Source organism: Hylobates moloch, unplaced genomic scaffold (assembly GCF_009828535.3).
Source record: "Hylobates moloch isolate HMO894 unplaced genomic scaffold, HMol_V3 SCAFFOLD_20, whole genome shotgun sequence".
NCBI classification, from domain to species: Eukaryota; Metazoa; Chordata; class Mammalia; order Primates; family Hylobatidae; genus Hylobates; species Hylobates moloch.
Genome location: NW_026652295.1, coordinates 36166848 through 36309154, shown reverse-complemented (window position 1 = coordinate 36309154; position 142307 = coordinate 36166848). Strand labels below are relative to the sequence as shown.

At 50.8% G+C, this 142307-nt stretch overlaps 1 protein-coding gene across 1 annotated transcript; it reads left to right on the top strand.

The window, feature by feature from the left end:
• The first annotated feature begins 40316 nt into the window (after nucleotides 1-40316).
• MDGA1 (MAM domain containing glycosylphosphatidylinositol anchor 1) lies at nucleotides 40317-104162 on the top strand. Its single transcript, XM_032140680.2, has 17 exons — nucleotides 40317-40573; nucleotides 72803-72942; nucleotides 78474-78648; nucleotides 81018-81214; nucleotides 81978-82110; nucleotides 82366-82635; nucleotides 84574-84903; nucleotides 86511-86807; nucleotides 87644-87934; nucleotides 89471-89622; nucleotides 90422-90599; nucleotides 90846-90869; nucleotides 92151-92303; nucleotides 92769-92903; nucleotides 98004-98134; nucleotides 98358-98466; nucleotides 99205-104162. Exons 1-17 carry the CDS (start codon nucleotides 40507-40509, stop codon nucleotides 99294-99296), a joined length of 2874 nt encoding a protein of 957 aa, XP_031996571.1. The 5' UTR covers nucleotides 40317-40506; the 3' UTR covers nucleotides 99297-104162.
• Nucleotides 104163-142307: the final 38145 nt, after the last annotated feature.

Below are 142307 nucleotides of genomic sequence, written 5' to 3'. Positions count from 1 at the left end.
AGCATGGGAATGCCATGTGTGAACGTCTTCGTGTGCATGTATGTGTGCATGCATGTATGCACACACGTGGACTCACACTCCTGGCTTGCAAATGAGCTGTCCTGTGCACACATCATCAAGGAACACCTGTCACAGAGAAGCTTTTGTCAGGGTGAGAAATAATCAGAAGTTAATTTAGAAACACTTCTCTGTCAAATAGGTGAGACTATATGACTAGCTGCATTAAAAAAAAAACTTAAACTCCACAAAAGAATTTAAATATGGCCTTTATTTTAAATGAATCAAGCTGTTTTCTGTGCTCGGGAGCTCCCATGGCCAATTTGCAGGGAGTACAGGCAAATAAGCTTGAGAGACTAGGCACGGGAGCCAGTGTCTCCCCAACCCTGGCTAAGCCACACTTTTCATGGGCAAGGAGCTGGGTTTGCCCACTCCCTTTGCACAGCATTGGCGTCTTGTATCCATCTTCTTCCTTGTTAAAACCTGACCCCCTCCACTTTGTGGACACGAACTCATTCTCCCTTCTTCTTCTTCTTCTTCTTCTTCTTCTTCTTCTTCTTCTTCTTCTCTTCTTCTTCTTCTTCTTCTTCTTCTTCTTCTTCTTCTTCTTCTTCTTCTTCTTCTTCTTCTTCTTCTTCTCCTCCTTCTTCTTTCTCCTTCTTCTTCTCCTTCTTCTTCTCCTTCTTCTTCTCCTTCTTCCTTTCTTCTTCCTTTCTTCTTCCTTTCTTCTTCCTTCTTTTTTTTTTTTTCTGTCTTCGAGACGAAGTTTCACTTTTGTTGCCCAGACTGGAGTGCAATGGTGCGATCTCGGCTCACTGCAATCTCTGCCTCCTAGGTTCAAGCGATTCTCCAGCCTCAGCCTCCCAAGTAGCTGAGATTACAGGCATGTGCCACCAGGCCTGGCTAATTTTGTGTTTTTAGTAGAGACGGGGTTTCACCATGTTGGTCAGGCTGGTCTCGAACTCCTGACCTCAGGTGATCCGCCCTCCTGGGCCTCCCAAAACCCTGGGATTACAGGCATGAGCCACCCCACCCGGCCTGAACTCATTCACTTCTCCTCGTGCCTCTTTGATGGCTCTTCCCTACTAGCTCCTTGCTCTGTCCTCCCCTTAAATGCAGGCAGCCGCCTGAGACTCTATCCTCAGCAGAGTTCAGTTCCCGCACCAATGCCCCCTTGTGTGATCTCTTTGATCCTCTTGTCTTCCAAGTCTTTTATTACCATCAAGCAGACAACACCCAAATAATTCCCTACCCCTTGTTCTGATCTTTCTCCAAGGACGCCAGACAGCAGTTCCCCTTGTGTACTGGACACTTCCACTCGCCGTCCTGCTGGAAACTCAAATTCAATTTGTCTGTATCAATTTGTCAGACTCTTCCTCTGCAAATTAAATTATCCTTCTGCAATCCCCACGCCTTCAACCAGCACCAACACCCTTTCAGTCTCTCAATCCAGAAACGTGGGAGTCCCACCCTGTCCCCACCATAAGCATGGGGGTTCCATGGGGGTTCAGCTCTTAAATATCTCTTTCTTCTACCCCCTTCTCACCTTCCCCACTGAGCAATCTCCCAGCTGGAGTCTCAGACATCTCACAGGGACTCTGCCTCTCATCTTGTCCTCCTCCCATCCACCCTTCAAACCCTAACCAGGATATCAAGTCCAGACCACTCAGGAAGGCAGATGTGAGCTCTCTAAGGCTGACCCCAACCAACTCCGTCCCTCATCTCCCTGTACTCACTCCCCTCTCCCTGAGCCCTGTGCCCAGGCATCAGCCGTGTGTTTGCCCCTCCAAATCTCATGTAGAAATTTGATCCCCAGCGTTGAAGATGGGGCCTAATGGGAGGTGTGTGGCTCCTGGGGATGGATTCCTCCTGAATGGTTTGGTGTCATCCTCACAGTAATGAGTGGGTTCTCGCTCTATTAGTTCCCATGAGAGTTTTATCCAGAGCTGGTTGTTAAAAAGAACCTGGCGCCTTCCCCTGCCCTCCCTTCCTCTCTCTCACCATGTGACCTCTGCACAAACCTGCTCCTTTCCCTTCCACCATGAGTGGAAGCAGCCTGAGGCCTCACCAGAAGCAGACGCTAGTGTCCGCAGAACTTTGAGCCCAGTGAAGCTCTTTTCTTTATAAATTACCCAGCCTTAGGTATTCCTTTATACAGCAATGCAAAACAGACTAAGACACCCTGCATGTGGCAACTTTCCCAGAACACACCAAGCATCTGCATACGTTTGTCCCTCAGCCACTGTGATTTCTGCCTATCCCATTCCTACTCTTTTGTTAGTTAGCATTAGGTTCAGCTGCCAGCAATAGAGACCCCAAATAATAGTAACTTAAGATAGATGCTATTTCTCTTTCATATAAAAGTCCATATAGTCCTTAGGGACCCAGGCTTATTCTAGTTTACTGATTTGTCTCAAGGGTATGGTTCCCATCCTCATAATCCAAGATGGTGGCTAGGGCTCCAGCCATTACCTCTGTGTTCTTTTTTAAAACATTTTTTAAATTAATTAATTTCTTTATTTTGAGATGGAGTCTTGCTCTGTCACCCAGGCTGGAGTGCAGTGGTGCAATCTCAGCTCACTGCAACCTCCACCTCCCAGGTTCAAGCGATTCTCCTGTCTCAGCCTCCCAAGTAGCTGGGATTACAGGCACCCGCCACCATGCCTGGCTATTTTTAGTTTTTTTGTTTTTTTGTTTAATGGAGAGAGAGGTTTTCACCATGTTGGCCAGACGGGTCTCCAACTCCTGACCTTACATAATCCACCTGCCTCAGCCTCCCAAAGTGCTGGGATTATAGGCCTGAGCCACCACACCTGGCCTAACTCTGTGTTCTAAGCATCAAAGAGGACAAGGGCATGTGTGGCTGCTTTTAAGGAAACCTACCCAAGGAACCATGCTGCATTTTCACATACATCCCATTGGCCAGCTGCAAAGAAGTGGTGTGACATTTAGTCTTTATTCTGAATCATGTACCTGGCTAAAAATCTGATCTGGGATTGTATTACTATGAAGGAAGGAGACAGAGCATATTAGGGAACAACTAGAAATCTCTAATGTCACTTGACAGAGGCCCATTCAAATGCCTCTTCCTTTAAGTGACTCCTCAGATCCCCAAATGGAATTAGCCACTTCTTCCCGAGCCCTTGCCTGCAGTTTTTACCAGATCCCTCTGTCATCTACTGCAGTCAGTTCTGGAGCTGGTTTCCCTCCCAGGTTATAAGCCCCTGGGAGACAGGAGCAGTGCCTTCCATAACCTTAAACCTCCTTCTATAACCTTGAGCCAGTTGCAAATGGGGCAGGGAAGGTGCTCAGTAAACATACGTTGACCAAATGGAACTGGCTCCTAAGCATCTCAGGTCCTTCCTCCCTGGGGACCAGTGGTGTAGCTTTGGAGGTGCCTGGTAGGTGTCAGGATCACGGCCTGGAGCTGATGCACATATGGACCTATTCCGTGTTTATGTCTTATTTGCTTTTATTTAATAGCACTTTGTGGAGGTATAACTTATAGACGTTAAAGTTCTCTAATCTTAAGTCTAAGCACAATGACTTCTTATAAATGTACACATTCATGTTACTACTGTTCCGAGCAAGAGGGAGAACATTTCCAGCACCTCAAAAGGTGCCCTTGTGCCCTTTCTTAGTAATAGCCCCTGCAGAGGTAACCATTGTTCATATTTTGTGTGTGGCTTTGGCTTTATTGATACTTGTCTTAACTGCAGCAACAACAGGCTGCTTAGTGGCTGTGAGGAAAGCCCGGGCTGGGAAGCATCTCTCTCTCCAGCTCCAAGTCCTTCTCCAACTCTCTACATGCCAGTCAAACTAGACTTTAAGTTCCTTTAACTCACTCAGCTTTCTCTGGCCGCAGGACCTTTGCACACGCCATTTCAGCTTCCTGGGGCACTCTTCCCCCACGTGTGGCCTGTCTCATTCCTGTTTGAATTTTGGGTCTCAGCTCAGACATTATTGCTTCACGAGACTGTCCCTGCCCCCACTCAGACTGGGTTCTTCACTCCCACAGAGCATTGAACTTTTCCTTCTGAAACGATGATCACTCTTGTAATTCCATAATTCCCAGCATGTTGGTTGGACCCATTCAAAAATGACCCTGTGCCAGAGAGTCATGCCCTTGTGTAATCCCTTCCCCTCTAGTGTGGGTGGGACCTGTGACTCGCACCTGGTCCATAGACTGTGTCAAAGGTGAAGAGATTCAGCAGCTCAAAATCAGTTGATTTTGATTCAATAAAAAAGGGATATTACCCTGCATCAGCCTGACTTAATCAGGGGAAAGGCCCTAAAAGAGGAACTGACGCCCTCCTTGAGGTGAAAGACTCCTGTTGGCCAAAACAAAAATTTGCCGGCCGGACACAGTGGCTCACGCCTGTAATCCTACCTAGCACTTTGGGAGGCTGAGGTGGGTGGATTGCCTGAGCTCAGGAGTTCAAGACCAGCCTGGGCAACATGGTGAAACCTCGTCTCTACTAAAATACAAAAAAATTAGCTGGGCATGGTGGCATGCACCTATAATCCCAGCTACCTGGGAGGCTGGGGCAGGAGAATCGCTTGAGCCCAGGAGGCAGAGGTTGCAGCGAGCTGCGATCACGCCATTGCACTCCAGCCTGGGCAACAGAGCAAGACTCCATCTCAAAAAAAAAAAAAATTGTCATGGGACAGAGATTGGGCTGGGAGGAAGGTCATTGCCCCCAGGCTCTTTTCCTGGCTTGGGACCGAGAAGGGCCAGCATGTCCAAGACTGAACCACAGAGGACACCCTGTGTTCTCCCAGACACCAGGGAGGCCCCTCTTTCCAAACCTGGTACTGAGACTAAGCCCAAATTATACAGCTTTGCAGCTAGACCTTCTGCCAACTGGCTGTGTGACTGCCATCAGGTCACTCAACCACTCTGATCTCTGGTCTCCTCAGTGTCAAACATAGGGCTTGGACAAGACAGCCTCCTGGGTTCTGCCCATCTTTAGTATCCTTCAATATACAACTCAACCAGACTGTGAAGGAGGAAGAAGTACCAGAAGGGCGATCTGTAGGTGGAGAAATGGGTGGGCAAGAAAGTGGGGCCAGGTTCCACCCGTTCATCTGTGAAACAGGGTGTGTAGGCGGGTTGCTGCAGATCACAAGCCTCTGAACCTCAGGTCTTTCTTGGCAGGGTCCGTGGAGTTGTCTTCTTTCTGGAGCTATTATCCAGGGCCAGGAGCTTTCTCTGGAGGGAGAAGAGTCCCAGGACAGTGTATCCCGTGGCCTCTCCTCTTAAAGACACAGAGAAAGTTTACAGTCTGAGAGAGGGGACCATCTGCCTCTAGAGGCATTTGCGGTGATCTCAGGGAGGGGAATAGAGGCTGGGAGGCAGATTCAAGGGGCCCTGAGAGATTTAAAGAGATTGAAACAGGGATGTGAGGAGGGAGCTGGACCAGAAGTTGTCAAATGTCTCAGAGGCCTGGAGAATTTCAGGGCTGGAATACACTCCTTACCTAGTGCAGCACTCTTACTGTACTGATGAGGAAACCAAACTCTAGAAAGGGAAGGTGACTTGCTTAAGGTTCCTGATCTGTTTCTAACCAGCCTCTGGACTCCCAGCCTGGTTCTTTCCTGAACGAGAGCTGTCTCCCACATCAAACCCAGATCAAAACTCACTTGTTCTGTCTCATTCTGTCACAGCATTTAGGCTGTGCTTTGGATTACCTGATGCTCTTGCAAGTGAACTGAGCAGTGAATTTTCATCAAAACATGGGTTTAGGCTGAGCACAACGGCTCACACCTGTAATCCCAGCACTTTGGGAGGTTGAGGTGAGAGGATCACTTGAGCCGAGGAGTTCAAGACCAGCCTGGGCAACATAACGAGACCCTGTCTCTACAAAAATTTTTAAAAACTTAGCTGGGTGTGGTGACAGGCACCTGAAGTCCCAACTGCTTGGGAGGCTGAGCTGGGAGGATTGCTTGAGCCATGCAGGTGGAGGCTACAGGGAGCTGTGATAGCACCACTGCACTCCAGCTTGTGGGGCAGAGTGAGACCCTGTCTCAAATGAAACAAAACAAAAACAAAGACAAAAACATGGGCTTACTGTGCAGTGCTACTAGAATATCAGTCCCATGAAGCCCAGGATATTGTCTGTTTTGTTTCACACTGTATTCCTAGCACCCAGAACACTGCCCAACACCTCAGAGGAGCTCTCTCAGTGATCCCCTCTTGGAAATCAGAAGGCTGTTGAAGATGATGTTCTAGACACAAAGTGCATCCAGCGGTAGATGTTTCAGGTTTTGGTTGGGGAGTTATTTGAGGTTTCCCTCCCAAATCAGGAGGGCTATGCTCTCCATGCTCATCCTGAACACCCCGCCAGTGACCCCTGGGAAGACGGTTCAGTCCTTCCACAGTCTGCCTCCCTCAATATCTCAATATCCTCATCTTAGAATGTTTCCAGCTGGATCTGCTCCATCACAAAGAACGTAAAGAGTGTCCCTCTTCTCTTTTGCTCTGTCCTCCTGCCAAATGTCTCTTTTGCTCCGTCCTCCCCATGAATGCAGAGGATTAGGAGAGCAGTAAAAGACGCTCCCTCCCTTTTGGCCACAGCCTGGCACCACCATTGGAGCTTTTTCTTCTGAAGATGTTATTTTCTTTTTTATTTTTTGAGACAGAGTCTTGCTTTGTCGCCCAGGCTGGAGTGCAGTGGCGCAATCTCTGCTCATTGCAACCTCTGCCTCCCAGGTTCGAGTGATTCCCCTGCCTCAGCCTCCCAAGTAGCTGGGACTACAGGCACATGCCACCCCGCCTGGCTAATTTTTTTCTGTATTTTTAGTAGACACGGGGTTTCACGTGTTTGCCAGGATGGTCTCAATTTCCTGACCTCGTGATCCACCTGCCTCGGCCTCCCAAACTGCTGGGATTACAGGCATGAACCACCGCGCCCGGCCTGAAGATGCTATTTTCAAGCTGCAGGTCCGCATTCTCTTTTTTTTTTTTTTTTTTTTTTTGAGACTGAGTCTCGATCTGTCTCCCAGGCTGGAGTGCAGTGGTGCAATCTCGGCTCACTGCAAGCTCCGCCTCCTGGGTTCATGCCAGTCTCCTGCCTCAGCCTCTCCGAGTAGCTGGGACTACAGGCGCCCGCCACCACGCCCGGCTAATTTTTTGTATTTTTAGTAGAGACGGGGTTTCACCGTGGTCTCGATCTCCTGAGCTCGTGATCCGCTCGCCTCGGCCTCCCAAAGTGCTGGGATTACAAGCGTGAGCCACCATGCCCGGCCCAGGTCCGCATTCTCAAATGCCCATTCGGCATCTCCTCCTGCAGGGTTGCTGTGGGTTGAGTTGTGTCCCCAAAAAGATACGCTGGGGGTACCCGTGAATATGACCTTATTTGGTCAAGTTAAAATGTGGCCATACTGGATTGGGGTGAACCCTAAGCCAATGACTGGCATCCTTATCAAAAGAGAGAAAGTTGGACACCAACTTGGACACAGACATAAGGAGAACGCCACGTGTCCACAGAGGCAAAGCCTGGAGTGACGCATCTACAAGCCAAGGAGAACCAAGTGGTTGGTTCTGGCAACCATCAGTAGCTCAGAAGATGCGAGGAGGGGTTCCTCCCTAGAGCCTTTGGAGGGAGGATGGCCCTGCTGACACACCTTGATTTTGGCCTCTAGAATTGTGAGATAATAAGTTTCTGTTGTTTTAAGCCACTCAGGTTTGTGCTGTTTGTGATGGCAGCCCTAGGAAACCCATACAATAATCTGCTGGAACCTCAAATGCAACACGTTCCAGAGACACTTTCCTTTTCAAGCCCGTGACTCTTGAAGGTGCACTAATTCTTTTCATGACATCCTCCCTGGCCTTTACCCAGGCTTGAAAGATCTCAACTCCATCCTCATTTATTCTTTGGCAAATCCTTGCCAAGTCTTGCCCTTTTGTCCCAATCATCTGTCTTTGTTCTCCCTCTCCCCTACCGCTCTCTCCATTTAGACTCTTAATCTGGGCTCTTATAATCCCAGCTTCAAAGCATCTCACATAAGAGTGAATAAATAACTTTCCATCATATAACTGTCATGGGATGCCCCGCTGCCCCCAGCTGAAACCCAAAACAAACGCCTTTGTAGGGGCCCCTGCTGATGGCCCACCGGCTCGCTTTTACCTTGCGGGGGTGCTTGTGCTGCTGCTGTGGATATTGACTGATAACAACGCAGAACTGCTCCATCTTTGGGGAACGGCCCTGGACCCTGGGACCCGTCGCGTCCTGGAAGTTATGCACCCCCTTGGGGGCGGCCTTCAGCCAATGGGGCACACAAGACTATCTCTCTTGCCTCAAGCAGGGCTGAATCTGTGATGGAATTCCTGCTCCAGAACTCCCTGAGGAATGGGGCTGAAGCCAGACTTGCCGGGAGACCACATCCTTGCTTAGCCCCTTCCCCTCCCTCCCCTGCTTCCCTTCCTGCCCTTCTCTTGAGAGTTCTTCCTCAGCAATCACATCATGTGAGTACCTGTCTCAGGCTTTGCTCTTGGGGAGTCCACCTAAAAACACCATCAATAGAGCAATGGGGTTCCTTAGTAAAACCTGCACTCCTTCACCTGGCACTCAAGGCCCTCTGTGGTCAGACCCAGAGCACCCAGTCTCCCCACCTTGTCCTCATGTCCCTCTTCCTTTGGTCTAGGTGCTGAGCACAGTAGATCATTGAACTGCATACTGAGATGGAAACTTGTTCCTCCACTTCTTACCTCCAGCCTTTGCTATGCTCTTCCTTCTGTCTGACCTTCCTCCTCTGCCTCCCTCATCCATGCACATCGAGGGTAGCAGGAAGTTAAATTGTATTATTTCTGTCTCAGCTGAGGTCCCAAAGCCAGCAGGTGCCAACTAGTCCACAACCAAAGTGAGGTTAGAGACAACCCCAGCAGCACTTGCAAGGAAGGTGCCGAGAGCTGGGACTCTTCGGACTATTCAGCTCTAGGCCATAGAGAAGTTGGGAGGCACTGGAGCTGGAGGTTCTGAAGAGAGAGGTATTGGTGAGCCGAGCCTCATCTCTCCATGTGCAGAAGGTGAGATCTGCTGGCTGGGAAACCTAAAGGGTCGGGGCTGCACCTGGCCACCCGCTTAGATGGCAGACGAGTCTGCCTTTTTAGCAACAAAGGGCGCCAAGGATTTCTCATGGAGCAACTGGGGGCTGGTTGGGGTTGGCTTGTATTCATTCCAAAGGGGTGGACCAGCAGGTGCCAAGATTGCAGGCAGATGAAATGACAGCTGGATAGTGCCACACCCAAGTCTGGGACTGATGACAGGCGAGAACACTCAGCAAAGCATTGGGAGGGGCTGTCTCCAAAGAACCTGTGAAGGCCCCCATGAGAGGACGGGGCAGCGTTATCCACATGCCGAGCCCACAGAAGGCCTCGCTAGAGTGTGTGACGGCACCAGGCAAGTAAAACCTCTCTTGCTCCATCTTTCACCCCAAACTTGGAGCGGCGGAAGTGGCCTGGTGGGTGGGAAAGGGGAAAGGAAGCTCTATTGGGGAAAGTGAAGAGAAGCAGGGAAAACACGTCCCTCCGCTCCCACAGCAGGAGGCTGGCCAGGTCAGCCCCCGCCTGGGGTGGGCCAACAGGAAGACCTTTGAATTCATATGAAGGGGTCCCCCGGCAACAGGTAGACTGTATTTTAAAAAGCAGACAAGCAGCCGGGCATGGTGGCTCACACCTGTAATCCCAGCACTTCGGGAGGCCGAGGCGGGCAGATTACCTGAGGTCAGGAGTTCGAGACCAGCCTGGCCAACATGGTGAAACCCCCTCTCTACTAAAAATACAAAAATCAGCCAGACCTGGTGGCTCACTACTGTAATCCCAGCTACTCAGGAGGCTGAGGCAGGAGAATTGCTTGAGCCTGGGAGATGGAGGTTGCAGTGAGCCGAGATCACGCCACTGCACTCCAGCCTGGCCAACAGAGCGAGATTCTATCTCAAAAAAAAAACAAAAACAGACAAGCTTTATCATGGAAAATTTCAAACACATCTCTGATTAAAGAGAATCCTATCGCGGACTAGTATATTCCAGGGCTCAGTGTCAATAGTAACCAGCACATGGCCAGTCTTGTTTCATCTGCACCCTACTTTTTCTCCTTCCTCTTCCCTTAATGGAATTTTTTTCTTACTTTTTTTTTTTAAGATGAGGTCTCGCTCTGTTGCCCAGGCTGGTCTCCAACTCCTAGGTCTAAGCAATCCTCCCACCTTGGCCTCCCATAGTGCTGGGATTACAGGCATGAGCCACCCCACCCGGCTTAATGGATGTCTTAATTACCAAATGAAATAGATTTTCTCATTTTTTATTATTTTGAGACAGGGTCTCACTCTGTTGCCCAGGGTGGCGTGCGGTGTCACAATCTTGGCTCACTGTTGCCTCAACCTCCCGGGCTTAAGCGATGTTTCCATCTCAGCCTCTTGAGTAGCTGGGACCACAGGTGCGTACCACCATGCCCGGCTAATTATTGTATTTCTAGTAGAGATGGGGTAACGGGGTTTAACCATGTTTCTCAGGGTGGGCTCAAACTCCTCAGCTTAAGTGATCCTCCCACCTCGGCCTCCCAAAGTCCTGGGATTACCGGTGTAAGCCACTGTGCCTGGCCTGAAGCTTTTTTCTTTTTTTTTTTTTTTTGAGACAGAGTCTCTCTCTGTCACCCAGGCTGGAGTGCAGTGCCACGATCTTGGCTCAATGCAACCCCAGCCTCCTGGGTTCAAGCAGTTCTCATATCTGAGCCTCCTGAGTAGCTGGGATTACAGGCTTGTGCCACCATGCCCAGCTAACTTTTGTATTTGTAGGACAGATGGGGTTTTACCATGTTGGCCAGGCTGGTCTCAAACTCCTGGCCTCAAGTGATCTGCCTGCCTTGGCCTCCCAAAGTGCTGGGATTACAGGTATGAGCCACCATGCCTGGCCTGAAACAGATTTTTTAAATGCAAGTGAATAAAGGGTTTTTACTGCCTATGAGTAGTTTTGTCTCTGTGTGGCCAAGGGATAGTGGCTTCTCCTCTCTGTGCTGTAGTTAACGCAAGGTCATGATCCCTGCCCTTCTGACCTCACGTAAGAGGCTGGCCATGGACCAGCATCTTATGGTCTTGTGCCAGGTGGATGGGTGAGGTGGTGATAATGACAGTGATGATGACAATGACGGTTACCAGGATCAGAGAGTAAATGGATGGTATACGGGTGGCATGCCGTTGGTGTGGGTGGCATGTGAATATGACGTGTGCGTGTTGTGTTGGTGGTATGTGGGTAGAGTGTGGCTGACATGCGGTTGTGTGCTGGCATGCGGTTGGTATGTGGGTGTCAGCCAGTTCGCCTGGGCTCAGGGTGTGTAATGATTTATCTGATTCGCCTTCCCCTGTGCCTTCCCTCCCAGCGGCAGCTGACTGCATTTCATACATACCAAGGTTCTTATCACATCAAGAATTCATGATCATCCCAAAATATTCAATGGGGATATGAAATATTTACACGTGAGGCGCCAGACGATGAAACGAGCCTGTCCCCAGACCCTGGCAGAAACCTCTCTCCTGCAGGGACAGGAATGAGGCTGGGAAGGGGCTGGGGCTATCCTTGCGGGTCCCCATCTCTGGGGCCTCTGCAGCACATACTGGGTGTCCTTGTTTGGTGGGGGGCAATCAGATCTCCGGCCTCCTCCCTGCCCCTTGTGTGGCCTCCACTCCCTTACTCTCCCACGTGGGCAAGATGCCTCTGCTTGGCAGGGCATGGCTGGGGGGTAGCGGTGAGACAGGAACAAAGAGAGGGGCTTGACCTAGATCATAGAAACCCAGAATCTTGGAAATGGAAGCAATCTCAGAATTTATCACCTCTTTCCTCAAAATACTGCAGGGATCCTTGTTTATCTGCTTGCTTAACTCCAACAACAGAGAGCTCACTCCCCTCATTTAATAGCTGGAGACTTGTGGTTAGGAAACTCTCCCTTGCACTGCAGTGCCTACAGACTCCACTTGCCAGCCCTCTTCAGCCCCTCTGAGGGGTCACCTTGTCCATCCCCCTGCCAGTCTGAGTCCTCAGTGTCTTGAGACCCCCAGCCCTCTCTGCTGCATGGGGAGACACCGGAACACAGATGGGCCCCTGAGCAGCCGTAATGGTCTTGTCTATTTAATTACCATGTAATTAGCCTAATGCATATTTTAACATCGCACCAGAGCTGCTCATCAATCATCTGCAGCCGGAGACAGACAGACAGACAGACAAACATATAGTCAGCCTGCAGAGTCTGGAGGAAGAAGATTTTGTCAGTAACTTTTCAGGGGCTCAGCACCCCCAGAGGGTTAAGGAGCAGCCTGGAGGGCTGTGCCATTTTTGAACGTACTAACCTGCTTTCCTCCAGCTTCTGGGGTAGGAAAATGAGGCCCAGGCTTCTGTTTCCCCATTGCAGCCCCACCCCAACTTGGGCCGGCAGAATTGCTGTGGCTTCCTGCTGGTAATCTCAGCTCCCCAGGGACGCTGTCTCCCCCAACAAGCTGGGAATCCTTTGAGGACACAAATCCTGTCTTCTCTTTCTTCTGTCTTTTCCCTACTCCACCTGAATCCAGCTAAGAACGATGGTCCAGAACAGGAAGGGCATTGGACTGGGAGTCACTGAACGCATGTGTTATGTTGACTGAGCCATGTCTTCTGGCAGAATGTGTTTTCACCAGAGTGGAGTGGAGACAACAGTGGCTTGCGAGCTGTGTGATCCATTTCAGCTCCCCCACAGCCTAGCTGAGTGACCTTGGGAAAATGTCTCAACCTCTCTGAGCTTCCATGACCTCAAATGCAAATGGTTCTACTAATATCTACCTTATGGGATTGGTAGAGAATTAAATGAGTTAACACTGGGCCGGCACTTATACTTAAGACACAATGCTTTCCTCCCTCCTTCCCTCTGTTCTATCTGACTATTGAATTCACAGGTCTCTTCATGGACTCTGGCCACTTTGCTGGTGGGTGGGGAGATTTCCAGAGTGCACAGGACCCTTGTTGCCAGTGCTGGGTGCAGCCCTGAGTGGGGAGAGCTGGGGAGACCTGGGGTTTGTGCTGAAAGGTGAGGTGCAGCCTTGGGTGGGTAAGGCCAAGCATTCCTTATGGACACATCTTCCATGAGGATAAACTGGAACGTGACACTGATGCTGTCAGACCCTGAGCAGCGGAACATGGAGGAGCCTAAATATTTCATGATCAAATTCATCAATAATGGAGACGGAGACTAAATTACATAACTGTCACCTTTCCGTTAAATAATATTTTCTGCAGGGGGCTGGGCGGGGCCATAAGGCCTTTGTTGCAAGTCATGAATGATTTAAGCCAGCAAATAAAGGGGATCAGGAAGAGAGAAAGAGACAGGGATTCTTCTAAGATCGTGACACATCACACGGGAATGGCTGGAGGGAATCTGCAAGGTGTGAGGGTGGCGGGGAAGGGGTACTGCGGATATTTACAGGGAGGTGCTGGGGGCTGGGTCCACATCTTCCAGAGCTGGGCAGGTGATTAATAGACCGTCTCTGACTCTCACTTCCACATTGTTCATTTTACATGGACATGAACAGAAAGAAGCTGGGAGACAATGAGAAAGCAGGGGCTATGTCTCCCTATCAAATAGAAAGGAACTCTGTTGTGGGGCCCAGTCTACCCCACCAGACCAAGGGCTTCCTGAGGGCAGGAGGTGTGTCTTCTTGGTCAGAGCTGAAGCCTCTGCACACAGGAACTGTGTTTTTCCCCATTACACTGGGGACTTCCAGAGCCAGGGCAGGGGCTGTACCATCTCTTACAGACCTGGGGCTTCCCGAGGGCAGGGCATGACCTGAGTGCAGGCACTGTGGAGTACAGGGATTCCTGCAGGCCGAGTGTCTGTCCTTCCCATCAGAGCGGGGCCCCTGCCGGCAGGGATGGTGTCTCCCGTGTTAGACTGGGGCAGGGATGGTGTCTCCCGTGTTAGACTGGGGCAGGGTTGGTGTCTCCCGTGTTAGACTGGGGCAGGGATGGTGTCTCCTGTGTTAGGCTGGGGCCTTCGTCAGGTCTTGGCCTGTGCCCTCTCCATTGGCGCTGGGAAGCCCTGAGGGCAGAGGCGTGTCCCCCTACTCAGACTGGAAGCTCCAAGGAAAGTGCCTAAGTCCTTTCTTGCTTTTCCTTTGCGTGGTGGAGGGAGGAAGGGATGAGGGGAACTGGTGCTGGGTCTCAGCAGCCAGCCAGCCCTCCCCTCTCCAGAGAGGGAGCCTCGGCGAGCATGTGTGCAAACTCACCCTGCACCGCCAGCCCTCCGTGGGAAGGGTGAGGAGCGCTGTGCCCGCTAAGTGTATAATTACACAGTACTTGGGGTAATTTTCCTCTTCCTCAAGAAGCGCACGTTGGCCCTGATTTTCCTATCTGCAGATTGTAAGCTTGTAATTAGCAGCAAATTACCCGCACAAGTGACAAATTTTTGTGCTTTCAAGTAAACAGACAAAATACCCACAGTTCATAAATTGCCTGTCAGTGCAGCAGGCACCTGGTTCCTGGAGGTGCCCAGCCTGCCCACACGTGTCAGAGAAGTGGGGTGGAGAGCCAGGGTGAGGACCGAGGCTGCGGCCAGCGGGCTTATGGGTTGACCAGCTGGTCTCTAAAGTTGGAACTTCCTGCTTGCTGACCAGCACCCACAGATCAGAGTCTCTGGCCCAGGTCAGCTTCAAGGTCTCCGACATGGACATGGAGTACAGGGTGGCAGCACCAGCCTCGAGGATGAGAAATAGATCCCCACGCCCCTATCTGTGTCCCTGAGGAGCTCATGGAAACTGGCTCTGCGTCTTAGCACCACTTCTCTGGACACCAAACGCCTCTTACGTGCTTTTGAACGTGATTCTTAACTTTGTTTGAGTCATGGACCTTTCAGCCTAGGGAAGTCTCAGAACCTCTTCTCAGTATAATATTTCAAATGCATAAAATAAAACACACAGGATTACAATGTGTTGAAACGCAGTTCTAGCCTCATGCCCAGGGTTGGAACCCTGCCCCAGAGCAACTTCTTGCCCTAGTTCTAGCACTCAAAAGAAGCCTAAACTTCAGCATCTGGTAGATTTGGGTTCAAACCCTGACTCTGCCGCTTTCTGGCTGTGTGACCCTGGGTGAGCCAGGTAACTTCTCTGAGCCTGTTTCCTCCTAGGCGAAACAGATAATAGTAGAGCCTGGCTGGACACGGTGGCTCACACCTGCAATCCCAGCATTTTGAGAGGCCAAGGCAGGCAGATTGTTTGAGGCCAGGCATTCGAGACCAGCTTGGGAAAAATGGTGAAACCCCGTCTCTACAAAAAATACAAAAATTAGCCGGGCATGGTGGCATGCACATGTAGTCCCAGCTACTCGGTGGGAGAATCACTTAAGCTCGGGAGGTTGAGGCTGTGGTAAGCTGTGATCACACTACTCCACTCCAGCCTGCACAACAGAGCAAGGCCACCCTGTCTCAAAAAAAAAAAAAAGCCTCCCACATATGACTATACGGATTAAATGAGATAATTTATATAAAATTTCTACCAGAGTCTCTAGCACATAGTAAGTTCTCAATGTTAAGTATTAATAACAATAATAAGGGTTCAGGATTTTGATGATTCAGTTCTTATTCTTCTTGACCTTCCTCTTCGTGTTCATTCATGTCATTCCCCACCACACTCCCAGATTTGACGAGCACAAATTTAGTAAGAACTGATTTCCTGTGCTCCCGGATACACTCAAGTTCCCTAATCCCATCTGAAAACTACAGTGCTCCTACCCTCCTGGAGGGGAGCCACCTCACTACCAGAGGCAAATAGGATCCAAAGCTTCCACTCTGCCACCCTTCCTGAGCTCAGCGAACTCACCACTAAAATGGGGTTAATAACACCCACTTCACCAGGCTGAAAAGGGGTAATATTTGCAAACTGCCTGGTAAAACATCTGGTATACCTGGTGGGCCACTGGAACTGTACCTGTGATTAATGTTATTGTCCCTGGTAATCTGTTACTTTGGTGGCCCCCAGTGAAGCACACCTTCCAGTATGCAAGCCCTCGTGTACGCCTCTCTCACATTGATTCTAGGCTGGCCTTGAGCTCTGCCTTAACCAATAGGACATGGCAGAAGTGATGTTGTGTCAATTCCTGGCCTGAGCCTTAGGAAGGCCTGGCAGCCCTGGTGTGATGGAGCTGGCCTATACCAGCTTGCAAGAGCTGACAGTTAAATTTTCTCGAATTTTATGAGCATATTAACATCAAGTTGGTAACTTGAAATTAGTACTGGGAGAAATATTTACACCACAGAGATTGACAAATACTACACATCAGGGATCTTTCCTTCCTTTTTATTTTCTTTGTTGTAAAGTCAGATACCAGCACCCCATTGCCTGGTAACTTTCATTTTAGAACTCTGATGAGCTCTGAACCACGACCTAAGACGCTCTGCTATTTTTTAGGAAAGACTACCCATGGAAAAGCCCAGTGGAGGGGAAGAAGACCTGAGACCGCATGGAGGAGAACCAGGGAACCCAGATACATCACCCAATAGAGCCATTCCAACCACCCATCTGTGAATGAAGAAATCATGAACTTCCAGCTCCAGTAGACGTCACATGGATCCAAGATGATCTGTCCCTACTGTAACCTGTCAGAATTCTTGAGTCACAGAATTCTGATCAAACAAAACACTTACTGTTTTAAACCATTACGTTTTGGGGTGCTTTACATGTGGCATAGATAATCGAGCCATCTATCCCTGAGGCGGAGAACCAGGTGGCCCCACGTCTCCTGTGATGGTCTCTTCATTCTGTGACTTCTCATCACTTTCTGCACTATGTGGGTTCCAGAAAGCCCAAAAGAGAGGTTCCCCAGCTCTCTCACTTCAACAGGGACAGACTCCCTTGCCCCTGAGCCACCCTGATCTTCTAGGGATCCCAGGAAGTGTCCCCGCCCACACACCTCCCCCATCCCATATATGCAGACAGGGAGACGTGGAGTGAGGGATTCTTCTGGGGAGACTGGTGTGGAGCTGAGAGAGGAACAGAGCCCCCCTCCCTTCCCTGTTGACATTTGAAAAGGACAAAATTGGAAGGAAGGTAAATGCTACTCTTCTCTTCTCCCAGGGAAGGAGGTGGCAGACACCCAGCGTTGTGTTTGCTTCAAGTTTAGCAAGGGTACTGGGGTGCTAGGCACCTGGTCGCACCCTGACGGGGTGGCCGCTGGTGGGCTTGGCATCCTCCAACCGAGGTTGCCTGGGGCTGGTGTCTGGCAAAACTGCCCTCCCTATCCATCCAGTGCCCCTGTGCCTGGGTGAATCCAGTGGTCCCAACCACAGGGGATTCCACAAGTCTGCACAGTGTTTTCAAATTTCTGAGACTAATTTGGGGGTTTGGGGAATGAGAAACTGGAATCACTAAAAATTCTCGGGAACTTTTGAAATCATATGTTATTCTGTATTTCTCATAACACTTTATTTTACACATTTTATTTTATTTTATCTTTGAGATGGAGTCTCACTCTGTTGCCCAGGCTGGAGTGCAGTTGTGCGATCTTGGCTCACTGCAGCCTCCACCTCCCAAGTTCAAGCAATTCTCCTGCCTCAGCCTCTCAAGTAGCTGGGACTACAGGTGCACACCACCACACCCAGCTAATTTTGTATTTTTAGTAGAGACGGGGTTTCTGTTGGCCAGGCTGCTCTCGAATTCCTGACCTCCAGTGATCCACCCACCTCGGCCTCCCAAAGTGCTGGGATTACAGGTATGAGTCACCTCACCCGGCCCATTTTACACATTTTAAATAATGATGGTTATTATCATTATTAATGACTGTGGGCCAAACATGGTGGCTCACGCCTGTAATCTCAGTGCTTTGAGAGGTCAAGGTGAGAGGATCACTTGAGCCCAGGAGTTTGAGATCAGCCTGAGCAACGGCAAGATGTTGTCTCTAAAAAATTTTTAAATTACCCAGGTGTGTTGGTGCATACCTGTGGTCCCACCTACTTGAGAGGCTGAGGCAGGAGGATCACCTGAGCCCGGGAATTTGAGGCTGCAGTAAGCCATGATTGCGCCACTTGCTTTCCGGCCTGGGTGACAGAATGAAACTGTGTCTTGAAAAAATAAATAAACAAATAAACAAAATGATTGTAAATAATGAGTGACTGTAAATAATAAACAGTAAATCATTTTTCTGTGATAGGGTTATGTTAAAAGTTTCAAAGGTCTTTTGTTTATGAAAAAGATATATTAAGTGCATGAATTATTATTTCGATGAACCAATATATTTTGACAAGATTATATATTTTAATAACATGCAGATTTGCTCCGTACCTGATGTAGACATTTCATAAGCGAAAACATTAAATGAAGGGAACATTAACACAAAATCAATGCCAAATAAAAATCATTAAAAAATTGAAAGCTAACACAAATATTTAATATTAAAATTTTTTCATCTTAAATGAAAATTCTATTTTACTTTTTTTTTTTTTTTAAACAGGATCTCTCTCTGTCACCCAGAGGGAGTGCGGCGGCAAGATCTCTGCTTATTGCAACCTCCCCATCCTGGGCTCAAGCCATCCTCCCACCTCAACCTCCCCAGTAGCTGGGACTACAGGTATGCACGATCATGCCCAGCTAATTTTTGTATTTTTTCTAGAGACGGGGTTTCACCATGTTGCCCAGGCTGGTCTCAAACTCCTGAACTCAAGCAACCTTCCTCCCTCGGCTTCCCAAAGTGCTGGGATTATGGGCATGAACCACCTCACCCAGCCTAAAAATGAAAAGTTTAAAACACACAAAGCAATAATTAACCTAACAGTCTTTTTAAAAAGTTTTTATTTTATTTTATTTTTAGAGACAAGGTCTCACTTTGTTGCCCAGGCTGGGGTGCAGTGGCGCAATCATAGCTCACTGCCATCTCGAATTCCCGGGCTCAAGGGATCCTCTTGCCTCAGCCTCCTGAGTAGCTGAGACTACAGGCGTGGGCCAGCATACCCAGCTAAGATTTTAGCCTGACACTCTTGATCTTTGTTTTGTAACAAATATCCCAGATATGGAAAAAAATATTTTGTGTTGATATGGGTTGAATCATTAAGCGTGTGTCTAAATGCATCTTCGATTTGGGTGTTAGAGCATGCTATATGTTATATGCTTCAAATAAGTTCATTTATTTATCTTTTAACAATGAAAGTACTTTGCTTGCCTTGATTTTCTTTTTGTCACTGAAATAGATATTGCTTTTATTCATTCAGACTTTAGATCAGTTTCTGATTTTGTGTCTAAGAATTCTACCACATTCCTATCTTCTTCTCTTTGCATTTCTGCCATAGCAAATATTCAAATGCTGGAAAAGGGCAGTGACCGTGACTGCACAGTATTTGAAGAATGTAATATTCAGATCTCCTAGCAAGGTTAACAGTAAGTACTACATGTACTACAATTGCCAACTTAAGGGCTTATTTTGCTTCCAAAACTTATTTCTTGAAACGTTGCTCACAGGATTGGTATTAAGTATACTGCGCTTATAACTTATTAATATTTATTTTATTTGTAAGAATGACTCACCATTGGCAGCAGACAGGGCCACAAACATGCACTGATATGAGGGCAACAACTCCCAGTCAGGGAGACTGACTGATTAGATGGTGACATTCTTGCCTATGAACTCCTGTCCTAGCTCCCAGAGATGTTGACCTTAACCTTCAACTCCAGCTATCAGGGTTTCTGGCTCTTGCTTTCAACTTGACATCAGTTGATTCCTTTGAACAAATAACATCTCTATGTTCATTATGAAGCTCTAATTCTCACAAGAGAATTATAAGACTTTTTCCCATTTTTTCAGATTTCTTGACTAACTTTTCTGGGGATTTTCCTCAGAAATGCTGCATTGTAACACTAGGTCTATAGCATGACTGAAGGGAGGTGAGCTTCATTCAAGGAGTGTGAACTCTTGACATGCCTGTTCTAGACAGGATGGGATGCTGTCACCCAGGGTTGGGGAGGTCACTAAAGAGAGAGTTGGGCTCTGGTAGAAAAACCACCCAACTTCACTTGTTCCCCAGGGTCCCACCTCCCCTGCTGGACTCTTACAAGGCAATGTTCCCCAGGGACTGTCTCTAGCTCTCTTCTTGTCTTCATCTTCATGTTCTCTGGGGCACTGCATCCATGATCTTGGTTTCAATGCACCGATGAAATCCAAATTCATGTCTCTAGCCCAGATCTCTCTCACTCTTTTACTTAAAGACCCATTTGCAAGTCTTTTCCTTCCCATCCACACGACTCCAAGCTTTCCCGGTTTAGAAGACTCATATCCAAGGTAGGAATGCTTCCACTGGAAGACCATAATGGTTCCATTGAACTGGAAGGTGAGATTGTCACCAGGCCCTTTCAGTTTGTCATGCAGAAAGGGAGATCAGAGTGTCGGTGGGATGACCGACCCTAATTATGAATGAGAAACAATGGGTGCAAGGAAGGATCGGACTTGTGGGACAAGTAGTTCTAGGTCAGGTGGTAAAAGTTAATGGAGGCTGGGCGCAGTGGCTCATGCCTGTAGTCCCAGCACTTTGGGAGGCCAAGGCAGTCAAGAAGTTAGTCAAGACCTGAGGTCGGGAGTTCGAGACCAGCCTGACCAACATGGAGAAACCCCGTCTCTACTAAAAATGCAAAAAATTAGCCGAGCGTGGCGGTGCATGCCTGTAATCTCAGCTACTCGGAAGGCTGAGGTAGGAGAATTGCTTGAATCTGGGAGGCAGAGGTTGCAGTGAGCCGAGATTGTGCCATTGCATCCCAGTCTGGGCAATAAGACCGAAACTCTGTCTCAAAATAAGTTAATGGAAGGCCACACCAACTCCAAACAGGCAACACCATCAAAGGCTCAGCCTTCTCCGGAAAGAAGGTTAAGATGACCCCACCAGATAAAGACCTCTGATCAGCTGAGGTACTCATGAAGACAAGTGGGACATGGGATGAAATGACAAATACCAACTATAGCCTGTGATCAGCTGCAGAAACAAGAATTATAGTATCCACTCATAGTGTACTCCTTGCTTTTCTTATGGGTATATTTATCTCTTTTAACCAAATTTCCTTATTTCTCCTATCTTCATTCCCCATTATTTTTATATAAGGATATTTTTGATAATTATATTTGCAATTTATGGCATAGATTATAGAATTTTGAAATGGAATCATGACAGAATTAGAGGGAGAATGGACCTCCCTGGTTATCCTGGTGTAATTACTGATATGAACATGGGTTGTCCCCCTTTGGGGAAAAGGGTAAGTTTTCATTGTGAGGAATAATTACATCATGTTAGGTTTTGGTGGTGGTCATCGTGGTGGGTAAGTCTGAGAAGGAAGAAGGGTATACATTGATGTTGGGCAGCAAAGAAGTGGACTGCAGTAGACACTTGTCATTCTTCTTGGCTGCCTGGGACTTTGAAACCTTCTTTCTTTATTTGGAACCTCCATATCTCACGTGTCTGCCTCTCCCCTAAGTAGCAGCCAGAAGCTCACGTTCCTGGGCTCCCTTATACCAGGTATGTAACTTAGGCTGCCCCCAAACAAACGTATCCAGAGAAGTCTCTGAAGAAGCATGGCCTCTATTTTGGTGAGTGTAGCAGCAGAGGCACCCAACTTCCAGAGGCTGTGATGACAGAAGTTCTAGGGAGCACCACCCCTTAGACCTGGGCAAGAGGAGTCCCTGCTTTGACCCAAGCATTTATAGAGTCCTACTGTGGTCCTCCTCCAGCCACACTCCTCCCGTCAGGGTCAGGACTCTGCAAGACCAAGGGACACGCCTCCCCAGAGCCCACGCCTCCACTTCTACATCATGCTTTGAGAACCAGGATCCCAGATTTCCTGTCCAAATGGCCCCATACCCACTTCCAGGGCCTGTTCAGGCCTCTTTGCTGGGTCTGTCTTCCAAAGGTAGATCACACTGCAGTGGTGTACCCTAAAGCCTGAGAGGCAGCCCGGGGTGTTTGTTTGTGGGGGATGTGAAGAGAACTTGGGCCCGTAGGCAGGAATGTCTACACACAAGCCCAGAGGCCCCCTGCAGGGCAGGACAGGGCCAAAGGGAAGAAAGAGAAGGGGCAGGGGCTGGAGGTGGATTCCCTGTACCACTCTTTTGTAGCACAGTTCTGAGGATTCTGAGTCTGAACCTGACCTTCCTGGCTGTTATAAAAGTTTATGTGTCAAGGTGTAGAATCTGTGGAAGATTGTATTTTCTAAAAATGGTAACGGCAGCGTGTCATCTTGCTTGCTGTTTCAGATCTTTACATTCCCCACCAAGAGGCAGAGTCCACTTCCCCTCCCCTTGCATCTGGGCAGCACTTTGTGACTGCTTTGATGAATAGAGTGTGACAGAAGTGGTACTGCATGACTTCGGATGCTAGGTCATGAAAGGCAATCCAGCTTCTTATGGGTGTCTCTTTCTTAGGAAACTTGCCCTTGGAATCCATCCATCATGCTGTGAGGAAGCGCAGACCAGTCCTCGTGGAGAGACACATGGAGAGGAACCGAGGCCTCCAGTCAACTACCAGACATGTGAATGAGTGAGCCTACAGATGCTTCTAGTCCCCAGTCTCTGAACCTTCCAGCTCAGGCCTCAGCATTACAGGGCAGAGACAAACCATTCAGGATCTGACTTCCTGATCCACAAAATCTAGGAGCATAACAAATGTTAGTTTTATACCACTAAGTTTTGGCACTTCTTACGCAGCCGTAGTAACAGGAAAAGATTCTAATATATTTCATTTAATGGATTGTGAGCGCTGAGATTTTGAAATACTTGGATATAGTGTGTGAGAGTCTCCATTTGTCCTCTTTCCCTGAGCCTCCCAAATATTAGGGACGATCTCTAGAGTTCAGTGCCCAGTGTCATTAGTACAGGCTGCAGAGTCTGTGCCAGTTGTGGGGGTAGATGGGCACCCACAGCAACAGGTCTAGGGTGTCGTTTGGACACTGTTCCTGACTGTGGTTTCCAGGCCTCATCCTCTGGTCCTCCTAGAGATTGTGTGAACTACCTGATTTCCTTTGTAAATTCCTTTTCTGCATAAAACAGCCAGTGTGAAATCTGTTGCTTGCAACTTAGAAACCCTGATTCAGACAGAAACCGTTTCCAAGTTATTTCACTTTGATTCAGTTCAAAAGACATTAACTATCTGGCACGTGGCTGGCCATATTTTTGGCAATAGTAATAGGAAGATGAACGAGACAGAATCTTATATGAGATAATAATAGCTAACATTTATTCAGTGCTTGGATTGAGCTAGACCCTGTGCTTGGCACTTTTCCTGCTGCATCAAGATTCTCACAACCACTTTCTGGGGTAGGTGCTACCATTAGCCTCCTGTCACTGGAGATCAGGAAACTGAGACTCAAAGAGGTTAAGTAACTTGCCCAAGATCACACCATTAGTAAACGGTAGAGCTGGAATCAGAACCTGTGACCATCTGACTGCAATGCCTGCTTTTAGCCATCTGCCTCCAGGCAACATCTGTGTTTGGTGGGACAACACACAGATAATGTCATTATAATTTCAATGAGTTAAGAATATTATTCTAGGAGCATGAAGGAGAAGCATTTAGTGGAACTCCAGCAAGACTTCTGGGAAGAGATATTGCCTGAGCTGAGTCATGAGGGATGTGGGGGGCTGGTCAGATGAAGGAGGGTGGGCAGGACACTCCAGGCTGTGCAAACCGCATGTGCAAAGGGCCAGAGGAACGAACTGGCATGCCCAGAGTGGCCACATTGCAGTGCGTGGGCTGGGAGCAGAGGGGAGGAAGGCAGGGCCCAAATCCCACAAGCACTGGTGCTAAGCTGGAGAGTCTGAACTTGATGCTGGAGGCTGTGGAGGGACACAGAGGGATTTTCAGTGGATTTGTGATTCAGAAATCTCCTCTGCCAGCACAGGGGGTTGGCTTGTAACATGTGTGGGCTGGAAGCAGGAAGCCGCTGCATAATCCAGGGGAGAAATGAGCAGGGCTGCACCCAAGCCTCAGTGATGGGAATAGGAAATGGATGGAAGGATGGAGATGAGGGTTGGAGGAGGCAGAGCTGCTGAATTTGAATGTGCATTTGGAGAGGAAAGGAAGAGCCCAGGGTTAGGTTCCAAGCATCTGCCTGGGAGAGAATGACAAGCCATTCACCGAGATGAGAAACACGGGAGAAGGAACGGGGTTGTGTGGTGTTGTTGTTGTTGTTGTTGTTGTTGTTGTTGTTGTTGTTGTTTTGTTTTTGAGATGGAGTCTTGCTCTGTCGCCCAGGCTGGAGTGCAGTGGCGCAATCTCAGCTCACTGCAACCTCTGCCTCCTGGGTTCAAGCGATTCTCCTGCCTCAGCCTCCTGAGTAGCTGGGGCTACAGGCATCCGCCGCCACGCCCGGCTAATTTTTTGTACTTTTAGTAGAAATGGGGTTTCACCATGTTGGCCAGGCTGGTCTCGAACTCTTGACCTCAGGTGATCCTCCTGCCTCGGCCTCCCAAAGTGCTGAGATTACAGGCGTGAGCTACTGTGCCCAGCCGGGGTTGTGTTTTAAGCAGAGAGCTGGGCAGCCTCAGGGGGCTCAGCCAGAATATACAGCTCATGATGGCCAATTACCAAGTGCAGGCAGCACTCCCGGCCCTGGGCTAAGGGCTTACCTCACTGGATGTGGTGAAGATTCAAGAGTTAATACTTGTAATTGGTGTAGAATAGTGCCTCTCACAAAATAAGCACTCTGGAAGAATTTGCTGTTATTTTTACTACTGTTAGCCTTGTTTTACAGACAAGGAAACCGGAGCACAGAGAGGTGATGTAACCTGCTTAAGGTCACACAGCTAAGAAGCTGGCAGTCAGACTCCAGAGAAATGCTCCTGGCCCCACGCCACACTGTCTGCAGGTCACTGAGTGGTAATCGGAACCATGGGATGGATGAGCTCATGAGGGGGCAGTGTGACAAGGATAAAAGCGGGGGCCAAGGTTCTGGGCCAACTAGGGAGACCCTGGAGCTCACAGTGAACTTGTTCACCACAGAAACGGTGCTGAGGGGCCTTCGCCAGAAAGTGGGGATAAATAGCACCTCGTAAAGGGCTACGATGAGGGTGGAGGGAGATAATGCTGCACATGGACCCTGTAAAGCTTAGTTATTAGGATTAGTGGTGCTTGTGTTTGCACCTCCAGTCACTCAGAACCTTGGTCTCCTCTATAGACTGGAGACCCTAATCACATCACAGGGTTCCCACGATTACATGAGCGAATATGTGACTGCCCTTTGAGGACTGCGGAGTGTTCTACAAAGGTGATGTATAGTCGTCCTCCCGCAATGGATTGGGAAAGGAGAGTGGGAGGCTGCCTCGAACTGGTGGACAGCTCAGGCCCTCATCAGGCAATTGGCTGAGGTTGGCAGGGTGGCTGGGAGGATGCGGGCCAGGCATGGGCTGGCACCGGCTCGCCAGGCCTGGGAGGAGTGATTGAGGCTGATAGACTGAGGCCTCCCCCATGCCTCTCCTATCTCAAGTTGAACAGTGCGGCATTCAATGCTGCTGCATCCTGGATGTACTCTTGCCTCTGCACATGTGTGTGTATGTATGTGGATATGCACACATGGGGGAGCCCCAGCTAACTTCCAGAGTCAGGAGGTAGCAGGTATGAAGTTTTCGTCGGGAAACCTGCTTCTTGGATGAATTCTATCCCAACCTCCTGTGACATTCAGTAAAGGTAGTTGGAGCCCTTTAGAGCATTTGGTCTGTTTGGGTGTCTGTCCTGATATCTGTAAGCCAAGCCTGTGCATGTGGGTCTGTAGGGGCTGAGTAACAGTGCCAGTGAGCCCCACAGGGAGTGATGACAGGATCACTGTCATCGCCAGGTTGCGGTGGTTATATACCATGGCATATGCTGGTGGTGCCAATGGTGGTGGTGTTGAGGGTGGGTCACTGTGGCCTCTTGGCTGCCCCTTTCACACTGCAGCCATTTTTCCTGCAGGTCGGGCCTTTCCTTGAGAAGGAATGGTGATGAGGGGGAGGCTGGGAGGAGAAGCAAGGAAGAGGAGAGGCGTCCTTATCTCTCAGTACCTCGTGTTCTAACAGCAGCCCCTCCCTGACAGCCCAGCTTTTGCAATATCACTTTTTTCCTCCAGAGAGCAGTTCACTTTTGCTGGTATGATCGGGAAGGTAACAAGTGGGGAAAACTCCCTCCCACAGCATTTTAATCTAGGTGGGGTGAACACGCTCTGCCTGGCCTCCCTCCAGACCTTTGCTTAAATTGTCCCCACCACCTGGAACACCCTCCCTTGAGGCGGACATCTCACCTCAAAGCCTCAGCCTCAAATACGCCTCCTTTGTTAAGCCTTCCTAGGTCTTGCATGATAGAACTGATTTCTCTGTTCTTGGTGTGCTCCTAGGTTGCAAAGCCAATTCTGTGTAGTAGCTCTGGATGGCTTTGAGGCCAACAAATCTGGGTGGGCCAGATTGTGTTACACCATAAATTGGATCGATGTCCTTCTCTGTTTTAGACCGTCAGCCATTATGGTTTGACTTTGTGTGGCCTGAGACACCAGGGCCTGCTACAGTGGTGTGTTGGTAAGTGTTCAACAACCACCTGTGTGGGGGAAAGGTCTTGCTTTGTAGCCCGAACGTGGAATTGAGAAGAGATGCTGCCAGCTTGTGAGCTGCTACGACTTAGAGTACGCAGTTGCTGATTCATCTCTATGAACCATAAATGTTAACATCAGCTAGTGCCTAGCACGTAGTAGGCCCTCAGTGCATGGTTGAATGAATAAATGATTATATAAATGAATGAATGATGCATTGGGTGGGTAGGTAAAATTCAATTAAGTGGCTAGAGCAGTGGTGACTCATGGCTGGCTTCGGGGTGGCGGGGGCAGAAGAGAGGGGGTTGTATCTGTTGGGCAGAGGCATTAGTGGCCGGCACCAGGCGGATCCAAGATGTCACAGCCCACCACTCAGAAGGTCCTCCTGCCCCCCTAGGCTTCCCCCAATGCCGAGGCTGCTTCACATTCTCTCATAAATAACCTGTAATACTGCTGAATGCGGTTTTCTTGTTGGGGGTTTTGTTTCTTCAATCACGACAAAAGCCGCACTAATGAGTTATTGGAAAAACCAAGCCCTGCTCCAGGCCAAATAGGCTGGGTGAGCACAGAGGGGGAGGTGACAAGCACGGCAGCCAAGGCTGGGCAGGAGGCTGAGTGAGTCTCTGAAGACAGCTGTCACGCAAGAGGGGATTTAAAGCACCCCAAGAGCTTACAAGTGCCCAGGGTGTTACAGTTAGCACAGACTCTCTCCAGGAATCCTCCACAGCCTGGCTGGGTGGGTGTCATTAACATCCCACTCCTCCAGGGGTTTCCGCCTCAGGGCCTTTGTACCTGCTGCTCCCTCTGTCTAAAACGCCCTTGCCTCCAGCTATTCATCTGTCTCCCTCCTCACTTCACTCAGCTTCCCAGAGAGACCTTCCCTGTCTACCCTGCCTAAAGTGACATCATCCCTCATTCTCCACCCCCTTGTCCTAGTATCATTTTGTTTTCCTGGCACCCATCATCACCTGATGTCTTGGGTTAGATTTTCCCAAAAGCAGGCCCTAAGACAAGGATTGCAGAGCTGGTGGTATTTGATTACTCCAGAAAACATCCATAGGAGAATGGGGGAAGTGAAACAGGGGAAGGAACGCAGCCCATAAGGGGTGCAGTATTTATCCAGTTACCACTGTGGGGTCTCACTGGGGAACTCTGGGGGACAGTGTAGGACATGCCCTCTGGGATGTCCTGCCTGAGGGGTGAGGGAGCTGGTATTTATGCGGCTCCCGTGAGTCACTCTCTGAGGGCTGCTCCTGGGGACCTCAGGGGCCCTGGCCCTTCTGGCTGCTATGTGGGCAGGCAAAGAAGGTCTTGGGCACAGACATGCAGTGATCCTCCCATTTTCCCATTTAATCCCTCTAACAGCCCTATGAGGTGGGCACTATTTTTTTTTTTTTTTTTTGATACAGGGTCTCACTCTGTTGCCCAGGCTGGAATGCAGCAGTGCAATCACAGCTCACTGCAGCCTCAAAGCCCCAGGCTCAAGGGATCCTCCCGAAATCAACTCCAGCCTGGGCAGCACAGGGAGACCCCATCTCTACAGAAAATTTTAAAAAGTAGCCAGGTGTGGTGGCGTGCACCTGTGGTCCCAGCTATTTGAGAGGCTGAGGTGAGAGGATCACTTGAGTCCATCGATGCTGCACTCCAGCCTGGGTGACAGAGCAAACTTGTCTCAAAGAAAAAGAAAAAAGAAAAGAAACTGAGGCACAGAGAGGGTCCTCAGGGTCATGATGCTGTTTAGTAGCAGGTTGGTACTTATTACTGTTGAATGTTCTTTCCCGTGTTTCGTTCCCCACGCTCTGTGCAAATGAACATGTGAGCGTGTGGGAGAGAATCTGTGTGTTCCTCATTTGCTCATTTGTTCATCAGGCAGAGCTCAGGGACCTGTTGTCCTCTATGGATAGAATATAAATTATATAAATAATGTTAATATCATCTCAATTATGTAAAAAACTGTGTATAGAATAAAGATGGAAAGGACAGATAATACCATTTTAATGATTATCGTGGGTGATGGGATTATAGGTGATTTACATTTCTGTCTTTATATGTTTCTGTTTCTCTCCAGGTTTCTACAAGCAGCATGTATTATTTTTAAAATCAGAAATAAATGAATGTTATTTTCAAATACAGTTTTTTTTTTTAATTAAGTCCCTTTTGTGTTTCCCCTGCAGCCTCCTCGGTGTGCCAGGCAGTCAGGCCTCACCTGGCGTTTGGACTTGCCTGGCCAGACCTCCAGGAGGCCTCCTGTGTGTGCCTCTCAGCTCAGACCCCTTCATCCAGAGGCCCTTAGATCCCTCTGCACTGGAGTGGGTTTGAATTTACTCTGCAACATCTGCATGCAATAAATGCCATACTGTGGTTTTTTTTTTTTTTTTTAAGTCAAATAAATTCTGATCCCAAATCTCCAACTGCCACAGTGCTGAGAAATCAGCCTTAGTTATGTTTAGGGGATTCTCTAGGGTCACACAAGAATCTGGGACCCAGGAAAAGAGGCCCTGTGCCTTGTGGTTGCCATGGTAGTTGACTCCTGTTGCTGTGGCTCCTGAACCCTGGGTCAGGCATCAGGCAGGCCCTGCTGTCCTGGACACGCTCTGAGAGGTCTTCACAGTAGCCCTCTCGATGACCACAGGTGGGACCCGAAGACCCTCAGGGCCTCAGCACACAAACAACCCCATCTGGCACTGCAGGCCAGAGGGACACAGACAAAGGCCTCATCTCTGTCGCTTCCAGCTTGTGGAGGCCCCATCTCCCTTCTCCTTCCACTTCACTCTCCATCAGGAGACCTCCACCTCCTAAACCTGACTGAGTCGGGGCATCCCTCTGCTTTGACAACAAAACCCAAAGCTACTTGAGGCAACCCACCCCATCCCCGCAACCACCAAAAACAAACAAACAAACAAAAAACCGGACTCAGACACTGACTTCAGTTCTTTTCTTGGGACGGAAGATGGAAGGTCGTCATTCCAAGCGCAATGGGAAAACACAAAATAAAATTTCAGCATAGATCCTGGCTGCACAACTCATGCCTGAACCTTAATTTAAGGCTTCTCAGGCCTCTCCTTGCCAGGTCAACCAAAGACAGAGAAGCACTTACATGCCGGGGGAATAGGATGGAGTCAGGGCAGCCCTACCTTCCCCTTTGTAGAATGGGGGTTGGAGATGGGAGGTATGGAAGGGAAGCCCAGGAATTGGAGTCAGAGAGACTCGACATGTGGACCCAAAGTAGATGCTCAGTAAATTCCTCTCATATGAATAAATCCAATCTTGGGCACAGTCCTTCACATCTCTGAGCCTTACCATCTTTGTCTGAAAAATGGGCATCTACTCAGTCAACAACCATTTCTTGATTACCAGGCACCCTTTAACGTATGTGGGATATAACAGTGAACACGACAAAGATCCTGCCTGACAGAAGCTCCATTTTGTGGGTAAGACACAATAAATGGGTCATGTCATATCCGCTCCAGTAGAATGGGTCGGTACCCAGCCTCTGTCCCCTCATCCTAACTTCATTGCCCTCGGCTGACTTCTAATTGCCTCCCCATCGCAGCCTCCCAAAGTGCTGAGATTACAGGCAAGAGCCACGGCACCGGGCTCATCAGTTTCTTCATCTGTACAGTGAGGTTGATGAAACCTCGTTTAACCACCTTACAACATTTTCGAGAGGGCCAAATTCAGAAGTCCCTTATTGGCTGTAGTGATATCATTAGGCCATGTGGTGGAGAAAAAATAATGAGGAGCCTCAGCTTCTGGCATTTAATTTGCTGTGTGGCTTTGAGGCAGTTTCTTAGTTTCTCTGGTCTTTAGCTACCCACTTTGTTAAATAAAGGACTGGCTTATGATTCCTAACAAAATAATAATGTTTAGTATGCTTACTATATGCCAGGCACTATGCCTAGCACATTTCATATACATTTTCTCATTTAATCCTTCTAATAGCTCTATGAGGTTGGCACTTTTTTGTTTTGAGACAGGGTCTCACTCTGTTGCCCAGGCTGGAATGCGGTGACTTGATCATGGTTCACTGCAGCCTTGACCTGCTCAAGGGATTCTCCTGCCTCAGCCTCCCATGTAGCTGGCACTACAGGTGCACGCCACCATGCCTGGCTAGTTTTCTTAAATTTTTGATTCACAGAAATGAGGTGTCCTTATGTTGCCCAGGCTAGTCTTGAACTCCTGGGCTCAAGCAATCCTCCCACCTCAGGCTTCCAAGGTGCTGGGATTACAGGTATGAGGCAGCATGCCTGGCCTTGCACTATTCTTACGGAACCTGAGATACAGAGAGGTTAGGTAACCGGCCCATGGTCGCTCAGCTAGTAAGCAGTAGTGCTGGGATGAAAATTAAGGACTCCTGAGCACTGCTGTCCAATAAAACTCCTGTGATGAGGGTAATGTTCTATATCTTTGTTGTCCAACACGGTAACCGCTAGTGTGACTGTGAGCACTTGAAATGTGGCCAGCGTGACTGAGAAACTGACATAAATAGCTACTAGTAGCTATGCCTTGGCCAGCGCAGCTCTAGTGTGCCAGCTTTTGGCCCCACTTCTACGTGAGAGGCAGCACCAAGTAGTGGCGAAGAGCATAGACTCTGTCTCTGGAGCCAGATTCTCCAGTTTGATTGAACACAACTTACTGGCTGTCTGTGACTGAACCTCTCTGTTCCTCAGTTGCCCCTCTAAAATGAAGATGACAAAGGTGGTCATGAAAGCAAATGGCCTTTATTATGGGCATTTGATGCTTATGAATTGTAGCACGCTCCTTCAGATAAACCTTGGGTTAGGGGATGAAAAGGGGGACAGATGGGCAGGCCGGATCATCCTTTAGTGACTGAGTGGGCCGGTGCCTGGGGATTCCTTCCAAGCCTGTGCCAGGCATGGATCCCAAAGGCCCCCAGGGATGGTGGGCATGGAGGGTCCCCAAGGAGAGCCAGGAGAGCCACATAATAAGACGAGTTAATCAAAAGGGCAGCGAGTCCCCAGGGCTCACAGCTCTCGTCTCACAGCGAGCATGCGCGGGAGAACGGCCCGATGGCTCCTTCCCCCAGCCTCTCTCTGAACCATCCGCAGCTTGGCCTGCAGGAGTGGGGGCCAGACCAAGAGCGACCTGGAGGGTGAGGGGCCAAGACAGGATTTGGGGGCGGGGGGCTTAGGGGTGGGTTGGGAAGAGAAGGAGCGAGGGAAGTGAGGTACAGGGTAGGACGACCCGCCAGCTTGTCCTGGGGTCAGGTCAGACCCGAGGGAGTGGCAGCAGGGCCCCCACGTTGCACTGGGGCGGGGTGGGGAGGGCGGGCGCCACGTCCGTCGTATCCTGTGTGAATGGCGCCCCCTGTAGTCTATGCCACGCAGCGGTCGCGGGTGTGCTGAACGCCTCCAAGTCAACGCCAGATTTCCCGCCCCCCCAACCCCCTTTTACGTGGATCAAAAAGAGCTAATGGCTAAAGGAAAAAGAATTGGCTGGGAGGGTTAAACAGAAAGGGAGCAAGGAGAGTCACGAGCCCTGTCCCTGGGGCCCAGCCCCGGCCCCTCCCCTCCCAATACCGCAGATTGGCCGCCCCTCCTCCCCTTCTCCTTTCCCCCCACACCCCAGCCGGGCTTTTCAAGCTGGAGAACATTTGATTCTGCTTCCCGCGGAGCTGCCGGGGAGAAGGTGAGAAAGACCAGCTCAGCGAAACTTGATGCGTTCCACTGGGGCTGCTGAGGCCTGGGAGCAGCTGCCTGAGGACAGAACCCCCCTCAGCCTGGCAGAGCCCCCATGCCTCCAGGAACGCACCTGATTCCGACCTCTCCTCCCAGACAGCATCCCAGAAGGAAGCAGCAGTGGGGGTTGCTAACCCCCTGCGACTGTTTACACAGGGGTTTCCCAGAAGTTCTGGGTCTCACCTGCCTGCTTTCCTTCCCCGAGAATCAGTTTTCCTTCAGCCTGTACATAACTCAAACATGTCTTAGATCTTCATTATTTGTATTTGTCCCTAATCTACATATTGTCTGGATAATTTGGGCCTCCGTTATCCTGGTAGTTTAGGTCTTGCCCAAAGCCTACTTTTGTTTGAGTTAGTCAGTGTAACCAACTCAGCTCATTTTATTTTATTTTATTTTATTTTTTCGAGACAGGGTCTCACTCTGTCACCCAGGCTGAGTGCAGTGGCGTGATCATGGCTCACTGCAGCCTTGACCTCCTGGGCTCAAGGGAATCCTCCTATCTCAGCCTCCCAAGTGGCTGGGACCACAGGCGCATGACACCATGCCCGGCTATTTTCTGACTTTTTTTTTTTTTTCTCAGAGATGAGGTTTTACTGTGTTACCCAAGCTGGTCTCAAACTCCTGAGCTCAAGCAGTCCTTCCACCTTGGCCTCCCAAAGTGTTGGGAACTCAGGCGTGAGCCACCACACCCTGCCACAGTTCATTTTAATGAGCATAAATCAAATAACTACTATGTGCTCAGCTTGGCACTGGGTACTGAGTGGTCCAGACATGAGTCGGACACTCACTCTACCCTTGAGCTCACAGCACACATGGAAACAGAGCACAGAGAACGAATGCCCACTCTAAGCCTGGGGTGGAGGGGTGTCATTCATGCAGCCAGAGTAGCAGGTGGGGTCTTTGGAGAGGAGCTGATCTCTAGGTGCCCTGTAGTCTGCTTAGTCAGAGATATCTCCCTAGGGGAGGTCAGTGGCATCAGATGGGGCTGGGACTTCTTGCTGGGGTGGAGCCTGGCTTCCAGAGAGAGGGTGCTCTTCCCTGTGGGTGCCAACGGCTGCATGCCAGCTTCACAGTATTTCCTTCAAACAGGCCTCTTTCCCAGGAGCCCAGAAAGACATTTGCATTAGGAGAAAATATCCAAGTAAAACATAGACTACTTCCCTTGGGTTTGGCTGAAATTTGGAAATCTGCAGGCAACCAGGCTTGAAGAAAGGTTAGGGGCCAAGGTGGGGGGATCACCTGAAGTAAAGAGTTCGAGACCAGCTTGGGCAACATGGTGAAACTCCATCTCTACTAAAAATACAAAAAAAAAAAAAAAAAAAAAAATTAGCCAGGTGTGGTGGTGGGCACCTGTAATCCCAGCTACTCAAGAGGCTAATTTTTTTTTCAAGCCTGGTTGCCTGAGATGGGAGGACCACTTGAGCCTGGGGGTTTGAGGCTGCAGTGAGCTCTGACTGCACCACTGCACTCCAGCCTGGACAACAGACTGAGATCTTGTCTCAAAAAAAAAAAAAAAAAGATGTTCAGTAACAGCCTAGAAATCAGAGTAACCAGCCAGTGGCTTCCTAGTTCTCCATCCTCTTCACTCTTACCCATGTAGTGAACACTTGGTTGCTGTTATAGTACACCTATCTGTCCCTAGATCTATAGCCTGGCCCCATTTGTATTCTAGGATCTGTAACCCTATAATAGCAGTCTTCCCCCATCAGACTACGGGCCCTTAGGGCCAGGGCTGTCTCCTCCATCAGACTTGGGCTACCTGAGAGCAGGGCTGTGTCTTTAGCTGTTGGATGCCTCCAGCACAATGGGGTGCCCAGGATAATATAGACACAATGCTTGGGTCAATGAATATTTGTTAAGTTAATGACGAGTCAAAAGAACTCCACTTTTCCAGCCCATTTGCTTCTTCCCAGACCCACCCCAGTGGGGAAGCACAGCCTGGTAAACCAGTGTCCCTTACACCTGCTCAGAGTGGGAAGACCATATATTTTTCAAGTCAGTATTAAAACAAAATTACTTGTGATCTACTGAAACATCGACTCAAAAAAATTAAACAAAACCTCCCCTTTTCCAACCTTAGTGTAGACAAAGGAAGCCCAGGTGACCCTCACTTGGGAAATGGTGGCTCCAGATATCAGGCCTTGGAGAGAGCTCACAAGGCTTTGGAGTCTAGCGCTGGGAGCAATCTCACAGGTGGTCCAGGCACATATGCTCATTGTGGAAATGAGAGTCCAGAGGCCAAAAGGGGAAGGTCACACAGTGAGTCAGGGTGTAGTCGTGACATAGTGGCCAGAAGTGGGAGAGGGACTCCTGTCTCCCTTGCGTTCTTCCCCACACCTAAGATTCTGGAACTGGTCACTTCTGTCACACCCTGTTAAGCCAGTCAGCAAATGTCTGCTTGCCTCAGTCTTCACATCTGTAAAATGGAGGGGGCCACGTGTCTTAACTTACCTCACAGGAACATTTTAAGGACCAGGTAGGATAATGGATGTGGAATTCTTTGGAAAGTTCAAATATGAGGGCACCCATGGAGATGGTTGTAATTTACAAGACAATCTAAATAAATTGGCCTTTCAAATGTGGGCATGGTTCCTAGTCTTGCAATCTAGCCCCATCAATATTCATTAATTGACTCATATAAGGAGTTACTGAGCACCTACTACTGGCCAGGCGTAGTGCCAGCTGCTGAGGATACTGTGGCACCCCCTTCAGTTTATTCTCTACACAGCAGCCAGAGTGAGCCTGCTAAGTAAAGTTAGATCCCTTCCCTGCTTTGCACAAGACTCTGTCATAGCTCTTCTCATTGCGCTCAGAGTAAAACCCAACATCCTGCAATAATCCCAAGACTCGAATGACCTGCCCCCTAAATCTCTCTGATCTCAGCTCCTCCTACTCTCCCCTCACCTTCTCAGCTGCAGCCACGTCCTCCTCACCACCACAGGGCCTTTGTCCTTGCCATCCCCTCTCTCTGCAATGTCCTCCCCCTAGATACTGGCATGGTTAGGTCCCTCTCCTCTTAAAGGTCATGACTGAAATGTTAGTGGGGTCCTTCTGGACACCTTCTCTGACAGTTCAGCTCTTACACTTCCTACTCCTTTCCCTAGCTTTAGTGTTCTCCTTCATACCCTGTACTATCCAAATAGCGTATTTTCCCCATTTGTGCAGTCTATTGTCTGTCTCTTCGCTAGACTATAGCTTCCATGAAGGCAGGGATTCTTGTCTGATTTATTTACATTGAGTCTGCTGTGCCTAGGGCAGTGCCTGGCACATAGGAAGCACTCATTAAATATTTGTTAAATGAATGAATGGTGAACATATAGACAAGGTCCCTGCTCTCATGCAGCCTGCATTCTACCAGCAGAAGGTCTGCTAGGGGTGTGGGATGAGGAGGGGGGTGGTGTGGGCTACACACCCTGAGTGACATATGTCTTCAGTCTCCCTTTTCTCCAAGGGTGTCATGGTGGGATTACATTCTCACCAGTCTTGAGCCACCACAGTTTATAATAGGAGTTAACTGCCTACTAATTAGCAGCTGAAGCCTAATTGGCTATTTGTTAGAGCCCAAATTAATAAACTGGTCTTTCAGCGCGGGGTCATAACTCTCCCGTTCCTGGCCCCTCCCAGTCATCCTTCCCCCACATGACCAGAAAGCGTCTTGCAATGAGATTGAATCAATACCTGCCACTGTATGATTTTCAGAGACAATTTCTCTCGCAAGGCGACAACACCATCTAGCAAAGACTCTTCCTCTCTCTCTCTTTCTTTCTCTCCTCTGCCAGAGGCGAGCTAGTGGCAGGAGGAGATGGGAGAGCTTTCTAGTAACATGCTCTCACAACAAACCGCAGTTGCCCTGCTTGCTCAATGCCTGGAGCCCCTGGCTCCCTGGCCCCTGGCGTGTGGTCAGCAGCGAGTTCCTGAAACCTCTTGGGGCCTAAGTGCTAGGTTTTCTTTGAGGATCTATATATATATTTTTTTATTTTTATTTTTATTTTTTTCTAGTGGGAAGTGACCTTAGAATGATCTTGAGTGGAACCGAAGACTTGGCAGCTGGGTGCTGACCACCAAGCCTCCATACAGCCTGGCCTCAGGCTCATCCTGTGCCCTATGGCCCATGTCAGGTCTAGCAGTCTAGCTCTCATGTCTCCCCTGCCCTTGGTGCAATTTGGGGGCCAGAGTATTGTTCTCTGCGTCTGTAAAGGGAACAGTAAACAGTTCTTGCGGAAACATTATTTGATACCTAGGCCCTTGCCCGTCTTCAGTATAGAACAGTGGGAGAGGGCAAGGTCGCCGAGCCAAGCTACAGAGGTCAAAGCTCAGTTTGGCCCCTTAGCAGCTGAGTGAGTCACTACATCTTCCTATGTCATTCCATGAGAATAACAGCCCTGTCTTACATAGTGGTTATGAGGATTAAATAGTTAATACAGTGCCTGGCATGTGATGTCAGCTGTTGTTCTTATTACTTCACTTCTCTCTAGGAAGAGAGGGATCTTACCTAGTTTACATCTGGGGAAACTGAGGCCTAGAGAGGTTAGGACTGGGACGCAGGACTGATGTCTAGGGCTCTTCCCCTTCTCTGAGGTTGCCTCCGATTGTCAGACACTGGGCTGTGTTGAGGCAGCAGGCAGGGCACACTTGGGGGAGGAGACGGCTGAATTTACAGGCACACACAAACAGGCTGTCAAGGTATTTACACTGCATACAATTAGCTGCAGAGTATTCACAAGTGGATTAGCTACAGCAAATGTTCAATCCCAGCCTGGCTAATTTGGTCCTCTGTTCCCACCACCCCGCCGCCATCATGAACCTTCTTTCTCCTCCAGGCTAGTGTGTGAGTTTAGAGAGGGCAAAGTCAAGAGAATGTCAGCTGAGTCAGTGCAGTTCTCTGTCCCCAGTAACTCACCCCAAAGCCAAAGAGGAGCAATTGACTGCTGTTTGGTGTTGGAACAGCTAATTGGAAAATCAGAGGGCAGTTTCCCACGGTATGGAGAAGTACACATTCAGCTCAGAATGGGCAAAGCCAGGAAGAGCCACAGTCACTGTGATCACTCCCTGAGAGCTTCCTGGAAGGGGTAGGGACTTCCAGGAATGCTCTAATAATGGGAAGAGGATGACCATAGAAGACGCTATCCCTCATCACTCCCTCAGTTGGCACCACTTCCTTTTCTGACTGGATGGGGGAGGTGGGAAGAGGCATGGTGGCTGTGTATCTCTGTGGGACAGAAAATGAATTTTTTGCCTTTGAGGTAACAGTCGGGGGCTGGGGAGTGAAAGGATGGCTACCCTGAGGGTATCCCCGGTCTGTGATATATGGCCACGATGGGCATCATTCGTGAATTCACTGAACATGTCTGCAGCTGGCATCTGCTGGGTGCACCGCACTGAGTCTGGACCTCCTATCAGCCTTGGACCCACGGGGTAGAAAGGAGAGAAAAGAGGGAAGAGGGCACGAGGGAGGCGCAAACGAGTGGAGGTGGGCTAGAGAATAGGAATCTTCAGATGTTCTCAGGGTTCCTGAGATGGACAGAAAGGGGGCTGAGAAAGGAAGATGGAACCCCCCCATGCCACCAGGCACTTCCCGACACCTCCCGCTCCCCTTCCGGCAGTCAGGAGCGCGCGCTCCGGTGGGGCTAAGCCCTGGAGAGTCAGGGGAGGAGAGACCCAGCAGGAAATGGGCCTGGGGAAGGGGCGGTTCATTATTATTGTTTTTTAAAAAATTTATGTTTCAATTTATATGCAGACAAATTAACCTTTTTGGAGTGTGGAGATCTTTGAGTTTTGACAAATGCATAGAGCCGTGGAAGCACCATCAAGATATTGAGCAGTTCCAGGGGGCGAAGGGAGGGGGGTTTGTAGTCTCCCTGCTTGTTAGCTGCTGCGATTGTCTGCGCTCCCACGGGCCGACCTAAAACAATTCTTGCGCACACGCTGAGATAAATAACGGCGACAGGTGGAGCAGGTGAGATTAGCAGGACCCGGGTTGGGCGCGGGGCGGGATCGGAGGCGCGGGGGAGGCCACCAGCCTCGCTTGCCAGCCTACGCCCCTCCCCGCGGGCGTTTGGGAGGAGCGTTCTCCGCATTCCTGCTCTGCGAGGGCCCCTTCGAGGCGGCCGAGACCCGAGTGCCGGACTCCCGCGGCTGGAGTGGGGCCCGGGCTCGGCAGCCGGAAGGAGGTGTGCCCCCGGGGCGCTTGGGGCCGCCTGAGGTCCCGAGGGGAGGCAAGATGGGGAGAGTGGCTAGCCGAGGAAAATGTGGGGTGACTTAGGGAAGCTCTGGCGGAGGGGTCGTGCGAGCAAACCTGTTGGCAACCTGTGGGCCGCGGCAAGCGCAGGAGCTCCCAGCGCGACCTCTCCGCCAGCTGCCCCGGCCAGGCCCCAGCGCCAGACGCCTGGAAAGGGGCGGGGGCCTCCCGAGCCGGGCAGACAGCCTTGCAGACCCACAGCCGCGGCCCGGCTCGCAAGGCTGCAGGACCCCAGGGACCGCAGGCGCCCGGCCTTTCCCTAGGACCCCCGCTTCAGTCCCGCCTCCCCGAAGTGCAGAACATTTACGAAGTGTGCAGTGCCCTGCGGGCTTGGGTCCCCGAAGCGAGCGGCCGTGTTTGCCCCTCGGGCTGCTGGCAACGGTGCACCCGGCTCGGCCAGCTAGTCTGGGTGTGCGAGCGCGCGGCTGCAGAGCCCGCGCCGAAACCCAGGTCTCTCCGCCACTGTCCTCGGGATAGATGGATCCATTTCTGCTTTCTGACATTTTCCTGCTGGGCGGGGTTGGGGGGGAATGTTAGGGGGCGGAGAGAGGAAGAGAGAGAAGGGAAGGGAAGGAGGGAGAGAGAGAGGGAGAGGAGAAAGGGGAGGAGAGGAAGGGAGAGAGAGGAGAGAGAGAGAGAAGAGAGAGAGAGGGAGGGGGGGAGACAGAGAGAGAGAGAGAGAGAGAGAGAGAGAGAGAGAGAGGCAGGCAGTCAGCTTCCCCCAGCCCTGTTTTGTTTTCTCTAATTGGTCCTGGGGGAGGCGAGGAAATTGGACAGAGGCTGGGCCAGGCGAGCTGGGCTGCCTTTAATTGGCTCCTTTTTTTAACTGGAGGGGAATCAAACAGGAGAGCGAGCGACAACGGGTGGGAGAGCGAGAGACCGAACGAGGAGACGCGAGGAGGAGGGAGGAGGAAGGGAGGGAGGGAGGAGGAAGGGAGGGAGGGAGGCGGGAGGAGCGCGGAATGAAAAGCTCGGAGGGGCGAAAAAGCAGCACAGCAAAGCCCAAGTTGCTGAGCGAGCGGAGCGCTCCCGCGGCCCGGAGCCGAGCGGCCGCCGCGCCCCGGAGCCCGGCCCGGCCCCGCCCGCTCTGGGCCCCCGCAGGCCAAGGCCGCCGGGCGGGGGCGGGGACGACCAACTTGGGGCGCGGCGCAGCCCCGCTCTCCCGAGAGCTCGGAGCCCGGGAGCGCCACGGCCGCGGCCAGACGGCGGGAGCGGAGCGCGGCGAGCGGAGGCGGCGAGCGGCGCCCGCGCCGCAGCCCCGGCCTGGGCGAGAGCGCGAATATTTTTCAAAAGACTCAAACTTTCTTCCTTTCCCCGTTTTCTGGGGCCCCTCTTGCCTGGAATTGCTCTCCAGATTCCTGCGGGGCGCCGGGCTGCTATTCCTCCCCCGGGTTTATCGGCGGCTCCGCTAACTTCACGGACCTGGGGACCCCGGGACCCGCGGCGCTCGTCCCTCGGCCAAACCCAGCCCGCGCTACTCCCCGGATCAGGAGGGCCGGGCCCGGGGCTCCCTCGCCGCCGCGAGTGCTTTCAGCCCGGGCCCCCTGGAGTCGGGCGGCTGAGCCCACGGCGGCTGCCCGCAGGACTGGAAGAAACAGCAGATTGATTAACTCGAGCGGAGCCCCGGCCTCCCCGACTCCGCTCCGCTGAGGGGCGGCCCCAGTGCGGGGAAACGACAAGTTTGTCAGTCGTCCGTGGCCTGTTGGATCCAAGCGCCGCCGCCGAGAGGTCCCCGACGCCCAGCGTCCCGCGCGGACAGCCCTGGGGATCCGGGGCGGCTCGGCGGTCGGGCTCCTCGGGTGGGAGCGCTGGTTGCTGTGCGGGGCGCGCCGAGGCACCCGGGGCTGGGGCAGCGGCCCCGCCAGAGGAGAAACCCGGGTCGCCGCCACCTCCGCCTCTTCAGTCTCCTGGTCTTCGTCGCCGCTCTCTGTCACCTCTCAGGGAAAGGGGAGGACATAGGGGCGTCGCGGGGCCCCGGCGAATGCGCCCCCCACCGCCTCTCGGGCTGCGCCGCCTCGCGGGGATGAAGCACCGGCCGTGAAGATGGAGGTGACCTGCCTTCTACTTCTGGCGCTGATCCCCTTCCACTGCCGGGGACAAGGAGTCTACGGTAAGAGCCCGCGTCCCGCTCCACCTTGGCTGAACCCCGCGCGGAAACTTTGCAAGAGGCGCAAAGTGCGCGCTGCCGGGGTTTGGTGGAGACCTCGGCTCGGACTCAGGAGTGGATGCCCGGGTCCCCGCCCTCTCCAGGGCGCGAGGAGACCGAGCTGGCTGCTTCGGAACACAGGGGCGGGTCGTAGGGTCTGGTGTGAAGCCGGGATGTCAGGGGGAGGTACCCACTTTCCCACACCCTGCTAGAGATGGGAATGATTAGGAACGCTTGAGAGCACCCGGTCGGCTCGGGAGACCCGGACAGACCCAGCCCAGGGCTGGTGCAGCGACTTGCACCGAAACCTCGTCCTGGCTCGGCCTCCGGAGTGGAAGCCAAGCGATGCGTGAGCCGGAGTTGCCGCGCGGCTTGCGGGCGAGCCGGCTGTCAGCACCGCGGCCGGGCGGCGGGCTCGCCTTCCCCGCTGTTGCTGCGGCTTCGCTTCTTCTACTCACGGCTTGACAGCCTGATCGGGATGCCGGCATCCCCTGGCTCCGGCGCCTACGACCCCGGCATCCCTTTTCGGACCTTCCGTGAACCAGTTCTTCCTGTCCCCGGTTCCTAGATACAAACCCCAACCCCACCTTCCTTCTTCCTGCGCGCACACACAGACACATTCAGCCACCATCCCCAGAAAACGCAAACACGGCACGCACCCACCGGGATACGTGTCCAAACTCTGCCTCCTGCCACGCAGCCTTGCTCCTGCGTCCGCACGCCTCGCTCTGGTTACCAAGGGAGACTCTGGTTACCCCTTCCCCCTTCCATCCTGTGGGTTTTCCCAGGGAAGGCCCGGGGCAGGCATCATCCATTCAGTCACCTGGGCTCAGCCTCCCGCAGTGCCTTAACCCCACAGCACAGAAAGTCATTCTCAGGGGCCCAGGGGCCCTTACTTTGCTTTCTCTCGACTGCAGGATGGTTTGTCCAGGTCCCTTTTTAGTGATGTGTGGCTGGGGCGGGCAGGATTCTCTCTTTCCTTTTCTGTTGGTCGGAGGGACTAATGATTCCTCTTTTAGATCCGGGGGAGTCTGATCTGTTCTTTGTGGGGTGGTATAGGCACTGACTACTGGTTGCCAGCCTCAGGTGCTGAGGCTAAAGCACCCTGGAGGGTGCTGGCCCATCTGCCTCTGCCTGGCAAGAGGAAGGGGTGTCCTGAAGGGTGTTTGAGAGGTGACGTGCTCCTGGCCCTACCCAGCTGGCTGGCTTGGGCTTAATTCTCTGGTAAGACTTGCCCAGGCATCTGGCCAAACTCTGCTTCTTAATTAGTTTGTGTGTCTCTTACTGCCTGGCCCCTCACAGAGGCCAGGAAAGGCAGGAAAGAATGCAGAAGGGACTGGGAGAGCCTGGGTTTGGGGGGAGGAGGCCACGGGGTAGGTACCGGAGGCCTTGGTCTCTACCAGGGCAGATGAAGATGCCAGTGGACTGGGGTTTCTCTTTCTTCTTTCTCCCCAAGTCAAGGTGCCTAAGAGAGGTGCTGCTGAGGTCTTTGCCTTCTCACCACAGCCCCGGGGCTGGGGAGGGTGATGGAGAGCCCTCCCTGCATGCTGCTGTCCTCCACTCTACCCTCCTTCCCTGTGCCGTTGGGTGCATTTGGCAAGACCCGCTCCTGGTCTTCCCAGTCCTCCATCCCCTCCGGCTTCTCTAACCTTCTCTAAGCTGCTTGGGGCTCATCTTCAGGAGGTTCCTCTGTTCCTAGTCTAGTAAACCCAGCAATGAGAGTGGGGTTTGGAGTCAGGGGCAGCGGTCTCTGTGGACCCTCATTTCAGAGTACTCTAGGGCCAGGATTCAGCCATAGGCTTTTCTATATCCTTTTCTTTCTGTGTTTTCTCCCCTCCTGCCTGTGCCTAGGTCCCAGTTGCTCTCACTCAGAGCCAAAGTGGTCTGGGTGTGCTGGGGCCGACCCCAGGCCCTCGGGTGCCATGCCACTTTTCCTTTGAGAGCTTGGCTTCAGGCAGTGTTGGGGCTTCCGGGGAATTGCTGGGTAAAAAGTCTTTATTGAGGTGGATGAAGGCAGAAGATTTAGGAGGAGGAGGAGGATGACGGGAGGTTGCTGAGTTCCTTGTGATGCTAGAATCTTTGGCCAGATACAGCAGAAGGGAGAATCTCTGTAGGACCAGGACTGGCTTAAGAAGTAGGTCAAAGATCTGGGACTAGTTCTTCTGTCCCCCTCCCCAGCAGTCTTTCTGTACCCGCAAAGCAGAAGAAACAGCATGAGAGTGAAAGCGGCACGTAGGGACCAGGGATGGCCACTCCAGCCTGGTATTGCATCCAGCATGGTCCTCGGCACAACAGCAGGAGCTCGGCAGGTATTTGCTGAATGAAGAAAGGGCCATAGTTGGGGGCAGGTTGGAAATTCTTTCTCCATAAGAAGTCTCTCTAGGACTTGGTTTCCAGCAGGGCAGTGGGGCATTGTGTAAGGGTCTCTCCTTAGGGTGAGTCACAGAGTCCTAGCCTGCAGCCCTAGAAGAGAGAAGAGGCTAGAAGCCTAGTATTGCCCTGGCACTGGGGAGGGAGGCAGCAGGTCTAATTCAAGACATAGGAGAAAAATGTATATCCTGGGGAGGGATCCCCTGCCCCTGCCCCTCTGCCCTCAGGCCTGTGTGGATAAGGGAGGGGCTGAACAGAGCGGAGGAAGACGAGCAGGCGGTGGAGAGTGAACCTGACGGCATTCGGCCTAGGCTGTGTGTCTCTGCTGAGGCTGGTAGGAGGTAGGTGCCTAGAACCCTATGTCCTGCTTCCCACTGAGGTCCACCACCTGCCCTAGGATCCATGGTCTGCAACAGGGCTGGGGAGGCAGCACTCTCAGTTTGGCCAGGTGGCTTTGTTCTTTGGGGCACAGATGCTAAAACAACCAAGTGCTGGACCAGATGGTCCATTTGGAGCCGGTTCTCCCTCCCTCCTCGCCTCCCAATCTCCTGGCCCAGTTTGTTGTCCTCTGGGGTGGATCCTGTAATCTGCTTTCTGGCAAGCCAGGGGGCTGGGCTGGCCCCAGTGGCCTAGTTCTGGGGCAGAGGCAGTAGCCAAGTGATGGAAGAGGAATATCTTGCATGCGGATAGCATCAGGGAACACCCCGCCTTCTGTCCTGGCTTCTCCTCTCATAGCAGTCGGAGCACAGGTCGGTGGGATTCCTCTCGCTTACAAAAACACAACAAACCCCTGAATTATTTAATATGCAGAAATGGGAATTGACATTATCCTTAAGACAAGTTGTTTGCAACTTACTGGTGGAAGTCAAAATATTTCACCAAAGGTGTCATCAGAAACTACTATCCTATGCTAATTTTTGTAGGAACATGAAGACAGATGTTGAATAATTTGACAAGAGCAACATAGCTTACAGAATTATCACCAAGTCAGGTTTTTTCCCCTCCTCTGGGGAGCACGGAGAAGGAATTTCAGGAAGTGAGTGTCCCAGTGTCATCTCCTGGGTGTTGATCTGGGTGTGGGCATTTGAGGTTTTTCCCTAGAGTTCCTACCCCATGCCTTGAAACTTTGGTTTCCTGGGGCTAACAGAGGCTTGGGGTTCTCTTAATGTCCTCAAGAAGCTCCGTGCTTCTGTTTTTTCTTTCTTTTCACTTACAGAAATTGCACAAGCGAGGGAGAGCACGTTGTGTCCACAAATCCAAGCTGCTTTGTTTGCTTTGCTGGTGTTACCTCCCCACCCCAAGTTGATTTTGGCCCTTTAGCCAGCCTGAGGGCTCCCCAGACCCTTGGTGTCAGGCTGGGGAGCCCCTGCCTTAGGGTCAAGATCCTCATGGTGTCCCGTCTGACATTACAGAATGGGAATCTGCTTCATGGATGAGCAGGGGCTTTAGGTCAGGGAAGGAGGTCGGTTAGAGGGGATTTTGTTAGCAGGAAAGCATCCTTGAGGGGGTGGGCAGGGGAGAGCTGAGAGCTACTTGGCTAGGCCTGGCTGTGAGCTGCTGGGGCCAAGGTGGCAAAGCCTCATTTAGAGCCTGGTATATTAGCTCTGCTTTGCTGGAACATGGAGGGACAGGTTGGGGGGGAAGGGGGTGGAATCTGTAGGGAGAATGGAGGGAGCTAATCACAGCCGCCAAGGCCCGGCAAATGAATGATTCAGGAAATCAATACCTGGGGGCGGGAGTGGAAATCCAGGCAGTGGTAGCAGCCCCAGCTTCTCCCAGCTGCCCAGGAGGCATGGGAGAGGGCCTGGGAGGAGTGAGACAGAGGCAGGAATGTGGAAGACACCCCCACCCCAAATGCCACTGCCCCCACGTCCCTGCCACTCCCTCCTGCCCCCCTCTCCCTACTTTCATCTCATGGCTGGGCTCATGGAAGGTCGGCTAGGAGATGACCCACCCGGTGAAGACAGAGGACCTAGGAGATGGAGTCTTGGGCCTCTTAGTCCTGGAAGAGCCCTGCCTCACCTCCCACCTCTGGACACCTGAGCCTGACACGGTCCCAGGTATCGGGTGTGTGTGTAACTGCCTAGGGGCCCTGCCCTGTGCGGCAGCTGCTGCCGTTCCAGATGTGGCCAGCAGGGGGAGGGCTTGGCCGCCACATTGCTTCTTGCCTTTCCGGGGCTCCCGTGGGCCTCACCCTATCTGAGGGATGAGTTATGCTCATTCCTCAACCTGGGGCTGAAAAGGGTTCCTTAGGGCCTTCTGGAACTCCAAGCCTCCCTCCAGCTCCCACGTACCCACCCTGGTGTCCCTAGGCACCTGCCCGTGGCCAAAGCCACACTTGCTGTAATCTCAGATGAATCAGGTTTTCCCTAGGCTCCACCTGGATGCTGGGGCTCAGCTTAGCCTAGTGGGCTCTCGCTCTGGTAAGGCTGTGGCAGGGGGAATGGGGGTGCTTGTGCCCTTGCAGAAATGCCTCTGTATAAACCTGGCGCTTGGCCCCTCTTCTGCATCTTCTCCCCGTGGTCAGAAGACGCTGCTTTGCAAGCATACATCTGCTGCTAGACGGTATTATGTACCGAAGGGCTTCTCTGGTATTTAAATGCTGATACAGGAGGCAAGAGCAAGGCTTAGCTCAAAGGAATGAATATTTTTGTTTTTCAACAATGAAATCTCATTTTTCCTCAAGTCTATGAATAACACTATGAGTAACTACTATGAGTAACATGTGCTCTTTGCAAAACAATCAAGGAATACATAAAAGTATAAAGAAGAAAGTAAACCTCACTCGATAACCGACCATTCATTTGGTCCTGGTTTTTTCAGGCACCCTTTTGTGTGAGGGGAACGAATCTTTTAGGGAGGATCGTTGGTCAGAACAACAATCCCTGATAAGTATGTAAGTGCCACATGACTAACCAGGCATTTTCATGCCTCTGCAGCCTTTGCTTCAATGACGTTCTGAGAGGTCAGCACAGGGGGTACTATTGTCTCCATTGAACAGATGAGAAAACTGAGGTGTAAGAGTTTTAGTGACCTGATAACATTGCACAGCTGGTAAGAAGTAGCCCTAAGACTCAGTCCCACTGGATCTTCTGATTTGCAGGGAAGGAAAGCAGTGTGGTGTTCCTTTCACTCATCATTCATTAAATGTTTGCCGAGCCCCTACCTTGAGCAAGACCCAGTTCTGGGCATTGGCAGGGCCACTGAGATGAATACGATGGAAGGAGAAGGGGAATCACATATAACATGGGGGAAGATTTTGATAAATGTCATGTAGCAAGGGCAGATAAAACGTTGTGAGAATTTGAAGGGTGAAGTAATTGCTTCCAAGGCCTTGTGGAAAAGGGAGCATTTGAACTGGCCTTGACAAATAGAAGTAAAGATTGAGAGGGGCATTCCAGGTGGGGGACACATTGTGGCAAAGGCCTGGAAGCTAAGGAACCCGAGTGGGTGAGGAGTTCGTGAGCTGTTCAGCTGGGCTGGAGCATAAGCTGAAAGGGAATTGGGGCCGTTAGGGCTGGAACAGTAAAGGAATTTTTTTTGGGGGGGAGGTGGAGTCTCAGTTGCCAAGGCTGGAGTGCAGTGGCACAGTCTTGGCTCACCGCAACCTCTGCCTCCCGGGTTCAAGCAATTCTCCTGCCTCAGCCTCCCGAGTAACTAGGACTACAGGCACACGCCACCACGCCCAGCTAATTTTTGTATTTTTAGTAGAGACGGGGTTTCACCGTGTTAGCCAGGATGGTCTCGATCTCCTGACCTTGTGATCTGCTCGCCTTGGCCTCCCAAAGTGCTGGGATTACAGACGTGAGCCACCGCGCCCAGCCAGGAATAATATATTAAACCTTGCTAACGTTGACTGTCCAGCCTGCGGTCATGAGTATGCATTATCTTCAGTCTCATCACAACTCCTTGAGAAAGTCATTTATCAGTCCCTTGTCTGAGTGGCAGACCTGGACTTGAACCCAGAACTGCTCGTTGCAAAGCTGTAAGGAGGATGTCGAACGGGGAGCTGGGTTGATGCAAGCCGTATTATGGGCCAGGTAGCCATGCCACTGTGTGTGGGAGGAGGCCGTGCTGGAGAGACTGTCAGGAGGCTTTGCAGTTGTCCAGGGGAGTCCTAGGGAGCTCTGTGGGCACCTGCAGGAGGTGTGTTCCAGGCAGAGGAATAGCCGCTGCAAAGGCCCTGGAGTAGGAACCTGCCTGGCCTGTTGGAGCGACAGTGAGGAGTCCAATGTGGCTGGAGCAGCGTGAGCCAGGGAGAGTGGTGTAGAAGGTGGGGCCAGAGAGTTAGTAGGTCCAATCGTCTGGAGCCTTGAAGGCTATGAAAGGACTCTGGATTTTGTTCTGCATGAGATAGGGGACCATGGCAGGGTTTTGAGCAGAGAAGGGACATGAACTGACACCTTTTTAATAGAACCTCTCTGGCTGTCATGTAGAGAACAGATGGTAGGGGTTCGAGGGTAGAGGAAGGAAACCAGTTAGAGGCTGCTGCAAAAGGCAAGACAGAAGATCGTACCATCATTAAGCACTAAAAGTATATTGGAAAGAGTTCAGGCAGGGAATAGGAGCTGCACATGGCTCTGAGGTTTGGAGCTGGGTGACTTGGCACACAGTGAAAACAGGTTGAAAAAAAGCCGCTGGAAGTCAGACAGGTTTGGGGAAGTGAAGTAGTTAAGAGCCTCGACTTCTGCATAAGAAACCTGGGTCTGAATCCCAGCTCTGCCCCACACCAGCTGTAAAAGCCCAAGAAGTTACATCTGATTCCTAAGCCGTGGCTTCTCCGCTTGTCAGATGGAGATCATCGTACTCACTGCGTGGGCTTGTGATGAGGCGGTGCTTAGGAAGCTCTGAGCACAGTGCCTGGCACGTAGCAAGGCCTTAGTAAATAGTTTTAGTGACAATGTGAGTGAAGTTTTGAACTTCATGGGATTCTGGCACTGGGATGTCTGGGGGGAATCTTGACAAATCGGGTGGACAATGAGCACTGAGCTCAGGAGAGAGATCAACTCGGGAGAGGTAGATTTGCACATCTGGATTTATGTCTGCAGAAGGATGTGGGTTGAAACCATGAGGTGGAATAAAATCGCCAGGGATTAGAGAGTAGAGAGAAGGTGTTGGGCTGAGGCTAGAGCCCTGGGGAGCACCAACGTTTAGGGGGCAGGAGGAGGCCTGAGAGGGGACGTGGACCTGAAAGCCTGTGACAGAGTCTGTGAGAGGAGGAGGCGGAATGAGAAAGGGCCACCAGGGGACTGGGGAGCTCGGGGCAGCTGCAGCACAGAGTGGGGCTCCTCAAACTTTCCCGTGCACAAGTCTCCCTGGGATCTTATGGAAATGCAGATTCTGATTCAGCGGGGCTGGGGCTGGGCTGAGATTCTGCGTGAATCTGGTGGTGCCGATGCTGCTAGACCGGGGATTGCGCCGTGCATAATGAGAGCTTCAAGTGAGAAGACTGGACTCGGGTTGGAGGGCCAGGTGGGCAGCCTGCTGCCTCTGAGGGTCCTTGCCCAATGGCCTCGCCACTCTGAGCCTCAGTTTCCCCATGTGAAGCCTGGTTCAGGCACGCTTACCTTTTGGGATTACAGAGAAGCCCAGGAGTGATAGCACTTTGTAAACTCAAAGGTGAACTATGGGGACTCTGTTTCACGAGCGCAGAGAGGGTGGCAGGCAGATGGCAGGGAGCTCCGGGTGTGGGTGGCATGTGGCAACAGGAGGTATAGGCTGTGCTTTTGAGAAATTCCAGGGAGGCTGGAATAGCAGCTCCCCTTCCCCAAGCCCAGCCTTTTGCCTGTGAAAGGCTGGAGCTGCAGGGGTGGGTGATCTTGGTGGCTGAGTGGTGGCTTGAGCAGGCTCAAGGGCACTGCTTGGTTGGCTTTTGAAGATTCCATCCAGGCTCTTCTTGGTTCCTTTCCAGTCCCAGAAACTCAGCTGAGATACGTTAATTATCTAGAGGATTGGAAGCTGCGTAGAGAAGTGGTTCTCAGCCCTGGCGCGTGTCAGAACCACCTGGAGAGCTTTTTCAACAACAGATGCCCGGCCCCACCCCAGGCCTCCTGAATCAGAAACCCTGCAGGTGGCATCAAGGCATCTGTGGTTGTAAGAGCTGTTTAGATGATGACTGGGCACAGCTGGTGTAGACAGTGTGTCTGAAAAAGCCAGGCCAAAACAGATGTCTTCTTCCCTTGGACTTTCTGAGGGCGTTTCCTGGTTTTCCAGGTTACTGCTCAAGCTTAGTTTCAACCAAGTTCATCTGAACCCTGGAGTTTTAGGAAAAAAACAAAATCCACTGATTATTTTCTAAACTGTGAGCAGGGAGACTTTCTACTTTAATGGTGCTAACTGGAGGGTCCAGGGCAAGAGCCCAGGAGACTGGCCCCTCTTCTGGCTTCTAACCAAGGGACTTCCAGTCTCAAACCTAGAGAGATTGAAGGAGTCTCCTTCAGAAACACAGTTTTCTTTGATTTTTAATAGGTAAATTATGGTATCTTTTTGAAATGTGGCCCTTTTCTTTATTCCCCTTCCTGTTTGGTTAAGAATAAAGTGAGGCCAGGTGCTGTGGCTCACACTTGTAATCGCAGCACATTGGGAGGCTGAGATGGGAGGATCACTTGAGCCCAAGAGTTCCAGACCAGCCTGGGCAACATAGTGAGACTCTGTCTCTATTAGAAAAAAAAAAAACAAAAAAAACAAAGAAAGTGAACGTTTCAGAGCTGGAGAACAAAGTAGCAATTCAATGTAAAACCAGCAAAATTGATTTTGTTTAAGACAGGGTCTCGCTCTGTCTTGCAGGCTGGAGTACAGGGGCGTGATCGTAGCTCACTGCAGCCTCAATCTCCTGGGCTCAGGCAGTCCTCCCACCTCAGCCTCATGAGTAGCTGGGACTACAGGCATGCGCCACCATGCCCGGCTAACTTTTTTTTTTTTTTTTTTTAATTTTTTAGTAGAGATGGAGATCTCACTATGTTGCCCAGGCTGGTCTCAAACTCTGGGCTCAAGTGATCCTTCCACCTTGGCCTCTCAAAGTGCTGGGATTACAGTTGTGAGCCACCATGCCTGATCAAAACCAGCAAATATTTCATGAGTACCCACTAAGTGTCTGGAAGGATGGTGGGTCTTGGCTGCAGAGGTGAAATGACATCTGTCCCTAAGGAGCTCACAGCTGAGCTGGTGAACACACAGCCTTTTCTAATGCCCCCATTTTCCACATGGAGGAGCTGAGGTTCACATTGAGTGACTTGCCCAGGGCCCTATAGTTAGCTGGTGGTGGAGTCAGGGCTCGAACTCAAGACTGGCCAATGCAAAGTCCAGTGCCTGTCCACTTCCGCAAGTGTGAGGTTTCTGAAGGCATTCTCTGGCAAGTTTTTGTTCTCCAGCCTGTGCTGTGGCAGATGGGTTGGCCCAAGGGAGCAGCATAAGGACCCCCAGGCCTGTTTGCTAGAAAGTAAGACCTGACCAGAGAAGCTTAAACAAATGATGTTGACTTTCTCAAGTCTCGAGGTAGGTTCTCAAGGCTCCTTTCATCTTCGTGCTCTGCTCTCCTTACAGTGGTGGTTCTCAAATTTGGCTGCATGTTAGAATAACCCGGAAGGTTTAAAAAGTCCTGATGCTGGCTAGGCGCAGTGGCTCACACCTGTAATTCCAACACTTTGGGAGGCCGAGGTGGGTGGATCTCCCGAGGTCAGGTGTTCGAGATCAGCCTGGACAAAATGGTGAAACCCCGTCTCTACTAAAAATAAAAAAATTAGCCAGGCGTGGTGGCGGACGCCTGTAATCCCAGCTACTCAGGAGGCTGAGGCAGGAGAATCGCTTGAATCAGGGAGGCCGAGGCTCTAGTGAGCTGAGATCACACTGCTGCACTCCAGCCTGAGCAACAAGAGTGAAATTCCATCTCAAAAAAAAAAAAAAAAAAAAATCCCAATGCCCAGGTTGCACATCATACCCATTAAATCAGAAGGTCTAGGGGATGGAAACCAGTCATCTGCATTTAAAAAAAGTCCCTACATGATTCCAGTGTGCAGCAAAGGTTGGGAACCCTGCCTTTTAACATGTTGCCTCAAGGTCACCAAAAGGCTGATGGGGCTCAGCCATCATGAGACATTCCAGGAAGGAAGACAGCAGGAACCATTAAAAGGCAGGCCTGTCGGCTGAGTCTGCTGTCTTTAAGGAGCTTTCCCAGAAACACCCTACAGTGACTTCTGCTTACATCTTACTGGCCATTCTTAGCTTCAAGGGAGGCTGAGAAATAGGGTTTTTTAGATGGGCACATTCCCATCTGAGGAAATAGCTGTGTTCTGTTAGAAAGAAAGGGAGAGTGGGTATTGGGTGGGTGATGAGCAGTCTTTGCCACAAACACCCATTTTAGGGGCAGTTTGTGTTTCTTGAATGAGAGGGGATTTAGATGAATGTGAATGACTGCTCTCCTACTCCCCCCACTCTGCCAGCCTATCCTCACCTCGCTCCACTCTGCCAGCCTAGCTCCACTCTGCCAGCCTAGCTCAGGTAGGGGTGGGGGTGGGGGTCCTGGCTGCTCTGAAGATGCCCAGAAGAGACCTGAGGGAAGATAGAGACCTAGAGGAGGGAGATGACTTGCTTGGGTCACCCAGACATTCAAGTGAGAGTCCCACCAGCTTCCCATCTGCCAGCGCCCCCCCGACACTGTCGGTTCACACGTTCACGGGATTGTTGATTTCTACCGGTTGGTACCTCTCTCTGCTAGGGGGTGTCTCAGCCCCAACAGCAGAAGAGCTCTGTGGTTCCAGATAAAGCAGCCTCCTGATTTCTGGGAACAGAAACGGATGGGCTGTGTGAGAGGATCCGGTCTGGAGGTGATCTAAGTCATCTTTCTGCCTCTCAGCAGGCCCACATCCACATGGGACCAAGCAGCCCCGCTGCTGTTTGCTCAGTGTCTCTGGTCCTTCATTTTGGGAAGTTCTTCCTATTGACCTTATTTCAACTTTCTGTAACAACTTATCAGAAAGAAAGATTCAGGAACTGAGACCTCTGAGTTGAACTTCAGTAACTCTTTGGCCCTGAGACTCTCCCCAAGTGATTTTTTTTTTTTTTTTTAATTTTTTGAGACAGTGTCTCGCTCTTTCGCCTAGGCTGGAGTGCAGTGGCGCCATCTCAGCCTACTGCAATCTCCATCTCCTGGGTTCAAGTGCCTCAGCTTTTGAGTAGCTGGGATTACAGGCGTGTGCCACCACACCCAGTTAATTTTTTGTATTTTTGTAGAGACAAGATTTTGCCATGTTGCCCAGGCTGGCCTCGAACTCCTGGGCTCAAGCAATCTGCTGGCCTTGGCCTCCCAAAGTGCTCAGATTACAGGTATGAGCCACTGTGCCCGGCTGCCAAGTGATTCTTTAGAAACTCTTGATGAAGGCATTTCCCCCATCTCTGAGAGGGATACTGGGCGGATAGAGATGGGAGAATGAATTGAATTTCAGTGGCCTCATCTACTTGGGTTTGATTCCAGTGTTCCAGTAAAATGCAGGGGACCTTGAGGAGGCCAGGTTACCTTCTGGAAAGATACACAAATCCCATAAGGCAAGCCGAAGTTCTGTGCCACGGCAAGATCTGAATTCACTTTTCTTTCTGGAATAAGACTACAGGGTAGACACAGAGAAGGCCATGAGGAGGGGCACAAGGGTATGGCAAGGAGTGAGCTCAGCTGCCAGCCAGTGGCCTTCAATGACCCAAAAACAGATCTTCCAGATTCATTGCAGGAAGAAAGTGAGACCGCAGAAGGCAAATGGCTTATCAAGGTCACACAGCAATTAGGGGCCAAGGCTGAAGTTAAAAGCCATGTCAAAGGACTTTCTACAGCTTTCTTTCTCATTCTCCTGTGTCACCTCCCAGGCTTAGGAGAATCCAGGACATGTCTGCATGGCGTTTATAAGCTCATTGTGTGCCCACATCTCTATAATCCTTCCCCCACCCCTGTGAACCTCATTTCTTATTCTCAGACCTCATTGCATCCAGACTACAGAATCTGGGGCTCATTCTGGGTCTAGAATTCTCATTAGATGTTAGAGGCCCTTATTGGAAATGTCAGGGCTTCCCCCACCCTCGTGGGTGGGAAGGTGAGCCTTCTTGGTAGTGTGAACTGGAAGTTGCTGCCAGTCTCCACAGGGTCCAACATCTTGTCACACTGCCTACAAGTTCCACTTTAGAGTTATTAACAAGTTAGCTGGCAGAAGCACTGCCACTGTTTCCAGAAGGTTACTCTGGGAATACCCGGCAGCCCTAAGCCTTTTCCCCATGGCACAGGTTGGTTGATCAGATGAGCTGGATCTTGAGCCATGAGATTCAGGCAAGGAAGTTTCCAGGGGAGTGGTGGGTGGAGGAAGAGGATGATGGTGGGGTATTTGATATGTGTGTAGAGGGGTCATTAGGCAATATGTGGATGCTGTGTTGTGGCCGTGTGAGAAATTTCATAGTGGACACCGTGGACAGTCAAAACACACTTGGACTCATAGTCTCAGTTTGGGTTCCCCCAGAAGTAGACTGAGATAAGGAGCTGAATGCTGTAATTATTTGGGAGTGAAGTCCAGGAAACTCTGGTAGAGGAATGGGGAAGCGAGACAGGGAAGCAAAGGAAGCCAGTGAAAGATGCCTTATCAAGTCAGTTTCATCGGTGTCCCTTGGGGGAACTCTGGCACACTTTGTGAAACACACTTCAGAGTTATCCCACCATGGGGTGAGGGAACTGGGGCATGTATACACCCACCCTGCATCTGTCACTGGGTGAGGCTGCTCCTGGGGGTGTTAATTCCCGGTACTCCTAAACCACTGCACACACAGGCAGTGCAAGCTCTGGTGGCCAGAGATGGCCCTCAGGCAGAGAGGTGCCCGCAGGCATTGGCAATTGGGAGCTGGCTGGTGGTGCATTGAAGTGTTTAGGAGAGGGGGTGCAGGTGGGGCAGCAGCAGTCTGTATTACATCTTGCCCTAAGCCATGGTCTTGGTTTTTCAGAGCCAGCCTGCTGTGTGGAGCTCTTTGCTTTTAGGTCTCACGTTCTGGGCTGCATGTACAAGCCTCCATTCCAGGCTGAAAACTCTCCCCTGCAGCCACCAGACCTGCTCACTGCTCATTTACTTCCTTGGATTTTGTGGCCAGAATCCAAGTGTGTCGATTTCTCCAAGACTTTCCTGATAGAATTCAGGCTGTCCCTGAAGGATGCCTTATACCTGCGGAGGACAGGGTTGAGCCTCACTAAGGACACACCCAGAATCTACAGGGTCTTTGGGCATCACCAGGAGAGGCACCACGGTCTCCATCCCACTGAATTTAAAACCAACACAGAAATGGGGACAGTCTAGACTAGAAGACGGCTCCTGCTCCCTGTAGGCAGGATTCTGGGTGAAGCGATTGTTAGGGGTCGACTGTATTCTGTCTACTTCCCTGCCCAGGAACCACGCCATGGGCTATGACCAGAGTGGCCTGCACCCCTGAATATACCTGGGCCTCATGAGTCCAGCTTAGAGCCTCACTTCTACCCTGTTGTATATTTCTCTCTAGCTCTTCACTAATAACTGGGACCTGAGATTAATTAGCTAATTCAATATTTATTGAACCCCCCACAATGTGCCAGACTGTGTTCTAGGTGCTGAGGATACAGCAGAGAACAAGACAGAGATTATCTAGAATCGCAGACTCATAGAGTGACCGAGCCAGGGGGAATCTTAGGGCAAATCTAATCATTTGTCAGGAGGGAAATCTGAAGCCCAGAGAAAACCAGAGAAGTTCTCAGGCCACACAGCAGAGAGGGGGCTCAGCCTGGAATCATGGAAGGTCAGAGATAAAGGGCTTAGAGGTTGCCTGTTTCTACCTGCCCAGTTTTTTGTGTGTGTTTTTTGTTTGTTTGTTTGTTTGTTTGAGGCAGAGTCTCTCTCTGTCACCCAGGCTGGAGTGCCATGGCAGGATCTTGGCTCACTGCAATCTCCACCTCTTGGGTTCAAGGGATTCTCCCTCTTCAACCTCCTGAGTATCCAGGCACCCGCCACCACGCCCAGCTAATTTTGTATTTCTAGTAGAGACGGGGTTTCGCTATATTGGCCAGGCTGGTCTCGCACTCTTGACCTCAGGTGATCCGCCCACCTCAGCCTCCCAAAGTGCTGGGATTACAGGCATAAGCCACTGCGCCCAGCCTACCTGCTCAATTTTTAGAGGCAGAAACCAATGGCCAGAGGTGAAGGGTCTCACCAAGCTGATGGCCCTGCTGTATCTGCCAGTGATTACTCTCTCCTCTTCCACATCCATCTCCCAAGCCAGATCTAGATTCTCATTTCCAGAGGGGTGTGTGTGTGTGTGTGTGTGTGTGTGTGTGTGTGTGTGTGTGTGTGTGTGTGTGTGTGTGTGTGTGTGTGTGTGTGTGTGTGTGTGTGTGTGTGAGATGTGGGCGAGGGTAGTAGGCAGGGGACATGAATAGCTTTCTTTTTGATCAAGCCATGCACCTCCTTTACTGTGCCTGCTGGCAAAGTGGCCTCAAGTGATACTAGGAAGAGCTTGTTACTGAGGGATGCCCCGATGTGCCCAAAGCACCGACACCCTTGTCTGGTTCACTCCCTCCTTTCTGGGGACTTGAGGGAGCAGTGGTTGCAAAGCCTGGCTGGGGTGAGGGTGGGCTTCATACCCCCATTGTCCCCTCCTCCTCTTCTGTTGGAGATCAGTGTGTGTGTGTATCTGTGTATAGGGACCACTGGCATGAGATAAACTGCTCTCATTTGGTACCTCAACAGAAGCTGTAACATGTTCCTCCGGTTCTCTCTGCCTCATGCAAGTGCACATTATTTGTAATTTTTGTGCATGTAATATACACTGGCATGTGTGTGCTGTAGGTGTGTATATGGGTGATGATGTTGCACATAAGAATATGGATGTATGTGCAGGGAACTATGTATATGTGTGGTAGGGGGGCCTGCAGACCTCTTTGGGGGCTTCTCTGCCTCCACCTTTATCTCACTGCCCCTCCAGATGGCCTCTGGTCACCTTTGCCTTGGTTCCAAGGCAGGGAGTGGGCACGGGCATCCAGCACCCTGAGTCATCAGTCAGGGACTTATGTCCAGCCTGGGTATGGCCCCCACCACCCTTCCCAGGAGACCTGAAGTTGGGGGCAGGGACAGGCCGAGGCTGGCCTGGAGCTCCTGGCTAATCTTCCTGGCCGCGATCGATCCAGCAGCTTCTCCTGAGTCTATTAGCAGTCCGCAAGTGAAAATATCCCCCATCGCGAGCCCTGACCTGAGACAGGGAGGAATCCAGAGCAATTTGTTCCAACAGAGGAAAGTGTTTCCCTCTGATTTGTATTCCAATTTATTCAGGCAGGAAGGGGGTCAGGGTAGGAGGGCAAACCCAGGCACTGCCAGAGCTGGGCCCAGACCCGTCCTCCTTAACCCCCCATGCCAGCTGGGGTGGCAGCTGGTCCTGCCCAGGGTTCCTGGGGGTGGGGGGCTGAGGAGGAAGGGTGGGCCCCAGTAGGGGACAGGGAGGGAGGTCTGCCAGCCTTCCCAGCAGGCCCTGCTTGGCTGGAGAGCTCAGTTGTGGAAGCTGCCTGCTTGGAGCCTCTCTCCCGGGCACTGGGGCCTGCGCCAGGCGTGCGCTCACCCGCTGCGCCCGTGCCAGATTGGGGGCTGGGCCGAGTGCATGGAGACAGTGGCCCCAGCTGGGCCAAGTGGGAGAGGGGCTGCTGAGGCCCAGAGGGGAGCTGGCACCTTTGAAAAGTGCTGGTGCAGCGTGGAGAGCCTCAGCACAGCCTTCCGATCCAGAGCTCATGCTTTCTTCCCAGCCTGAGCAAACTGGGGCTCTGTGGTGTCCTAACCAGGCAATCTTTTGAGCACCTACAGTAATTACAACTCTGGCTGTATTAAGTACCTGCTGTTTGCAGGGCACTGGACTAGTGCTGCTGCATATCTAGTCCTTGCAGGGTCCGGTCTTCTTCATGTGCCTCAGTTTCCTCACTGGTGCTCCTCCCACCCTCTGCATACCTGTTACCTCCTTCATGCATCTCTGCTCAGCCCTTCTCACTTCCTCTTGGGAGGTGCTTCTCCCTTCTAAGGGTAGCCCTGGTGGCTAAGGTCACAGGGCTGATGCCTCTGAGCAGGCTGGCTTCCTTTCTCCTTGACTGCTTCTTTTGGCCCCACCTTGCCCTCCCCATCAGGGCACAGGCCTCCACAGAGGTGGTGCCATGGCAGCTGGAGAGGAGGATTCTGGGAAGGGTCAGGCAAGTGATCCCACACGGCTCACCTTCCATCCCCACCTTTGCCTTCCCTGGTGTGTCGGCGCCCCCTCCGCCCGGGTGGGGAGTAACCAGAGAAGTTCTTCACACTGAGGTGTCAGTAACTAGCAGCTCTGAGGTCAGCTGTCGCACATGACTTGCCAGGCTCCATGATACCATCGAGATCTAATTTCAGAATCAAGTAACTAAATATAATGAAGTCGATGAATAACCATCTCTCGCTCAGGTGGGAGCGTAGGGAGCCAGTATGGCCTGAAGGATAGGAGCAGAGGCTTCTGAAGCAGACCTGGGGTGGAGGTCTGCTCCGCCGCTCACTGGCCATGTGATCGCGGGCAGGTGTTGCACTGTGCCTCAGTTACCCCATGCACAAGACAGGGCTAATACTGGTACCTTCCTCAGAGGGCTGCGGTAAAGGGGAAATGAGGAATGTGTGGGAAGCCATGTGCCTGGCACGTGGGAGTCAATGATCACCACTGTTCAGAGGAGGGTTTGCTAAGTGAGTGATTCCATCGCCGAGGCCTGGCTCAGGAAGCTGCCGCTGTCACTGGCTGAGGCACAGAGGCTGCCACCAGGGAGGCGGCATGGGAGGCTCTGTGTACAGGCACGTGACACAATATCGGGACAGAGAGGCAACAGGACTGAGACCCTGGCCCAGGAGGAAGGGTAGAAGAATTCTAGTCCTCCTCCCATTTTCCCTTTAGGGAAGTTTATAGCAAGAATCTTCCCTTTTAGCTACTGTACAGGGCTTGGAGACAGGTGTTTTGCACCAGCCCTTTACTGCCACCCACGCACTGTCCGTTCCAGACCCCATTTTCCTCCCAAGGGGCAGCCTCCCTCCTCCCGCATCCACAGCCCCCAGCTATCTCCTGATAGGGGCTTTTCTGTCCCTGGCTGTAATTGAACTGTGGTCCAGTCGTCCTTCTCCATCCCCGAGTCCTTCTTTTTTCTCTCCCCACCTACTCGATTTCAAGTCATTTAAAAGTTGTTCAGAGGCTCAGCATTATAATCAGATCCTGTGGAGCCTGCCACTTATGTGGTTTCTAAAATTTTAGCCAAAAAAGGAGAAGAAACCCTTCAGTGATGGAGAAAAAATAAGAGACTACTTAAGCAGGAAGGCAGGTATTGCATTTCCCAATTTATAAATATACCTGATGCTATAGAAAATATGTTCCTAAACTTTGTTTCCTGAATTGATGCTTGAAAAAAAAGATTGTTCATCCCTTTAAAGGATTTAATAATGTGCTTTTGCTCCCAGGGGTGCTCGCCTTTTGAAAAGGATACGGAAAGAGAATAAACAAGTGACTATTTAATATGCAGGGTGTTGATTTGATGAGTGCTACGAACACGCGTAGCAGGGAAAGGGATGGAGCGTGATGGAGGTGGGGGCGGGCGGGCTGTCTTAAACAGGGTGGTCAGGGAAGACCTCTCAGAAGAGAGCTGAAGGAAGGGATGGAGCAGGCTCTGGAGAGCTGGGAAAGAGCAATCTAAGCAGTGGGGAGGGGGTGGGGCTGTAAGTGCAAAGGCCCTGAGGTGGGAAACGGCCAGGCCTGCTGGAAGACTGACAAAGAGGGCAATGTGGCTGGAGTGGGGAGGGCAGTAGAATGGGACGTGGGGCTGGGAGCCGATGGCAGAGGGCATGACAGCCTCTTGAAAACGCATTGGCTTTGACCCCAAGTGGGATGGGAGTCATGGCAGGGACAGCAGAGGAGAGATGAGATCCTCTGCGTGCTGGTGGAGAACAGACTACAGCAGGCGAGGGAGGAGGCAGGGAAGACCTATCAGGAGGCTGCTCTCATAAGCCAGGCAGGCCTCGGTAGTGGGGGCTAAGATTAGGGTGGCATCACGGGGGGGCAGATTCCTGATTGGTTGTGAAGGTCAAGCCGACAGAGCTTACTGGTGAATTGGGTGTGGGGTGTGGGAGGAGGAGAGAAGTCATGGATGACTCCCAGATTTCTGGCTGATACTTGGTTAACGGGAGACAACGTTGTTCCCACTAATACAGGTGTAGGGGGTGAGGAGTGGCTCCCAACCCTTGGGGGTACCGGGGGGCAGTGAAAGTTGGCTGCTGGAGGTCAGTGGATGGAGGGGCCATAAAGCTAATGAGGTCCTCCTTACGTTTCTGCTCCCTGGTTCTTTAACCTCAGAGCGAATTTTCCTGTGGTCTCCTGGGTTGAAGCCAAGGCCTGGCCTGGAGGAACCAGGTAACTCCATATGCAGAGATGGCTTTAGGGGTTGCTACAAGTTGGGGTGCAACACCCCTATCTCCCCCTGCAGCTGGGTGGGGTGCTTTCCAGGAGCTGGAGCTCTACCCAGGGACCCACAGTGACCCGAGGTCGGGGGGCGGGGGGGGCGGTGGTCAGAGTCTGCCAGGCTGTGGGAGACCCCCAGAAATGCCATCCTTCCTTCCCTCCCTTTCTGTGCTACTATGGGCCAAGGCCCCACCAGCTCTCAAGCCGCAACATTGACTTGCTTTCATTGTTGTTATTGTTATTATTTTCCACTTAAACAACTTCATAGAAAAAAAAGAAGCCCAATGACCATCAGACACGAACCATTCATCCTAAACTCCCTGCCCATACCTGTCAATGTATTTTTCCGTAGCAGTAAACAGTGGTCCGTTCTGCCTTCTTGGCTGACTTTATCTCCTACACACGTCTCCTGCTATTGACTGAGCCCTCAGACCTGCCACTTTAATGGCCGCAGGGCACCCCCTGCATCGATGTGCTGGAGTTCGGGTCACCATTTCTCTGCTGCCGAGCATTTGGGTAGGAGCCAATTTCCCTTTTAAATAGCTCTGCCATGAATATCCTTATGTGAGTTACTTTTTCCTTTTAAACTATTTCCTTGGGGCCTATTCCCCAAAGTAAGACTGCCTAGCAGGTCATACGATGGGAACAGTTTTATGGTTCTCATTTTGCACTGCTGGCTTGTGCACAGCCCGGCCACAGTGGATTTTATCATTTTAATTTATTTTCACTGGTTTCATAGGTACATTATGGCCTGCTTTTTAACTTCCAATTTGCACCTCCTGAAGCCATACTTGAGTCGTTCAGCACCTAATAATAATAAGGCCTGATCTACACAGAACTTTACAGTTTACATGATACTTTCTTAAATGTCATCTCACTTAATGAGACACTGTGAGCCTAATGTTATTGGCCTCTGTTTTATATGGGGAAATGGGGGCTTAGGCAAGTTAAGTGCTGGAGTGGAGCCTCTAACTAGTTCTTGCAGGTTTGGTTGCTTTTCCTTTTTTTTTTTTTTTTTCTGTTGAGACGGAGTTTCGCTCTTTTTGCCCAGGCTGGAGTACAATGGCACCATCTCGGCTCACTGCAAACTCTGCCTCCCGGCTTCAAGCAATTCTCCTGCCTCAGCCTCCCCAGTAGCTGGGATTACAGGCGCAAGCCACCACACCCAGCTAATTTTGTATTTTTAGTAGAGTTGGGGTTTCACCATGTTGGCCAGGCTGGTCTTGAACTCCTGACCTCCAGTAATCTACCAGCCTTGGCCTCCCAAAGTGCTGGGATTACAAGCATGAGCCATCATGCCAGGCCAGGTTTGGTTGCTTTTCTACTGCACTGTGTGGAAAGGACTCCCCTGCCACCTACCTCCATCCATTCTTATGTGAGGGCTCGGGGTCCCCAGATGCCCACTGCAGCCCAAATCCAGTGCCTTAGCCTCATTTTCTCCCTTTGGCCCCTATATTCGGGCCTGTGCCAGAACCCCAAGCTGAGCCTACTTGAGGGTTGGGGTTTAGCTCTGTGGGCCTTGGAGAGAGCCATGTTCCATCCCCTTGCCTCACTGGGCTTTTTGATCAGGTGGTGCTTTGGGGGCTCCTTGCTTTAGCAAAGCCACTGCCATCCCTACTTCCTGGCCCAGGCTCTGCCTTCTGGGTTGGAGGCCTGGATCTGGCAGTGTGTCTCCAGTCCTACCCTGGTGGTGCCCTATCCCTAGCGACTGTGCCGCAGACTCCTAGAGACCGGGGGCTATCAGGATCCACCCTGGAATAGGAGGGCCTTCTCAGAGCAGACACACTCATGAGTCTGGTTTTATGTCAGCCCCTTCTAGCTGTACTTCTAGCGTATCTACTAGGTAGCATGCACTGTGTGCAGGGCATTCCATTCTCAGTGGGTCTCACACTCACAATAGGGAGCCGTGTTATGTCCATTTTCTAGTTAGGAAGCTGAGGCTCTAGACTAGATGGGTAAATTATTTGCCTCAAGTCACCCAGAAATTACTGTTTCCGTGGGCTTGGTTCAATAGGTATGCTTTGATAGGTGCAGGCCTGTCAGATCTAGACCCTGGGCTGCTGCCAGGGGCCAGCGCCAAGTGAACCACAGTGATGGGGTCTCCAAGACCAGCAGAGCTTGGTGGGGCTAGAACTTTCCTTTCTAGGATCCAGGCAAGGACATTTTACATGAGTAACCATGAGTAACCCTGTGTCCATGGGTCCCACATCCCTGGGCCAGGAAGGCTCAGACCTTGGGATCCTAGGAGTCATTCTCTGCCCTGATGGGTGGAGGCCTCTCTTTTCCACCATCATCTTACATATTCTCACGGGGAGAGCTTTTCCTCCCAGTGATTACTACTTTCAACCCACCTTAATGTTCTGATCTCTCAGGATTACAAACTCTTGGTAATCCTCCAGAGTAGACCTCATTCGGATTCACATTTTTTTCTTGCAAGACTTTGGAATAGGTTCCCAAAGCATCCTGGGCTATATTATTAAATGGAAATGGAACTGAAATTTATTAAGTACATGCTGAGTACAAGTCACTGTGTGATGTACCCGATGTGCATTGTCTCATCGAATCCTCACAACAACCCCAAAGTTATCTCCATTGAAGCCTGAGACGTAGTATTATCCCCATTTTGCAGATGAAGAAACTGAGGCTAAAGGAGGTTAAACAACTTTCCCAAGGTCACTTGGTCACTGAGTAAAAGGTAGAGCACTCCTCCCTAACCCTCATCCTATGCCGTTGAGCAGCCCCCTCAGATTTGCATTTAAAGCCTCTGATCAAGCAGCACCCAACTTGTCCTGTCTTTACTGATTGGAGATGACCTGTGTCCCCTCATCATTAACAGCTTTTTGTTGTTGCTGTTTTTGCTTTTTTGAGATGTAGTCTCTCTCTCTCGCCCAGGCTGGAGTGCAATGGCGCGATCTCGGCCCACTGCAACCTCCGCCTCTGGGGTTCAAGTGATTCTCCTGCCTCAGCCTCCCAAGTAGCTGGGATTACAGGCGCCTGCCACCACACTCAGCTAATTTTTTGTATTTTTAGTAGAGACGAGGTTTCACCATGTTGGCCAAGCTGGTTTCAAACTCCTGACCTCTAATGATCCGCCTGCCTCAGCCTCCCAAAGTGCTAGGATTACAGGCATGAGCCACCGCACCCAGCCATCATTAACAGTTTTAATCCTGGCATCCTGGGACCCACCAGGAGAAAGTCCCTTTATAGTTTTCATCAGGAGACCTAAAAGTCCTCATTAAAGGGCTTTCCTGGTGGCCTGTCCAGACACCCTCTAGTTCTATAAGTGGGTGTGCAGATTAGACTTCCACTGATAGACAGTGAAGATTCTGTGAGCATCATTTGCCACTTTCAATACCTGTGTGCCTTCCAATGAGAGCAGGATGTGGGCGCAGTGGTGCTGAACATCCCCAGGGAATGGGACATAATGGACCAGCCGCCACTTGCAGCAGAGGAGAGTTGTAAGGGCGCCAGCCTCTCTCAGAAGCTCCAGGCGCCACAGTGGCAGGCTCTGCAAATGGAACAAGGCCCTGCAAACTGTGGCAGGCTTGCATCTGACTATGAAAGCAGAGCTTGTTTTTGCATTCAATTGTGGTGGTGGGGTGGCGGCCTGCACACTGATCCTTTCAGCTGTGGCTGGTCGCTGTATTCAGAGACAGCGCCCTTGTACCCGGAGGTCAGAGACACATGCACTCTGGTTAGGGAGAGATTTTTGCAGCCAAAGGGAAGGTTGGCTGAATATGGGTTTGGTTTTGATGAGCAAGAAAGGCTTTGTGTCGGGGAACAGGCTTTAATATGGTTTGCAGCAGGGAGAGCGCAGAGGTTCTTTGCCCAGAAGGGCTGTGCCTCATTTGGCTCTGTCCCAGCACTGAGGGCAGGAGATTTCACATAATAGGTGCTCAGAAAATGTTACAGAGCCAATTAATGAATCAATGGCAAATTAAAAGGTGATTGTGTATGCCCTTTGAGGGACTGGGAGGACAAGGAGCGAGAGGGAGGATGGGAAGGGAATGGCCTCGAACATGAGTCTAATGACCGGAGAGAGAATGACCAGAACTGGATGGGCCAAAAGTCTGTTGCTGCTTTCCCTCAAGATGCTCTGCGTTCGGGCAAGGCTGGAGGAGGTGGTGTGAGTGGGTTTGGGCTGTTTCAAGTCGGCTTTCCTAGCACAGAACTGGAGCCTCCCCCAGCCTCAGAGCACCTCTGAGAAGTCACCTGGTCCCCCCCACCGGCTGGTGGTGAACAGAGGACAGGCTCCAGCCAGCTCTGCAGAGAGCAGGGCTGTGGTAAGGGCAGAGCAACCCCCGATGCAGTGAGCACAGAAGGGCAGGGTTAATTTTCCCAAGAGGCCCACGCTCGATGGCTCACAGTCTGCAGAGAGGCTCGGAACATCATCCCTGGCAGAAGGAGGCCCAGGAGGAGCAGGCCAGGCGCCTGCCCAGGAAAGCCTCCTCCCAGGCCCCTGACCGCCATTCTCTGAGCAGCTAATTAAAAGAGAAAAGCCTGTTAATATTTCAGCATTATTAACTCCACTAAATTATTAAGTGTCCATTTGCATTACATGCATAAAAGGATCAATAAACACGTGCGTACCAGGATCTGGGAGGGCGAGAGGTGTCACGGCGAGGGAGGGACGGTTTCTGAGAATGCTGCACAGCATCGGTCCCACCAGGAACGTGGAGACTCCGTCCTGAGCTGTGAGCTCTGCACTGGGCTAGGCACTTGGGAAGTGGAAATGCATGGCGGTTAGCATGCAAGACGGAGAGTCAGACAGACTCCAGACCAATGCGGTGTCCTCGGGTAACTTATATAACCTCGCTGAACCTCAGCTTCCTCATCTGAAAACTCCGAACCATAATGGGCTTGTTAGGAGCAATAACTACGATAAAGGATATAAAGCACTCAATATATTGCTGGCAGAGTAAATGTCAATAAAGGGCGGCTATTGCAGTTAATGTTATGTGGTGGGGATGGGGGTGGGGGAGACCTGAGACAGCACTAGTCTCTAGTTCACAGCAACCCCTCCCTGCTCCCTCTCTGCCTCTCAGTAGACCTTTATAGGCATCGTTCTTATTCAGCTTTTCTAGCTATTCGCTTCCCTAGCGCAGAGCCTGAGTGCAACAGCTCCCTGTTACCTCGGAATCAAGTTTAGCACCTCTTACTGATAAGGGCTTGTTGAGTGACTGTCTGATGGAAGCCAGGACCAGAACGCAGATCCCAATTCTGTACCACTCCATCCAGAACACTCAGTGATGCTTCTGGGAGGTGGCTGGGGTGGTGGCACCTGCTCTGTCATCTGTGGGCAGATAGAACCAACTCTGGGCAGGGAATTTTGCAGCCCCTCCTTCTCCTTTTGTCTCCTTGCCCCTTCCTCACCCTGTTCTTTGGTCGTTTCCCAGCCTGCAGACTCTTTCCCTGAAGGAGCCAGAAGCAGGAAGAGGGCAACAGTCCTCTTCATTGATTATTGGCTGAGCTGTTGTTTTTTTGATAGGTGTCTTGCTCTGTCGCCCAGGCTGGAGTGCAGTGGTGCAATCATGGCTCACTGCAGCCTCAATCTCCTGGGCTCAAGCAATCCTCCCTCTTAGCTAGGATTACAGGCACGTGGCACCATGCCCGGCTCATTAAAAAAATTTCTTTTTTAGAGATGGGGTCTTGCTATGATGCCCAGGCTGGTCTTGAACCCCTAGCCTCAGGCAATCCTCCTACCTCAGCTTCCCAAAATGTTGGGATTACAAGCATGAGGCACTGTGCCCGGCCTGAAGGAACTTTTTTTTTTCTTTTTTTTTAGATGGAGTCTCACTCTGTCACCCAGGCTGGAGTGCAGTGATATGATCTCAGCTCACTGCAATCTCCACCTCCTGAGCTCAAGCATTCTCCCACCTCAGCCTCCCGAATAACTGGGAACACAGGTGTGCACCACCATGGTGGCTAAGTTTTTATATTTTTGGTAGAGATGGGGTTTCACCATGTTGCCCAGGCTGGTCTCGAACTCCTGAGCTCAAGCGATCCTCCTACCTTGGCCTCCCAAAGTGCTGGGATTACAGGCCTGAAGGTGCTTTTAATCAAGGTTTTCCGTTTGTCTTGCTGTCTGTCTTGTTTGGCCCTCACCCTAGTGTTGTATCCATGTGCATTTGGTAGCACCCCTACCTGTGGCTATAGCTGCTGGGCATGGATTCTCTTATGGGGGATGGGGGTCTTTGATGAAATTCCCCCATTCCAGTGAGAATTCTCTTTGGATCCTTAGTTGGCAGGTTGGAGTTTGTCTTAGTCTGACTCCCTGAGAGTTTGTGGCTTCCTCACTGGGCCTACTGGGTGCTGGAAGCCCCCACCCATGCCTATACATTTTGGGTGTATGATTTTTGGGGAGGAAAAGAGTAAGCTGATAGGCCAGCAGCATTCTGCCTTGGCTGTGCTCATTAGGATGCTGCCCCAGGGGTGACATGTCTCAGGCCACTTGGCTGTTCTCAACTAAGGGGCTGGGGAGGGGCATGTTAACCCCTCAGCTGTCAGTTTTGTATTCAGCTTTTCTCCACTAGTTTTACCAAACATTGCTGTCTCTCAGGATGTTGAGGTGCTCTGCGAAGAAGACGGCTTATGGCCAAATACATTGAGGAAGCACTGAGTTAAACCAAGTTACACGGATGTGTTTAGTGCAGGACTTTTCAGAGCCTTTAATAATATACTTTGTGTGCTAAGTCTTTCTCAGAGAGAGCGAGAAAAAGAACATGCAGCGTCCTTGCTTGACAGTGAAAATCGTCTGTGATGGACCATCAGTGAACACTCCGTGGCACACAGGTTGGCAGAGGCTGTTTTCCTTTTCCGTGGGGTTTTGTTGATAGAAATCAGGAGAGTAAAATAGGAAAGTCTCATAGACCAGAGGCAAGGAAGCACACTTGGTTCTGAAATCCCGTTCAGTTTTCTATCCGCTAATATAGTGTCAAGCAAAGATGATCAAATCCAGCCATGCCTCTGAAATTCCTGGGGACGGTGAACAGAGTCCCAGGTTAGCAGGTGGAAGGCCTGGGTTTGAGTCTCGGCTGTGCTGCCGTCTCAGCGAGTGACTTGGACAAGACGTTTCCTCTTCCAGGCATTGGTCTCCTTCTCTGCCAGTGGGGCTAAATATGACTTTCCCTTTCTGCTTCACAGAACTGAGGCAAGGAGCTTGGAAACATACAGTGGACCCCAGGAAGGTACCAACCCTCATCATCTGTGACAGAGAAGGCAGGGTCCTTTCATGCAAACGGCTTGCAGGCTGCAGGGGACGTGAATTCTTGAGAGGAGTGCAGGATCATTTAGAGAACAATAATGCTGGCTGACATTTTTAGATTGCATACTGCGTACCAGGCACTGTTTTAAACACTTTACATGAGTTTCCTTATTTATTCCTCACAACAACCCCGTTTTGCAAATGAGAAAACTAAGGCTTAAGTAACTTGCTGAAAGCCACACAGCCCAGTGCACTAGCACCATGAGAAGGGGGATGCTGAGGGAAGGGCTCCAGCCCTGCCAACTTTCCATCCCCTCTGAAGCCCTGCACAGCCCTCAGCGTGAATTTGGAACATATTCATGAAACATCCCTACCCGTTTAATGTCTGCCTTGAGCATTTCCACCCCTGGGTTGCATGTGTAGGGGTGCACAGCAGGTGGTCCCCTTTCTCTATCTCTGGCTCCTATTTCATCATCTTGGGAGCTGTCATTTATGGAGACAGCACATACTATTTGGCCAGGTGTTTTACATATATTGCATTAGCCCCTCATTAGCAGCCCTGGGAGAAGGCATCATTGTTCTTATTTTGTAAATGAAGAGGCTGAGTCTCAGAGAGGTTAAGTAATTTGCCCAGCAGCACACAGCATCACCCAGCTAGTGGGTAGCAGAGCCAGGAATGGGCCCCAGATTGTGGGACTCCACAGCTGTGCTCTTTCCATCTCTCTAAAGCAGACCTTCCTCTCCCCATGGTTCCTTATCACATCTCCCTGTTTTCAAGTCATCATAGCATTTAACACACTCTGAAACCACCCTGTCCATTTCTGTTTCCTTTTTTGCTATCCATCTCCCCAGCAATGCTCTTTGAGAGCCATCCCTTGTTTGCTTTTCATGACAGTATCTCCAGTGCCCAGCACAGTGCCTGGCCCAGAAGCATTTATTGTTCGACAGACTGAATGAAAGGATCATGTCATGGTGTATCTTGAAACAGCCCTGCCCGGTTGCCTTCTGAATCAGGAGACGCTGCTGCAGGCAGTGCCTTCCTAGGGTGTGTGGAGCTGGATGGAGGCTGAGGTTCAGCGGGGCAGGGACCCCTTGGGGTTCAGGGTCAGAAACATGGTTCTGGCCATTCCAAGGGTGACCTGAGCCAATGGGAGGGTGACTCACATTAAAGAAACTCAGTGGGGGGTGATGAGCAAATTGAAAGGCCAAGGCCAAGGGGGACTAGGTAATGTACTACTGGTGAGGACTCATTTCAGAAGGAAAACTGTACCTGGAACCAGATCAGCAATGGGAAGTGGCTCATCACGTAAGAGTGAGAATAAAGGGAGTTGGGTAACTATAATAGTAAATGGATTATCCTGGATAATCTCAATGGTTAATATCCTAGGACGGTGGATGCTGTTTTCTGAAAACTGAGGTGTAATTTAGAAGGTATAATATGGTGAAGTCCAAAGCAGATACCTTGATGTGTTTTTATTTGTGTATCCAGACACTGTGCAACCACCACTCAGATCAAAATGTCCAACATTTCCATCTCACCAGATGGGATCTCTTCTCCCCCAAGAAAGTTCTCTTGGCTGGGTGCGGTGGCTCACGTCTGTAATCCCAGCACTTTGAGAGGCCGAGGAGGGTGGATCACGAGGTCAGGAGTTCGAGACCAGCCTGGCCAACACAGTGAAAACCCGTCTCTACTAAAAATATTAAAATTACCTGGGCGTGGTGGCGGACACCTGTAATCCCAGCTACTCGGGAGGCTGAGGCAGGAGAATTGCTTGAACCCTGGAGGCAGAGGTTGCAGTGAGCTGAGATTGTGCCACTGCACTCCAGCCTGGGCGACAGAGCTAGACTCTGTCTCAAAAAAGAAAGAAAGGAAAGAAAGAAAGAAATAGAGAGAAAGAGCAAATAATCTCCCACCCCACCCAAGGGCAATCAGTGTTAGGCCTCTGTTACCCTAAGATTAGTTTTTCCAGTTTTAAGTTTTGAATAAATGAAATCACACACTATTCTTTTTTTTCCTGTCTTTAGCATTACAATTCACTGTATGTTTGTGTCTGGGTTCTTTCACTCAAATTGTGCCTGTGAGATTCAACAGTGTCATGTCTATCTATAGTTCACCTTTTTCACTTACGGGGAATATTCCTTTGTGTGAAGATACCAGAACTTATTTACTCATAGAATTCTTGATGGATGACATATAGGTTGTTCTTGTTTTTAGCGATTGCGAATAAAGCCGCTGTGAATATCTTTGTACTTATTGTTTGGTTGCCATAAGTACTCATTTCTACTGGGTACATACCCGGGAGTGGAATTGCTACCTCATGGGGTATACACCTGTTTACCTTTAGTAGGTACTGCCCAAATTTCTTCCACAGTGGTTCTTTTAGAATTGGGTGTCTTAATACTTAAGGTCATCAAAGGGAGCTGGATCACTTTTTTTTTTTTTTTTTAGACAGAATCTCACTCTGTTGCCTGGGCTGGAATGCAGTGGCATGATCATAGCTCATTGCAGCCTTGAATTCTCGGGCTCAAATGATCCTTCTGCCTCAGCTTCCTGAATAGCTGGGACTGCAGGCACACACCCCCATGCCCGGCTAATTTTTGCAGTTTTTGTAGAGACAGAGTCTCACTATGTTGCCCAGGCTGGTCTAGAAGTCCTGGGCTCAAGTGATCCTCCCGCCTCAGCCTCCCAAAGTGCTGGGATTGTAAGTGAGTCACCACACCTGGCCAGGAGCTGGATAATCTTAACAGTGTCATCTCTGATATCCACTCATGGCCCCATCTCCAGTGGGGAAATACACCTGTCAGGTGACCAGAGGCCCTATGTCTGCTGATCGGGCTCCATCTTCCCTGGCCTGTGCTAGCTGTGCTCTAAGAAAGTCCAGCTCTCCAGCTTTTTTTCAAAGCTTCTGTCATTACAATACTGCCTTGCTACAGGCAAGCCACAGTGTCCAAGATTACAGCTTATCTTCCATTGGAGCCTGTTAAATCGATGTCTTCCTTCTTGAGAGGCACCCCAGGCCTCTTGGTCTTATCAGCAACCAGCATGCACATCATCTTTTGGTGGGTTGTTTCTTGATGAGATTTCCTGAGGAGTTTGGCCACAGATGGCTATCTCTTTCACGTATGGTGAAAGATGTTCATGCATTTTTATTGCATGAGGTGACAGTTTTGGGCCCAGTTCCCAGATTCTAGAGTGCATCTTATATAGGGACTATGTGCGGATTACAAAATTCATAGAAAGTGTGAGTTGAAAAAGACCTCAGAAGTCATCTAATCTACCCTTCCTATGGGTAGGGAAACTGAGGCCCAAGGTGGTGAATTGGCTTGCCCAAGGCGTACATTGCTTGTCTCCTGACAGCCAGCCAGGTTCATTCCTCTGTGGCAGCCAGGCAGGCAGGATGGTCACCTGGACACTCAGACTCTGGGTTGGTGGCAGCTACCACTGTTTACCAAACCCGCTACTGTTTGCAGAGACCCTCATGATTAAACATAGCCTGTGACACTCCCAGTTGCTGACCAAGTTTATCGACCTGCTGCTGGGCTACCTCTGTGGACTCTACCTCTGTGATTAGTTCATGTCTGTCCCATCAGTGTTGGGGGAGGCCCTACTTGCAGCATCTGTAAAACACATTATGACTCAACTAAGCATTTTTCATTTATCCTGTGTTATCATCACATCTACCATTGTGAGTTCTTAGGGTTGGTAGTGTTCTCTTCATTTTAGGGATGAGAAAACTAATGTCCAAAGATCACTAGAGGTTTACCCTGTGTAATATAATTTGGGACTCTGCCCTGTCAACTAGCATAGAGCCTCCCTGTTCCCTGAGGCCTGGTTCAAAAGCTACCTTTTCCATGGAACCTTCTGTGGCTCTTCCTCCAGAAGATGGTGATGCCTGTTTTCTGACATCCCAGGGCCTTCTACATCTCTCTTATGTCCCCCAGCAACTTCACCTTGGGACATCTTTATAAATCCATTCGTTCAACGTTCACTGAGCACCTGCTATGTTCAAGGCCTTGTGCCGGGGATCCCAAGATAAAGCTCAAGGTCTGGTAGGCAGAAAGATGAGAATCCTGAATTTGACAGAAACACAGGCCTGCTGCTTTAACGTTGCACTGGTGGAGGGATGCATACTCTAGACACATAAAGAAGGAAGGCGCCTGTCAGTAATGGGACGTTTCCTGGAGGAAGTTGTACATTTTCTGTACAGGCTTTATCTTCTTATTTATCTTCTTACTTCTGTTAACTGAAGAATCATGAGACTTATAAATTTAGAGAAAACAGCTTTATTTCTTTCTTTCTTTTTTTTTTTTTTTTTTTTTTTTTTGTATTTTTAGTAGAGACGGGGTTTCAGCATGTTGATCAGGCTGGTCTCGAACTCCTGACCTCATGATCCACCCGCCTCGGCCTCCCAAAGTGCTGGGATTACAGGCGTGAGCCACTGCGCCCAGCCGAGAGCTTTATTTCTTATAGAGGATTGCGTCCTATGGGGTGGCCATCCTAACAGGCTGGGAAGCGTAGCCTCTGGCAGAGACTGAAAGCAGTCACTTTGAAGGAGGAAAGGTGAGACAGGAATTTCTGCTGAACAGGTGGGCCAGGTATACGTTTTCAATAGGTTATGGGAGGAGCTACGAATATCCACAAAGGGGGAATGCACACATGCATAGTAAGCAAACGTGCATGTTACATGCGTCTCATGTTCACTTTGGGGTGCAGACAATGTTTAAATGCACCACAATCTGGCCTATGTGTCAAAAGGTGACACAGAAGACACAAAGGCCCTTAGTGGGCAGCCTCTGTCAACTGGCCAGAACCAGTCGATGGTTGCTGGTCTTTTATCGGGAGAAAGCTACTGAAATCAGTCTCTTGTCTGATCAAAGGTGTAGTTACGGCGGTGGAACAGGAGGCCAGTTAGTCGGTGTCTGGCAGTAGCTGGTCTGCAATTGTTTCAATATTGCTTATCTCCGGGCCAGGGATTGTTTAGCTGCTAGAGAAAACAGAAAGCCTGGTGGCAGCTAGAACATAGCTTATTCTTTAAGTGCAGGGGGTGTGACTTACCCCGGCCTCGCATGGCCTTAGGTCCTGTTTGTAATTTGATATCTCTTAGCCACAGAGTCGGTTCCATCACTCTTACGATTTCTATTTTAACACCCCTGTGCCTCTCTTTAGAGCAAGGGCGTCGTTTGTGCCTCCTTGTGTTCCTCATGCCCAGTATCAGGTCTTCTACCTTCACTCTCTCCCTTCTCAGCCATGAGCAGAACCTGTGGAGTTAGGGTCTTTTCTTCTTCCTAGAGTTTAAGCACTGGGGGGCTGGGACCTGGTTTGCCTTTAGGACAACGGGGCTAGACAATGAGGCAGGGGTTGTGACCTTGGCAAGTTCAGTCATTTCCCACTGGGCCCATCCAGCCATATCCTAGCTTTGGTCCCCTAGCCTGGGCCACAGCCCAGCCCTGGGCACTGTGAGAGAGGTCAGGGAGGAGCCACAGCCTTTTGCCAGCTCCCAGGCCCCAACTTCTACAGAAGAAGCTGGACACAGGCTCAGAGAGCAATGAAAAAACAAGGCCTTCGGGGAGGGCAATGTGCAGCCAGGTGTGTGTGTGTGTGTGTGTGTGTGTGTGTGTGTGTGTGTGTGTGTGTGTGTGTGTGTGTGTGTGTGTGTATTGTGGGGGAGAGGGGGTAATCTCCTAGGCATTTCTGGCCAAGGCAGCTCTCTTAGCTAAAGGCAATTCCCTGGGGAAGGTGAGCACCCTGAGCTGTCAGCAGCTGGGGATGGATGCACCTGTCACCTTGGGGAGTGGGAGGGGTGCCGACGGCATCCACCGCCAAGACTGCTAAAATGGTGATGCTAACTGAGTGACGACCAGTCTGTACAGATGACAAAGCCCCTTCACACAATCAGCCCACTGAAAAGCACAGCTCTCTTGCAAGGGGTTGGGGAACTGTCCCTTTCCTGAGTTCCTGGCTGTCCTGGTTCTGGCCCAGAGGTCCTGGGAGGATTCTTTCCTGGGCTCAGTGGGGTCAGGCCTCTGAGGAATGGCCTGGGGAGATCTGGGCTGACCTCTCCCAGACACACTCAGGAGGGAGCCCCGGACTTCTTCTGGCCTTGGCGCCTCTTCTCTAAACCTTCTCCATCCTCTCCTGCCAGCTCCAGCCCAGGCGCAGATCGTGCATGCGGGCCAGGCGTGTGTGGTGAAAGAGGACAACATCAGCGAGCGTGTCTACACCATCCGGGAGGGGGACACCCTCATGCTGCAGTGCCTTGTAACAGGGCACCCTCGACCCCAGGTAAGCCCCCAGCCTAGCCTTGCTCAGGCCCCTCTTACCCTCACCTTGCCTGGGCTGAGCACTTAAGAAGAGGCAGCAGGAGATGAGACTCACTATGCACCGCAGCATGCAGGCAGAGGACAGGAGACGGGGGCTGGGGAAATAGCTGGAAAAATAACTCTGTGGGGAAGGGCTGGAGGCTATGGGCTCATTCACCTGCAAACATGGACGGCTGAGGGGAGAAATGGACTGCCGGTTGTTCAATTCCACTCCATTCCATGGATCTGTTGAACAGACACATCCTTAGATGCACCTTCTAATGTGTCTGTGGGCAGACCATGTCCTAGGTACGGTGCCAGGCACTTTCTCCAGTGTTTTCCCTTTGGAACCTCACAGCTGTGCAGTGAGGAAGGCATTAGTGACCCTCTTTTGCAGCTGAGGAATTTGCGACTCAGCGAGGTTGGGTAAACTCCCAAGCGCACGCAGCTCTTGTGAGGATGGAAGCAGACATTGAATCCAGAACCAGTGTCCTCTTAGCTTACTCTGCTTCCTTCCAGCATGTCCATCTTTGAGTTGGGAACTCCAGGAGTGGCAAGCAGCGTACAAAACATGATCTCTATCTACTTCAGGCATCTGGCAGGCAAGCTTCACACCCTTGAGGTTCAAAGATCCAAAGCAATTAGAAAGAAACAGAAAATAAGAATCTGGGAATGCCAGATGAATTTTGTCACAGACGAAGTGTATGACTCAGGCAGGAAGCACTGGCCCGTGATCACTGAGAGCTGAGGGGAGGGTGTAGGGAGGAGGTGGGCTGAAGGGATGGGAGGAATTTGCTGGTGAGCTGCTGTGACCTTTAATAGCAACAGAAAGGGTGACAATTGGATGCTAGAAAGGACAGTGAAATACAAAATTCTTTTTTCTGGATCATTTTGGGAACATAGATGGCTTTAGTAGGTCTGGCCTTGAGACAGGCAGATGGACAAAAAACTATGATCACTGCTGCTCCTTCTCAAAGGCGTGTTTTAGAAGGGAAAACAATGCTGCTCCAGTAGGTCGATGTCTGTGTCAGGTGTGATCATTAAAGGATGGATGGTCCTCCCTAAAAGCCAGTGAGGCCGCTGGGTCATTTCTCCCTAAGGCTGCACTGGCCATCTGTGTGTCCCCTTGGGTGTCCCTGTATGGGTCATGTGTGGTTGTGGCTATGTGTATGTGTACCTGGGTTTCTATTTCCATCAGTGGTTTCATTCGTTCTACCACCCAGGCGCAAACCCTTGGGCTCATATTTGACCTTGCATCTTCTCATTCCTCACATCTAGCCAGACTCTGAGGCCTTCCTTGTTTTCTTTTCTTTTCTTTTTCTTTTTCTTTTTTTTTTTTTTTGAGATGGGGTCTCACTTTGTTGCCCAGGCTGAGTGCAGTGGCGTGATCACAGCTTACTGTAGCCTCGACCTCCTGTGCTCAAGTGATCCTCCCACCTCATCTGACCAAGTGGCTGAGACCACGGGTGTGTGCCACCATGCTTGGATCATTTTTAATTTTTTTTGTAGATACAGGGTGTCCCTATGTTACCCAGGCTGGTCCTGAATTCCTGGCTTCAAGCATTTCTCCTGCTTCAGCCTCCCTAAGTGCTGAGATTACAGATATGAACCACTGTACCAGCACGCCTTTCTTTTTATGTCTCTTGCATGGGTCTTCCCCTCTGTTTTCTTCATTACCCCTCTGGGTCAGCCTATCAGTCCTGTCACTTGGACCATTGCAGTAGACTCTAAAGTGACCCCCCAATCTCTCACCTCACCCCTCCTCCCATCTATTTTTTTTTTTTTTTTTCTGAGACAGGGTCTTGCTGTGTCACCCAGGCTGGAGTGTAGTTGTGCAATAAGGCTCACTGCAGCCTTGACCTTCTGGGCTCAAGCAATCCTTCCTCCTCAGCCTCCCAAGTACCCGGGACTACAGGCATGCGCCTCCATGCCCAGATAATTTTTTTTTTTTCAGAGACGGGGTTTCACCATGTTGCCCATGCTGGTCTTGACCTCCTGGGCTCAAGTAATCCTCCTGCCTCAGCCTCTCAAAGTGCGGGGATTACGGGCATGAGCCACTGCACCCGGCCCCCTTCAATCCGTTCCTGCACTTTGCTACCAGAATGATAACCCCTGTTGTGCTACATCATATCACTCCCGTGCTCAGAGATGTTCAATGGCTCCCCTTCATTTACCAGATTCGTTCAAGCTCTTAGGGATGGAATGGAAGACCTTCTACAATCTGGCCTCCACCTGCCTCTCTTGTCTGATCTCCCACTGCCACCCTCCTCACACCCTGTGCTCCAGTCAGACTTACTTCCCCATCATCCCCAAGTACAATCTGTTCATTCCTGCTTTAGCCAAAGTTGCTTGCCTCTCCTAAAATGCCTTCTACTTTTTTTGCTTGTTTCATTATAAGAAATATTTATTGAGCACCTGCTACATGCCAAGCAAAGTTATGGGTCCTAAAGATGCCCCTATAGTTTCTGTTCTCATGGAGCATCCAAACTACTAGAGAAACAAGGGAAATACCATCTCATGGCCCACTTAGTGGTCAAGATGGGGGACTGAGGGAACATGGAGTGCCTCACTCCAAACAAGCTGTGAGAAGGAGGGATATCTGGGGGCCAGAAATGCAGACAGAATCTACAGTGATGGCAGGTAGCAGAAGTTGAGGAGCCTAGCCCATGAAGAGACCGGCACTGCATACACACTGTACTGACAGTTGTATTAACACACACATAAGGGGTATGCATTGAGGCTACAGGTCCATCCATGGCTGGGAGCTGGAATTGAACTCTACCTAAAGCTGGAAACTCAACAAGAGTGGCATCATCTATGAATGAGGACCAGAAGATCTCTGTCCCACAGCCCAGAGTCACTGCAGGGAACAGACTCTCCTTCAGGGTGTGGATATAAATGCAGCCACCTATGAGATAGCATAACCCTAAACCTGTCTGTATTTTGCAATATCCAAATAGTGAGGAAGCCCTAACCTGAGAACCCAACATAAAAATGTTTTGGACATATGAACCCATGGTCTTGGGTATAGGCAACCACCTATACCCAAGTAGTGAATGAGAAACAGGACCATAAAGGTCCAAGTAGGACTTCTATGGAAGATAATCCCACTGAGTACAAACCTATGGAGTAAAATTTTAAAATATTAAAAAATACAGTGCCAGAAGAGTCAGTCCACAGACCCAACAAGGTGAATAATTCACAACTGAGGAACTAGAGAAAATAGAGCAATTTGAAAGGATCTTCAAAATTTTAAAAATTTAAATATTGGAAGAGATAATGGAAGGAATAGAATCCATAAGACAGGAGATTATAAAACCTGATCAGTTAGGTACAAACAGAAATCCTAGAAATAAAAATAATATAGTCTTTAAAAATGTTGGCCTCAGTACCCTAGAGATAGCTAAAGAAAAAATTAGTGAATTGGATAATAGATCTGAGGAAATCAGCCATGCATTTCCAGTGGAGTCCAGGGAAGACAAAGAGACAGGAGATGTGAAAAAGAAGTTGAGAGACATGGAGGATAGAATGAGAAGCTACAACATAAATTTAGGCATTCCAGAAGGAATGAATAGAAAAAGAGAGGAGGCAATATTTAAAGAGATGAAGGGCCAGGTGCAGTGGCTCACACCTGTAATCCTAGCACTTTGGGAGACCAAGGTGGGAGGACTGCTTCAGGCCAGGAGTTCAAGACCAGCCTGGGCAACATAGTGAGACCCTAGCTCTACCAAAAAAAAAAAAAAATTAGCCAGGTGTGGTGGCACACACCTGTAGTCCTAGCTACTTGGGAGGCTGTGGCAGGAGGATCCTTGAGCCCAAGAGTACCACTGCACTCCAGCCTGGGTGACAGAGCAAGACCTCATCTCTAGTGATAAAAAAAAAAAAAAAAGAGAGAGAGAGAGAGAGATAAAGACTGAGAATTTTGCAGAATTGAAAAAAGGTAGGAACTCTCAGATGCATAAAGCATACCAAGGCTTGAGCAGTATGTAAACAAACTCTATCTAGACAAAATGTTTTATGTAAACATAAAACATCAAGTACAAAAGGATCAAATGTTTTCATGTCCCTATTATCTCTCCAAAGCACTTTCTGATCTGGTATGTCTTGCCTGAAACTGCCTCTACCTTTTCCCAGGTTTGGTAACCTCTAGCTCCATGGGAGTAGAGTCAAATGTGGGCAGGGGATGACAGCAGCAACACTGTGGTCCTGGGTGGTCCCTCCCTGCATGAGAAAGGTTGCCCTCTCACCCCTTCTCCCCAGCCTTGCTTTTCTGGCCTCTGGCCTGACCTGTTCACCAGGATCAGGCTCCCTGCCCTGTCTGTAGTAAGCAAGCCTCCCTACTTAAAGACTGAAGTCCCTACCCACTGCCCCTACCTCTACCCCACTCCTCAGACTTAATTATCTAGAACTGATCTGTTTTTCTTAAAACTCTGGCACCTTGAGTAGTAGGCTCAGGTTTCTCATGCAATCCTTGATATTTTTCTATAATCTAAGATTGTATTAATAATAATAGAAATTTGTTGAGTGACTAATGTATACCAGACACCACACATAGGGGATTTATATACTTTCTTTGTAAACCTCATAATAATCTTGCAGAGTGGGTATCATGGTGTATTCGTCATTTATTACTGCATAACAAATACTCCAAAACTTAGGGGCTTCAAACAACATGTACTGTCTCACAGTTCCTGTGGGACAGGAACCCCGGGAGCAGCTTAGCTGGCTGGCTGTGGCTCAGGGTTTCTCACAAGGCTGCAATCCAGCTGTCAGCCAGGGGTGCAGTCATTGGAGGATGACGGAGACTGGAAGATCTACTTCCAAGCTAACTTACGCTGCTGTTGGCCTGAGGCTTCAATTCCTCCCCAAGTGAGCCCCTCCATTGGGCTGCTCAGGACCTGATAGCTGGTTTTCCCTGGAATGACTGACCAAGATGGAAATCAGTCTTTTGTTTTGTTTTGTTTTTGTTTTGAAACAGTCTTACTCTGTTGCCCAGGCTGGAGTGCAGTGACCTGATCTCGGCTCACTGCAACCCCTGCCTCCCGGGTTCAAGCGATTCTCCTGCCTCAGCTTCCTGAGTAGCTGGGACTACAGGCGCGCACCATCACGCCCGGCTAATTTTTGTATTTTTAGTAGAGTCGCGGTTTCACCATGTTGGCCATGCTGGTCTCGAACTCCTGAGCTCAGGCGATCCGTCTGCTTGGCCTCCTGAAGTGCTGGGATTAGTGAGCCACCGCGCCCGGCCGAATCCATGCTTTTAACCACAGCACTGCGTGCCCCATTTAAAGCCTCTTCCCTCTGATCCCAGATTCCCCAGCTCTTGACTCCGTGGCATCCTACCCCGTCTGTGCATTCCCACGAGTCTGTCTGGGTTCGTTTCCTAGGCCTGCGTGTGCCCCACGTGCGCTTGTGAAAAAGTATGGGAGAAAGGGGTGCCGTTGCAGGGCACTCAGCGCTGAGACCCCCACCCCGTGTGAGTATGACAGTCTGACTCTGCCCCGCCCGGCGGCCCAGGTACGGTGGACCAAGACGGCAGGTAGCGCGTCGGACAAGTTCCAGGAGACATCGGTGTTCAACGAGACGCTGCGCATCGAGCGTATTGCACGCACGCAGGGCGGCCGCTACTACTGCAAGGCTGAGAATGGCGTGGGGGTGCCGGCCATCAAGTCCATCCGCGTGGACGTGCAGTGTGAGTTGAGGCCCCCCTCTCTCCCCGGGCCCTGACAGCCCAGCCCGGGCCAGAGGGCGCCCCAGGGATGAGGTGAGGTGGGGAAGTGGGGATGGGATGGGATGGAGAAGCTGACCTCGGTAGAGGAGCCTAAGAGGTACCGGGCTGTGTGTATCACCCTCTACCATCTGCACCTTCGCACCTGTAATCCCATATGAACCTTGCAACATACCTGTGAGTTGAGCAGGGCGGGCAGGATGGGTTGACTGACATCCCTTCTACAGATGAGGAAACTGAGGTCCCATGTGATTTGCCCACAGGCATGGAGCGGGGTAGCCTCAGATCTGAGATGTGGAAACAGATCTCTTCCCCATTGTCCACTGCCCTTCCCGCAGTACCTCATGTCTCTGCTTTTGTCCTGCCGCAGCTCTAAGATTTCCCTCCTTACTACATTACACATAGGACCAAGCCCCACTCCCCGAGTCCTTGCCGCTAGCTGCATGAGAAGCCGCCAGTCCCTACCTGCTCTCCACGGGTATTCCTTTAGCCCGAGAAGCCTCTTTTCCTGAGTCATCCATAAGGCTGAGTCAGGTACCCAGAAACTGTTGGCCCAGGCCCAGGAGCCTGTCTGGCACCATTTGAAGGCTTAGAATGAACCTACCTATTAGCTATACATCCTCCCACTCCCTAAGTGGGACTCAGTAGAGTGATGAACAGTGACACCCTAGACCTCTCTTCTGTCCCTCATCAGCCAGCCAGGGTCCTGCCAAAACCTGGAGCTGAGGGCCATTTCTTAGGTTATTGGCCCCGGAAGAGGCTGGCAGGCATAGCCTGGACCCCACCAATGCCCACCTCCTCTCATGGCCATGGTGGTGACTTCTATCCCAGTGGGCTGTGGAAGGGGCAGAATGATGGGCTGCTGGAACATTCGTTGGAGAATGTTGGAATGTGTACTGTCAGTGCCTGTGACTCACAGCCATACATGAAGATCTCTAGGGGACCCTTTAAAAAAACGGATGCCTGGGCCCTACTTCCAGAGATTCTGATGTAATTGATCAGGGGTGGGGCCAAATATCAATTCTTTCTTAAGCTTTTTAATTATTTTTTTTAAATTGAGGATTAATCAATAGAGTGTACTAATCTTAAGTGCAAAGGTTAATGATTTTTTACGTGTGTGTGTGTGTGTGTAAACAACTTCCAGTTCAAGAGATAGAACATTTCCAGGACTCTAGAAAGTTCCTTCACGCCCCCTCCCAGTCAATAATTCCCCCCGGAGACAATCATTGTTCTGACTTTTGACACTATCAATGAACTCTGCCAGGCATCAGTATTAAAAAGAAAATCTCCACGTAATACTCTTGTGCAAACAGGGCCAAGAACTACTAAGCTACCTTAGTTTACCAATGAGGAAACAGGCCCAGAGAGAGAAGGGACTTAGGCGGGTCACACTACAAATTGACAGCTAAACTAGGATTTGAAGAAGCAGCTGCTTCCTCCATCCCATGATGGGAGATTGCAAAGCTAGACACCCTCATGCGGGTCCCTGGGAGGCACAGCTCTGAGGACGTCTGGGAAGGCATCAAGTCCTGTCATCTTGGCCGGGTGCAGTGGCTCACACCTGTCATCCCAGCATTTCGGGACGCCGAGGTGGGAGGATCGCTTGAGCCCAGGAGTTCAAGATCAGTCTGGGCAATATGGTGAAACCCTGTCTGTAAAAAAATACAAAAATTAGCCAGGTGTGGTGGTACATGCCTGTAGTCCCAGTTATTCAGGAGATTGAGGTGGGAGGATAGATTGAGCCCAGGAGGTTGAGGCTGCAGTGAGCGATGATTGCACCATTGCCCTTCAGCCTGGGTGACAGAGTGAGACTCTGTCTCAAAAAAAAAAAAAAAAAAAAAAAAAAAAAAAAAAAAAAAAGAAAGAGGCTGGGCACAGTGGCTGACGCCTATAATCCCAGCACTTTGGGAGGCCGAGGTGGGCAGATCACAAGGTCAGGAGATCAAGACCATCTTGGCCAGCATGGTGAAATCCCATCTCTACTAAAAATACAAAAATTAGTTGGGCATGGTGGTGTATGCCTGTAATCCCAGCTACTTGAGAGGCTGAGGCAGGATAATCGCTTGAACCAGGGAGTTGGAGGTTGCAGTGAGCCAAGATTGTGCCACTGAAGTCCAGCCTGGCAACAGAGCGAGACTCTGTCTCAAATAAAAGAAAAAGTCCTGTCCCCTGCCTCTAACAGGTTGGTTAAGCTTGCAGGTCTGGGAGGGCATCTGGCAATCTGGAAATGTCTGTTGAGGGTGGCTCAGCTTTTCCTAAGGGCTGCCGGGAGCCTGAGCCCCCCAACCTTGGGGTCACCCACTCCTGACTCCATGGGGGCTGTGCCCTTGCAGACCTGGATGAGCCAATGCTGACGGTGCACCAGACAGTGAGCGATGTGCGGGGCAACTTCTACCAGGAGAAGACGGTGTTCCTGCGCTGTACTGTCAACTCCAACCCGCCTGCCCGCTTCATCTGGAAGCGGGGTTCCGATACCCTGTCCCACAGCCAGGACAATGGGGTCGACATCTATGAGCCCCTCTACACTCAGGTCAGGACGGGCAGCTGGCTCACCCCACACTTTTTCTCCTGCATCCAACAGGGAGGGGGGCATGGGGCTGAGTTTTTGGGACTGCCCTGACTTCAACAATTCTGTTCTTACTTTGGAAACACACATTCTGACTGGAGTTCAGACAGCCTGGGGCAGAAAAATGACAGAAAGCCCAGGGAGCAGCAGTGAGGACAGGAGTGTCCCCGAGGCAACATGTCCTCCAGGAACATTGCTAGTTAGGAAAAGGCACCCCTAGGGCAGACAGGTCATCCCAGTCTGCTGCTGGATGGCAGAGTATTGGGAACCTGTGGCCGGGCACAGCAGGATCTGGGGGCGAGGAGATGACTCCTCTTCCCATGGGACCTGATAGTCCCAGGAGATGGTGGTGATGCCATTCTGCCAGCGAGGGCTTTCAGCGGTGGCTGTGGGCCAGCCCCATGTTTGTGTGGGTTGTAAAAGTAAGTTCCCTTCTTACCCCTCCATTTCCCAGATTGGAGAAACCAAGGCCTGGTCCTTGCCAGTGTGTACCAGGGCAACCTCAGACCCAGAGAAGCCCATGATGAGGCACTGCCAAGGCTATGGAGAGTGTAGCATCCACCCCAGGCTCAGGAGCCCGGGGGCTAAATGGTGAGGGTGGGGGTGGGGGTGGGAAGAGAGGAATTAGACAGGCATTTGTGGTAGGCTGTGCTGCTGGGCAAATGAGTATGCGGGATCCCTGGCGACTCAAGCAGGCTCCTCACCCCAGTGGTCCACTGCTGCCCAGGGGGAGACCAAGGTCCTGAAGCTGAAGAACCTGCGGCCCCAGGACTATGCCAGCTACACCTGCCAGGTGTCTGTGCGTAACGTGTGCGGCATCCCAGACAAGGCCATCACCTTCCGGCTCACCAACACCACGGGTACAGGCGTTTTCCTCCCCATACTCCTTCCCTACCTGAGCTAACTCCCAACCAGGAGATAGTGCCCCACCCCACAGGGACTCCAGGCACATTGCCACTAATGTCTGGTCCCTCCCCTCCTCTTCCTGCTCTGTCTTCTCCCTCTCATCTCCCCCGAGGGCTTCTCCAGCCTCTATGGTTTTCCTAGCCCCTTACTTTCCCCAACATCCAGCCCTGCCTCACAGTCCCCTAAGACCCCACTCCTTGTCCTCTTAGCACCACCAGCCCTGAAGCTGTCTGTGAACGAAACTCTGGTGGTGAACCCTGGGGAGAATGTGACGGTGCAGTGTCTGCTGACAGGCGGTGATCCCCTCCCCCAGCTGCAGTGGTCCCATGGGCCTGGCCCACTGCCCCTGGGTGCTCTGGCCCAGGGTGGCACCCTCAGCATCCCTTCAGTGCAGGCCCGGGACTCTGGCTACTACAACTGCACAGCCACCAACAATGTGGGCAACCCTGCCAAGAAGACTGTCAACCTGCTGGTGCGATGTACGTGGCTTCAGAAGGGGTGGGAGGGAAGTTGTGAGGTAGACAGGGTCCCTGGTCTTTGGGAGCTACCAGTGAACTAGGAAAGGGGCCTGTTTGCTTCTCCTTGGTAGGTGAGGCATACAGAGGATGTTCCATGGCCTTCGATTTCCCTGCAATTCAGCTAACTGCCAGCAGATGGCAGAAGGAACAAAATTTGTATAAAGCTTTATTGACAGTTGACAATCTACATTTCCAAATGTAACCTCAACAGTCCAAGAAGTAGGAAGGGCTAGGATTGATTACCTACTTTTTTTTTTTAAGATTGGGAAACTGAGGCTGCAAAAGCTAAATGGGGACATTCTAGGCTTCAAGAGTAATTTCCTGGCTTTCTCCCTGTACCATGGTTTCTATGTGATTAACTGAATTTAAGTGAAAATAACACACATTTCCATATGCCCTATTTGGAAATATTTATTAGGGAAGTATTTAAATGAATCTGAAGATAATTACCAAATGTAAAAATGATAGAAAACTTTGAGCACAGTCTAAAGAAGTATAAACATTTTTCTTATTAAACCTCAGCCTCAGTAATGAACTGCTCACTATGATCTTGATTTTGACACTCTGACTTAAGGAGAAAACTTTAAATTTTTCTGCTTGTGTGGCTTTAGGGATTTTTGTTTGTTTTCTTTTTCTTTTTTTTTTTAAATATATTTTGGCTACCTGAGAGCATTGATTCAAGTTGCCCTGAATATACACTCCCTGCTTGGCTTTGGTTGTTGTTTTTAAAGATCCAGGCTTGTTTCCAGCTCTTTAGCACTTGAACGTAAAGTACAGCTTCTGCCGAACTCCACTGAGAGTCACTGATTACATGAACTCTCTTCATCTCTCACTGACCAGTCAGTTTCTTTCTGACTTTCCTCACAGAAAGAAACTAGCTCTCTGTGACTTTTTACTTAATCAGAGCAAGAAAGAAGGCTAAAAATTGTGACTAATGACTACTTTTTCCTTCGATGGTACTTTTCCCATCAGAAGATTATTTTTCTCCACCTGATTCCATTTGGCCTTTTAAGCCTGGGTTGGTAAGATCTCAATTTACATCAAATACTTACGGTCACCTCTTACGGTGGCTGTAGAGCCCGCCTTTCCCAGCACGGACCTGACTTGTGCCTGTTGTGCCAGTGTCCTGTCCAGAAGGTTGGGTACCTGATTAAAAACTCGATTTAACTCTTGGCTTATTTCAAACATGACCCACATTTTTTTAAGAGGCCAGACCTTTTTCTTTCTAAATGCTGTGTTTTTATGTAATTGCACGTAAAGTGATTGTATTGGTCTCTTATTACAAAAATTACACACACTTATTACAAAGAGTCAAACAGCACAAAAGAGTGAAATGTAACAATTAAATTGTCAATTCTCCTCAGTTCCACTCTCTAGATAGAACCACTATTATATTCTAGTTCATGCTTCCAAATGTGTATTTTGCATATTTAAGGTTTAAAACAATGATAAAAACAAAGCATTGTAGTGGTCAAGAGCTCAGACTCTGAGTTTGAATTCAAGATTGGCTACTTTTTTGGGCAAGTTACTTAAACTGTCTGAGCCTCAGTTCCCTTCTTTGTAAAATGGGGGTAATAAAGCATCTCCTTCAGAGATTCTGGATGGGTTAAACTAGTAAATCCATGTTAAGTGCTTAGAACAGTGCCTCTCACATAGTGTATGTTCTGTTATTACCAAACCTGTTTTTCTGCGGTGACCTTTTTTGAACTTGTAAAGCACATCTGAACAAATGAAACAATTTTCAAGCAGAGAAAAGTGATAGTTTCACCTGGGGGAGTTGTAGCCCCCTATCCCCAGAAGGGCCAGTTAGAGGGGAGAAGCTAGGTCTGGTTGGGGTGGGACATGGACCCCTGGAGTCAGGCCAACCCTAGCTACCCTTCCCTCCCCATCCACTCACAGCCATGAAGAACGCTACATTCCAGATCACTCCTGATGTGATCAAAGAGAGTGAGAACATCCAGCTGGGCCAGGACCTGAAGCTATCGTGCCACGTGGATGCAGTGCCCCAGGAGAAGGTGACCTACCAGTGGTTCAAGAATGGCAAGCCGGCACGCATGTCCAAGCGGCTGCTGGTGACCCGCAATGATCCTGAGCTGCCCGCAGTCACTAGCAGCCTAGAGCTCATTGACCTGCACTTCAGTGACTATGGCACCTACCTGTGCATGGCTTCTTTCCCAGGGGCACCCGTGCCTGACCTCAGCGTCGAGGTCAACATCTCCTCTGAGACAGGTGGGCAGCTGGAGGGGCACTGGGGAAATGTGAGGGGGGTGGAGAGGCCCACAGACAGGAGGTAGTGGGGAGGCAACGGCTTGGGAAAGGGAAGCCAGAGTGAGGAGGCCACCATTTGTTCATGCCACATGCTTTTATTGAGTCCCTGTTAATATGCCAGGCACTGTGCTAGGTCCTGGGGTAGAGTGGTGGGCAAAACAGGCTCTGCCCTCATAGAGCTTAGGAGGAAAGGCAGACACGTTTCAGATAGTCTCACAGATAAATATATTACTGCAAACTGTGATACATGAGAGCCTGGAAAGAGTTCCCTGAAGGCAGTACAGCCTCACAGGGAGAGACTACTCTTTAGCCCGTACGGTGTGTAGAGGGCTTGGGAGTTGGAATGTCTTAGAGCCAGGGCGGGGGCCCAGGGCTGATTCCTCCATTTAGCTCATAGGCCTGATGGCCTAGGGTATGGAAGTGTCTTAAGGGCCTGGAAAAATAAATTAATTGGTTCCAAAATACAAAGAAACAACTGCACAATTAAAGCCAATAAATGCATAAATGTTTATAGAGTATATATTATACTAACTAGATCACTGGACCTCAGCTTGCCTTGTAGAGCTATTTACAAATAAAAACTTTATATTTAAATTATATTTAATGTAGAATATGGGTACATTTTAATTTGCTTGATGTGATGTGCAATGGGACTGATGGAAGTCTTCAGAAGACCCTCTGATTGGGCAATGTGTTGGGTTGAATTAAGTTCTGCCGTGAATAAAATAAATTAACAGTGTTAGTAACAGAAATAATCCTAATTAACAGTGGCTTAAACTAGCCAGATGTGTATTTCTTCTTCATGTAAAACTCTGCTGGCGAGCAGTCAGGGCTAGTATAGGGGCTCTGCTCCACCAAGTCCTCAGGGCCCCAGGCTCCACCTGGCTTGCTCTTCCATCATCCTTAGCATGTGCCACGTTGCCCATGATGGCAGTTCCAGCTGCAGCCATTATTCTGCATTCTTTTCTGCAGGAAGGAGAAGAGGGGTACAGCTTCTTTTAAACACCCTGATTTTCCTTAGTATCCCATTGGCGAGAATTTAGTCACGTGGCTGTAGCTAACAATAATGCAGGCTGGGAGATGTAGTCTTTTTTTCTGGGTGGCTATAAGCCCTGCTGAAAACCATATCCTATTACTTAGGAAGAAAGGGCAAGGATGGTGTAGGACAGACTAGCAGCCTGTGATAACACACTAGGGCAAGAGAAGATGAAGTCTTTAGATAGGCCAGGACCCGCAGTAGGACAGAAGGACCGAGAATGGATATATTTAGAAATGTTTAAGAGGTGGAATCCCTAGTACTTACTAGTGCTGGGGAAGAAGGAATATAGGCCAGGCTGACTTTTAAGGTCTCATTTTGAGTTGGGAGACCCTGAGGTGGAGACCCAGGAGAGGGAGAGGATTTGGAAAAGTGAGTTCTGCTTTGGAAATACTGGGGGACCAGTGGGAAGTCTGGGGTGGGAGAGGGAGGCTTGCACCTAGTGGGAGGTAAGCAGGAGCCGGAAGGCAGAGCCCAGTGGGGAGCTCTAACTCCGCTCCTACCTCTCCGCTGACCACCATCACCCCCGCAGTGCCGCCCACCATCAGTGTGCCCAAGGGTAGGGCCGTGGTGACCGTGCGCGAGGGATCGCCTGCTGAGCTGCAATGCGAGGTGCGGGGCAAGCCGCGGCCGCCCGTGCTCTGGTCCCGCGTGGACAAGGAGGCTGCACTGCTGCCCTCGGGGCTGCCCCTGGAGGAGACTCCGGACGGGAAGCTGCGGCTGGAGCGAGTGAGCCGAGACATGAGCGGGACCTACCGCTGCCAGACGGCCCGCTATAATGGCTTCAACGTGCGTCCCCGTGAGGCCCAGGTGCAGCTGAATGTGCAGTGTGAGTCCACCACGCCACCTGGACTACCTTCCCAGCTTTCCTTCCGGCTCCCAGCCGGCCTGTCCCTCTTCATCCCCTCACTCACCCCAGTCCAACCAAACCCCACCACCTACTCCTGATACCCCTAACGCTCCTTGACACCCCGTGCTGTAGGACACGGAGGTCTGTGTTCTTTGCTCCACTTCATCAAGTATCTCCCATCTTCATTTTCAGGGACCCGGTGAATAAAAAAGATTACTTAATTTTGACAGGTGGAAATGGGATTTTGAAGGAGGAGGAAGGACCCTCAAGGGAAACACTGATAACAAGATGATGAAAATTACCACCATGTGCCAAATACTGTTCTAAGAGTTTTAATGCACTAACTCATTTAACCCCCCACAGCCCTATAATAGATTCTATTATTCCCCCATTTTTACAAACAGGGAAACCGAGACACGGAGAGGTTGAGTAACTTGCCTGAAGTCTCACAGAGGCAGGGCTGGGATTTGAACCCAGCGCATCTAGCTTTAGAGATTATGCGCGAAACCCCTGCGTTATCCTGCATTTCATTGCTTGGGGTGGGCGTGGGGCGAGGGGGCCAACTTAGGGCGTGGCTGGAGGCCGGGTCTGGGAAGCATGGCTGGAGGGAATGGCCAGGAGGGAGTGGGTATCTGCAGGTTGGGAGGTTAAGAGCGTGGCCATCGGAGGGATGTGTTGCGGGTGTGCATCCGCCCTGGGATTTTTCCTGGCGGGGGCTCACGGCAGTAGAGGCGAGCGCGTTGCCTCCTCACGGGCCGCTCCTCAGGCCCCACTCGCTGGGGAGAGGCCCTGCTGACCGCCGCTCCCGCCCCCAGTCCCGCCGGAGGTGGAGCCCAGTTCCCAGGACGTGCGCCAGGCGCTGGGCCGGCCCGTGCTCCTGCGCTGCTCGCTGCTGCGAGGCAGCCCCCAGCGCATCGCCTCGGCTGTGTGGCGTTTCAAAGGGCAGCTGCTGCCGCCGCCGCCTGTTGTTCCCGCCGCCGCCGCCGCCGAGGCGCCGGATCACGCGGAGCTGCTCCTCGACGCCGTAACTCGCGACAGCAGCGGCAGCTACGAGTGCAGCGTCTCCAACGATGTGGGCTCGGCTGCTTGCCTCTTCCAGGTCTCCGGTGAGCGTCCAGTGGGTCCCGCCCCACCCACCACGCCCACCAGGGGCCAGGCTCTGCCCCAATCCCAGCCCCGGCGATTCTTTGCCTGCGTGGGCCCCCTGGCCCCCTTGAAGCCCACCTGCTCCGGGCTTAGCCCGGGCCTTTCCAAGACCCGCCCACGCCAAGGCCAGGCCGGGCCCCGCCCCGTGCCACTCAGATCCCAACGTGGGCCTCCCAGCCCCGCCCTCCAGGTGCGGGCCACGCCCCTCCACTCACGCCCTCCTTGAGGTTGAGGCCTTCCCCTTCCAAGGCCCGCCTATGCCTAGACCTGTCCAAGCCCCGCCCATTACAGCTCAGCCCGCTTCCTGGGCGTGTGACAACCGCACCGCTTTCAAACACAGCCTTCCCCCAGGCCTCGGCTTCACCTCTCTACCAGCACCCAAACCAGGCCTAGAACCCTTCGAAACCCATCCAAGCCACGTCTGGGCTCCGCCTGCGTAAGGCATAGGCTCCACCCCTTTCAGCTCGGTCCAATCCCAGCTTCCAGCATGGGGAACCCTTCGGGAGCCTGAGGTGTAGTTTAGAGGAGAGAAGACGCCCCTCAACAGCTTCTCTGGAACGTTGTTGCGGGGCACTGGGCCAGACAGCACACGTTTCCTGAGCTGGCACCCTAGAGGTGCAGGCCCTTCGGTGCCCAGAAACCCCTCTCAGCCCCAGCTCTTCGAGGCATTCTCAGGTTGGGTGTCAGGGGCTGCAGGTTGCCATGGATGGGTCAGAAAGGGGTGGAGGTGGTGGTGAGGGAGGCCTAGGGGAGCAAGAGGGGCTGCCTGGGTTGCTGATGGTCTTCCTCCCTGTGGGGAGAGCCGCCTCCCTGCAAAAGCTGGTGGCAGCGCCCCTGGAGCCGAGCCTGGGGATGCCTGTCCCCCTTTCAGTGGCATACACGGCTTTCCCAGCAGCACCCAACTGACTGAGTGGCCCTTCAGCTTCTGTTTGGATCCCTCACTCAACAGCAGGGGGATAGGACGGCAGGTCACTGGCCCCCTCCCCACCTCCCCACCACCCAGCCCTGCCAGCCAGAGGCCCCTGTGACATTTCCCACCTCCTTCCCTTCTCCCCTGTTCTCCCACTTTCCCTGTCTCGCCACTCCTCTCTCTATTCCCCTCCTCTCCCTTCTCTTTCTTTCCTCCCAATATCCCTGACCCTTCTTTGTGTCTTTCCCCCACTCTCTTTCCCCGTCTTCCCTCATATCCCTTTTCTGTGTCTTCCTAAATTTCTCTTTACTCTGTTTTTTTCTCGGACTGCCCTTCTCTTCTCACCAACGTCACCTCTTGGAATTTCCAATCTCCCTGTCTCCATCTCCCACTTTCCCTCCTATCCCATCCTCATTTTCCCCAATCCCCTCTTCTCCCAACATTCCCCACCTCACAATATTCCCTTTCTCTTTGTTTCTCCATCCCCTGTCTGTTTCCCACCTAATCCTCTTGTTTCCCACACCTCCTCTCTTTGTGTCTCCCCCGCACCCTCCACGGCCCAACGCCCCCCTCCCCGCCCTCTTAGCCAAAGCCTACAGCCCGGAGTTTTACTTCGACACCCCCAACCCCACCCGCAGCCACAAGCTGTCCAAGAACTACTCCTATGTGCTGCAGTGGACTCAGAGGGAGCCCAACGCTGTCGACCCTGTGCTCAACTACAGACTCAGCGTCCGCCAGGTGGGCCAAGGGGGAGCGGGGGCCTGGGGGCAGGAGGAGGGTGGTGTGGCTGACCCTGGAAATGCTCATCAAGGCCAGAGGAAGGGTCGGAGATGGGGCTCAGACATGTTGACCCTTTTAGAGACAATTCTTCAGGGGCAGGGAGAAAAGTTTTGGACATAGCAGCAAGAGATCGGAGATTCTAGGGAACTGTCCCTTCTGGACCCAGACTCTAGGCACAGCTCTGAGAATTGGGCGGGCAAGAGTCTGCTGGGTTCATGGGGGAGGGAGCCAGCACTGCTCACAGAACATAGAATCAACTCTTGGGTCAAGAGCTTAAGAAGGGGTGTGGGAGAGGGGAGGGTCAGTCTCATCCAGGGGGGTCTCCACCATGCAAAGCCAGGGTCTCTCTGCTGTTCTCGTGCCCCGTCTGATTCCATGTGGTTCTGCTCATCCCAAGAGGTGACTGGTGGGAGGGTAAGAGTGTGGCTCAGGGGCGGACTGCCTAAGCCAGAACCCAGCTCTGTGTGAGCTAGGGCAAGCTACTCTCTTTGGCCTCAGTTTCCTTATCTGTAAAATGGGGGTAATTATAATATTTTGCCTCGTAGGATTGTAATTTTGAGGATTAAATGACTTACTAATGGCAATATACTTAGAACAGTGCCCCACACTTATTAATGGTTCAGTGTGTTGCTATCATCATTTTTATTACGAAGACAGCCCTAGGAGGTGGGCACGGAAGGGGTGATTGTCCTGTCTCACAGATGAGGAAACTGAGGGCCTGACCTCCTAGGCATCTGGGAACTCCCTGTACTTACAGCTGAACCAGCACAATACGGTGGTCAAGGCCATCCCGGTCCGGCGCGTGGAGAAGGGGCAGCTGCTGGAGTACATCCTGACCGATCTCCGTGTGCCCCACAGCTATGAGGTCCGCCTCACACCCTATACCACCTTCGGGGCTGGTGACGTGGCCTCCCGCATCATCCACTATACAGAGCGTAGGTGACAGTGGTGGTGGTAGGAAGGATGGGCCCATCTCATGGCCAGGGACCCCCTCCACCATCCTCGTGTGGTTCCTAAGTTTGGGGTTCCCCACCGTGTACTCTCCTACCTTGTCACTGCAGGCCAGATCCGCTGGCCCCCAGGCCTGGCTCTGAGGACCCTGTCCTCTGGTCCCAAGCAGGGTATCCTCTGCAGAGCCCCACACCTCAGTTCTGACTTGGTTTCCCTGCTTGCTTTCTCAGCCATCAACTCTCCGAACCTTTCAGGTGAGACTCCCCAGTCACCCATGACCTCCCCTTCCCTTTAGGGACACAAAGGCTCTCCTGGTGAGAGAAAGGAGATAGGCTATCCTTGAGATAGAGAGAAAATGAATTCCCCCTGTGTTTCCATGGGGTAGGGCCAGAGGCTAGAAGGAGAAGCAGGGTTGGGCTGGAGATGTTTATATCTGGGATTTATTCTGGGGTTTAAAGGCCAGGCAGGTGGGGAGAGGCTTACTGTCCCAAAAGAAAAAAGGAGAGGCTGGGCTCATCTACACCCCCTGTTGCCTGAGTCAGGGGTTCTTAGTCTGTGACCCATGGACCTCCAAGGAATCTATGTATAGAATTCAGGCAGTCTATGAACATGGAAAGGCATACAATTAATTTCTTTTTTTTTCTTTTGAGATGGAGTCTCACTCTGTTGTCCAGGCTGGAGGGTAGTGGCACAATCTCAGCTCACTGCAACCTCCGCCTCCCGGGTTCAAGTGATTCTCCTGCCTCAGCCTCCCAAGTAGCTGGGATTACAGGCACGTGCCACAGCGTCTGGCTGATTTTTGTGTTTTTAGTAGAGACGGGGTTTCACCATGTTGCCCAGGCTGGTCTTGAACTCCTGACCTCAGGTGATCCGCCCGCCTCAGCCTCCCAAAGTGCTAGGATTACAGGCATGAGCCACCATGCCTGGCCTCAATTATTTCTTTATTTTCCCTGTCTTCTAGCAGAAATTTAACATCCCCTTCAATGACGAATGGAGGACCCAAACCACAGTAGTAAAATCAGGACCTGTGATTTTGTCAGCAGTAGAAATCCCGTGTTCTCACCTTACCTTATAGTTGTTCCAGACGTCTCTAAATTTAATCGTTTATATCCATTTGTATTTCAAAACTATAGTAGTTACTAGACCTAATACTAGATCTTGTGGTTTAATTAGATAATAAAGAAGCCTACTTATGATTTTATAACAAATTGAAAAATATTTTGACAACTGTATTTCGATATAATTGATTTTCTTTATAATCCTATACATTTCATTTTATGTGTCTAAAATCATTATTCTGAGATTATCCTTAGGCTTCACTAGATGCCAGAAGGGCCTAGGGCACAAAAAGGGTTAAGAAGTCTTGTTATGGCGAGAAATTTGTTGTGGGCCCCATGCCTGGTCTTTTGAAGCCTGGAATCCTGGGTGCCTTGCTTGGATGCATGGGAGCCACCTCTGGGGGGTGACAGGGGCGAGGCTGGGCCTCAGGGGCTGAAGAGGCTGACTCTTTGTCTCATTTGCCCCATAAAATGCAGACAACACCTGCCACTTTGAGGATGAGAAGATCTGTGGCTACACCCAGGACCTGACAGACAACTTTGACTGGACGCGGCAGAATGCCCTCACCCAGAACCCCAAACGCTCCCCCAACACTGGTCCCCCCACTGACATAAGTGGCACCCCTGAGGGTGAGGACCGGGCCTGCTGCCAGAAATGGAGGATTGCTTCAGGGGGGTATCTAGGCCCAGGACACCCCAGACTGGGGATGAAGGGAGACGGCCCCAGTCTGAGGGAGATGCAGCCCTGTCCTCAGGGAGCTCTGGTCTGAGGGGAGACACAGCCTCGATTTCAGGGAGCCCTGGTCTGAGGGGAGACAGCCCCGTCCTCAGGGAGCCCCGGTCTGAGGGAGATGCAGCCCTGTCCTGATAGAGGATCAAGAGGAAGAGGAATTACAGTAGAGCCAAGGACTCATGAGCACTGACCAGGCTCCTGCGCTATGAAGCAGGGTGCGTGGGGCGAGGCGCCTCAGGTTCAGGGTGCGTGGGGTGAGGCGCCTCAGGTTCAGCCAGCAGAGGCGTAGGCAGAGAGGGAATCAGGTAGGAAGCGGCCCGGCTGTCTTGGGGGCTGTTGGCGCATCTCCCCATTCCCCACAGGCTACTACATGTTCATCGAGACATCAAGGCCCCGGGAGTTGGGGGACCGTGCAAGGTTAGTGAGTCCCCTCTACAATGCCAGCGCCAAGTTCTACTGTGTCTCCTTCTTCTACCACATGTATGGGAAACACATCGGTGAGTTGGGGGACCAGGTAGTCTCCACCAAGTGTGTGCTGGAGGATGGGAGGGGAGTGGGGTCCACAGGAGGCCACGGGCTGGCCCATGTGAGGCCTCAGCTTGCCCACTTGGCTAAATGAGAGGTCCTTGGACGGGTCTGCACGGAGAATTGGCAAGAGGAGAAGTTGAAAGCCAGCTTGTCCGAGGTTTTGAGACGGTCAGGGAGTCCTGAGCCTGCAGATAGAAAAGACTCCAGCAGGGGACGGACATGGTGGCTCACGCCTGTAATCCTAGCCCTTTGGGAGGCCGAGGCAGGCAGATCACCTGAGGTCAGGAGTTCAAGACAAGCCTGGCCAACACGGTGAAACCCCATCTCTACTAAAAATACAAAATTAGCTGGGCGTGGTGGTGGGTGCCTGTAATCCCAGCTACTTGGGAGGCTGAGGCAGGAGAATCACTTGAACCCAGGAGGTGAAGGTTGCAGTGAGCTGAGATTGCACCATTGCACTCCAGCCTGGGCAGCAAGAGCAAAACTCCATCTCAAAAAAAAAAAAAAGAAGGAAAAAGAAAAGACTCCAGCCTCCAGCAGGATGAGATGGAAGTGGAGGGGATGGAGAAGACAACTAAGAGGATGCGAATATGGAGTGACTGCCAGGTGACGTCCTGGGTGCACCGCCTCCCTGGTTGCATTAACCCTCACAGCCACCAGATGAGAGAAGTGTTACCATCCGACTCAGAGACATCAAGCATTTTTCCAAGACCACACAGTAAGCTAGATCTGTGTGACTTCTCCGAGCCCTAAACATGAGATCACTGCTTTGTGGGCAGTGAGAGGAAGTCCTGCTTCGCAAGTGAGGGAGTGAACCTAAGGAGTGCCCTTTGGCAGGCGATGGTACTGGTAGGAGCATCACATAACCAGTGTCAGCCATCACTTCCAGAGCTCCTGCCCAGTGCCAGGTATCAGGTGCTGCAGTGAACGAGGTGGACGAGTTCCCCATCCTCTTGGCATTTATAGGCAAGTGAGAGAGACAGGTATTAAACAACCCATGCTACCAGCTAGGAGTTAGTGACCCCTACGGCAGTGGAAGGACAGGGGCTGAGACTGGTGGTAACAGGGAGACCTGCCTGACCCCGCAGCATGGTCATGGAAGACTGCTGAGGACATCATGATTTTTTAAAAATTGTTTTTGTTTGTTTACTTGTTTATAGGAAAGGTAATACATTTCACAAAGGCCAAAAGGTACAAAAGGGCACATAATGCAAACGCTCTCCCATCCTAGTTGATCTGCCAAAGGTGATCAATAGACTAGATTTTAGGGCAAATTTTCAGAGATACTTTATCCAATAGAAACCGGTACATATGGCCGGGTGAGATGGCTCACGCCTGTAATCCCAGCACTTTGGGAGGCCGAGGCAGGCGGGACACCTGAGGTCAAGAGTTCGAGACCAGCCTGGCTAACATGGCGAAACCTTGTCTCTACTAAAAATACAAAAATTAGCCAGGTGTGATGGCAGGTGCCTGTAAGGAGGCTGAAGTAGGGAGAATTGCTTGAACCCAGGAGGTGGAGGTTGCAGTGAGCCAAGATCGCACCACTGCACTCCAGCCTGAGTGACAGAGTGAGACTCCGTCTCAAAAAAAAAAGAGAAACTAGTACATAGATATATATATATATATAAAATACATTTCTATTTCCTCCCATTTTACACATACTGTCCTATACTTGCTTTTTCCCTCTGAACTGTACGTCATCTTGGTGATTATTCCTTGTCAGTCCGCAGAAAGCATCTTCATTGTTTTCCTCAGCTGTAGCGGTAGACGGAGTGACTTTAAGCAAATGTAGATGTAAAGGCTCACCATGGAGAAGTTTCCACAGCTAGGGTGGTGGGTCAGGCTGAACTGATGAACAAGAATGGAGTGGGATGGAAGGTTCTGCATCCACTGGGGCCCCCAAACCATTTGCACAGATCATTTGGCCCGTGGCTGGGTCTGGACTTCATAAGAAGCTTCTTCTGGGGTAGGTGAGGGTGGATGACCAGGACTCCACCACCCTGCCCAGTCCTCTCATTTCCATTTGGCTTCCCCGGGTAGGACAACCAATTCATTTGGGTTTACTCCCATCTTTCCTAATTTCAGCACTGGGTATGTTTTATGTGGTGAATAAAGCTAGCCCTTAAAACTCAGGATTTCTCTAATACTGATGCTTATGACAAAGTTCAAAAAAGAAAAAAAGAGTTAGTTTAAAGAAAGATATTAGCACATGTGTTACATAACTTGGTCAAGATAGTGAGAGGGGAGATTTTGGAGGCATTAGCCTGGTGATGCTCAGCCCATTTGCCCACAGCCATAGGGACCTGGAATTCTGGGGTAACCGAGGGGTGCTGGAGGAGAAGGAGGTGACCAGAACGTGGCTAAGAGTGCCCAGGCAACACCAATGCCCCCTCCCTGTCCCTTCCAGCTCACCTCCAGCCTGCAGTGATATGAGATACCTGGCTCTGAGGGAAGGGGAATCAATCTTAGATGGTGCCCATTGGCTGGCATTTCCATGGCACTTCCCACAGACAAAGCTGTACCATCTGTGACACCAGATAAACAGACCCCCTGGTGGGAGAGAGCCACCAAATGTTACCTGCCTGGGATGAAAGGAGTTGGCTTGGACCAAGGAGAGCCAGCGAGACACAAGGTCTGGGAACAGCTGGTGCCCAGAGCTGCCAAGCAGAGTGGGAGGGGAGGAGGGAAGAGGAACTAGGATAGCAAGAAACACCCCGTTCCCCATGGCAAAGCCAGGCAGAGGAGCACATTGAAGGTTCCAGGCATGTAGAGGCACCCTCGCCAGCAGGGGCTGGGACCTTGAGAGGCTGCACCAGCACCCAGTAGAAGAGGAGGTACTCACCCTGGCTTTCACAGGGCCCATGCCCGTGTCTTCCAGGATCCTCACCAGCCCCAAAGGAACGGCTCTCTTCTCCCTCCTGGAGATATGCGCCCTGTCCCCATTCCCCTGGGATCTAGCCTCAGTTCCCATACCATTTCTTCCTCCTCCACTGCCCTGCCCCAAGGACCCTGATGGGGAAGGCTGCTTTTTCACCGTCCCCTCCCCTCAGCACCCCATCAGCTCCAATTTTCCCCTCTGCTCAGGGGCTTCCTGACATCCCTTTACAGAGGACATCCAGGGTCCAAGACCCCCAACCTTCCTTTTGAAAAGGGCCTGTTCAGGCTCAGTGGCTCATGCCTGTAATCCCAGTGCTTTTCAAGGCCAGGAGTTCTAGACCAGCCTGGGCAACATAGCGAGACCCCATCTCTACTAAAAAACTTTAAAAATCAGTTGGGTGTGGTGGTGTGTGCCTACTGTCCTAGCTACTTGGGAGGCTGAGGTGGGAGGATTATTGAGCCCAGAAGTTTGAGGTTGCAGTGAGCCATGATTGTACCACCAAGACCCTGTCCCCATCCCCCCCCGCCCCCCCCCGGCAAAAAAAAAAAAGAATGAGCTTTGCTCACTAGACTCCTCCGTATCTTTCTTACCACATCTAAAGCCAGACAGAACTGTGTGCTGGTGCCTGCACAGACTCCAGCTTTCCAGCCTCTGGGCTTTTGCTCAGCCTGTTCCCTCTGCTTAACATGCCGTCTTACCACATTCCCCTGGCCAAATCCTTCCCATTCCTCAAGGGCTGTTGAAAGCACCACCTCCTCCAGAAGTCTTCCTAGGTTTGAGCTGGGAGCCCTCTATCCTTCCTGTGAACTCTGAGTCCTTAACGTACAGCTCCCCAGGCCCAGACCACTCTGCTCTGCGGTATGGCAGTGCCTGGGATTCACATCTTCCCTTCCCTATTTGACTCCTTGCAGGAAGGTCTGTGTCAAATTCCTATCAGTTCCCAATAGTTAAATTCTGAATGAAGAATTTTCCGTAACTCTCATCAAGGACTTTCATAGAATCTCAGAGTTGGAAGGACCTCAGGGTTCATGAAGACCAAATCCTATCATTCATTTATTCATCCATCTATTCATTCACTTAACTGAGCACCATTATATGCCAGGCACTGTTCTAGGACACTAGAACAAGACAAAGACCCCTGCCCTTGAAGAGCTTACAGTCTACTGGTGCCAAGCCTTACAAAGAAAATAATGCAGAAAAAAAGAACAGAGAGCTATTTTACATGGGGTGGTCAGGGACTTCCTTGAGGGAGGGAAGAATGTTTCAGGCTGGGGCAACATCACAAGCAAAGGTGCTAAGGCAGGAACCGGCCCTCGAGTATTGAAAGAAAAGCAAGGATACCAGTTTGCTAGACCTGAGTGGCAGCAAATGACATCAGAGAAGCTGACAGCACCCAGATCAGGTGTGGAAGGCCAAGAGAGGACAGCGATGGGAAGCCTCAAAGGAGACGGAGCAGGGGGGTGATTGGAGACAGGGGTCCCCTCCGCAGCACCCCTGCTGGATAGTCCTGTCCAGGGACAGGATGCTCCCCCAAGACAGCCCACTCTTTTGCTGGGCAAATCTGATACATCCAGGGGCTTCCTTAGATGCAGTTCAAATCTGCCTCCTGCAAGCTTTCACTTGCTGGTGTTTATTCCACCTCATGAGGAATGCAGAGCACGGATGGTCACACGGACTGTCCCCTCTGGCCTTCTCTCTCCCAGGGCCTTACTGGACCCCACATACTCCTCTTGCCAACTGGGTATTAAACATTTTAAAAGCCCTTCATCTCCCTCCACAAGTCATGTACTGCCAACAGGGACACACTGTTTTCTTTGGAAACTCTGCTGTGTGCCCAGACAGAGGTCCCACTGCCCTGGGACAGCTCCCTTGCCTAGAGGGGAAGGGTAGGGGGTGTGTGCATGTGTGTGTTTGGGGTTGGGGAGATTAGCTGATTAGCAGGGCAGGAAAGAAATGAAAGAAAATTTGCAAGTTATCCTGAAGAAATGAAATCCTGCTGAAGTCTTCTCTTTCCCACACTGAGGGTGTCCCTGCAGGAATGGGACATTGCACCCAGCTGGGCATGGGGAGGAGGTCCTGTCAACAGGGACAGGGCTGCAGGCTATGATGGGAGAAGAGGGCTTGGTAAATGTGGAAAGGTGAGGGTGCTCTGGCCAGATCTCACTGCCCGCTGTCTTCACACCCACCACAGGCTCCCTCAACCTCCTGGTGCGGTCCCGGAACAAAGGGGCTCTGGACACGCATGCCTGGTCCCTCAGTGGCAATAAGGGCAATGTGTGGCAGCAGGCCCATGTGCCCATCAGCCCCAGTGGGCCCTTCCAGGTGAGTCTGCAGGGCCCAGAGGACCCTCCCCAGCTTCGGTGGTTGCTGTGGCCAGGAAGCACTTAGGAAAGCCTTGTCCTTCTTCCTGGGGGCTAAGGATGGAAAGAGTCAGGCTAGGGGGAGCTTCCAGGTAGATTAAGGGGAAAGGTGGGGTCGGGGGAGCGCTCTGGTGCCCAGCAGAACCTCCTCAACCCTTGCTCCCTGCTTTCTCACCCCACCCCAGATTATTTTTGAGGGGGTTCGAGGCCCAGGCTACCTGGGGGATATTGCCATAGATGACGTCACACTGAAGAAGGGGGAGTGTCCCCGGAAGCAGATGGATCCCAATAAAGGTGCGAGACGGGAAGGGGGTGGGGAGCTGAATCTGGAGGGAGCTGTGTGTGGCGGGGGTTCCTGTCTGTTGGGGGAGGGTGTTTGTGTCTGAATAAGCGTTCAGAATGTCGGGGTGATGGGAATCATGTGGCTCTGTGTGAAGGTGTGCCCCACCCTCGCTCAGGCTGTGTACTTGTGTGAACAATGAGAAGCCTGGCCCCCACCCTCGCGGTGAGCATACTGACCTGTTCACGGTATCAGAGCACCTCCTGTGCCTGTGTCGGAATACATCTGTGCGTACCTCTGGCTCCAGAGGTGAACGTGTGCCTTCCAGGGCCAGAGGTTTCCAATACTAACAGCTCCTACTTACTGAGCAATTACTCTGTACCAGGCAAGGCACACAAACTTGTATGTGCACGTTTCACTTACCTCACAACAGTTAATCCTCACAACAGTCCTTTGGGGTAGCGCACACCATTGGACCCATTTTACAGGTGAGGAAACTGAGGCCCAGTGAGATCAAGTAAATTGTTCCGAGTCGGTGAACGTGAACCCCGGCAGGCTGAGCTAACCCCCACCCCGCCCCACGCCACCTCATGTCTGTGCTGTGAGTTTGTCTGTGTGCACTGAGGCCAGTGCCCACCCTCGGGCCCTCCAAAGAGGTGGGCAGAGTAACAGTGCCGACCTGCCTGCCACTTCCTGCCCCCGCCAGAGCTGACCAGAGCCCTGGCCTGTCTCCTCTTTCTCTCCTGTTGCAGTGGTGGTGATGCCGGGCAGTGGAGCCCCCTGCCAGTCCAGCCCACAGCTGTGGGGGCCCATGGCCATCTTCCTCTTGGCGTTGCAGAGATGATGAGAGCTGTGTGGCCCCCCCTCACCTTGCCCCCGGCACACCAAAGTGTCCACATTGTACCAAAGACTGACCCCCGCCAGCTGGGGTGCCCAGGGGCAGGACCGGCCCGCCAGGGAGGGGGCCTGCGTTGGCTGCAAGGATGAGCAGAGAACAAGGGCAGAGGCCAGGCACTGAGGCCCTGGAGACAGCTGTTCCACACGCACACACGCACACACTCACGCTCACACACACAGAGATATATTAAAGCACAAGTTTCTATCTGACCTGCCAGCACCTTCTTTACTGCAAAGACAGGGGACTTGCCTGAATAGCAACCGCCAACCCAGGGACCTCGGCGCAACACAGGCCTTGTCCTCACTGCACTCGTGGTGTGCTTCTGACTTTCCCCTGTTGCCTAAGTCAAGGCCAAACTCCAGCCTGGTGGCTTTGCCAGAAGGGAGCCAGAAGTGGGGCACACATGGAGCCCCTCCCTTGGTCAGACTCTGGGACTCCTGAGATGGGAGAGGCAGGGATCAGAGGAGGAACAGGTGGGACTTTGCGAGCTCTGTGACTGTCCTACATCCAGGGGACAAGGAAGGTAGGGCACCTGCTGCACACAACTCTGTCCAGAGTGAGCACTGGATGGTGGAGACCACAGGTCACCCCAGATCCCCTGACCTATTTCTGGGACACCATATTTCCCTCCTCAGTGTGCGCCCTTTGAAGAGACCCAGCACAGGGTCTTGGGCCTGGGCAGTCTGAAGACTGATACCTTCTCCACTCCACCCTACAAGCAATGAGACTCCTGAGAACACGGTTCCCTCCTAGCCTCAGCCCCCAGCTGGGTCTCAGAGGAGCTGGGGGAGTGGTGGCCAGCCCATTTTCTGGGGTGAGGCTTGACTTTGAGAAAAGCAGAAGAGACGTCCCGCTTCTGTGATTTGGTGCCCCCATATCAGACAGTGAATTTGGAAGTGGAGGGGGGCCTTCATTTCTTATCTACTTGGCATGAAAGGGTGCCCTGGATAGGAGGGTGTGTGCAAGGCAAAATGCCAAAAAGCACTGTCTAGCTGAAAGTTCCCTTCTCCACCCAGGGACAGTGAAGGAGGAGGGGCTTATAGAGCTGGGATTGGTGGAGGGAGCAGGTGCCAGTCCCCTCACTCTCTGGGAGCTATGAAAGGGCTCCCTGTCCTTGGGTCCTGGGTTAGGCGCCTGAGATTGACATGATGGGATCTAGATCTTTCCTCTTTGACATCACCCCTGAGCCCCCACCCAGCCATCCGTGGGAGAGAGAAGGCCCAGCCCCTTCTAGAATGAGTCTTTATGCATGCGTGCATATGTGTGTATGTGTCTGTGCCCGTCTGCGTCTAGGTACCACCGTGGGTACATTGTTGGGCAGGAGTGTGTGCAAACACAGGTCTGTGTGTGCAATCGCACATATCTGCCTGTGAGACTGGACTGAGACCCAGTCGTTTCTGTGAGTGTCCGTGTACGTCAGCGCGTGTGTCCGCCCTCCTGAGTGATGTGTTTGCTTGTAGGGTGCTGGCTGAATAGACTCTGTCCAGCCCTGTTCTGTAGTCTCAAGCTGCCTGCGATGGCCTGAAATTCCACCTTTCATCCCCTATGGATGACAGAGAGCTTACAGATGACCTTATTGAATGCAAGCACCTTTGGTGAGGAGCGTCACAGGGCTCCTCCTGGAGCATTTGGTGGGGACAGCTGCAGAGAAGAGGCCTGGAACTCGGGCAGCACTGCAGCGCCAGGAGGCAGGCGGGGAACCGAGGCAAAGGCTGCCCATCTCCCCCTGCCAGGCCTGTGTGATCATTATCACCAACAGCTGGTGGTTGGCCAGGCCAGGATGCAGCGGGGCCTTCTGATGCCCAATCAGCACGGCTGCCTTCCTGGCCCAGTCAAGGCCTCTGTCTGAAATGAATCGCTCCAGGTTCTCAGCATACACTTCCATCGCGTCTGTCAGGTGCCGTTCCTTAACTGTCCCATCTGTGCAGAGTCCGTTGCCCCAACTAGACTGTGAGCTCCTCCTCTGAGCCTTCCAAGTCCCTCCACCTCCGCCACCTCCCGCTCCCGCCCAGCCCAAGTGAGCCTGGTGTGGAAACCGCTCCATTGCCCGGTGGAGTGGATTCTGTCATCAGTGGCTCCTGGCCTTGCCTGCAGAATAGAACCACCAGAGTCCTTTAAAAAGCATTGCTGCTTGGTTCCCACCTCAGAGGTTTTGATTTAATTGGACTGGAGCGCAGTTGGACGTCATAAATGCTGAAAAGCTCCTCAGGTTCTCCTGACAGCAGGAACCACTGGCCTGGCACCACCTGGGTGCTTCCTCTGTGCCCTCGCTGGGGTAGGCATTGGAGCACCAGAGATGAATAGCCCCAAGTGCTCCCTCTTTGGGGTTCCCAAGGCACCCTGTGCCTGCTTCCCTCAGAGGACCTTCCAATCCATCTGCCCCGCAACCCTGGCTGCTCCGACAGGGGGACTTGCCTCCCTTGTTTCCCTCAGGATCCATAGAGCGGACAGTAAGGGTGCTCAGTACACGTTGGCTGAGCTGAACTGCATACATGTGGCCCCCAGGTTCCCGGTCTTTATGGGCGAAGGGCACAAGGTGGAGGGGGGATGGGGGGATGCTGCTGGAGGTCTCAGTGGGTGCAGACAGCCCTGCCTTGAGGATGGCTTGACCTGGGATTGACAAAGTGTGTCTGCTGAAATGCTGAGGTCCCCACATGTGAATGGGTGAGGCCGATGTGTATGTGTGTGTGTGCCAGCAGGTGGGTGGGGGATGTGGGTGTCAGTGTATGCCAGCGGGCACTGTGAGTGTCTAGGCACGTGCTGGTCTATGTGTGTGTGTGTGTCCCTCAGCAGGAATGAGTGTCTTTGCCTATCACCAGGTGACTTGTCAGTGTCTGTGTCTGTGTGTGCCTGTGGGCCGGCATCTCTGTATCAGTGTTGCTCATGCTGTGTGTCTTTGTGCGCCATGGTGTGTCAGTGTCTGTGTGTTGATGGGTGGCCCATGAGTGACCCCCGCCAGGGGAGACCAGGCTGGCTGGACCCAGCACATCTCCCCAGTGGCAGCCTCGCCCTCTGGGTCAGGGTGACTGAGGCATTTTGTGGCCTTAAAACGGGGTGTTCAGGGTCAGCCCTCGGGGTGCTGGGGCCCTTCCATCCCTTGTCCCCTTCAGGCTGGTGAAAAGGACTCCGGGGGCCAGGTGCTGCATAGCAGCTTATGGAAGTCTCAGCTTGGCTATCCTGGGACCACAGACAGGCTCCTAGGGTGCTGAGTGAAGCCTGAAGACCAAGCCCCCTCCTCCTGCCATGCTCCTTCCACCCCTGCCTCTCAGAGATGGGCCTGACACCTCTTTCTCATCCATTCTCCTTTTCCCTGTGCTCTGGGAAAGCGCCTGGCTCAGGCTGTCAGAGTGAGGATGGACCTCAAAATTCGACCCCCTCGTGCAGATGAAGAAGCTGAAGCCCAGAGTGGGGAAGGGGAGCGGCCCGAGGTCGCACGGCTAGTTTGAGTAGAGCCAGTCTTGGGAGAGCCAGGTACTACAGCCCTGGGGGTCTCACACCACTTGTCACTGCCCCTGAGGTCTCCTGCCAAACAGCTGCAGGGAGTTTGGCTAACAGTCCTGTCTCCAGGGTGCTGGTGGGGATGTTATAGATGTTGCTGGGATCCTGCCCTCGGCTCCAAGTTCTGGCCTCTCATCCCAGGCTGCAGACCCTTCTGCCCCATGGCAGGCCTGGGTGCCACACAGGGGTGGCCACCCTCCCACCACAGTGTCTGCAGCTGCTGCCCCTCTCCCAGGCCCCCGGACAGAAGAGACCCTGTTTCCCCTCCTCTCCCCTGTGACTTCACAAGAGCTTGGGCTAGGAGTGAAGGTCAGCATGTTCTCATGTGCTCATCCTCTTGGCTTCCCCAAAGACCAGGAGGGTCGCGGATGGGGCATGCAGAATCCTTGTGTTTTTTCTCGTTGGGCAGCTTGAGGGGCTGGGGAGTATTCCCAGGGTCTTTCCTCTGCTCTGGAGAGTCCCTGCAGAGCCACTGGCTGAGGCTGGGTTCAGGGTTCAGCGGAGTCCTCCATGCTTCCAAAGGCCGGGAAGCACCCGCCTCTCTATCGAGTCAGTGCTGTGCGTGTGTGTCTGAGAATGTGTGTGATGTGTGGAGTGTGCGCGCGCGCGCGTGTGCGTGTGTGTGTGTGTGTGTGTGTGTTGGGGCAGAAGGACCACTCTTTCCTGGGGATCCCTTGACCCTTATAACTAGAAGGGACCTTAGGGAGCATCTAAGCTGGTGCCCCCATTGTACAGGTGAGGTCCAGAGGGATGGCATCTTCCCACCTCACCCCTTGCCCTCTTGTTGCCTGCACTCATTTCCCAGGGACCCTCCTAGGATAGGAATGCCCTCCTTCCTAGCCCCCTCCCACCATCCTCCCAGCCACCCACATAATCACCATCTCAGCCCAACTCTGGTGGCCCTCTAGGCCCCAGTGGTCTCCATGCATCCTTCCTGCCCCAGAGTAGCCAGCTCACCAAGGCCTTTATCCCCAGCCCAGGAGAAGGGGCAGGGAGGGAAGGGGCTGCGCCAGCCCTGAGGCCTCAAAGACTTGGGAGAAAAGCCAAAAGTCCTCATGCCCAGGCCCACATGTCTGACCACCCCAGCCCACCCCACCACCAAGGTAAAAGCACAACAGGAGACCCCCTTATTAATGGGTGAAATGTATTGGGGTTGATTTTTTAGTCACACGACCCCATCCTCACCCCTTTGCCTTGCTGTCTGTCTCCACCCCAGCCTCTGTTCCCCATTCGCCTCTCTTTCACCTCCAAGCCCCCAAATGTAACCTCTAGTTGCGGACGCGGTTGTTCTATCAATCAATAAAGCTGCAGTGTTCTAGCGCTCAGCGTCAGCCGTGTGTGTTGACAGGGCAGAGTGGGCCGGGGCACTGGAGGGCTCCTCTCGGCTCCCTGGGGGCAGCCTTTCTTCTCTTTGGCACCTGTCGACAGGGATCCTGCTCTGTGGCCTGGACAGTGAGGACCTGCATCCTGGTCTGTTCCCAGTCTACTTGTGTCCTCGTGCATTTGTTCATTCAGCAAATACCAACCAAACACTGCCTTTGTGGAAGCCCCTGTTTAATGGGAGAGATGGACAGTAAGCTACTAATGACACCAAGACATATATAATGATGTGTACAGTGAGGGCTGGGAAGGGAAATTGGTGCTATGAAAGAAGGTAAGAGGAGGGTTCCTATTTGGGTTGGGGCTTCGGAGAAGACTAAGAGACATTTAGGAGAGACAGAATGATTGGAGTTAGCCTCTTGGGGCTGGGAGAGGCTTCTGAGCAGAGGGAACAGAATATGCAAAGGCCAACAGGGCGCAAAAACTTAGAAGGCTCCAGGAAGGGGAGTAGGGGCAAAGGAGGAGGAATAAAGTTGGTATGGTGGTTGAAATGCCATTTTCCCTTCTCGGCACCCAACCCTACCATCCCTCCTACACGCTCGGAGTCCCTTCCCTCTTAATCTCTATTCTGGCCCTGTAGACCCCACCCTGCACCCTACTTGGTGCTGCCTCCCTTATTCACCACCAGCTAGCTGCATCCTTGCCCTAAAATCAAGTTATGCCAACCCTTCCCTTTACCCCAGACCTCTCAGAATTCTAGAATTTCAGAGCTAGGAGGTCCTTAAAGGTCACTTATTTCAAATATCTACTCATATATTATAGGTGAGATGGGCTTGCCAAGGTCATGGGGATAGGCAGTGATGAGCATTTGCAAAGTGACCCCAAATCAAGGGTGTGGATGTCATGATATGGACTACATCATATCAGGCAAATGACAGGAAGTGTCTTTCAGGTTACTTGGTTACAATGATTCAGGTAGGTCGATTGGGTAGTTTCACTTCCGTGTTCCAGGTGGGGAAACTGAGGCTCAGATTACAAGACCAAGGGCTCCCTCTCCCTGCCACCCAAGTTTTATTGGCTCATGTTGGGTAACTTCTTGCTGCCACACCTGGCCTTTCTTTTCTAATGGAAGAGGAAGGGTCTAAGGGGCTCACCACTGCTGTAGGTTGGCTCCTTGAGCACAGGAAGAGAAATCCGGCCAAGCTCACTCAAGTCCAGGCGCGTTATTGTGAGGACAAACACAGTGCGGGGGATGGGCGCTCAGAAATCCAAACAGGAGTTGCAACAGGGATGGTTTTCCTGAACCAGATGGGCATTTTGGATTCCAGGTAGCTCTAGGATCATCGTCTACAGAAGCGTCTGGTGCCTCACCTGTGGTAGAATAAAGATGGCTGCAAATCCCACATTATCCTTCCTGTAGAGAGGCAGAGTCTAATTCCCTTCCTCTTGAATCTGGGTTGCTCTTAGTGCCTTGTTTGTGCAACAGAATGTGACATGCTGAGTTGAAGATGCCTTGGAGCTTCAGCTCAGGCCTCTTGGAATGTTCTCTCTGGAAGCCCTGAACTGCCACCTAGGATGTCCTCTGAGTTGCTCTGAGACCACCATGCTGGAGGGGCTGCGGCTGACCATCCCAGCTGAGTCCAGCCTTCCGGCCATCTCCACCAAAGCACCAGAAGATATGGGAGTGCAGCTGCCCCAGACCTTCCAGACCAGCCTAACTGCCACCTGAATTGCTCGGCCAAGCTCTGTCCAAATTCCTGACCCATCGTCATGGGATATAGTAAAATAGTTGTCGTTTTAAGCCCCTGCGGTTGGGAGTAGTTTTTGACAACAGCAATAGATAACCACCCTGGCATGACTCAGTCACTCCCCAGCATCTGCTGCTTTTTGTCCACGCAGTTCCTCTCCTGAGTCATGGTGTCTGCTTCCTGATAACTTCAGCTTTCCAGGCATCATGACCTCTCCAGCTCAACTCTCCTTCATGGCCTTCCGGTAGCAGCTGCCAGCATTCACTGACTCAGCCACTCAGGATAATGGGCTGATTGGACAGGCCCCCATTTCAGGTCTAGCCACACATACATCATTGGGCAACCTGTGGGTTGGCTGCCCTTGAGTCAGATGCCACCCTGACCCAACCAGCTGGGCTGGAGGAAGGAGTGATGGACATGAAACAAGGCTACCTGGGGGCTGCCATTTCTAGGCAGCTTGTAGGTGGACCCACTTAGGAGGGGCAGGAGGCTGGCAGGCACCGAAAACACACCTCCTTGCATCTTCCCTCTTTCTCCCCTCCTCCAGTGACCATTCATTCCCAGGGGCACAGTAGCGCAGTGTATGTACCATGAGCGTCCTCCAAGTGACCCTGTCCAAGGGCAGGTCCCATTGCAAACTGTACAGGTAGGTCAGGTAACTTCCAGCAACCGAGTCCTGTGTTATCAGGACTTTGACATACATATTGTTAAAGAACGTAGTCAATTTATTTAGCTTATTTTTATTTATTTTTTAAGACAAGGTCTCGCTCTGTCACCCAGGCTGGACTGCAATGACACGATCTTGGCTCACCGAAACCCGCACCTCCCAGGTTCAAGTGATTCTCATGCCTCAGCGTCCCAAGTAGCTGGGATTACAGGCATGTGCCACCATACCCAGCTAATTTCTGTATTTTTAGTAGAGATGGGTTTTCACCATGTTGGCTAGGCTGGTATCAAACTCCTGGCCTCAAGTGATCCGCCCGCCTCGGCCTCCCAAAGTGTTGGGATTACAGGCGTGAGCCACTGTGCCCAGCCAGGACTCTGATATTTTTATTTTCATGTCACAGATGAGCAAAGTGAGGCTCAGAAAGGTGATCTGGTTACCCTAGCTCAGAAAATTCAGAAGAGGAAGAACCTAGAGGGAGATCTAGGTTTTTGACTTCTGGTGCGATGTGCGTTCACATCAGCCAGAGTCCCTCCTCTTCTTCCTCTCCTTGGAGATCACTCTGCTTTTCCCACCAGCTCTTCCCCAGGGGCCGGGAGAAGCAGGGCCTTTCCCTGTGAGGCTCGGGCTCCAGTCCTCTGCTTCCGATGGAGACCGTCCCTGTTCCTGCTTTTCTATTTCTAGCTTTTTGCATGTCCTTTGTTGAAAGCTACTATAACACCTTTTCGGAAAAGGGTTGGGTATAAATAAATCCAAGAAAAAAGTCGAAACTCTCCTCCTTGAAGTCACCCCAAACCTGGGTGGAGGCATCCTTCCATACTGCTTCTTGAACCCCCGCTCCCAAATTCATCTTTCCTGGGCATGCGCGCCCAGCGTGTTTCCTGTTCTGAGGTCCACTTGGCAGGGCCCCCGAATGCAAATCCTACCACCGCATCCATCGCCCTGTCTTGTCAGCTGTTTGGCCTTCTCTAAAGATGTTTTGAATTGCCCATTTTTCTCAGGTCCCCTGGGGCCAGCCACAGCTCAGCAGAATAGACTCAGCACTCTGTGAGTCCTCATTCCATCTATCTACGCCGCCCTCCATAAGCAGAGTCCCTCTCTGTCACCCTCCGTGCCGTTCCCCCAGAACCACCTGCCGGTTCACTCTCATCTGAGAGGCGGTGAGAAATAGAGTAAAACATGAGTCAGTGAGGCTGAGAGTGCCGAACGTCCACACAGTGGGAGTCTCTGCTGCCATTTAAAGATGTCCATGATATATTGTCGAGAGAGAATGGCAGATTAGAAAGCGCATGCCTGTTACTATCTTTTTTATATAATAACATCTGTGTATATGTGAGCATATGCATTTTTTTTTGTCTGAAAGACTATTCACTGGAATGTGAATAGTAGTTATCTCAGTAGTGAAATTTTGGATGCTTCTGACTCACATCTTTAGGTTTTCTGTATGGTCTGAATATTTTTACATGAACATATATTATTTTTAATAACCAGGGGAAAAAATCTATTTTCTCGAGAAAATACAAGCCAGAAGTCATCAAGGACTATAGATTAGAAATAAAGGTCACTTTCTGTTCTTAGCATTATTTTTATAACTGTACATCACAGAGTTTGGGAAAGGGCTTTGAACTTGAAATCTTTTCCTGCTGATTTATTCAAATAAAAATGCTCATGCAATGGGGGAGGCGAGGGGGAGGAATTGGGTTGAGTTTACCAGGGGCAAGGAGGAGGGGATGTCGAGCCAAGCTTTCAATAAGAGAAATTCCAAAGAGAAGAACACGACCTCCAGCAACGAACACTAATATTTAGTGTTCTATCTGATGCCCATGCAGTGTGTGCGACTGTGTGTGCACGAGTGTGCATGTATGCTTGCACACGTGTGAGTGTATGGACATACCCACACATGTAAGCCTGTGGCAGCCCTGACCATATAGTGAATTATGAAGCAAGTGGCTAGTTGAGATGCCCAGGGTCAGTGGTTGCTGCAGTCAGAGTGGGAAGGGCCCAAGAAAGTATAAAAACCACAGCTCCTCTGCCTGCCCAACTCCTCACCTTCCTCCTCAGCCTCTCTTGTCCTCACCCAGACTCAGGGCCCAGGAGGGGAAACTGAGGCATAGAGCGAGGGAAGGAGCAGGGAAGAGGGCCTGGTCAGCCAGAACTCCTGTGTTCTGTCACTCTATCTAAAGCCTCCCTTTCACCCTCTCCCTCTTTTGACGCAAGAATCCCAGGTCCCTGGAACCTCCCAAAAGCAGGAGAGAGAGGGAAGAATCAGTCAACTGAGGATCAATATACTGGACTACTATTTAGTAAACCCAAATATACATTTGAAAATAAAAGAATAATCCCTCCCATGTGCACAGCCCTTCCAAGTTTACACTGATTTCTCCTTTTACCCTCACGCTATCCCTGAGAAGACATCAGTAATGCCCACATTACAGGTGGGAAAACTGAGGCTTAGAGAGGAGGAGGAATGTGCCTGCGGTCACACAGCTGCAGAGGCTAGAGCCGGGACCGGGAACTCGTCTCTTAACCGACCACCTGGTGAGCTTTCCATAGCTACCTTTATGTCTTAAAAAAACATGTTTCGAAAATAGTATCACCCAAGCAGCATGTGTTCATTAGGGGAAAAACCCTAAGGGAAGATAAATGAAAATTACAATGCTTTCAGATGAAGTTTGGGAGGTCCTGTGTGGGGGCTGGGTGATGGGGGGCTGCCAGAAAGAATGGAGCTCCCCTTGGCAGCACCCAGGGCTTTTTTCCCGGAGCTAGTCCAGAAAGGGGTGCTGGAGGCAGCAGGTGGGTTCTGAGAGGCCATGTAGAGATGGAGGTTGGCAAAGAGGAGCCTGGTTAACAGTACAGGCCTCAGAGCCTCACAGACCTGGTTTTGAATCCAGGCCCTTTCCTGCACTTACTAGCTGTGTGACCGTGGACAAGTTACTAAACCTCTCTGAGCCTGAGTGTTTTTCTCCACCTGTAACGTGAGAATAAGAGTAAGGATGAAATGAAATAACTTGTCTAAAGCACTTGGCACAGTTGCTGAGGCAGAGTAGGTGATTAGCAAGTGTTAACTCATTGTCGTCATCATCATCATCATGATTTGGAAGGGCAACATTTAAAGCACCTGCTGGGCATGGTGGTTCACGCTTGTAATTCCCAGCACTTTGGGAGGCTGAGGCAGGTGGATCACTTGAGGCCGGGAGTTCGAGACCAGCTTGACCAGCAAGGTGAAACCCTGTTTCTACTAAAAATATAAAATATAAAAATTAGCCAGGTGAAGTGGTGGGTGCCTGTAATCCCAGCTACTTGGGAAGCTGAGGCAAGAGAATTGCTTGAACCTGGAAGGCGGAGGTTGCAGTGAGCCGGGATTGCACCACTGCACTCCAGCCTGGGCAACAGAGCAAGACTCCATCTAAAAAAAAAAAAAAAAAAAAAAAAAGCAAGCACCTAAGAGCCCACTGCAGCGTGTTCACAGATGTGAAACCTGGGTATCCATGGGCTGGGAGTGGGAGGCCACCCAACAGGCAGAAAGCCCCCTTGGAAATGCTCAGTCCCTTGATTAGAAGTGTCCAGGGCTTTTCCTGATGTTAAAAGTTCTCAAGAGGAGATGAGGAGATTTCCAGGACTTTCTAGGGTCCAACGCTCATTTGTTTTATTATCTCACTCCTCATAGGAGGTTTTCTCTTTTTAAAATCTAACTTGATCTTTCCCGCTGCAGCCTGGCCAGATGCTATCACACCAAGCTCCTCTGTCCCTCCAGCATCCCCCATGGCTGGCCTGCCCACGGGGAGGCTGGCTGCAGGCTTCGCTGCCCTGTGTGGGTCCCATGTCCCCTGCGGAGCCCAGCACTGGGCTCTGCGCAGAGCAGGCTCAAGGCCCCTGCAAGTGCCTGCTGATCTCTACCTGAAGATGCGGGCTAGAGGCTGGGTCCTGTTTCCACAGAAAGAAGGGAGGAAAGAGCGAGAGAAGTTGGAGAAGCGGTGAAGAGAAACAGAGGCCGCGCCCAGAGAGTGAGAAGAACACTGTAAGGAGGAGTGCCTGGACCCACATTCTGGCTTGTGACGTTGAATAAGCCAGCCCTCTCTCTGGGATTGAATGTCCCGGTAAATTCAGCTTGAAGCTGAAGGTTCCTTCAGCTCTGAGATTCAATGAAATGAGGGAGTGGGGTGTTTCTAAGCAATGCAGAGAAAGGGGGCCCCCCACAAAAAGGTAAATGGAAAACAGGACACAGCCCTGCTTCTGTTTGTAGTCCTGAGCATCTAACTCTGTCCCCGCCCCAACACTGGGGACCCCCATACCCAGGCCTAAGTGGGAGCTCCTTAACCTTCTTCCGCTTCCCACCCCAATCCCTGAACAGGGCCCCACCCCCGCCAAGAGGCAGGCAGGTGGCGGGAGCTGCAAGACCGAGGCCGGCGTCTTGGCTGGGAGCCCGGTAAGGCGTGGGCACCGGCGGAGCGGGGCGTGTGGAGCCAGCGGCGGGCTCCGGGCTTTGGGCTCCGCTCCCAGGGGCGGCAGCCTGCTCCGCGCCAGCGGCGTCGGCCCGGAGATGAGCGGGATCTGGCTGCTTCCTGAGGCAGGAGGGTCTTAGCGAGGTGGGCTGGGTGTCAGTAGCACTGGAGAGCCCAGCCGAAGTCAGGAAGGACAGAGCTAGCCCCCAGGGAGGATGGCTGCAAGGTGCGGGAGGCTGTAGGTGGACCTGGGCTGGGGACTGCTAGAATTGGGGCTTGGAGGGAGACTCCTGCCCTCCGTGAAGCCCCAGAGGCATCAGAAAAGCCCTGTCCAGCCAGGACCCTCTACCCTGGTGGTGGGCATGGCGCAGTCCATCCAGAAGGTTCCCAGGAAGTCACTGGCCTTGCCCTGGACACCCTGTCCCGGAGGGAGGAGTGAAGGTGGAAGTTGGCGAAGGGCGGAGTCTGTCCCTTCACTCCCTTCATCCTGAGTCCAGAGATAAGGACAGGATCGGGGATGGGGGACAGAAAGTCCCACTTCCACTCTCCCTAGGGTGGGAATTTGAGGGGTTTTTGTTTGTTTTTGTCTAAAACTTGAAGAGCAGAGAAGGTTCTGGATGGGCCAATCTCTCCCTGCCGCTACCCTCCTTCAGGACAGGACTCCCCTGGGGGCTCCAGTGGAAGTGGCATTAGAGGGGCTGGGGAGTGTGCGGCATCCGGGTGACTTCTGGCCTCTGGACTGGAGGGAGGTGGGATCCAGATCCCCATCCTTTGGTGAGCAGGCCCGCCTCTGAGGAAGTCGTTACCCCTCTTCTGCCAGCCTTGGCCACACCTTGCCCCCAGGGCCTGCCTGGCACAGGGCCACAGCTTTGGAGGTTTCCACACATCTTTCTTCTTGTCTCTCTCACTCACCTGTCTCCATGGGAACAGCCTTCAGGGCTGGCAGAGGTGACTGAAGTCTGCGGCCCTCAGACCTGAGCAGGGTCTGGCCTCTCCTGGCTGGTGAGAATCCAGTCAGTTTTAAGATGCTGCCAAGGTAATAAGGAGTGGAGGGAACCTGTAGTCACCCCCTCCAATGGCCGGCCGGATTCCTCCTTATAATATCCTTCCAGCCTCGCTTGAATTCTGCCAGCGACCAGGAGCTCAGCACTTTGCCAGGCTTGCTTACTCACTGTCAGCCAGTAAGCAGTGAGGACTATCCCCTCCCAGCCCTCTGTATCCTGGGCCATGTTGGGGGAAAGGCCACAGAAGAACGGAGGCAGGAGCTCTGCCCTGCACCCCTCAATGTTCCAGAATGCACTGAGAAACCCCAGGCTGTTGCACTTGAGTCACTCCATGAGGCTGTGACTCTGTCTTGAGAAATCGTGTAATGCCAGTGGGAGAGGCGAGACTGGGATCCTGGGGTCTGGGGTCTGGTCCGGGCTCTGCCATGGATTTTCTTCTCGTCTGTGGGCCTCAGTCTTGCCACCTGCAAAATGGGAGGAGTTAGGATTGAATTATTTCCGTAGGGCCTTCAAAGTCCTGACTTCCAGTGTTCTGTGTTTTGTTTGCTATTAGGGTAAAGGATCAGATCAGGCATAAGGAACCATCACCAATAGCCCCAAACAGGTTTTTGTTTGTTTTTGTTTTTTGTTTTTGTTTTTTGTTTTGTCTGTATCTCTTGGTTAGCAGAGATGGTTTTCTGCCAACACGCATTTAATCCTAGGGTCGCTGCCTGCATGTGGGACACAGCACCTTTGTCTGTCCCCGAAGGCTTTGTCCAGGTTCTTAGGCTTGTCTGACTCCTGTTCTTTTTTCCAGAAACTGCATCTTCCTCAAGCCATGGTAGATTTCTGTCTCTTCTTTTGTCCCATGAGTTACCCCAGCCCTTCTCCCAGGTGCCCTGTGCACCCTGGATCCGTCCCTCATCCTGACTCCAGAAACTCTGGCCTGCTTCCTACCTCTACACCCCAGGGGCACCACCTTTCTCTCCACTGTCTGCTTTTCCCTTCCTGGAACCTAATTCTGGGAGTTCTCCTTCCTACCGGGGCTGGGGAGAACGTACTTGCATTTTTTCCTACATGGGGTTTGTTCATTCATTCACTCACTTAGTCACTGTGGTAGCCACTGTTGTCTGCACTAATGAGGAGACTCGGGAGGATAATCCTATCTTGTCCCTCTGGCCCTCCCCCAGCTTCCTGCCCAATGAGCATGACTGTGTGACATCGTCATGCCTGGAACAGTGCTAGCTGACCTGTGACCATGATGCACCAAGCTCAAGAATGAAAATCAACACCGTGAAGACGGTGAAGCAAAAAGGTGGAATGAGCCTGGGGTCCTTGATGACTGATTTGCTGTCAAACCAACCCTGAAACCACCGCCCTCCACACTTCCTGTTAAGTACACAAATGTCATACAGTTAAAGCTTTATAAATGAAGTATTGTCGTCTTTTGCTATGACTATAACAGCAAAAATTTAGACATTCACTTAATTGGCCATTCACTTACTCATGAATTCACTCACACACGTATTCACCTTCTTGTTGTATTGATTAGGATAGAGGTTCAGATGCTCTAACAGAGATCTCCAAATAGCAGTGGCTAAATTCAATATAAATGTAGTTCTCTCTTATGTAACAGTCTGGCTGTAAGTAGTCAAGGGCTGGGATGTCAGCTCCAAGATCTCAGGGCCCCAGGACACTTCTAGCTAGTTGCCCCAACATCCCTGGGGTGTTCTCTTGTCCATATGGTCCAGAGTGTTTCACCACCATGTCACATTTCCACTGGAGGGAAGGAGGGAAGGTGAAGGGAGGGCCTGGTTCTTTTTTAAAGATATGACCCAGAAGTTAAATATCCCACACGTCGCCCACATCTCATTGACCAAAACTTAGTTATATGGCCACTCCTAGCTGCAAAGGAGGCTGGGAAATGCATATTCTATTCTAGAGTGCTGTCTGTCCAGCTATAAATTATTTTTGTTTTGCTATGAAAGAAGGCGAGAAACAGGTATTGGTAGGGGGAGGAGGGCAACTGGCAGTCTTATTAATTTTTCTCATTCACACCATTCATTCATTCATTCATTCATTCATTCAGTAAACGTATTGAATACATACTATGTTGAAAGCACTGGGTTAGATGCCAGGATCTCAGATTTCAGGTTCTTCATGGTCTAGGGGGAGGATAAGGAAAGTCTAGACATTCGAATCCAACAAACTTTGTGAGCACCTGCTCTGCCCAGACATACATCCAAAGTGAAAATCAAAAAGCACCAGTGACATTACATTTTTAGGTCAGTCACTGTCCACTTTGACTACCTGCTCCTCATGTCCCCTCTCCCTGACTGAGGCCAGGAAGGGAGGACAGTGACAAGAGCAAGTGGGAGCATGCCCCTCAGAACGAATGTTTGCTTAGGAAAATCCTTCTTGGTTCCTGACTAGAATCCTGCTCGCCAAAATGTGCTCCCAGTTTTTGTTCTTGGGCATGGTGGGCGTTCGTATCGGCCTCTGCCTTGGGGCCTCATCAGATGCTAGCAATGTGGGGAGCAGTGGAGAAGACACGGACCTCCTAGCAGTGGTCCTGCCTGCCAAAGAAAGGCTGTCAGTTTCCCACCCTTGGGGTAGCATGATGGCTCAGTGTCTTTGGGAAGCAGAGAGTCTGTGAGAATGGTCCCTACTGTGTGCCTGGCACACAGCAAGTGCACCATGGGAGTCTAATAAATGGATGAATGAAGAATCAATGAATGCATAGTAGGTAGATTGTATTTTTCAATGTGGACCTCAGAAATATTTCTGGTCCCATGTTAGCTCTTCCATGACCTGGCAACTCCTCATCAAAAGGTAGATCTGTCTTCTCTCCTCTTGAAGTGGGGCTGATTTGTGACTGTCTCTATCAATAGAATGCTTTTGCAGAAGTGACATTGCATGACTTTGGAGGCTAGGCCATAAAAGGCACATATCTCTGCCTGGGTCTGTTTATTTGACTGTCTGTCTTTCAGGAGAGCCCAGTCACCACGCTGGGAGAAAGCACAGGCTGTATGGAGACACCACATGTTTTAGACAAAGCCCAAATAAAGTCTCAGCCCATAACCAGCATCAGCCCCCAAATATGTGAATGAGTGAGTTTGAGATCATTTCAGCCTCCATCCTTTCAGCCAGCCCAGATGATGCTGGGTAGAGTAGAGAGATCTTTCCCCCACCAAATCCTGCCCAAATTGAAGAATCCTGAGCAAAACAAATGTTGCCATTGTTTTAAGCCACTAAGTTTTTGTAGTGGTTTGCTCTGCAGAACAGCGTGGTAGATTTCAAATGGCCACAAATTCTTTGCAGCTTCTCCCACCAAGAGATGGCATCTATTTCCCTACTTCTTAAATCTAGGCTGGCTTTGACCAAGAGAATACACCTGCAATGATGTTGTGCAACTTCTGTTTTCACTTTCTTGCTGCCCTGAGACTGCCATGTGAGAGGGCCAAGCTATCCTGCTGGATCAAAGTCCAGCCAACAGCCAGCACCAAACTCCAGATATGTGAGTGAGTTCACATCAACCATCCTGCCCCAGTCAAGCCACTGGCTGCAGCCACATGAATGACCCCAGGAAGAGCCCAGTCCAGATCACTGACCACAGAACTAGGAGTAAATAAAATCGTTCTTGTTTTAAGCCACTTCACTTAGTACACATCAATAGATAACTGATCATATCAACTTCCTATTTCCCAAACAACTTTTGAACCAAGAGGTATTTTGTGTGCCCAGGGTTGTGCCAGGTGTGGGGATGGGCATAGTAGAAGATGAGATTCTCATCCTCCAAGAGTTGATTGCTTGGTGAATCAAGGCTCACGCTGGAGTAGAGTGCTAGTTGACAACGCAGATTCATCCTCCCTTCCTGATGCTGATGGAACTGCAGGTCAGGCGCTCATGGCTGCCCAGATGCACCGTGCTTCCCAGTCTCCCTTGCCAAGCTCGCTCCAATGGCAAGTGAAAGGAAGTGATGGAGGCCACTTCAGTCCCGACCCTATAGGGCAGTGGGGCTGTCCTTCACCCTAGGGGAATGATGGAGGAACAAGATGGAAGGAGCCAGGGTCTCCACATCACCTTTGGAGGACAGCTGCTCACCACCCTAGACTCAGGCTGCTATGGAGGAGGTTATAAACCTCTCATGTGTATCTGGGTTTTGGATTGTGTATTACAGGAATTCAGTTTTACCCCAGTAGTACAGCCAGTCTCTCCTGCAAGGCGGCCTTCAGTGCCCATGTCTCTTCTCCAGACTGGAAGCTTGAGCTTGGGCTGAGGGCTGGGAGGCAGTGGATAGTGGATGGTGCTTCCTTCCTACTAGAGCATGAGTCCAACAGAGCAGGGACTATTGTTCTTTCTGTTCACAGCTGTATCTCCAATCCAGTGTTGGAACACAGCATGACAGATAGGAGATGATTAATAAATATTTCTTGATGGGTAAGTGAACCAGGGCAGAAATAGTGTTCCCTCATAATTCTAGGGGATTCCTAAGGACAAAGCTTATGTCTCCTGCGTCAGGCTAGGAGCTTCTCTGGTACAGAGGCTGTGTCTCCCCTCAGACTGGGGCTCCCCAAGGGCAGAACTGTGTCTCCCTCAGACTGGGGCTCCCTGAGGACGGGACTGCGTCTCGGTCTCCCCTCAGACTAAGGCTCCCTGAGGATGGGGCTGTGTCTCCCTCAGACTGGGGCTCCCTGCATTAAGGCTTCCTCCTCCCCGACTTTGCAGGTTTGGAGCAGAGTGTTTGGGCAGCTGCATCATGCATCATGCAGGGCAAGACTCTTGGGTCTGTCCCCACTGTCTCCCCGCCAGGGCCCCTTGTGGCGTGGGCAGCGACTGTAGCGGGGGCTGCAGATGGCATTCAGTGATGCTCGAGGGTGGTTAAGCACCCTTGGAATGAAGTTGAGGCTCATTAAAGCTTGTTCGAGAGAAGAGCCAATTAGGGAGGCAATCTTCCTTGAGCAGTCTGAAGAATAGAGTAAAACAGTGGCCGATCAGACAGGAAGCCAGCATCCGCCCCCAACTCGGCTGGCCTGCTGGGGGCTCTAGTCCGCCTTCCTACCTCCTGGGAGCCCCCAGCCACCTGGATGTGAGCCAATGGGTAGAGAGGGGGGCAATCGAGCCCCACAGAGACCCCAGGGCTCTGGAGGTCTCCAGGGGCAGCCCCTCTGCCCTGCAGCACTCCACCAACTTAACTCCAGCTTCTCAGCCTCACGCTCCTGGCTGTTGGAAAGTACTTCCTCATCACTAATTGCCTGCTTTGGGGTTGAAGTTTCTTTCTATTATATCTTTTGTAAGAAAGGAAAATAGGAAGCACTTTTAGGAGAGGCTCAGAGGCTCCCCTCACCTTCCCTTCTCCACCCTGGAAGTCTGTGCCTTGTCACGGGCAGATGGAGGAAAGGTGGTTTTCTGGGAGTTCTGTGTTGCCAGGACTTGATGGGAAGCACATGAAAGGAACCCAGCTGAAATGATTGAAGGAAGGCAATAAAGGGCTTGATGAGAAGGATTCAGAAGATCACTCATAGTCAGAGGAAGGGAGCCACCGGCAGGAAGGAGAGCCTTGGAGACATCTGGAACCCAGGACTGGGACCTGCCACCGCTCTATTCTTGCTCTGGTACCTGCTCCTGTGCCTATTGACCTGAGTCCCTCAGACCCTCTCCCCCACGTGCTAGGTGATGTGCTGCTGGCCGCAGCCCCCTTACTTTCTCATGTCTCATAGCATTGCCATCAGATAAGAGCTGAACACATCCCAGCTCCAGTTTGAGAAATCCCAGCGAAGAATTCCAGTCAGCCCAGCTTTGAGCATCGGCCCAGCTTTCAACTGCTCATCTGATGGCCAAGGGGTGGGGGCCCATGATAAACACCCTCTAGTAGAACCACAGAACTGGGGTGGTGGGGTCAGTTCCCCAAAATAAGAGGAATGCCAATCCCAGAAGCAGGGCCCTGGCTAAGAAGACTGTATCATAGTTATCAACTACAGGGGCAGAGGTGTTTCCTCCCCTCACTCTATGGCTGGCATCTCGTCAAGTAGTTTACCCCATCTCCTTTATTTCTCGAAACAAGCATGAGGGAAGTTTCCATTAGTGAAACTCCCATCGCTAAAATCTAAAAAAAAAAGACTGTAATCACAATTCCTTGGGAGACCGAGTTGAGCAGGTTGTTTGAGATCAGGAGTTCGAGACCAGCCTGGGCAAGATGGTGAAACCTTGTCTCTACAGAAAATATAAAAACTGGCCGGGAGCGGTGGCTCATGCCTGTAATCCCAGTACTTTGGGAGGCTGAGGCGGGTGGATCACGAGGTCAGGAGTTCCAGACCAGCCTGGCCAAGATGGTAAAACCCCGTCTCTACTAAAAAATACAAAAAGTAGCCAGACGCGGTGGCAGGTGCCTGTAATCCAGCCACTCAGGAGACTGAGGCAGGAGAATCGCTTGAACCGGGGGCGGGGGGCAGAGATTGCAGTGAGCCGAGATCATGCCACTGCACTCCAGCCTGAGTGACAGAGTGATACTCCATCTCAAAAAAAAAAAAAAAAGAAAAAAAAAAAATGAAAATTAGCCAGGCATGGTGGTGCAGACCTGTTGTCCCAGCTACTCAGGAGGCTGAGACGGGAGGATCTCTTGAGCCCAGGAATTGGAGGCTGCAGTGAGCTAGGATTGCACTACTACAGTCCAGCCTGGGAAACAGAATGAGATCCCCATCTCTTAAAAAAAAAAATCATGATTTACAGATGAGGAGATTGGGACTTAGAGAAGTTAAATAACTTGTGCCAGCTCACACAGCTTTTAAGTGAGATAGTCAGGACTTGAACCCAAAACATTTGGTGGCAGGATTTGGTGAGGAAGGAAGGAAGGTTCTATGTGATGAGATAAAGCTTGGACATGTGAAATGGAACTCCTAATACCAGGCAGTCTGTGCCAAGTGTCCAAAATAGAGTTCACACAGAGTTGAAGGCAGTCAGAGCCAAGAGGCAGAGTTGGGCAGGCTCCAGGAGTCAGGGTAGGCTTCCTAGAGGAGGTGGCATTTGCAAGCATAGCAGGATGGTTTGGGCTGCTCCAGAGAGAGGTCTTGGGCAAAGGGGTGCAGGGACTAGTAGCCCAAATTTGGGCTGGTGCATTGCAGGGAGTGAGGGTGAAGGGACCCGGGTGGGCCTGACAACAGCTGCTTCAGTGGCCAAGTCAGAAGCCTGTGCCACCCAGGTCAGGGAGGTGAGCTGTGGAGACCCTGTGAGCAGGGCCAGACTTCACCCTGCTGGCACGAGGACGTTGGGGATTTTTTAACTAGAGGTGTAGACACAAGGAAACAGCATTTCTGGAGGATGGATCTGGAATACTTGTTGAGCACAGCAACCCACAGCCTAAGCTAAGGGGAGGAGCAAAGCAGCCAAAATCAGGATCTCTGTCCACCCTGTGTCCCATCCCAAGGCAGCATGGGACTTAGACTTGGAACCGAGCCCTCCAACTAGTCTAGCCACCTTGGGGGAGCAATGCCTAGCACAGCACCAGACACACAGTAGGTGCTCAACAAAGAAGGGTAACTATTACCCAGCCCACTGGGGTGACAATGCTGCCAGGACTCCCGGTAGGCTGGGGTGGTGGATGGAGGCTGTACAACTGAGTACTACCAGGACCACCAGGAGCTAAGTCCGGAGAGTAGAGATGTCTGGTTGGGTCATTGCTCTAGCCCCACAACCCTGCACATAGCAGGGGTTCACTACATTTTTGGTGACTCTGCAAGGCAGGCCTCACAATCCCCATTTTACAAATGAGGAAACTGAGGCTGGCAGAATTAAAGGGAGTTGTCCAAGGCCACACAGCTAGAAAGTGAGGGAATCAGGTTCTGCTGATTTTCCAAGCCCGGTTTCCTTAACCAGCACCCACTGCTACCTGCCTGGAGATAGGAAGGGGCCAGGAAGATGCTCTGCCTCCCCCATCAGACTCAAAGGTCTGTTTCATTCTCTCTTTCCCCTTGTTGGTCCCTGCTCAGGGTTCGAACTCTTTAGACCCCGATGGAGGCCAGAGGAGATCTTCAGAGGCCACCTCGATGACCTGAGTCCACGCCAGGCCCCCATCACTTCCTGGGGAGTCTGAGGAAGGCGGCCTCAGCAGCAGCGGGCGGCCTGCTAATTAGGATACAGTCTTTATGACTCACTATTCTGAGATGTCATTTTCTAGACTTGGGGTTGGGGGTGGGAGTGGAGAAGGTACACACAGAGTTGTTTTTAATTACATTTGGTTTGCTAATTTCTGATAGAAAATAAATATTTACCAGGAGCCATATTTCTTCATTTCACGCCGGCTGACTCCTGAGTTTATCGGGAGCCCAAACAGACACCTCCTGCTCACCTCCCTGCCTTCCCAAGTTCCTACCCCCGTGTGGAGTCACACACCCGGAGCCTGGAGGAGGGGGCGGAAGGGAAGAGATGGAAGGAGTTGGAGAGGCAGACAGGGGCAGGCCTGGCTTCTGTGGGCAGAAGGGCTAAGTTCCAGTATGGATAGAGGGAAGAGGATCTGAGGACCTGGAGATGCTCCTCCCTCCTCATCCTCACATGGGCAGTGGCCAGCTCATGGATGGGAGTCTGGAGGTTGGGTGGCCTCAGCTCTGTACCAGCCAGCCCCGAGCCTGTCCTCCCTTCCCGGGCCAGCTTCCTCCTTCCTACTGGGATGATCTCCAAGGACATTTCTGCCTTGCACATCCTAGGATGTGGTGATTCTGGCCCCCAGTAGCATCCCTCCAAGGACTGGCCTTCTGAGGCCTTTTTGGGTAATATGGATGGGCAGGAAGATTTAAAGGTCATCCTGTCTGCTCCTTGGCCTCCGGATGGGCCTTTGCAAGGGAGTGGGAGGAGGGAAAGGAGTAAAGGAAGGAGGGAGGGAGAAAAAGGATGGGGAGGAGAGGAGGGAAGAGAGGGCTGAGTTCCCCTGGCAGAGGGTAGGGGGCTAGGATGTGGCCCCCAGGAAGTAAGGACATCTGTGCTTCTCTCTGCTGAAGGTCCAGGTCTTTGGGTTTATAGGGCACATACATCAAAGGGGGTGCCTCTCTGATGCTGGAGAGGGAAGAGGATAACAGAGGCCCCTTAGCTGAGGGTTGGGGGCCTCAGCAGAGCGGAAAGATGGAGTAGAGAGGGTTTCTCAATCTCAGCACTCTTAGCAATTCTTGATTGTGGAGGCTGTCCTGGGCACTGTAGAATGCTTAGCAGCACCCCTGGCCCTACACAGTAGATGCCAGTAGCATCCACCCCCTGTCCCCAAGTCATGACAACCAAAGTTGCCTCCAGACACTGTTAGATGGTAGGTGTGTGCACACACGAGCGTGCAACGTTGCTCCTGATCAAGAAGCCCTGTTTAGGATAAGGGGAGGTGAGGCTGGGAAAGAGAAGAGAAAGGGAGGAGCCTCAGGAGGATGAGGAGGAGCTTGTGGGGACTCTGGGCTGAGTGGTGAGGGGGTCCCCTGAGAGATGAGGAAGAGATAAGGAGGTTTGGAGGCTGTAGACTGTAGAGTCCCCTGCCCCCAGCCTGGCTTTTAAATCCATGTTAAGCCACGATTGGGTTTTTTTTTTTTTTTCCAATTACATTTCAATTTAGCTCAATTACTTTTCCATTATTGTTCAAGCGACTCGGTTTTAATTGAAGCTGCTGGTTCTTATCTCTCTCATTCCCCCACATACAAGGAGGGAGGGAGAAGGAGGGTGTGGGTTAGAGGGAGCCCAGGTTGGTGGGGTTCTAAGGGCAATGGGCATCTTCAGCAGAAAGATCAAGGCTTCCAGAGGTGGGGCAAACTAGGAGCTCTCTGGGGCATCTCTGAGTGGTCAAATAAATCTGCGGGGAGAGCAGGAGAGCTACAAAGAAGGAAGGGTGTGATCACAACATATATGAAGTACCAGACATTGTTGTAGCCAAGGTACATTTAGTCAGCACAGTCCTGCAGGGGACGTACTATTAGCATCCGCATCTTACAGATGCAAAAACTGAGGCCCAGAGAAGTTAACGAACTCATTCTGGGTCATAATCCTGATAAACAGCAGAGTTGGGAGGCAGTTCAGTCCCCTGGCTCTTCAGTTTGCGTGCTTAACCCCAGGCTACACTCAAACCCTCTCGCATGGTTATGTCCACTGGCTCCTCCCAATACCTGTCCCCACTCCCAGACACCTCCTCCTTCTCTCCCTCCCAAGCTCTGAGTCTGACTCAGTTCCTTCCAGGGCATTTGGCTTTCCATCTTTATCTGTTTCCCATCTAGGCTTCAAGACCCAGCCCTCCCTACCTTTTCCAGGAAGTCTTCCCTGATTGCCCTTACCCTCATGTATTCCTACAGCCCTAAGCTGCCATTTACCTACCCATGTTACTAGCTTCTATGGGGCTGGGGGTGGCAGCCGCGAATAGGGTAGCGGATTGGGAAGGCAGTGCTTTGGAGTTGGACAGATCTGAATTAAGCAACCTGCAAGCCGTGTGACTTGGGCAAGTCATTTAAGCTCAGTGAGTCTCCATTTTCTTGCCTGTAAACTAAGTGTTAATAACACCATCTCTTGGTAGCGGGTGTTCTGTGAATTAAATTAAATGAGATGAAGTCTGTAAACACCAGCAAGGGGTAAGAGGCCTAAACACGGTAAAGGGGTTCCTTATGTTGACCCTGAGATGCAGGTACAGTGGGATCAGTCCCCCAACTTCACAGATCAAACAAATGAGCCCCAGAGATGTGCTCAAGTCCTGTAGGGAGGTAGAAGAGAGACTGGACCTGGGATCACATTTTAACCCTGAATGTCATCAATTCTGTGGCAGAGGAGACAGGAGAGGAGGGGTAAAAATAGCTGTGAACTTTCTGACCCATGGGGGTGAGGAGCCTGGACTCTTACTCTTCCTTCACCTTCCTTGCTCTGCCTGGCAGCCCAGGGGAGTCAGAGAGGGGCCACCCTGTGACTCTCATGGATGGGTGAGTGATAGTGGTAAAAGCAGGCAAGCCCCCCTGCCATGCATTTGTGGTGTGTACATGGTTTTCTCAGTTGAGAGATGCCTTCCATTGAAGTAACAGCATATTAGACCAAAAGGGGTGTCCCCTAGCAGGCTGGAGTGCAATGACACGATCTCAGCTCACCGCAACCTCCGCCTCCCAGGTTCAAGTGATTCTCCTTCCTCAGCCTCCTGAGTAGCTGGGATTGCAGGCATGCACCACCACACCCAGCTGACTTTGTATTTTTAGTAGAGACGGGGTTTCACCATGTTGGTCAGGCTAGTCTTGAACTCCTGACCTCAGGTGATCCGCCCGCCTCGGCCTCCCAAAGTGCCGGGATTACAGGTGTGAGCCACTGCACCCGGCCTGGTTTTTCTTAAGTAACAAAAAGTCTGGAGGGGTTGGTTCCTGAGCTGGTCGATGACTCAGGCTCTTCACAGATCCCTCTGCTCTGCAACCTTCAGTGTGTTCATAGCGTCCATCGCCTCATGGTCACAAAATGGTGGCCAGAGCACTTCATCACAGCCTCACACAACATCCTGAGCTGCAAGGAAGAAGAAAGAAAAAGAGAGCTCTCCTCAGGCACTCTCTCCTTTCATCAGGGAGAAAATTCCTTCCCAGGGACTGTCCAGCAGACTTTTGTGTCTCATTGGCCAGAACTGAGTCACACAGCCACCTCTGCCTGCAAAGGAGTTCAGGAAGTCCAGTCTCTGGCACCATAACCTTAGGGTGCACCCTTTGGCGGCTCAGTTTGATGTGGAGAGGGTCTCCTGGAAGATCCCCAACTTCAGGCCTTGGTGGACTTTGATTTCTGTCCTTCTCATCTCAAGCCTCCCTTGATTCGAAGCTCAGTTGAGCAGTATCTGCAAATAGCCTCAAGATAAACAGCTTTGGTGCTTACCTCTCTGGTTAGACGCTTTCATTCCCATATTAGCTTGGTATTCCCTGTTGCTTTCTCATCTTTTTGAAGCATTTAAGTTTATTTTGTTAAAATATATTTTATCCAGCACTTTTTGTGGTCTTTAGGAGGGTTGATCTGAAAAGTGCTCATGCATCGTTCCCTGGGAACTAGACTCCAGTATATGGCAAAGAGGAGAGGAATGTCAGATTTGGCCCAGACCAGTGACTTATCCTCCAAGGCTGCATACACGGCTGAACCTCAACAAAACTGGGGTCCTCTGAGAGAAGGAGAAGGACAAATGGCTGCCATGTCCACGACCTACAGCCATTGTCACAGTAACAATAATGATTGCCGAAACCACGAGGGCAGGGCCACAGGAGGCAGCTGAGAAATGTGCCTTTTTATCTGTACTTTGAGACTTATTGATATTTTCCTCCAACAAGCATTGTATTCATTTTTTAAATTTTGAGATGACAGACTCACAGAAGAGTTGCAAGTACAGTACAAATAACTTTTATTTTCCGAACCATTTAAAATAAGCTGCAGACCCGATGCCCTGTAACCTGCGAATACTTCACTGTGTATTTCCCGCACACAAGGGTATTCTGCTGCGTTACTACCATCTGATCCTCAGACCCCATTCATGTTTTGACGGTTGTCTCTCTAATGCCTTCTATAGCAAAAAGATTCAGTCAGGAATCACACGTTGCATTTAGCTGTCATGTCTGTAGCTTCCTTGACTCAGAAACAGTTCTTTGATCTTTTCCTTGACTTTGACAACTTTAAAGATTACAGGCCAGTTATTTTGTAAGTTTCTTAATTTGGATTTGTCTGTTTCCTCCAGATCAGATTCAAGTTATGCATCTTTGGCAAGAATATCACAGAATGGATACTATGCTTTTATTGTATCCATACAATTACCAGGTTTCAATTTGTCCCATTTCCAATGATGTTCATTTCCAGCAAACATGTTTTGGAACAGGTCTATAAGGCATGGCCTTTGACTTCTCGGAGTGTCTTGCAGCTGCTGTCCAGACCTGCACACATAAAATAAACAAAGGCCAGGGCAATCCTGTGCCCTGCAATAAATTGCACATTTCAGACAATTTCATGGTTTATTCATTCAGGGGAGAGAGCAATCAGAGAGGGCTTCAAAGAAAAGACTGTGATTGAGTATGGCCTTCAAGAATGGGGAGGATTTATCAGAAACTGAAGGGAAGCATTCTAAGGTGAGAGAAAGAGTACACGAAGAGGCTCAGAGCTAAGAACAAGGCATGTGTGATAGAGACAATGTTATGTACTCAACAAGCTGCATCCTTTCTCTTGAGCACATAGAAAGACTTCATTTCCTAGACTCCCTTGCAGCTCAGTTGGGCCACGTAACTGAGCTCTGGACGATCGAATATGGATGAAAGGAATGAACACTGCTTCTAAGCTTTCCATCCTCTCCAGATCCTTCTGCATTCTCCTCCACAGTCTCTCCTTCTCTTGCATGGTAACCTTGGAGATGGCAATTTGAAGATGATGGTATCATTATTCATTGTCTCCATCACTAGATGGAGACAGCCTGGGTTCCTAAATGTCTGTGTGGAGCAGAACTCTACTGCTCCCTCACTGCCAGCTACATTGGATTGTGTCATGAGTGGGCAATTAACCTTGGTTGTGATAAGCCTCTGAGATCTGGGGGTTATTTGTTACAGCAGCCAGCACACCCTGATTAATCTAGTATGTGATGGAGACATCAGGGAAACCAGTCTGGTTAGCACAGAGTTGTATGGAAATATGTAAGGAAAGATACATCCAGCTGATGGTGGTGCCTTGAGTGTCAGGCTAATAAATTTGGATGATTTTCAGTAGGAAATAGGGAATGACTTAAGGTTTGTGAGTTGGGGAAAAACATGAAAAAAAAGTGGTATTTAAAGAGGAGGGCCGGGCGTGGGGTCTCATGCCTGTAATCCCAGCACTCTGGGAGGCTAAGGCAGGCAGATCACTTGAAGTCAGGAGTTCGACACCAACCTGGCGAACATGGTGAAACCCCGTCTGTACTAAAGATACAAAAGTTAGCAGGGCATGGTGATGCATGCCTGTAGTCCCAGCTACTCGGGAAGCTGAGGCAGGAGAATCACTTGAACCCTGGAGACGGAGGTGGCAGTAAGCTGAGATTGCCCCTCTGCACTCCAGCCTGGGTGACAGAGCAAGACTTCCATCTCAAAGGAAAAAAAAAAAAAAAGAGGAGGTGGTTTCTGGGATAGCTTAGGCTTCAATGAAAGAAGCACGGAGGCCATTTGGAGGCTGTTACGGTCATCCAGGTAAGGGATGGTATTAAACAGGGTTAAGTTCAGGTTGACTGAAAACTCCCAAATAACAGTGGCTTCATCAAGATGAGCACTTATTTCTCTCACATAAATGGAGTCGGGGGTTATCAGTCCAGGGAGGTTACTCAGGCCCCTTCTGTCTTGCTGCTCTGCCCTCCTCTGTAGATGGCTTCCGGTTTATGATCTGACATGGCTGCTTGAACCCCAAAGATGGGAGGTTCGCATCTACTTTCCCGCCAACCGGGAGGAGAAGGGAACAAGGAAGGTAGCGCCCCTCCCTTTAGGGATACTCCACAGAAGTTGCATCTGCCAATTCTACTTACATCTTCATCACACAGAGTTGCAAAGGAGGCTGGAAAATGCAGTCTTTATTCTAGACGACCCCAGGTACCCACTAAAGTTGGGAATATGAGGAGAATGGATTTTGGGGGACAATTAACAGTCTCTGCTTAGGGTGGCACTGAGATTGGAGAAATAAGGAGAGATCCAAGAATAATTTACAACTGAACAAATGGTCTGGAGTTCAAATCCTGATTTCCCCATTTTGCTAACTATGTGATTTAGTCAAGTTCCTTAACTTTGGTTTTTTCATTACATACAGTATCAAGAGGAATGATACTACCTCTGCCGTTGGGAGATTAAACGAAATATTAAGTGTTAAGTATTTGGTACATAAAGGATGCCCAATAAATGGTAACTTATTTAGCTTAGGAGGGACAAGAAAGGAGGAGTGGAGGAGGCACAAGGGCAAAGAATTGAGACTCATTCATTCATTCACACATACACTCATCATCCCTTTATTGATATCCCAGCCACAGGGCTGAGCTCTGGAGATACTCAGGAAACAAGGCTCTGGTCCTTTTGAAGAAGTTCCCCAGCCACAGAGATAGAGAAGTAAACAGGCAATTAAAACATGCCAGGGTGGTGCCAGGCACAGTGGCTCACGCCTGTAATCCCAACACTTTGGGAGGCTGAGGCAGGTGGATCACTTGAGGCCAGGAGTTTGAGACCAGGCTGGCCAACATGGTGAAATCCCATCTCAACTAAAAATACAAAAAAATAGCAGGGCATGGTGGCATGCACCTGTAGTCTCAGATACTCAGGAGGGTGAGGCATGAGAATCTCTTGAACCCCAGAGGCAGAGGTAGCAGTGAGCTGAGATCATACCACTTCACTCCAACCTAGGCAACAGAGCAAGACTTTTTCTCAAAAAACAAACAAACAACAACAACAAAACATGACAGGGTGGAAAGTCTTGGCCCACAGGTTCAGCCAAATTTCTAGCTCTCTTGTTCTTAGTCCTCCCCAAGACAGTGGCAGGAGCTCCCCAAGGTTCTGACTCAGGCCCAACACTCCTGCTCTGCTGGCTCCGCCACCCTCAACCAGGGAGATGTGAAGTCATCAGTGGGGAAGAGTTCTCCTCTTTTGTCTCAAGGCTGAAGGCAACTTTCCCTCTGAATACAAAAAAGGATGAGGATAGGGCTGAATCGGGGAGGGGAGAGGACTGGGTGTTTCCATCAGTGTATGTTTGTGACAGCTTGTGCCTTGGAGTGGTTGTTGGATGACTTTATAGGCGAGGTGGTCCTCAGAAGTAGACTGACAAGATGGCTGCCATTGTCACGGGGTTCCCTAGAGGTAGAATTCCAGACATTGGCTGAAGGAGTTTGATTTTTCCCTTATAAGCATTTGGGCTCTGGTTCTGAGAAGATAGAGTAAGCATACCTCTATTCTGTCTCTCTCACTATATGAAACCATAAATCCTGAATTCATGGAGGAGATATCAGAGGATTCTGAAAAATAAATGATGGCAGGTGGATTAAGAAAGAATTAGGAGTTTCGCCCCTCTGGTATTACCAATCCTGGAGTCAAAGGCAGCCTGAAACTCAGAAGTGCACAGAAAGAGCTCCATGAGAAACTCTCTCTTTTTGGACCAAAGAGTAGAAGGGGACCCCGATGGGTCAGCAGAAGTGAGGGAAATCCTGGGTTTTTTTTTTCTTTTTTTCCTTTTTGCTGGCTCCAGTTTCCAAATACTGTGGTAGCAGTGGTGACGGCTGTACAGCAGTAGCAAATGGAGGCAGCTGGGCAGGTGCCTAAACCTATGAGAGAGGGAAGCTCTTATCTCTGATCAGAGAAGCTGTGACCCCCAGGAGCAAAGGGTGAATTCCCAGGGTTGTTTTTTTTTTTTTCTTTCTCTTTGTCTTCAGATTGAGTGCAGTGGCACACATCTTTGGTCCTACCTACTCGGGAGGTTGAGGTGGGAGGATTGCTTGAGCCCAGAACCAAATCCGGCCCACTGCCCTTTTTCATAAATGAAGTGTTAGTGGAAAACAGGTGTACTGTGTTGAATAAGATCCCCTGAAACTTCATGTCCACTTAAAACCTCAGAATGTGACCCTATTTGGAAATAGGGATTTTGCAAATATAATTAGTTAAAATGAGGTAATATTCTAATAGGATGGGCCCTAAATAAAATAAGACTGGTGTGCTTCTAAGCAGAGGAGAGCGAGATTTGGACACATACATACAGAGAGACACAGAGGGCAGGAGGCCACGTGAAGACTGAAGTAGACGTTATGCTGCCATAGGCCAAGAAATTCCCGGGGCTGGAAGAGGCAAAGAAAGATTCTTCCCTAGGGCCTTCAGAGACAGCATGACACTGATGACACCTTGATTTCAGACTTCTAGCCTCCTGAACTGTGAAGGAATATATCTCTGTTGTGTTAAGCCTCCTAGTTTGTGATAATTTGTTATGGCAGCCCTGGGAAACAAATGCAATGCCACGCTCATTCACTTATGTGTTGTCTATGGTGGCTTTTATGCTGCAATGGCAGGGCTGAATAGTTGCAACAGAAACTGAATAGCCCCCCACACCTGCACTGTTGTCTATCTGTTCCTCTACCGAAAAAGTTTGATGGCCTTTGACTTAGATGAAATCGACCAAGTCCTTAAAAAACACAGACTACCAAAGTATGCCCAAGAAGAAATAAAAAACCAGAATAATCCTGTATCTATTAAAGAAATTAAATTTATAGTTTAAAACCTTCTTTAAAAAAGAAACTTCCTGGCCTGCATGTTTTCGCTGATGAATTCTACCAAACATTTAAATAACACCAATTCTACATAATCTCTTGGAGAAAACAGGGGAACATTTTCCAATTCATTTTATGAGGTTAACATTATCCTAATACGCAAACCAGGTGAAGACAGAAGAAACTGCAGACTAACATCTCTCGTGGACATGGAAACAAAAACCTTAAATAAAATACTAGAAAACTGAATACAGCAATACAGAAAAAGAATAATATGCCATGACCAAGTGGAACATGTCCCAGGAATGTCGGACTGATTCAATATTCAAAAGTCAATCAGTGTAATCCATCATATTAACAGAGCAAAGAAGAAAAATCCACATTGTCATATCAAACTGAGATAATACTGTGGTTTTAAGCTGCTGAGATATGTGAGAATCTGATACTCAGCCACAGATAATTAACACAACACAATTGATGTCCCCTCTCTTCCTCCCCTATTCCTGCCCCACCATCTCACTCCCAGGGGTGACTGCTGGCCTGAATATGTATTTATCTTTTCCACCTGTTTCTTTATGTTTTACTCCATATGCACAAATCCCTGGATGATACTTGATATATTTTACATGTTTTAAAAGTTTGTATAAATTATATTGCATTGGGCCGGGTGCAGTGGCTCACGCCTGTAATCCCAGCACTTTGGGAGGCCGAGGTGGATGGATCATCTGAGGTCAGGAGTTCAAGACCAGCCTGGCCAACATAGAGAAACCTGGTCTCTACTAAAAATACAAAAATTAGCCAGGCGTGGTGGTGCATGCCTGTAGTCCCAGCTACTCATGAAGCTGAGGCAGGAGAATCACTTGAACCCAGGAGGCAGAGGCTGCAGTAAGCCAAGATCGTGCCATTGCATTCCAGCCTGGGCAACAAGAGCAGAACTCCGTCTCAAAAAAAATAATAAATAAATAATACTGCATTGTATGTGATTCTTCTGCTCCTTGTTTTTCTCTTAATATTGTATTGTGAGGTTCATCCATGTTATGTGTGTAGATCTTGTTCATGCATCCTACTGTAAGATTGTGCTACAATATATTTATTCATTCTTCTATTGATGGATGTTTCATTTGTTTCCAAATTTGTTGCATTTACAGTGTTGCTGGAAACCTTCTTGCACATGTCTCCGTGTGTAAGTGTGTGGGGATTTCTCTAGGGAAAGGGAACGCTCCCTCTAATCCTTTGGGTATTAAGATGTCTTTTCTCTGTATGAAGTGATCACAAGTTATGGGGTGTGCATGTGGTTTATGAAGGCTGGGAAGAAAAATTAATAACATAACAACAAATGGCAATGACCACAGGTCACTGAGCTCTGTGTCCCTGAACTAAATACTTGAAGTACTTAGTTCATGATAGTGTCTCCACTGGAAGGGGATATTGATGCTGTTGATTTCGCGTTCTACCCCTTGGGAATCTCTCTCTCCCTCTCATCTTCTGCCTTAACTGTGCAGCTTCTTTCTCACTCACTTTCCCCACCAAGCTCCCGCAACTTGCGAAGACAACATGAGAAGACATCATGGCCGGGCGCGGTGGCTCACGCCTGTAATCCCAGCACTTTGGGAGACCGAGGCGGGTGGATCACCTGAGGTCAGGAGTTCGAGACCAGCCTGGCCAACATGGTGAAACCGCGTCTCTACTAAAGATACAAAAAATTAGCCGGGCATGGTGGCACACGCTTATAGTCCCAGCTACTCAGGAGGCTGGGGCAGGACAATTGCTTGAACCCAGGAGGTGGAGGTTGCAGTGAGCCGAGATTGCGCCACTGCACTCCAGCCTGGGTGACAGAGCAAGACTCTGTCTCAAAAAAAAAAAAAAAAAAAAAAGAAGAAGAAGAAGAGAAGACACCAGGAAGCAGGAGAGAAGAAAGAACCCCCACCCCAGCCTCCACCATGATGAGGGGCTGCAGGTTGCAAATGAGCAGGGCTGAGGGAAGGGTGTGAGGCCACTAGGAGGGTAAAGAAGAGGCAGAAATCTTAATAGAAGGAAAGGGGCATGCGGGTGAGGAAAAGGGCCTCTTTCTCTGCAGAGCTCAAGAGCATTTCTATGTGGACCAACATGACCCAAAGTGTGCGAGAGCCTATCACAGGTCCCCTGCAATGCCACAACATACACACACACAGCAATACACAATACCTGGGTAAGTGAGCACACACACCGTATGCATAAATACACATGTATCGAAAGCACGCACACCTGTGCACACAGTGATACACATTCTACACATGCACACACCTCAAATGTACATGTGCACACACACTGCTCTCACTCTTTCCTGGTCAAATAAGAGTGGAAAAAATTGTAACCCTGAATCCTGTCTTGTAAATCCCAGTGCCCGTCAGAATTTCAAAGGCTTCAAGAAGTTCAGCATTCAAGAAGCTCGTCTCCTTCTGCTGAGGACCCCCTTCACCTGTTTCCTACTGTTCATTTCCTAATTGGGTCCTTAGTGTTATTTGTTTTTTAATGAGATATAGTTTGTATTGTTTCTTTAACCAATTTAGAAAAATGATCCATTACCAAAAAAAGTTTGATAATGCATAAGAGTACAAAAACAAAGTAAAAATCACAGAAAACTACTGCTAGCATTTGGGTATTATCCTTCTGGCATTTTTTCTCATAAATATGCATGTGCACTTCTCTTTTTCATAAATGTTTCATGACTTGGTCTTTTTTTCATTTGATAAGATACATTAAAATCTCTTAATGATTGCACGGTGTTTCATATTATGAATTGTGGCAGATGGTATTTTCCAGAGATGACTGCAACAGTACCTCCCATCTCACAAGCTCCTCTAGAAACTTGCCATTCTCCATCAATAAGCAAGGTCTGTTTCCCCTCCCCTAGGCTGACCTTTGTGACTACCTTGACTACTAAACACCATGTGATCCAGAAGCTAGGTTAAAAAAAAAAAATCCTGCCTTGTCCTCTTGGAATACCTGTATCTGGAACCCAACCACCACGCAGTAAGGAAGCTCACACAGTCATGAGGAGGGTCCTGCGGAGAGGAGCAGAGACTCCTGGTCCACGGCCCCAGCTGAGCCTCCAGTCTAGCCAGTACCAACCTGCCAGCCATGTAAGAGAGTTGCCCTTAAGTGACTCATCCAGCCCAAATCAAGCTGTCCCAACTGATGCCACAGAGAGCACAGGGCTGCCTTGCTGAGCCCTGCCCAAACTGCAGCTACATGGAAAAATAAATAATTGTTGTATTAGGCCATCATGTTTTGAGGTGGTTTATTTCACGGCAATAGATAACTAGAACATGGACGTATCATACTTTATGTAAATATCACACAATTTATGTATATTTAGGTTGTTTCCAGTGCTCTTGCATTGATGTTTAGCTTTCTTCTTCAGTCATCCTGTCTCCCAGATGGCTTCAGCCCTGTCTTACATGTTTGAGGTGACCAATTGTAGGTTGGGCACACACAGTAGGAACTCAACATGTGGTTATTGCAGGAGTTAGTGAAGGGAGATGGAGGATCTCATGGGGATCTAGGGGAGGGTCCTGCCTTCCTTTCCTTTGCTCCTGGGAGATGGCCTTTGGTCTGCTCCTGCTAAGGCGTCTGCCTCACTGCCTACGTCACTGGTTCCCATGGGTCCTTGGGAAGGGCAGGCAAACATAATGGGGGCAGGGGATAGAAGTGACCTGAAGGGGTTATGGAGAGCACAAATGAAGGTGCCCCCTTCTTGTATCCTTTCCCCAGGGGAACAGAGACTAACCTCTGAGTCCACAGACTTATTCCAGAGCCTGGTCTCCTGGAATGAGCAGGGGACAGGGCAGTACAGAGCTGGCTTGGTGGTTTGGGAAGAGGAGAAGACACAACTGCTGGCAATGATGCTGATAGGCCTGCCGGAATGGGGACTGTGGCCTCTCCCCCGGGAGGGCAATGTCCCCCTACACACAAGTGCCCCCCGACACACACACACACACGCATGCACACGTGCACTCATTTCAGCCTCCTGCTGCCACAGGGAGACCGGGGCATCCTGAGCTGGCCCAGATCACGGGCAACCTCTCAGGCCATCTGGGTCTCTGGCCACCTTCTCTGCCTGTCTGCTGGTGCTAGGCTATGAAGTGGGAGCTTGGTCAGGACTGGGTGGTGGGGGAAGCTGCCTCAGAGCCAAGCAGCCACTGAGCATGTGGGAGGGAGGGAGCTGCAGGGGCTGGAAGACATAGCCGCTGCCTGGCAGCCCACCTATCTTAGGAACATTTTGGACTGGGAAATCTCCCCGCTATCCAGAATCAGGCCCGCCTCTGAGCTCAGACTGCTGCTGCTTCCAACTTAGGGCACTCTCCCCCAGCAAAATGAGGATCGTCTGAGGCCGAATGAAGAAATAGGGGGGGCTTTTTCATTATAATCCCTGAAGCCAGCTTCCGGAACCTTCTAACAGCAGAGGTGGGAGAGACCTCAGGACAGTGGAATCCAGGGCTTTGCCTACTTGAATGTGCACATGAATTTCCTGGATTTTGTTAAAATGCAGATTCTTACCCAGTGAGTAAGACCTGAAGTTCTGCATCTCTAGCTAGCCCCGGGTGATGTCGACACAGCTGGTTGGTGAGCCCCACTTTGAGGAGAAAGGCTCTTATCCATTGCTTCAAGCTCAGCGGCCAAGGGAGGCAAATGGATGGGCTCCAGGCTGCAGAGGATTAGAATGCAGGCCTTGCTCTGACCCACTCTGCACAGCCCTGGATGGGCACCACATTCCTCTTGGACAGCTGCCCACACCAAGGGAGACAAGCTGGGAGCCCCCAATGGATGCTTGAGCTGAGACTGCAGGCAAGCACATGCTGCTGGGGTGGGGGCAGGCCCAGTGGTGGGAGAGCCGCCAGGGCTGGGGAGCCCTTCCCTACCTCTAGAACAAGCGAGGCAGCTGTCTCTGCACCAAGGCACCATGTCTAGGGCACCTGGCCAGGAAGAAGGGGAGGATGAAGTAGCCTAGAGATGGCCTCTCAGCTCCCACAGCCCCATGTCATCCCAGGCTCAGCCCACCTGCTACAGGCGAGAGGGAGGGCCCTTGCGTTCACACACACACCTCCATAGTTAAGTCACTTGGCAGCCCACTTGTAGATGAGAAGCGATCTCCCCCCACTCACTCTTGGCCCAGCTGCCCCCATCAGAGTCTAAAGCTTAGATAAGAAGAAAGGCCAAGAAGTCCAGGCCCCAGGGGCAAGGGACAGTGGCAGAACAGTTTTCTGCTCCGAGTGCATTCAGATCTACTAACTCCTGTTGGCTGAATGTAGGAGAGAATGGCAGGGAGCCCCCAGTCTGTGGATGGAGGCACAAAGCCTGCCTTCAGGGAGCTTCTAGTCCAAGGGGAGATGAACTACCCCTGCCCTCAGGGAGTCACTGATTTAGAGAGAGAGGCAGAGCCCCTACTCTGAGGGAGTCACCAATCTGAGGGAGGAGGCACAGCTCCTGTTCTCAGATCACGCCTGGTCTGAGGGGAGCTCTCACTTTGGCTGGTTGTCAGTTCTGCACGAGGTGGGGGCAGAAGAGGTTAGGATATGAAAGCTCTCTGATTCCAGACTGAAAGTCTGTGGAGATTATTGTGGCATGTAGAAAACTTTGATTTTTTGCTTTTGCTGGTAATGGACTGAAATGGCAGGAGAACTGGAAGCAGATAGTAGGAAGGACCTCCTCCTACCCATGAGAAGGGAGGGCACCAGCGTAGGTGGGGTTTGGTACAGGGAAGGATCTGCCTCCCCATCCCCACATTATTTGGACACTTACCCCTGAGGCTCAGGTGTGATGCAGCATTGGTGGGTGATATCTTAATCTCATCTCAAATTGTAATCACCATGTGTTGAGGGAGGGACCCCGTGAGAGATGACTAGATCATGGGGGCAGTTTCCCCCACACGTTTTTCTTGTGATAGTGAGTTCTCACGAGAGATGATGGTTTTATAAGGGGCTCTTCCCCTTCACTCTCTCTGTCTCTCTCTCTCCTACCGCCTTGTGAAGAAAGGTGCCTGCTTGCCCTTTGCCTTCTGCCACTGTGAGTTTCCTGAGGCCTCCCAAACCATACAGAACTGTGAGTGACTTAAATTTCTTCCTTTATAAATTATCTAGTCTCAGGAAAGTTCTTTATAGCAGTGTGAAAATGGACTAATACAGTGGAGTTTGGGGGAGGGGAGATCACCTTTCAAAGCTTCTTGAGGAAGCTTTGAAAGTGCAGTTCTTGAGAACAGACAGGATCTAGCAAGAAGCCCTGCCCAGGTGTTCAGGAAAACAGAACCTTCCCCACTTCCCTGAAGGCTATAGTCCTCATCAACAGCACCCCAACTGAGAAGCCCCCTCCCCATTTCCTCCACCATCAGAAGCACAATGGCCAGACCTCTAGGCTGCCACCAGGAGGCCTGGGTTCACTTCCTAGCTCTGTTTCTGATTCACTGTGTGACCCGGACTCGCCCTGAGCCTCTCTGAGTCTCAGGCACCTCATCCATCACACAGGGAGAAGAGAGGCCAGCACCTGGGACTGCTGTGGGTTAAACGTGATGCTGTCAGTGAGAGCAGCTGGTAGGCTGTAAATCATCCCCTAAGCACAATGGGCTATCACAACAGTTTAATTGTGATCATGTACCTTACTATGGTGACAGCGTCCAGTATCTCCTGTCAGGGTAACGGGACACTGCCTGCCCTCTGGGATCGCAGAGTCTCAGGCAGAAACACAGGCCTTAACACACAGGCTTCTCTTAATAGCCACGGCCCGTCCTCAGGAAGCCATTTAGGACCCGCTGGGCCCCATACCTCCAAAATTCAAGCAGCCCCACCAGGTGGGTCCTGGGGCTTGTGGAGGGAAGTCAATTCACCTGCTCAGCCCCCTCCCCCAGGCCCCAGGAGCTGACAGCCCAGAATACTGAGCATTAGGTAGTCACTGTCCTCTTTCTGAAAAACACAACTCTATTAAAATAACAGCGTGATTTTGTTAATTATTCTCAATTGTAAGTGAGTAACTATAGGAAGAGAGACAATTCATTCAGCTCCCTGCTGCCTGGTTGAGTTTCCTAAAATCCCACTTGGCCCTTGTCACTGCATCCCCTTCCCCAAGAGCTTTCAATGGCTCCCAAGATCACTGAGGATGAAGCCCCAAATCCTAGGTCTGAGATTTTGGAACCTCCCCAACCTGGGCCCTCCCTACTTCCCTGCACTGACAGGACTTCACACTCTGGATGAACTGGGCTGTCTATTCCATATCCTTGTCTTTTCCTTTTTCAGCTGAGCTCGTTTAAGACTCAGCAAATCCAGCTTCCTCCATGAAGCCTGCTTTGATTGCTATAGTCCAGAGTTTCTCCAAGCGGACTTGCACCGTTGGCATCATAATCACATAAAACGCACGGCAGGTGGCGGGGGAGGAGGGGCTGTGAGACCTATTGGCTCAGACTCCCAGGAGTGGGTCTGCGAGTTTGCTCATTTAACAACCCCTACCCCCTCATGCTCCACAGCCCAGCCCTTGGTAACTCATTGTCCTGCTCTGAACTCCTGTAGCACTCGGGCCAGGACCTCTCACCGGGATATATCACATGATGGACATGATGGGCTAGACACTCCAAAAGCCCTCTCTCTATAAAACACCAAATCCTTCATAAGCCATACTGAATGACATGGGGCTTGGGAGAAGTCAGGGAAATCTTCAAAGCTGCCTTGAAGGAAAATGCTGATGTGGGCTCTACGTGCGGCTAACTGTAGGGAAGGCAAGGAAACTGACCTGAGACTCCTGTTTTAAGGCAGGAACTCAAGTGGCTGGTGTCCCCTGGCTTCCAGCAAAAGCTATTGCAAATCATCTCTGGGGGAAAACATTTCAATTGAGTTCCCCAAGATTCCCACAGGTGAGGATTAAGTGGAACAAATTCACTATCAAAGTTCACCAAATTCTGGAGAGGATGTGGAGAAATAGGAACGCTTTTACACTGTTGGTGGGAGTGTAAATTAGTTCAACCATTGTGGAAGACAGTGTGGCGATTCTTCAAGGATCTAGAACTAGAAATACCACTTGACCCAGCAATCCCCTTACTAGGTATATACCCAAAGGATTATAAATCATTCTACCTTAAAGACACATGCACACATATGCTTACTGCAGCACTATTCACAATAGCAAGGACTTGTAACCAACCCAAATGACCATCAATGATAGACTGGATTAAGAAAATGTGGCACATACACACCACGGAATACTATGCAGCCATAAAAAAGAATGAGTTCATGTCCTTTGCAGGGACATGGATGAAGCTGGAAACCATCATTCCAAGCAAACTAACACAGGAACAGAAAACCAAACACCGCATGTTCTCACTCATAAGTGGGAGTTGAACAATGAGAACACATGGACATAGGGAGGGTAACATCACACACTGGGGCCTGTCAGGGGATGGGGGTACTTAGGGGAAGGATAACATTAGGAGAAATACCTAATGTAGATGATGGGATGATGGGTGCAGCAAACCACCATGGCACATGTATACCTGTTAACAAACCTGCACATTCTGCACATGTATCTCAGAACTTAAAGTATAATTTAAAAAAAGAAAAGAAATGGAATGAGGAGGTAAGACAATTAAAAGGCAATTAAACCTCAAAAAAAAAAAAAAAAGAAAAAAGAAAATGAGCCACCAGGAGTGAGAGCCAGCAGAAATCATAAACGCCAGATTTCAATTCCCAAGGAGTTCAGATACTAGGGTTATCAGACACTGATTACAAAATAATCATGCGTAAAACACTTAAAGAAACAAAAGATGGAATAGCAAAGATGATCACGCAACAAAGACTCTCAAAACTAACGAGGAAGATTTTTAAAGAACTCAATATACCTTGTAATAAAAATCAAGTCAACAGATGCGTCAAATAGGGATTCAACATACCTGAAGAATTATTGGAGACTTTGATTACAGCACAGCAAGTCAAGGAAATGCAGTATGAAAAAGGGGTTAAGAGAAATGGAAGCTAGAGTTTCAGAAGAGAAGTGAGGATGGAGAAAATGAAATAATTGAAAATGGCTGGAAAATTTCCAATTTTGATGAAACATGTGGACTCATAGAGACAGGAAGCACCATGAAAAGCAGGATAAGTTAACAAGTCTCATCTAGACCACCTGGTAAGGCCGCCTGAATTTCATGGGTTCAGGGCCCAGTGGGTCCTAACTTGTATCCTGAAGATAGGCGTTGGCTATTAAGAGAAACTCACTGTGTGGAACATCAACAAAAAGAGGACATCCTCAAAGGAGCTGGAGAGAAAACAGATCTCATGTCATGCTTCTGTGTCAGTTCCCTGCATAGGAGCATGCCCAGTCTCTCCAGCCGGACTGAAGTCCCTTCACACCCAGGCCTCTGTCATCTGTGTGCCGTCAGGTGCATCATTCACCCTCCGAGCCTCCGGTTTCTCCCTGGTCAAAGGGTTGAGGGGCATGTTGCGATATGGTCAAAAAGAGTGTTGTTTTTGGAGTCAGGCAGACCTGGGATAAACTCTGGCTCTACTACTAACTCGCTGTGGTCATTTTTGATTTCCTGGGGCTGATGCTAGGTCATTGGTGTGTGTTGTTTACGTCGAAGTTAAAAAGAATGAAGAGCAACATGAGAAAATACCCAGGTAAAGATTCTGGTGTTTATTCACTTAAGTTCCCACTCTGTGTTCAGACTTTCCTTACGCATCCTCTCGTGGGGCCCTCAAAACACCCCTGGAAAGTGGCTGTCATCTGGAGAGGGGGCCTCCGGGGCCAAGGCGTGAGAACATCTTCCCCTCAGCTCACACTGTACTTTCAAGCGCCTGTGCAAGCCTCCCTCTCTCTTAATTTTCTTTCCCCTCCTTCTTTGCTGGCTCCCACTCTCACTCTCTCCCTGACACCAGCACACATTCCAATGTACTTGATAGGTGTCCTTGAATGTGTCTACCTGTCCTTGTTAAATGTGTCGTGTTGGTTTGAGGGAAAACGTTTATAATTTCCATCAATGATATTGTGCTATGGACCTTCATTCTTTTTCTGTTTTTCCTCCTCAACACTCTGTTTTTAATATCTATCCCTGTATCTGTCAGTACATCTAGCAGGTGGCTTTTCATGGCTGTTTGCCATTTCATAGTGTGCATAGCATTCCTGGAGTAGCAGGACAGTTTTCTGCTCCGAGTGCATTCAGATCCACTCAACTCACGCGGACTGAATGTAAGAGAGAATGGCAGGGAGCCCCCAGTGTGAGGATGGAGGCACAGAGCCTGCCTTCAGGGAGCTTCTAGTCCAAGGGGAGATGCCTCCCCATCCCCACATTTCACACTTCACAGGTGAGGTGACCAAGGCTCAGAGATACTAGATGACCTTGCCCAAGGTCATACAGCCAGTGAGGGGCTCGTTTTTGTCAGACTCTTCACAGCAGACGTCTTTCCCTTCACAGATTCAAAGACAGCTGCTCGTTGCCTCTTCTCCTTGGGCCCACGGACCTACCTACCTGTCTGGGCAAAAAGAAGATCTATTCCTGGGCCTCCACTGGCCTCCAAAATACCCCACTCTTCCTGGTGCCTGGGTTCTTAAAGGCTCCACCCTCTTCTTTTAAACCTGTTCAGTGGATTTCTGGTTTTTTGTTTTGTTTTGTTTTTTGTTTTTGAGACGGAGTCTTGCTCTGTTGCCCAGGCTGGAGTGCCGTGGCGCAATCCTGGCTCACTGCAACTCCCGCCACCCAGGTTCAAGTGATGCTCCTGCCTCAGCCTCCCGAATAGCTTGGATTACAAGCACCCACCACCACGCCCAGCTAATTTTTGTATTTTAGTAGAGATGGGGGTTTCACCATTTTGGCCTGGCTGGTCTTGAACTCCTGACCTCAAAGGATCCACCTGCCTCGGCCTCCCAAAGTGCTGGGATTATAGTTGTGAGCCACCGCACCCAGCCATCAGTGGATTTCTTTTACAGTATTTAGCTTAATGTATTTAATTAGGTAACATACTTTATTTGAATAGGTAATACCATCGCATGTTTCGATATTAGAAGATATGAAGGAGTATATAGAAGTGAAATCTCCCTCTCTGCTGACCCCTAACCACATAGTTCCCCAACCTGAAAACAACCACTGTTACCAGTATTTTATGAATCCTACCAGAGATATTTTATCCATACACAAAAATGTTTACATGATGTTCTCAGCCCCACTTTATGCAAATGCTAGCATACTCTTTATACTTTCTACATTCTACTTTTGTCACATCAGACTGTGTCTGTAGGATTTTTCCCCATCAGCACCCTCTATCAGCTTCTGCTTTCTTTTTTTTTTTCTTTTCTTTTCTTTTGAGACAGAATTTTGCTCTTGTTGCCCAGGCTGGACTGCAATGGCACAATCTTGGCTCACCACAACCTCTGCCTCCTGGGTTCAAGCGATTCTCCTGCCTCAGCTTCCCGAGTAACTGGGACTACAGGTGGCCACCATGCCCAGCTAATTTTGTGTTTTTAGTGGAGATGGGATTTCTCCATGCTGGTTAGGCTGGTCTAGAACTCCCGACCTCAGATAATCCGCCTGCCTGGGCCTCCAGAAATGCTGGGATTACAGGCGTAAGCCACTGCGCCCAGCCTCTGCTTTCTTTATGACTGTGTAGATTCCATTGTATGAATGTACCATCATTTTTTCAACTAGATCCCTACCGATGGACATTAGATTGCCCAACCTTTTCATTTTAAAAATGCTGGCCGGGCGCGGTGGCTCACGCTTGTAATCCCAGCACTTTGGGAGGCCGAGACGGGCGGATCACAAGGTCAGGAGATCAAGACCACAGTGAAACCCCGTCTCTACTAAAAATACAAAAAAAAATTAGCCGGGCGTGGTGGCGGGCGCCTGTAGTCCCAGCTACTCGGAGAGGCTGAGGCAGGAGAATGGCGTGAACCCGGGAGGCGGAGCTTGCAGTGAGCCGAGATCGCGCCACTGCACTCCAGCCTGGGCGACAGAGAGAGACTCCGTCTCAAAAAAAAAAAAAAAAAAAAAAAAAAAAAAAAATGCTACAGCAAACACCCTTACGCCTATGTGCTTTCTCTGGAGGCGAGTGGAGTGAATATTATGATGCCCTGCTCAGACTCCCTTAAGAACCAGAACTCTCATTCCCCCAACTCCCAGGAGCAGGGTGTTAGCTGCTGAAAGCTCACAGCTGCAAACCTTTTCAGGAACTGCCCTTCACTGACTCTTGATCAGGGCCATGTCCCTCCCTGGGGCATAGACATCCACTGAGGGGTCTAGAAGGGGACCTTGCCTGAGTTTGGGATGTCCCTGCAGGGCTGTCCCCACCCGGAGCTCCTGTGGGATCTGCATTGCGGAAACCTCTCCCTCTGCTCATCCTGCCTCCCTCACTCCCCTGCAGGCGTTGTTCCCAAGAACGTTCCCCAATAAACCTCCTGTATGCAAATCTCTGCCTCAGAGATTGTTTCCAGGGAATCCAATCAAAGACAGAAAGTCTGCTTGTAGGGTAAATTCCTAGTTAGGAAATCAAAGAACCAATGTTTATATGTGCTTATAAATTGGGTAGATTTCAACATATTTTCAAGGGACTGCACAAAAAGCTATGTATGCAGCAGGCATGCAATAACTGTGCTGAATGGATCCCTTCCACCTGACCAGGGCTAGAGTGCTTTTGTACAGATGGTCACAGGGTTTTTCGGTACCCTGTGTGACAGGCAGCTGGGGAGCTGGGCTGGGAGGCGGCTGCTTGCCCAGGATGGCACAGCTTATGTGGCAGAGGCAGGGTCAGCCTGGTTCACAGCACATGTGAAGAATGGGACCAGTGGATGCCCACAGTGGGACTGGGGAAAGGAGGCAGGGGGCACTCTAGGAAAGCACACACAATGGAGTTTGCAGCCAGAGGTTCCAGGCCTTGTGAACCCACACCATGTGGGGAGGGTCCTAAAAGTGGCCCCAAGATCATCTCCTTTTGGTGTGTTTGGACCCTTGGAGTTTTCCACTGGAGCTGGAAGGGTGGTTCCTCATGAGGTGAAGCAGGCAGTTGCTAAAGGAAATGGACCCCAAGTCAGGTAGGAGTGGGGATGGGAAACTTTCTTTCCTTCCTTCCTCTCTAGAGAATTCTTTCTCTGTCCCCCCCCCAGGTTACCT

Excerpts from the sequence above, each read along its gene's own strand:
- MDGA1 (XM_032140680.2), top strand. The coding sequence starts at position 40,507 with ATGGAGGTGACCTGCCTTCTACTTCTGGCGCTGATCCCCTTCCACTGC. Across the intron at positions 78,649-81,017 it reads CATCCGCGTGGACGTGCAGT|ACCTGGATGAGCCAATGCTG; the intron begins GTGAGTTGAGGC and ends GTGCCCTTGCAG. Across the intron at positions 81,215-81,977 it reads ATGAGCCCCTCTACACTCAG|GGGGAGACCAAGGTCCTGAA; the intron begins GTCAGGACGGGC and ends ACTGCTGCCCAG.